This window comes from Oncorhynchus clarkii, chromosome 27 (assembly GCF_045791955.1).
Source record: "Oncorhynchus clarkii lewisi isolate Uvic-CL-2024 chromosome 27, UVic_Ocla_1.0, whole genome shotgun sequence".
In the NCBI taxonomy this organism is placed as follows: Eukaryota; Metazoa; Chordata; class Actinopteri; order Salmoniformes; family Salmonidae; genus Oncorhynchus; species Oncorhynchus clarkii.
The window spans coordinates 23687490-23831668 of record NC_092173.1 but is presented as its reverse complement, the minus strand read 5'-3'; the positions used below and the strand labels follow the sequence as shown (position 1 = coordinate 23831668).

The following is a 144179-nucleotide window of genomic DNA, read 5'->3' as shown; positions in this document are numbered from 1 at the left end:
ACCTCACAACAGAAACGAATTACAATACATTTTGACTTCCAAAAGAATGGGCTCCTGTTGCCCCTGGCAAAAACAATTAGAGAGTGATGGACACCTGTCTGTGTCAGACAGCTTTTTTCAATCCATCTCCAGGGCAAGCTAGTCTTCTGCTTCATCTCAGTCACTACCCTTCCTTTGTCCTTTAAAATCAAGGGAGTAAAAATCAATGGTGCTATATTGTTGCTTTGAATCCACACATACAGCGGTGGGATGGTGAGTGCTTTGTGGGGTTGGATGGAGGAAGGGGGAGGGACAGTGAATCTAAGGTATCTGTCTGGATAAGATCAATATGAGAGAGGGGGGGGGGGGAATAGTAAAGCTTGATGACTTCAGACACACAGGATGTAATCTTTTTGAAAAGCCCGTAGGTGGGGATTTCCTTTTGGTCCAACTCATTTCACTGTCCATACAAAAAATGTAGTGCACAGACAATAAAATGAGTAAATCATTATAGGAAAAGGATGATTGCTCCTATCTTAGTGTTGCCACCGCTCAACATCTCATTGACATTTCAGTGCACATTGAACAAATAGAGCAATGTGTTCTTTAATTATTCATCATAAACCTCATTGCAGTCTTTGTTGAAGGTAAACTGTACAGAGATTTATTCATTCAGATATATTCCTAAATTGACATTTCAGCTTGAAAGAGCAAAAGAAAAACGTTTTTAACCTCTGTAAGATAAACGTCCAGTTACTATTTTCCACTTACGGCTATTGAGGGGCACCACTGCAGAGGGATGGTGTCAGGGGGAAGTCAGGGTTGTGTGCTCTCTCGTTGCTTTTTGAGAAGATAACTTACCTAATCCTGAATCCCAATCAGACCTGGGTTCAAATACTATTTCAAATACCTCAATGACGTTCACATACCTTTAGAGAGTAAATGTTCAAATGTTTTTTTTTAAAGATAAGTAGTTCAATATTGGAATATATTTGGAAAATACACTTGAAAAGCATTGGCATGTATTTGGAAGTACTCAAACACACTCCCATGCATTTAACCAAGGTTTTTCAAATTATTATTAGAAATAAGTATTTGAAAATACTTTTAAATAGTAGGCTATTTAAAGGAAATTATTTGAAAATAATTTAAAATACTTTCAATAGAAGTAGATGTTGATACGGGCCACATTTTTTGCAAATGAAACAACAACATACTGTTAGCTATCATACTCCCAACATGAAACAGCAGCATACTGTTAGCTATCATATTGTGGCGAACTGCACTAGCATCGAATAGTCCCCGCAATATGCAACTTTTCAGAGAACTCAGAAACCAATACACGCAGTCAGTTAGGAAAGCAAAGGCTAGCTTTTTCAAACAGAAATTTGCATCCTGTATCTCTAACTCCAAAAAGTTTTGGGACACCGTAAAGTCCATGAAGAATAAGAGTACCTCCTCGCAGCTGCCCACTGCACTGAGGCTAGGACACACTGTCACCACCGATAAATCCACAATAATCGAGAATTTCAATAAGCATTTCTCTACCGCTGGCCATGTGTCCCACCTGGTTACCCCAGCCAACTGGTCCGCATCCCCTGCAGCTACTTGCCCTAAAGCTACTTGCCCAAGCCTCCCCAGCTTCTCCTTCACCTAAATCCATATAGCAGATGTTCTGAAAGAGCTGCAAAACCTGGACCCGTACAAATCAGCTGGGCTAGACAATCTGGACCCTCTCTTTCTGAAATTATCCGCCGCCATTGTTGCAACCCCTATAACCAGTCTGTTCAACTTCTCTTTCGTATCGTCCGGGATTCCTAAAGATTGGAAAGCTGCCGTGGTCATCCCCCTCTTCAAAGGGGGTGACACTCAAGACCCAAACTGTAAGAGACCTATATCCAACCTGCCCTGCCTTTCTAAAGTCTTCAAAAGCCATGTTAATAACAAACTGATCACTGACCATTTCGAATCCCACCGTACCTGTGCAGTCCGGTTTCCGAGCTGGTCACGGGTGCACCTCAGCAACGCTCAAGGTACTAAACGATATCATAGCCGCCATCAACAAAAGACAGTACTGTGCAGCCGTGTTCTTTGAACTGGCCAAGACTTTCGACTCTGTCAATCACTGTATTCTTATCAGCAGACTCAACAGCCTTCCAGAAATCCAGAATCCAATCCAGAAATAAATGTAGAATCGGCTTCCTATTTCGCAACAAAGCCTCCTTCACTCACGCTGCCAAGCATACCCTCGTAAAACTGACTATCCTATCGATCCTCGACTTCGGCGATGTCATTTACAAGATAGCCTCCAACACTCTACTCAGCAAACTGAATGCAGTCTATCACCATGCCATCCGTTTGTCACCAAAGCCCCATGTACCACCCACCACTGTGACCTGAATGCTGTCGTCGTCTGGCCCTTGCTACACATTCGCCGCAGACCCACTGGCTCCAGGTCATCTATAAGTCTTTGCTAGGTAAAGCTCCACCTTATCTCAGCTCACTGGTCACCATAATAACACCCACCCGTAGCACACACTCCAGCAGGTATATCTCAGTGGTCTTCCCCAAAGCTAACACCTGTTTTGGCTGCCTTTCCTTACAGTTCTCTGCTGCCAATGACTGGAACGAATTGCAAAAATTGCTGATGTTGGGGACTTTTATCTCCCTCACTAACTTTAAGCATCAGCTATCTGTGTAGCGTACCGATCGCTGCAGCTCTACACAGCCCATCTGTAAATAGCCCATCCAACTATCTACCTCATCCCCATATTGTTTTATTTACCTTTTTTGGTCTTTTGCACACCAGTATTTCCAATATTTCTAGTTGCACATCATCATCTGCACATCTATCACTCCAGTGTTAACTTGCTAAATTGTAATTACTTCGCTACTATGGCCTACTTATTGCCTTACCTCCTTATCCCATTTGCACACACTGTATATATACTTTTTTATTGTGTTATTGACTGACTGTTTGTTTATTCCATGTGTTACTCTGTTTTGCTGTTTGTGTCGCCCTGCTTTGCATTATCTTGGCCAGGTCACAGTTGTAAATGAGAACTTGTTCTCAACTGGCCTACCTGGTTAAATTAAGGTGAAATAAAAAAGTAAAAAATAAAATACTCCTAGCATGAAACAACAACATACTGTTAGCTATCATACTCCTAACATGATTCAACAACATGCTGTTAGCTATCATACTCCTAACGCAGTACTTGGATCCTGGCCTCAAATTATTGCTGTAATATAATCATAAACTTGGCAGAATTTGACTATGTTTCCACACAGTGATCATATTTCCATACAGTAAGTAGGATTACCTTGTTCCTTCATTTAATCAACGAATTCAAGCATGCTGTTGGATCATTCAGCAGTTTCTTCACATCACATCCATTAGGTCCTGCTGGAGTAAAACATCAATATGCCGTATGGACATCTTATTCCTACCCGTACATCAAAACATTATAGAGAAAGTACTTACCACAGCATTGCTTGACTCCAGAGGATCTGTCTTGTAGACTATCAAACAACCATAATAACCCATTAACTAGTCAAAGCCATTCAGACTCATGTCTTGTTCCCTCATGTCGGAAACCGATGAGTAGCGCTCCTCAGGACTTCTAATGTACAGACAATCTTGGCTAACAATGCTATTGCATATTTCCCTCTTTCTTTATTTGCCTGTTTTGTCTACTGAGATCAAATAAACAAATACATGTGTTTCCATATGCATCATGTTCTATATCCCTGTGTGCTCTCATTTCTGTTTTTAGCTTTTGTAACTTTCAAGTCTGGAGAAAGCTCTCTTCCCTTTGTTGCCAGTTCTGTTTCTTCCAGCAACAGTCTCAGAGCAATAATTATCTCTATGATAGAGGGAGTCTTAAGAAGTTCAACAAAGTTGGCAATGGGAGACTCTGTTATGCAGTAACATTGCAGATTCAATGATCATGTACAGTACATAATATACGTTACTATACAATCAATCCCATGCTACCAAAGACATTGTCTCCTTTTGAAATAAAAGTAAGAGTACTATAGTTGTTTATGTATATTCTCATGCAATGGAAAATAAGTCATCCTGGAGGAGAGGACATCACATCTCAATTCAGTTATGAGAATCCCATTACGTGGGGTTTTAGGCTGGGTTTCTGTATAAGCACTTTGTGACATCTGCTGATGTAAAAAGGGCTTTATAAATACATTTGATTTTTTTTTATCGCATTGTGCTAACACTTCTCCCCAAATCAGGCAAAAGTGTGTTTTGAAATATAACGTCCTTTGCTGCACACGCTAATGTTAACAAAATACAATAACTTGTTTAGTCTCTTAGACGATGGACACATGCATTCCTCTGTCCTCTTCAACAAAGTGTTGAGACCTGCAGAGCCCCAGACTCCAGCCTCGTGGCAGCTTCATGAGAAGCTTTATTTCTAGACGTCAAACAACAGGAAGGAAAAATTGGGCCAATTCTACCTGGCAAGATGTGCAGGAGTGAAGACACACGCTCAGTAGAGTGTAAACAGAGCAAGAGGAATGGCCAGAAAGAGTGTTATGAGAGAGAGGGAAATAGAGGGAGAATGAGGTCTCTCTGTGTTATAGTCCAAAACATTTCCTTAGCCCTGAGCCAGTGAGAGTGCCCTATATGCCTCCCGATGTCTAAGGCAAGGGGAGAGTAGAGAGAGGATTCAATGAGATTTACTATGTAGGTCAGCCCTTCTATCTTACAAGTAGAAAGTCTGGGAGAGCGGTTCTGTGGAGCTCTCTAGCATGGAAAATGTGCACCTCTGTGAATTGTTACAGTTTGCTGTTTACAGTTTAACTGGAAAGAAAACGAGGCATAACATCACGTTACGAACTAAATGAGTGTTGGATTCAGGTCATTTAATACATTTCATTGAGTGCAAAGAAGTCAAATTGCAATTCTGATTTTATTGTTTTGATTTGATTTATTTGACTATTTTGAAACACAACCACACGTGGATACAGTACGATGTCTTAGGATGACACAAAACAGTTTGAAAAATGTATTTCAACTAAATCTACACAAGGTTATAACATGAAAACAAAGTACATCATAAATTCATCTCATCTATAGGGAGGAAACCGTAAAAGGAATACAATAGATTACGTTAATTGAAAGCAATTATACTTTCTTTAAGCCTGTGCAGTTGTAAAGCATTGCCTATAAACCTTTCCTTAAAGTTTATCTTAAAACTCCCTAGTGGATTTTATATGATTGAACATGATTCCTAAGGTTAAAGACACATGAGGCTTGTCCTGCAACTCGTTCAGTTTTCATTTTCATGGTATTTGTAGTTAGTATAATCCGGCATTGGGAGATAATTGTTTTGTCTCCTAAAACCTCTGTGTCAAACCTTTTTCATCTCTCTAACCTCTCTGGTAGACTTCCAATATTATACCCACCCTGAGAAATACTACCATTAAAATGCAAGTATCATGGAGGCATCCAAACAGAGGCATATTTAGGGGGCGATATCTGTATATAGAGATTATTGAATCATTTATTTGGCAAATCCAATCTTGAGACTGCAGGGGACGCCTGCAAGCCGTGTGATGAGACCATGACTTAACAGGCTTAGGAAGCGATGCTGTGGAGAAGGCCTCTGCTGCTTCTCATTAGACCAGGGTATTGAGAAACGGATCTGGCTCTGAGTTCATTAGCGTTCACACACCACAATGATTGTTACACATGGACCCTATAATAACCTCACCTTCACACACGGAAGTATTTATCAAGCGAAGAAGGGAAATGAATGGTCTCATATACACCTTTGATTTCAGTCCTCTGATTATGAAGGCCATTAGAAGGAAATAGTATTTTGTGCAATTAAATAAATGGTTCAGAGATAATCACCTGGTCCCTTGAGCTATCTCCCATTGATGTGGGTGAAATATGCATATGGGGAAGGTGGAGGCTCTGGATGAGGTTACCCCCTCTAATTAAAGGAACATGTCCACAGTGAATCTGCTGTCATGGCAACCACATGATGGTGGAAATATAGTGAATTTAAAGGTCCAGTCAGAAACCTATAAAGGATTCTCATGGGTATGACATGAAATAATACAGTAGACCTTGACAGAAACAAAAACAACAAAAAAATAGAAAACATAGATTCTCCCACCCAGGTCACACCCTGACCTAACCAAACATAGAGAATAAATAAGGATCTCTAAGGTCAGGGCGTGACATTACCCCCCCTCCCCAAAGGTGCGGACTCCGGCTGCAAACCTGAACCTATAGGGGAGGGTCCGGGTGGGCATCTACTCTTGGTGGGTGCTCCGGTGCTTGACGCAGACCCCGCCCCGCTTTAGGCTCCCCCCACTTTGGTGGCGCCTCCGATGTAGGGATCGTCACCGGGACCTTCGGACCGTAGATCATCGCCGGAGGCTCTGGACTGCAGACCGCAGCTGGGGGTTCTGGACTGCAGACCACCGCTGGGGGCTCTGGACTGCAGACCGCCGCTGGGGGCTCTGGACTGCAGACCGCCGCTGGGGGCTCGGGACTGCGGATCGCCGCTGGAGGCTCCGGACTGGGGAACGTCGCTGGAGGCTCCGGACTGGGGACCGTCGCTGGAGGCTCCGGACTGTGGACCGTCGCTGCAGGCTCCGTGCCATGGATCATCACTGGGCGTGACACACTGTCCTTTGTGAATATTTTTCTTACATTTCTCCTGAAACAGCTTTGTTACTAGTCTAAAATTCCACAGTAAATAAGTTCCAAGCATCAGATCTAGACGTCCCACAACTCTCCCACACTGGTTTATTTTTCTTGTTGCAAAATTATATCAATAAATAATGCCAGCGATATCAGCGAGTGTGACAGAAATGGAAATGAGATTTGGGTTCCCGCTGCCTGCCACATATCGCTGTGGGTTGGGTCTTCCAGGAAGTTATTTTTGAAGCAAATTTGGGTCACGACTTGCAAGGTGTTATTTTTAAGTATCGTCCTGTTTAGCTAACGTCTGCGAGCTACAATAAATGTAACCGTGCTTTGCGTGATTTGCATGTATAAAGGAAAGCAGAGGAGGGAGAATCAATGTGCTCTGTTGCTCTTATCTTTCCTTCTCATGTTTCACTGAAATGCTCCTCATTTCTAGGACAGCGGCTGGAGCAAGCCAGACATCTCCAGTCTCGGCTAGTTTCTCTCTGTGATGGGATGAAGCATACAGTATTAAAAGCTATTCTGTACCTCTGTACTAACCCTCTCTCTCCCTGGCCTGCAGACTGAACTAGATTGGTTGACTGGATGTTTCTATTGCATTGTGCTTCACACCATCATGCTGCTATTGATTTCTAAGCTCCCTGGTGCACCTCCTGTTGTCTGCTTAATGTCGATACTCACTCTCATGCTAAAAACCATTGTCTGGCGCACCACACTTAAGGAGAAGGCAGCTGTATTCCATGTTATAAACTGGGTGGTTCGAGCTCTAAATGCTGATTGGTTGACAGCCGTGCTATATCAGACCATATATCACGGGTATGAAAAAACATTTATTTTTACTGCTCTAATTACATTGGTAAACAATTTCTAATAGCAATAAGGCATCTCGATGTGTCAATGCATCGTGCGTCGTGCCTAAGAACAGCCCTTAGCCGTGGTATGTTGGCCATATAGCACACCTCCTCGTACCTTATTGCTTAATAATAGCATTTCATTTGGACATATTGTCTAGCACTGGTGACACATTGGTGGAGAAAATACTCCCAACCAAGGCTTGGACGTCTCATGTTTGGATTTCGGTTTCATTATGGAGTTACAGAGTCCAATTACTGACTTTTATTGGATTATGAGACTGCATTCTCAATCCTTTTGGAGGAATTATCACAGATATTTGTGAGAGAACTAAACAACATTTTGTCTGTCATACATTATAGTGGGTAATAATGAGAAAAGCACAAAATGAAATGTAGTAATTGTTGGGCTTACATTATAATTTACTTCCCAAAATCTGAAAACACTGACATATTTAACAATTCAGCTCAACCTGTTCTGACACCCCTATCCAAGTCTGCCATTCGATTCTCACTGTTTATTGGCCTCATACACCACATCTTTCTATCCTAATATTTTATCCCAGTTTGTTTCTAGATGCTGTCAGACTTTACCATGGTAACACTGTTAGAGTGAAAAATGTCATCCAATCACAGTCCAAACTCAATTGCTAAATTGTAAATTCCATTTACACTGAGATCAAATATTTATAAACAGTATTGCTTTCCTATTGCCAAGAAAAATATCAAATTAGAAACCATATTGGCAAGGACTGCCAATATTTGTTTTTCATGCTATGGTAGATTTCATTTGTGGCATTTGAATGATATATTCATGAGCGTTAACAGCAGCCTTTGTTGGAGTCCCATTCCTGATGTGCATGGATGTCTCACCTTTCTTTTGCGTCATACGTTCAATAATTTGCTCACCGAATCACACATAGCCACTCTCAGTTCAATGAGCATCCCTTAGGTTCAGTGAGAAAAATGTGCTCCTTGGAGCACGACTTTCAAGTTCACACAATGTTCCAACATTTCCTTGTTTTATTTTTTTATTTTGCAAGCTGGAGGAACAACGATTTGTGAATTCACCAATCACAAACAGCATGTGACAGTGGATATTCCAGCACAGTGGCCAGATATGTAAAACATCTGGGAATGATTTGCTGGCTCCTCAATGCCAAGCAGAGTGATCTGCAAGTATAATGGTTCATTTCTATCCAAAGAAGGGAACAATTTAATGAATTTAAAGAACCCATTTAGTACTAAAGCGTTTGGATGGGAGCATCCATCATTCGGCGGACTATTCCTGATGGTCTTGTCTGTTTGACCATGATGCTGCTATAGTGTTGTCTGAAATGGATGCAATTAGAATAATCTCATTGGAAGGCGAAGCGTTTTGTTGGCCGTGCATGTGATTCTTTCCTAAGGCGTGAGCGTGCTCCTTATAGTCAAACAAGCTCAAGGTGAATCTCACTCCCAGTAGTGTTTCATGGTGCAGTTGAAAGTGATTCATGTTTGCTCTGGACAAGCAGTATTTCACTGTGCCCTCCTCCCACTCAATCCCTGTCTGTTGAAGCTCATTAAATATCACTGTTTTCCCCGTCGGCTCGGGAACCGTACAGACTGCATACGTCCTGCAGGAGCCGTGTGTGTTGTGTTCCAAAGGCATCACTGTAGCTGTGGAGGCACTTCCTCAGGGCACATTGGTCTGTTTGCTGTGGCCATGAGCTGTGTGTGTGTGTGTGTGTGTGTGTGTGTGTGTGTGTGTGTGTGTGTGTGTGTGTGTGTGTGTGTGTGTGTGTGTGTGTGTGTGTGTGTGTGTGTGTGTGTGTGTGTGTGTGTGTGTGTGTGTGTGTGTGTGTGTGTGTGTGTGTATTTACTATTATTATGGGAAACTGCCCAAAGGAACAGGAGAAAGGCAGGGAGGGCAGCTATTTTTACCAGCTCGTGCTCTGCCTTGATCCTCACTCCTCCCTTCCTCCTCTCCTTCTTCCCTCCCCTCATCCTTTTCTCCTTCCTCTCCTCCTTCCCCTCCTCCTCCCTCCCATCCTCCTCTCTCCGACACCTCCTTTTTAAAGCAAGGTGTGCCAGTGCCCTGTGGTGCCATGTGCTGGCCAGGCATGCCTGCAACATCTCTCTCTCTACCCCCTGTTGTCTCTGCATCCATGTCCACTCCAGGTTTGATGTAATGCTAAAGCACCAGGTGCCAGCGTCCCTGCCTTTCCTTTTTCATTTTCCTCATCAGCCAGGGGAATCACTGTTCTACGCGATACGAGCTATTTTAGGACAGCACTTTTAATCAGATCAAATCAAATGTTATTGGTCACATACACATGGTTAGCAGATGTTATTGCGAGTGTAGCGAAATGCTTGTGCTTCTAGTTCCGACAGTGCAGCAATACCTAACAAGTAATCTAACAATTCCACCTAATACACACAAATCTAAGTAAAGGAAGGAATATGCACATGTAAATATATGGATGAGCAATTACCGAGCGGCATAGGCAAGATGCAGCAGACCGTATAAAATACAGTTTATACATATGAGATGAGTAATGCAAGATATGTAAACATTATTAAAGTGGTATTATTAAAGTGACTAGTGATCCATTTACTAAAGTGGCCTCAGCAGCCTCTCTTTGTTAATGATGGCTGTTTGACAGTCTGATGGCCTTGAGATAGAATCCCTTTTTCAGTCTCTTGGTCCCAGCTTTGATGCACCTGTACTGACCTCACCTTCTGGATGGTAGTGGGGTGAACAGGCAGTGGCTCGGTGGTTGTTATCCTTGATGATCTTTTTAGCCTTCCTGTGACATCGGGTGGTGTAGGTGTCCTGGAGGGCAGGTAGTTTTCCCTCGGTGATGCGATGTGCAGACTGCACCACCCTCTGAAGAGCCCTGCGGTTGTTGGAATGCATGGCGATGCAGTTGCCGTATCCGGCCGTGATACAGCACGACAGGATGCTCTCAATTGTTTTAGGTGACAAGCCAAATTTCTTCAGCCGCCTGAGGTTGAAGTGGTACTGTTGCGCCTTCTTCACCACACTGTCTGTGTAGATGGACCATTTCAGTTTGTCCGTGATGTGTACGCAGAGGAACTTAAAACTTTACACCTTCTCCACTGCTGTCCTGTCGATGTGGATAGGGGGTTGCTCCCTCTGCTGTTTCCTGAAGTCCACGATCATCTTCTTTGTTTTGTTCATGTTGAGTTAGAGGTTGTTTTCCTGAACACCACACTCCGAGTGCCCTGAGCTCCTCCCTATAGGCTGTCTCGTCGTTGTTGGTAATCAAGCCTACTACTGTTGTGTTGTCTGCAAACTTGATGTTTGAGTTGGAGGCGTGCATGGCCATGCAGTCATGGGTGAACAGGGAGTACAAGAGGGGGCTGAGCACGCACCCTTGTGGGGCCCCAGTGTTGAAGATGAGTGAAGTGGAGATGTAGGGCAGCCCGTCAGGAAGTCCAGGACCCAATTGCACAGGGCGGGGTTGAGACCCAGGGCCTCAAGCTTAATTATGAGCAACTGCAGAAGGGACTGGTGCACTTCACAAAATAGATGGCATCATGAGGTAGGAAAATTATGTGGATATATTGAAGCAACATCTCAAGACATCAGTCAAGTTAAAGCTTGGTCGCAAATGGGTCTTCCAAATGGACAATGACCACAAGCATACTTCCAAAATTGTGGCAAAATGGCTTAAGGACAACAAAGTCAAGGTATTGGAGTGGCCATCGCAAAGCCCTGACGTCAATCCTATAGAACTGGGCAGAACTGAAAAAGCATGTGCAAGCAATGAGGCCTATAAACCTGACTCAGTTACACCAGCTCTGTCAGGAGGAGTGGGCCAAAAATCACCCAACTTATTGTGGGAAACTTGTGGAAGGCTACCTGAAACGTTTGACCCAAGTTAAAGGCAATGCTACCAAATACTAATTGAGTATATGTAAACTTCTGACCCACTGGGAATGTGATGAAAGAAATTTAAGCTGAAATAAATCATTCTCTCTACTATTATTCTGACATTTCAGTTTCTTAAAATAAAGTGGTGATCCTAACTAACATAAAACAGGGAATTGTTACTTGGATTAAATGTCAGGAATTGTGAAAAACTGAGTTTAAATGTATTTGGCTAAAGTGTATGTAAACTTCCGACTTCAGCAGTACATATGAGATGAGTAATGCAAGATATGTAAACATTATTAAAGTGACTATTGATTATTTTATTAAAGTTTACAATGATTTCAAGTCTGTATGTAGGCAGCAGCCAGCCTCTGTGTTAGTGGTTGCTGTTTAACAGTCTGATGGCCTTGAGATCGAAGCTATTTATCATGTCCTTTAATTCAGCTCAGGCTGTAACACTGAAACAGCACGCTGTTTCTTGGCTTTTAAATAGCTTCTTGCACAGAATATGCAAAAATCCATTCATACAGTCAGTGATATATAGTCCTCATTGACATTGCAGTGCTAATGCAGGGGAGAGACATTTCTCCCCTCCTCTGCAGGAGCCAAAAGGTAGTGTGGTTGACTGAGAACTTGAGCTTAGCTTTCTCTCTCTCTCGCTCTCTCTTCATCTCTCTATCTGTCTCTCTCTCGCTCTCTGTCTCGCTCTCGCTCTTTCATTCATTTGCTTTACTTGGGTTTATCTATCCTATGCCTGCTTTCTCCCTCTTGCTTTATGTCTTTATTTGCTCTCCTCTTTCTCGCTACCAACCATGTCGTTTCTTGCAGCCCAGAAAAGAGGCAAAAACCTTGTTCTAAAGCCCTGATCTAAAGCCCTGATCTCTCTTCTACCCCATTTCAGCCCTCTCTCTGAGACTTAAAGTTATTATCTTAGAAATTTGCAGATAACGTAATGTCATTATTACCTTGATCAAACTGTTTGGGGTGTGTTTCTGAAATAAACAATGACTTGGGAATGATATGACTGAGCTTGTTCTTCAACCAGTGTATTATTTTTAGTGTTGGATGTGACAGGTATAATTATGCCACCCATATGCTATTTTCTTATTTGTGCTTTGACGGGAGCAGAGAGGTCATTGCGCTAAATATGTTCAGTGGCTCAAGTTAACTGTGCTGTCAAGGCTACCACATGAAGACTGTGAACTTGGTGCATTACACATCATTTTCTATGTTTGTTGTTTTGCCTGCCACAGCCTGGGCCTTAATGTGGACCATTCCCTTCGACATGGTAAAGCATTGTTTATGGCTCTGAACTCACAATCACCCTACGAAAAGCAATATAGGAGCAAGCAGTTGTAACTTGACTAATCTTTTCAACTTAATATAATTTATTCGGTGGCTCCTCCATACTGCATTGCCAAGTGATCAAAATAAGTATTCTCCGATCTCCCATGGCAGCAACTTCTGCAGTGCCGTTTGCCAAACACTCTCCCAAGCCTGGTGGCATGAGGAGTGGCAGGCAGATATTATCTAGACGGTAACAGAGGATGTCTCCACAGAGGGGAGGATGGAAAGAGAGAGAGAGAGGGGAGGGGGTGGGGGGGAGACTGCAGAGCTGGCATCGTGCCAAGAAATCTGTCTTGTGGGCTCACAAATCAGTTTGTACCAGCGGTTCAGATTCCAGAACCTGCCTTGAAATAAAACAGCAGTAGTCATAAGGTTGGAACCCAAAGATTAGAGGGAAATTGAACACACCCAACTGAGGAAACGTAATCAACTGGTTGCAATTAGATAATGTAAAGTTTGTCTAATAAATCCTTAGCAGTGAGTATCAACAGCTTATCCATGACATAATACTGAGATACAGTTCAATCACACATAAATGACAATCATTACCAGGTCAAGAGTTCCAGTCAATACAAAATGAATGTACCAATATTTCTCATCCTGTGGATCTAGTGTGGTGTGGGATTCATTCAGTGGGTAGAGTACAGGACGTATTCAAGGTATGTCATAAAGTATGCTTGTTACCTGTCTCCCTGTGTGATGTTGAGCTGCTATGTTCACCAAGTGTGCAGCAACCGTGGCTCAAGGCACAATAATGAGCTGTGTGATATTTGGTGGGTGGCCCTCCTGACTAAAGCTTTGTGACAGGTTGCATGCTACGTTGTAATTTCCTTGTTAAGAAACTCGAGTTCAATGTCTAACCAAATTAGATGTTTGAATATATCATGTACCATAATTAATTGGGTAGTAAATGTAATGTGTTTTAGCGAATGCGTACAGCCCACCTTGTGCTGTATACAGTGTGCAGCATGAATCACCTCTGTGACAAATAGCAATGCTGTCTAGTTCACATGTCCTTTATCAATGGACAAGCCAGTTCAAGGCATTACAACATGATTACAACGTAATAGCTGTACTATGTATGTGCGCAGTGCATTCAATGGTTCTGCATAAAAATATGATTTGTAATTCCATATTATCACACCTTTACTTCTCAGTTGTAACAAAGATGAACGCGACTGGCATCACCCCTATAGATTCCGATTATTTGCCACTTTATCTACTTGTCCTTCAATCAGGGTCTCAAGATTCCTTTCCTCAATAAGATTAGTGATAACTAGTTCCGAAAGCACTTTCCTGCTCTTCCTGAATTAAACGTGATTGACTTATGGAAGGACCAAGCTGCCATTATCATATTTATTACTTGTGGAATTTGAATACATGCATACCAAGTTTACTTCTCCATCTCCAAGTCAGCAAGCAATTCCCCAGAGGCAAGAGGTTAGCCTCACTCCTTCTGCCTGGCTATTCTTCCCAAGAACAGACATCAAATCATTATGAATGGTAGAATAGAAGCTTTCATGGTACGTGCAGCCTACATGAAGAAGTTCCATCAGGAAAGATCAGGAACCTCATGAATAAACTGGGGTATGAAAAAGAAGATTGAAAGTCAGGATGGCACTAGACTGACACCTCAAATGCCTTGGACTGAAGTTATTTGATTTACTCCAGCATCCAGCAAGATACCACCAGGGCATTGCTGCTAAACGTCCTGATTTCTTCAGGGTGGAAAATCTATAGAGATTTCTATTTTTACTTTAGTTATAAATGAAACCTGTACACAGCCCAAAGGTCAGAGCTGGCTGAGATGGAGGGGGATTTGTGTCTCTGGCCATGGACTGTAAATCAAAACGATGATCATCTGAGATCAATTTTATAATCCATATGCAGTTAAAGTCGGCTGCTCCCTTTTGGAAATATGAAACAGGACACCATTTTACTCATAATCAACGACACACAGAATCAGATAATTAATATGACATTATTTATTACACAGCTAAAAAAACTATATGTATTTTTGTTTCGTATAAGTGGAGACCAAAATAAAACAAAACTGTGACCATCCTACTGTAATCCATTGCCTGTATGTATTTGAATAAGACACACCTTAAACAGTTTGTGTAATGTTAGTCCTGCTGGGCCTTGGGGATACAGCGGAGAGAGGGGGACAAAACCAGGAGGTTTGGTGACTTCATGAATGAAAGGATCAATTGATTGATTTGTTTAAATGCCTGGATGGTAGTTGCATGTTGATGTCTGCTGTGCCCCCAGCATGATTTACAGACACCCGTGGACAATGTTAAACAGTGCTAACACATACGCCTCACAGCTTTGACTGGGGGGAGGAAACTAGAGCCAAGCAACCTTTGGTATTTATCTAAAAGCCAATGCGTATAATTGTCCAATAGCTACATTCTAAGAGACAATGTCACAGCACAGAGAAATCCATGGCTCCTTTAACCTCTGATGAGAACAGAGTCTATTTTTAGAGCTCTGCTGATATTTTAGAGTAAACCAGGCTCACTGAGGCATGGAGGTGTAGCCTTTGTATTAGAGTGCATTAAGGAACATGTGAAGGAAGGCATATGATCATCCATATCAAAAAAGAATCCCTGCATGCAGGATTTTCTAGGTTACAGTGTTACATTGTCAGGATAAAGGGTATCATCTTTGTGCTACATTTTTCATGTCTTGTCATTCTTCTTTGGTAGGGGCTTGTCAAAGAAATGATCTTGCTTGGCCGGACACTGCGTCAATTACGCCTCAGTCCATAGTTGCTCTGGAAAATTTAGATTAGTTTGCGGCTAGAGGCAAGGAATTTTCTCTGACCAATAAATTCTCCCTCGTTGAAAATATTTTTTTTATTTTCTGATTTGGAAGGTTATTCGGCCCCAAAGCATTACCATCGTAATCCCATATCTTTTCTTCTTTTTGATTGTTCCAAAAATGTACGGTACATTTATCCTTCGGCTCTGTGTGTCCCCTTTTTTATACTGTGAGAGGCATTGACTCTGTATTGGAATGTGGAGGTTTTACTTAAGAGTACTAACCGTAAATGTCCTTCACATGGTAGATTATGTTCGCTTTTAATGATGAAAACACCTCTTCATCCCTTCCAATAAAAAATGCAGTGGTTTTGCCAATTTAGCAAGGGACAGATGATAACATAATTTGTTTCCACTCTTGCAATTATTGAGTTAACCTTGGGTGATGCCTTGTGTTATCTCCAAACTCTGCCTTAATCAAGTGACAGTGTATGAGCCTTAAGAAGGATTTCCCATGAACATAAAACTGCTCTCCTCTTCTCCATCTACTGTATACCCATACATTTAAACAAGAGCATGTGGAGCATATATACAGTACATTCGGAAAGTACTCAGACCCCTTGACTTTTTCCAAATTTTGTTACGTTACAGCATTAGTATAAAATGTATTATATTGTTTTTCCCCTCATCAATCTACAAACATTACCCCATAATGGCAAAGCAAAAACAGGTTTTAAAAAATGTAGCAAATGTATTAAATATAAAAAACTGAAATATTACATTAACATAAGTATTCAGACCCTTTACTCAGCACTTTGTTGAATCACCTTTGGCAGCGATTACAGCCTTGAGTCTTCTTGCGTATGACGCTACAAGCTTGGCACACCCGTATTTGGGGAGTTTCTCCTATTTCCTCTGCAGATCCTCTCAAGCTCTGTCAGGTTGTTTGGGGAGCGTCGCTGCACAGCTTAATTCAGGTCTCTCCAATCTGAGTTTGCCACAGTCTGAGGTCCTGAGAGCTCTGGAGCAGGTTTTCTCTGCACTTTGCGCCGTACATCTTTGCCTTGATCTTGACTAGTCTTCAAGTCCCTGCCGCTGAAAATCATGCCCACAGCATGATGCTGCCACCACCATGCTTCCCTGTGGGGATGGTGCCAGGTTTCTTCCAGATGTGATGATTGGCATTCAGGCCAAAGAGCTCAATCATGGTTCCATCAGACCAGAATCTTGTTGGTCTGAGAGTCCTTTAGGTGCCCTTTGGCAAACTCCAACTGGACTGGCGTGTCTTTTACTGAGGGGTGTCTTCATTGTGGCCATAAAGGCCTAATTGGTGGAGTGCTGCAGAGATGGTTGTCTTTCTGGAAGATTATCCCATCTCCACAGAGGTCACTCATCAGGTTCTTGGTCACTTCTCTGACCAAGGCCATTCTCCCCCAATTGCTCAGTTTGGCCGGGCGCCCAGCGCTAGGAAGAGTCTTGGTGGTTCCAAACTTTGTCCATTTAAGAATGATGGAGGCACTATGTTCTTGGGGACCTTCAATGCTGCAGCAATATTTTTATAACCTTCCCCAGATCTGTGCCTCGACACATTCCTGTCTTAGAACTCTACGGACAATTCCATCGACCTCATGGCTTGGTTTTTGTTCTGAAACGCATCGTCAACTGTGGGACCTTACATATACAGGTGTGTGCCTTTCCAAATCATGTCCAATCAATTGAATTTACCACAGGTGGACTCCAATCAACTTGCAGAAACATCTCAAGGATGATCAATGGAAACAGGATGCGTCTGAGCTCCATTTCGAGCCTCATAGCAAATGGTCTGAATACTTATGTAAATAAGGTATTTCCGTTTATTATTTTTTTTATCAGTATTTTTGTCATTACGGGGTATTATGTGTAGACTGATGAGGATTCTTTTTGTTTAATCCATTTTAGAAATACGCTGTAACGTAACAAAATGTGAAAAAAGGGAAGGGGTCTGCATACTTTCCGAATGCACTGTAGAAGTAATTCTGTAAAAAATGTAATCTCACCCACCATGACCCAATGGACACTGTTAGCCTATAGACTTGCAATATAGGGGTAGGGGATTCACATAACAGATATCAAAAGGACTTTCACCTTTACCAGGCTTAGTGCTGTGGTGAACAAACAGTTCTATTTATCATCGGCAGAGTTAGGTACCCTCATTTAGCAGCATGAGAACTGATGTGTTCCCCCCCACCTGACATATGATGCAATTAAATGTTTTAATTTTTAATTTCACCTTCATTTAACCAGGTAGGCCAGTTGAAAACAAGATCTAATTTACAACTGTGAGGTGTCCAAGATAAAGCAAAGCAGTGTTACAAAAAAACAACACAGTTACACATGGGATAAACAAAAGTACAGTCATTAACACAATTGAAAAATCTATATACAGTGTGTGCAAATGGAGTAAGGAGGTAAGGCAATAAATAGGCCATAGTAGCGAAGTAATTACAATTTAGCAGATTAACACTGGAGTGATAGATGTGCAGATGATGATGTGCAAGTAGACATACTGGTGTGCAAAAGAGCAAAAAAAGTAAATAAAAACAATATGGGGATGAGGTAGGTAGTTGGATGGGCTATTTACAGATGGGCTATTTACAGATGGGCAGTGTACAGCTGCAGCGATCGTTAAGCTGCTCAGATAGCTGATGCTTAAAGTTAGTGAGGGAGATAAAAGTCTCCAACTTCAGCAATTTTTCAAATCGTTCCAGTCATTGGCAGCAGAGAACTAGAAGGAAAGGCGGCCAAAGGAGGTTTTAGCTTTGGGGATGACCAGTGAGATATACCTGCTGGAGCGCGTGCTACGGGTGGGTGTTGTTATGGTGACCAGTGAGCTGAGATAAGGCGGAGCTTTATCTAGCAAAAACTTATAGATGACCTGGAGCCAGTTGGTCTGGCGACGAATATCTAGCTAGGGCCAGCCGAAGAGAGCATACAGGTCACAGTGGTGGGTGGTACATGGGGCTTTGGTGACAAAACGGATGGCACGGTGATAGACTGCATCCAGTTTGCTGGAGTAGAGTGTTGGAGGCTATCTTGTAAATGACATCACTGAAGTCGAGGAGCAATAGAATAGTCTGTTTTACGAAGATATGTTTGGCAGTGTGAGTGAAGGAGGCTTTGATGTGAAATAGGAAGCCGATTCTAGATTTAATTCTGGATTGGAGATGTTTAATATGAGTCTGGAAGGAGAGTTACAGTCTAGCCAGACACCTAGGTATTTGTAGTTGTCCACATATTCAGTCAGAACTGTCCAGAGTAGTGATGTTAGTCGGGCGGGCGGGTGCGGGCAGCGATCGGTTGAAGAGCATGCATTTAATTTCACTAGCGTTTTAGAGCAGTTGGAGGCCACTGAAGGAGTATTGTATGGCATTGAAGCTTGTTTGGAGGTTTGTTAACACAGTGTCCAAAGAAGGGCCAGATGTATACAGAATGGTGTCGTCTGCATAGAGGTGGATAAGAGAATCACCAACCACAAGAGAGACATCATTGATATGTACAGAGAAAAGAGAGCCTGAGAATTGAACCCTGTGGTACCCCTATAGAGACTGCCAGAGGTCCGGACAACAGGCCCTCCAATTTGACACACTGAACTCTATCTGAGAAGTAGTTGGTGAACCAGGCGAGGCAGTCATTTGAGAAACCAGTTGAGTCTGCCGATAAGAATATGGTGATGGACAGAGTCAAAAACCTTGGCCAGGTCGATGAAGACGGCTGCAAAATACTGTCTTTTATCGATGGTTGTTATGATATTGTTTAGTACCTTGAGCGTTGCTGAGCTGCACCTGTGACCAGCTCGGAAACCGAATTGCACAGAGGAGAAGGTATGGTGGGATTCAAAATGGTCAGTGATCTGTTTGTTAACTTGGCCTTTGAAGACTTTAGAAAGGCAGGGCAGGATTGATATAGGTCTGTAACAGTTTGGGTCTATAGTGTCACCCCATTTGAAGAGGGGATGACCGTTGCAGCTTTCCAATCTTTAGGAATCCCGGACAATACGAAAGAAAGGTTGAAGAGACTAGTAATAGGGGTTGCAATAATGGCGGCGGATAATTTCAGAAAGAGAGGGTCCAGATCGTCTAGCCCAGCTGATTTGTACGGGTCCAGGTTTTGCAGCTCTTTCAGAACATCTGCTATCTGGATTTGGGTAAAGGAGAAGCTGGGGAGGCTTGGGCAAGTATCACTGGGGGGTGCGTAGCTGTTGGCCGGGGTTGGGATAGCCAGGAGGAAAGCATGGCCAGCTGTAGAGAAATGCTTATTGAAATTCTCGATTATTGTGGATTTATCAGTGGGGACAGTGTTTCCTCATCTCAGTGCAGTGGGCAGCTGGGAGGAGGTGCTCTTATTCTCCATGGGCTTTACAGTGTCCCAGAACGTTTTGGAGTTAGAGCTACATGACGCAAATTTCTGTTTGAAAGAGCTAGCCTTTGCTTTCCTAGCTGACTGTGTGTATTGGTTCCTAACTTCCCTAAAAAGTTGCATATCACAGGGACTATTCGATGCTAGTGCAGTACGCCACATGATATTTTTGTGCTGGTCGAGGGCAGTCAGGTTTGAAGTGAACCCAGGGCTAAATCTGTTCATAGTTCTGTTCATAGTTCTACATTTTTTGAAAGGGGCATGCATATTTAAGATGGTCAGGAAATTACTTTTAAAAAACAACCGGCATCCTCCCTTCCACGATACCCAGGCCAGGTCGATTAGAAAGGCCTGCTCGCATAAGTGTTTTAGGGAGCGTTTGACAGTGATGAGGGGTGGTTGTTTGACCGGGGATCCATAAAGGATGCAGGCAATGAGGCAGTGATCACTGAGATCCTGACTGAAAACAGCAGAGGTGTATTTGGAGGGCAAGTTGGCCAGGATAATATCTATGAGAGTGCCCATGTTTACGGATTTAGGGTTGTACCTGGTCAGTTCCTTGATAATTTATGTGAGATTGAGGGCATCTATCTTAGATTGTAGGACGTCTGGGGTGTTAAGCATATCCAAGTTTAGGTCACCTAACAGAACGAACTCTGAAAATAGATGGGTGGCAATCAATTCACATATGGTGTCCAGGGCACAGCTGTGAGCTGAGGGGGGTCTATAACAGGCGGCAACAGTGAGAGGCTTTTTTCTGGAGATATTCATTTTTTAAATTAGAAGCTCAAACTGTTTGGGCATTGACCTGGAAAGTATGACAGAACTTTGCAGGCTATCTCTGCAGTAGATTGCAACTCCTCCCCCTTTGGCAGTTCTATCTTGACAGAAAATGTTGTAGTCGGGGATGGAAATCTCAGAATTTTTGGTGGCCTTCCTAAGCCAGGATTCAGACAAGGCAAGGACATCAGGGTTGGCGGAGTGTGCTAAAGCAATGAGTAAAACAAACTTAGGGAGGAGGCTTCTGATGTTAACATGCATGAAACCAACCCTTTTACAGTTACAGCAGTCAACAAATGAGAGCCTCTGGTGACACACAGGGTCTGGGGCAACCTCTACATCACCCGAGGAACAGAGGAGGAGTAGGATGAGGGTACGGCTAAAGGCTATCAAAACTGGTTGTCTAGTGCATTGGGGACAGAGAATTAAAGGAGCAGATTTCTGGGTGTGGTAGAATAGATTCAGGGCATAATGTGCAGACAGGGGTATGGTAGGGTGCGGGTACAGTGAAGGTAGACCTAGGCATTGAGTGATGATAAGAGAGGTATCTGAGGCATGTTGAGGGGTGCTAGGGGCTCCACAGTAAAATAAAACAATGATAACTACCCTAAACAACAGTGTACAAGGTGTATTGACATAAGAGAGAGACATAAAGCGAGGCATAAAGCAATCACAGGTGTTGATTGGGAGAGCTGGCTCAGACAATAACGGGTAGGACAACAACAGTTAATCAGCTCAGACAACAACAACAGATAAAATGGCAATGAATGGGCAGAGAAGATCAGTTAACTACACACAGGGCCTGAGTTCGAGGCTGGGGCCGACAGATAAACAAAATAAACAAAATGGAGTACCATGATTAATGAACAGTCCAGCAGGCATCAGCTATGTAACCAGGTGATCATAGGGTCCAGTGAACAGCAATAGATGAAACAGGGAAGCCGTTGGATAGTTGTTACACCACTAGCAAGCGGGAGACACAGCGTTCATAAAGTTAGCAGGCCGGGGCTAGCAGAAGCATCTTCACTGACGTCCGGCAAAGGCCGGTTGAGGGCACATCGGACAGAATTACGTCGGCAGACCAGTCGTGATGGATCGGTGGGGCTCCGTGTCAACAAAGGATCCAGGCCAATTGGCAAAAGAGGTGTTGTAGCTGGAGTCATTTTGTTTGCTAGCCGGGAGATGCGCCTGGCTCGAGGTTAACTGGAGCTAGTTTCGGGACAAGGGCGTTAACCACTATAGCCACTCGGTAGCAGCTAGCTAGCTGCAATGATCCGATGCAAAGGTCCAGAGCTTACGGCAAGAATCCGGTGATGTAGTGGCTTCTAGTTGTGTTAGTGAAGAGTCCGGGAGGCATCAGCTGTGTAGCCGAGTGATAATAGGGTCCACTGAGTAAGCCGGAAGATGGGCCTGGCTCAAGGCTAGCTTCTGGGCTGGGCCGGGGCTGGGCAACTCAGTAGCAGCTAGCTAGGTGCAATGATCTGGAGTAATGGTCCAGATCTTACGGCAGGAATCTGGTGATGTATTGGAGAAAAGCAGTCCGGTATGCTCAGGGTTGATATCGCGCTGTGCAGACTGGTATTATCCAGGCTAAAAGTGGCTGGTGTCTGAGCTAAAGGTAAAGGCTTCTAGCAGTGGCTAACAATGACTAAATAGCTAGTATCTAATTAGCTGGTTAGCATCTTGTGGCTAGCTTCTGATGGCGGTTCTAGCTATAAGTTCTTAAAACAACAGATCTGTATCACATTGGGTGAGGCGGGTTGCCGGACGGTATATTTAATTTAAAAATCGAAAAAGAGATTGAAATATATACAAAAAAACTCAATCCACACGGGACAACGACAAACATGTCTGCACTGCTACGCCATCTTGGATAAAGCGCCTGTTGATTTACAATGGCTCTCCTAGCTGTGGCATGCGCCTCGGAAAGCCTCACATCCCTCACTCCCCATTCCCTAGATAGGGAACACTTCATCAAGGGAGGGGTGGTGGGATTGGAGAAGGAGAGGGGAGGTGGCATGACATCAGCTACTCTTCCTGGGATCTACATCATCATCCATGACCAGCATTCACATGCATAGGCCTTAAAATGCAATGGAATCAATGCCCAGGAACACATTCAAAGTGGGTTTAAATCCCAGGCTAATCAGCTAATTCATGGGGTTAAAGAAAGTATCCCAATTAGTGTCTGAGGATCCTCAAATGTCTTAATAGATACATAAAGATTGTTTTCTCTTTTCCCATTAACCACTTTTGCAGGGGGAAGGGTATGGGACAGGGTTGCAATCTGGTACAGTTTCTCTTTGGGAGAAACTTCCTTCTGTCAAAAGAGGCTGCCCCTGTGGAATAGAGATGAAATTAAAAACAACAAAAAACAACAGTGGCTCTTTGGGGAGTGGAGAGGAGATACTGAGCCAGGTGAGAATTCATAAGCACCCATTTGCATCTCTTAGTGTTGTAAACGGGCTATGCTAACATAGTAACATAGTTACACAGTCGATATCTCTGAATTAAGGACAACTTCCTAATACTGAGTTGCAACCCCAGCTTTTGCCATCACAACAGCCTCAATTCATCATGGCATGGGACTCCACAAGGTGTTGAAAGCATTCCACAGGGATGCTGGCCTATGTTGACTCCAATGACTCCCACAGTTGTGTCAAGTTGGCTGGATGTCCTTTGGGTGGTATACAATTCTTGATACACACAGGAAACTGTTGAGCGTGAAAAACCCAGCAGCATTGCAGTTCTTGACACAAACCGGATGTGTCTGGCACATACTACCATACCCTGTTCAAAGGCACTTAAAACTTGCCCATTCACCCTCTAAATGGCACAGAAACACAATCCATGTCTCAATTCTCTCACGGCTTAAAAAATCCTTCTTTAACCTGTCTCCTCCCCTTAATCTACAGTGATTGAAGTGGATTTAACAAGTAACATCAATAAAGGATCTTAGCATTCACCTGGATTCATGGAAAGAGCCGGTGTCCTTAATGTTTCATACACTCAGTGTATATCCAAACAATCCGTTCCCCAGGTAGGCCGTCATTGTAAATAAGAATTTGTTCTTAACTGACTTGCCTAGTTAAATAAAGGTTAAATGTAAAATGTTTAAAAAATGCAGCATTAGTATAAGCAGTATCACACAACACCTTTGAGAGGTATTTTTTGCACACACAAACATCCACACAAAAGTAAAAACAAAAAAACAATCAAATTAGGCTAAATGTATTTATTTGAGTAATTATGAATATTTTTGATTAAGTTATGCTTTCTGGTTATAAGAGATTGCATTTTCCTGCGCCTAGTGGTGCTGAAAATACCAAGCAATGTTGGGGAAAACAAAACTTAATGTTGTGTGCAATGTAGTGGAAATTATTTTGAAAGAGATTGATCTGTTTACCTTGAATGCACCAGGCATTATACCACCCAGTGCAGAGGAGGCTGGTGGGAGGAGCTTTAGGAAGACAGGCTCATTGTAATGGCTGGAATGGAATTAATAGAATGGAGTCAAACTTGGTTTCCATTATATGTTTGATGTGCTTGATACGGTTCCATTTATTCCACTCCAGCCACTACAATGAGCCTGTCTTCCTAAAGCTCCTCCCACCAGCCTCCTCTGACACGGTGGTATATTTTACCTCTCAAAGATACAACCATGAGATTCATCATAAACAGTGATCAAATTCGGCCTTTTTGACGATAATCTTCTGACTGATCCCTTTCGATCCATTCAAGCAGCTTACGAATGCAAAACAAAACATTGGTTCCAAGTTTGGCTCTTGATTCTGATTCAGTCATTTCCCTTGTCTTTAATCAGTGCATGATAAACATATTCCGATTTTTTGCTCCCTCTCTGATTCTCTACCATGATGAAAGCTTCATGAATAAATTGAAAAGCAGACTCAGAGTAACATCTGCTTTTGAAGTCATTGGTTCTTTAACTGCAAGGAGTGCGCACTGTTCCCCAAATAAGATATGGGAATAACAAATGACAGAGAGAAAGAGAGAGAGAGAGAGAGTGAGTGAGTGAGTGAGTGAGTGAGTGAGTGAGTGAGTGAGTGAGTGAGTGAGTGAGTGAGTGAGTGAGTGAGTGAGTGAGTGAGTGAGTGAGTGAGTGAGTGAGAGAGAGAGAGAGACAAACATTCACTAACCCTACATAGCAGTAATTGTGGAGCAATGAACATGCATCTGAACAATCACTTTTCCTCTTGCCATGACTACATCATGTTGAGAGAGGCAGTAACAAAGGACCTTTTGGAAGAGAATACATTCATGTGATTGGATTAAAATATGCTGCCTGCATGTGGATGTGAGCATCACTAAAGGTCTGGCTGTGTTCTAGTACACAGGAGGGAATGCGCTTTACTGAGCTATAAACGAACATTCAACGTGGATCAATAGGCCGAGTGGCCAATGCTGACTCGGGATGCTGACCATAAATCTCCCAGGGCCACCCTCTCCCTCATTAAATTATAAAAGATCTATGAGCCGTGAAACACTGAGGGTGAAGGATCCCAGCGGTGCCTAAAAATAGAGACCAACAAAAGAGATTTTCAGTCCATATTGTTACTCAAGAATCCTTTTAAGTTTGTCTACAGAGCTCATGTACATCTGTGGTGCATCAGCTTGTCAAGAAAATGCTTACACCTCTGTGTGATGTCATGACCATGGAAATACGGTGTAAGAGCGACCAGGGAACACTCGACAGGTACGTTCCTGAGGTCCGAGCTGCAGCTCAATGCTTGTACACTGCAGTACATAAGTTAGGAGTGCTCGGAACTAAAACGGAAGCCATGTTGTGTCTGAAGCTTTTAAAAAAATCATGGACCTTGCACTTATGGAGATTACATTTTCATGTGGTAAAATAAAAAGAGTCTCAACACATCACCATCATAATTTTTAAAGGGGGTCTGTTCCCACAAATGGAATCCTAATGCCAAAAGTTATGCCTCATACAATACCGGCTCTGGGGGAATGAACGCAAGGACAGAATGTGGCACATTGTAATGCTAGCTCACCAATCAGTGTTGACAAGGACCTGTTTCCACACTAGTGAGTTTTCAGGGCCTGTATAAATATCAGCCATCTGCGAGACCATCTGCATTAGGGTGCTATATCATGCACTAAGGCTAAGCCACCAAACATAGACAAGTTTGCTTCCATGGCAAGGTCTGCTCCCCATTTGTGATGGATGACCTGCTGCATGACCATTAGTGTCTACCTCGCAATGTTTCATCTAACTGCATTACATTTTAATATTACAGGAGCAATTAGGGTTAACTGCCTTGCTTAAGGGCACATTGACAGATTTTTCACCTAGTTTGCTCAGGGATTCGAATTATGTCTAGATAGGACACATTTATGAATACAAAAACCTTATCCATTTGTTTAAAATATGACAAAACTGACAAAACTGCACATGCTATAGCACATGGACAGAGTGAGACAAAGAAAAGCACTTCTTCATACCTCTCATGGCACATTGGCTTGATGTAGATGAATGGGAAGGGGGGGGGGCATTGTTTCAAGCTATCTAGATATTGTGATGGAAATTAATGGGGGTCTTGTGCTAAGAGAGCCACTTCAGAGAGAATCAGCAGTGAGGGGAGTGGAGTGGAGGGCTGGCCTGGTGGCCACTGGAGACCCCAGACCTGTGTGTTATTTAAATAGATTGTTCAGAGACAGAAGAGGGGATTAATCTCAATGGGACACCTTGCTCCTTTGTTTATTTACCTCATGGGATGCACAGTCATACATTCTACATCCAGGGAAACCATGAATGGTTACATAAATATTATCTGGATGTGAACTATGCCTCAGGGATAATGGACACTACACGCCGATAGTTATGTAGACAGAAAAACGTTAGAATGTTGTGTTGAGTAGTGACATTTGTTGCAATTGTTTATAAATGCAAATATACAGTACATTGAATATACAGTACCAGTCAAAAGTTTGGACACGCCTACTCATTCAAGGGTTTTTCTTTGTTTTTACTATTTTCAACATTGTAGAATAATAGTGAAGACATCAAAAATATGAAATAACACATGGAATCATGAAGTAACCTATTTTTTTCTAAACAAATCCAAAAATATTTTAGATTCTTCAAAGTAGTCACCTTTTGCCTTGATGACAGCTTGGCACACTCTTGGCATTCTCTCAAACCAGCTTCACCTGGAACACTTTTCCAACAGTCTTGAAGGAGTTCCCACATATTCTGAGCCCTTGCTGGCTGCTTTTCCTTCACTCTGCAGTCCAACTCATCCCAAACTATCTCAATTGGGTTGAGGTCGGGTGATTGTGGAGGCCCTGTCATCTGATGCAGCACTCCATCACTCTCCTTCTTGGTCAAATAGCCTTAACACAGCCTGGAGGTGTGTTTTGGGTCTTTGTCCTGTTGAAAAACAAATGATAGTCCCACTAAGCACAAACCAGATGGGATGGCATATCGCTGGAGAATTCTGTGGTATCCATGCTGGTTAAGTGTGCCTTGAATTCTAAATAAATCACTGACAGTGTCACCAGCAAAGCACCCCCACACCATCACACCTCTTCCTCCATGCTTCACAGTGGGACTCACACATGTGGAGATCATCCATTCACCTTCTCTGCATCTCACAAAGACACGGCGGTTGGAACAAAAAATCTCAAATTTGGACTCATCAGACCAAAGGACAGATTTTCACTGGTCTAATGTCCATTGCTCGTGTTTCTTGGCCCAAGCAAGTCTCTTGTGGTTTATTTGCAGCAATTCGACCATGAAGGCCTGATTCACGCAGTCTCCTCTGAACAGTTGATGTTGAGATGTGTCTGTTACTTGAACTGTGTGAAGCATTTATTTGGGCTACAATCTGAGGTGCAGTTAACTGTAATGAATTTATCCTCTGCAGCAAAGGTAACTCTGGGTCTTCCTTTCCTGTGGCGATCCTCATGAGAACCAGTTTCATCATAACACATGATGGTTTTTGCGACTGCTCTTGAAGAAACTTTCAAAGTACTTGACATGTTATGGATTTACTACCTTCATGTCTTAAAGTAATCATGGACTGTCGTTTCTCTTTGCTTATTTGAGCTGTTCTTGCCATAATAGGGACGTGGTATTTTACCAAATATTGCTATCCTCTGTATACAACCCCTATCTTGTCACAACACAACTGATTGGCTCAAATGCAAAAAGAAGGAAGAAATTAACAATGCACACCTGTTAATTGAAATGCATTCCAGGTGACTACCTCATGAAGTTGGTTGAGAGAATGCCAAAAGTGTTCAAAGTTGTCATCAAGGCAAAGGGTGGCTACTTTGAACAGTATAAAATAAAACATGTATTTTGATTTGTTTAACACTTTTTTGGTTACTACATGATTCCATATGTGTTATTTATTAGTTTTGATGTCTTCACTATTATTCTACAATGTAGACAATAGTAAAAATGAGAAGAATGAGTGAATGAGAAGGTATGTCAAAACTTTTTACTGGTACTGTATATATTGAAAAAAATAAGGAATTCCAGTCATTTATTTTCCATTTCAATCTTTCCCAACATGTGTTACTTTTTCACTGCGCTGTCTCCCAATTTATTCCATACAGTATACACTATTGTAAAAATAATGCAAGAACATTAACATTTTCTTTAAAGCACTGAAAAATAGTAACCTATTACATAAACATTTTCATGCAGACATCTGTAGGGGGAAACATTGTTAACCTTTTTTTGCACTGCTAACGAAGTGGCCACCAAGTAGCCACCTCACAGTCAGACCAGCCCAAGATGCCTTTGTGGTCATACGAGGCGATGTGAGCACTTCAGACTCTAGAGATCTCCGTCCAGCATGCAGCAACATCCACCTATCCAGATTCTGCCCCTCACGTTCTAGTGCAGCGGACAACCGTATAGGAGAAGACCGCTCAGAGCCACGGAGACAGAGGGAACCTGAGGGATGCACGCTTCCCGAACGAGACAGAAAGAACGGGAACTTTGATTTGACGCGAGGCTGATAAAATTACGATAATATAGAGCTGCATTCCTTAGTGAAGGGATGCATTGACATTTCGAGTGTTCAAAAATGATGTCCTTGGTTCCCTGCTCATTGTAGATGATATTTAATGTATCTCTCCTATTTCTGATGTGCTACTTCATTGTGACTGTACACTTGGGTCACCCGCATGAATTTTAAGGCAGCCGGAGCGCATTGTTTCCAGCTTCGTTTCATGGGATTTCCAGTCGTGTCGGGTGCCGTGATGTCTGCAACATTTCGCTCTTTGTTTCTGGGTAAGTGAGTTCCCAATCGCAAATATGTAGTTATTTTATAGGAGAGTATCAATGTGACGATAAGTATTTAATCGGGTTTTTGTTATTAATTATTATGATTTATATAGAGACGTTATATAAATGTGTATTGTTCACAAAAAATGTACCATAGCTAACAGCGCTCTATTGTGCGTAATTTGATCCAGAATTATATCAAAATTTGCCTAAAAATTATGTAACAAACTATTCATAATTGTTTATCTCACGTTCTTTTTGAATAGCCTAGATCACTTTGACAAATTAGCCATTTTGTAATGTAAAATCAAAAGTAAATGAGATGGGACTTAATTGCGATAAATTGGCTAATTCAAGTGAAGAATTAGTGTTAAGAAAAAAAAGTTCACTTCGTTTAAAAAAAGAAACCCTTACAATGTGAATTGAAAGCTGTGTTAATGATCACCGTACAAAGGCAACACTTCAGGCATTCACTTGACTGGTGCTGGACAAAGACTGTATGTAGTCTGAGTGTATTCTAGGTATTCATTAGGCTATTCATTGTCTGTTAATGGCAGATTAAACACAACTGCTTCTTATCAGAAAGCACAAAGACAGGGCAAGCCACATATAATCCGAATCACAAACTAATGTGCTGTGACACCGATTGGCAAACAGATATTTCTAATAGACCACGGCCGCCGGTGGTGAGCGAGCGGCTCGGCTGGTGCCCTTAAGAGGAATGAGGAAGCTGGATATCGCATGCCCGCGTGTGCCGGGGTCAGAGCTCGTAAGAGTGGTGCAAAGCAAACGTTGAAGATTCTCGGGCTTGTCTCCTTTGGTTAAATTCCAACAATTCCGTCCATCGTTGTGATGGTGCATTCCAGAACAATTGTTATGTCTATTGACAGTTTGTTAGCTATAACCTTTTGTGTGTAGCCTAATGTGTCCAGCAAACTTAGACCTGTAATATACTGTGTATTTTATTTGCAATAGCACATTAAATGCATGACCTCGGGTAATATATTTGGATGTTAAATTGGGCCCTAAAGTCTTCTTTTGTCCAAATTCAATGCAACGTCCACAATTCTTGCAGTAACCTCACAATGTCTAAATTGCACTGTGAGGTTTCTAAAAATTCAGGAAATACCATAGCTAGAGCTTTACATGTTCAAAGTACAGTAGCTATGCCTGAATGAGGTCTCAGTAGCCTGCCCTGCAAGGATGGGCGTATGAGTGAGGCAGACAAATGATGTGGGTTGCCGTCCATTGACCGACTGGACTGAGGATGGGACACGAGGATGGGACACGCCATAGCACTTTAAGCCACTCTGTCACTGGTATAATGAGGATCATCATATAACCACTGTGTTCATTTTCTATAGCCTATAGGCTGGGGATCACTGGGTTGGCAGTCTAGACATGCAATAATAGCTTTAGTGATCTGTATTATCAGCTATTAATTTTGTTAGCTGGTGGTGATGATGGTGATGATAATGATGGTTATGGTGATGATGACGATGATAGTGGTGATGATGATGGTGGTGGTGGTGAGGATGATGATTATGATTATGGTGTGGTGGTTTTGGTGGTGGTGATGTTGAGTATGATGGAATTGGTACACTATGTATACAAAAGTATGTGGACACCCCTTCATATTAGTGGATTCGGCTATTTCAGCCACACCCGTTGCTGACAGGTGTATAAAATCGAGCACACAGCCATGCAATCTCAATAGACAGACATTGGCAGTAGAATGGCCTTACTAAAGAGCTCAGTGACTTTCAACATGGCACCGTCACAGGATGCCAGCTTTCCAACAAATCAGTTCGTAAAATTTCTGCCCTGCTAGAGCTTCCCCGGTCAACTGTGAGTGCTGTTATTGTGAAATGGAAACATCTAGGATCAACAACGGCCCAGCTGCAAAGAGGTAGGCCACACATGCTCACAGAATGGGACTGCTGAAGCACGTAGCACATAAAAATCATCTGTCCTCGTTTGCAACACTCACTACCGAGTTCCAAACTGCATCATGAAGCAACGTCAGCACAATAACTGTTCATCGGGAGCTTCATGAAATGGGTTTCCATGGAAGAGCAGCCTCACATAAGCCTAAGATCACCATGCTCAATGCCATGCATCGGCTGGAGGGGTGTAAAGCTCGCTGCCATTGGAACCGGAGCAGTGGAAAGCTATTTTTCATGGTTCGGGCCCCTTAGTTCCAGGGAAGGGAAAATCTTAACGCTACAGCATACAATAACTTTCTAGATGATCCTGTGCTCCCGACTTTGTGGCAACAGTTTGTGGAAGGCCATATTCCTGTTTCAGCATGACAATGCCCCTGCGCACAAAGCGAGGTGCATACAGAAATTGTTTGTAGAGATCAGTGTTGAAGAACTTAAATGGCCTGTACAGAGACCTAACCTCAACCCCATCAAACACCTTTGGGATGATTTGGAATTAGACTGCAGGCCAGGCCTAATCACCCAAAAACAGTACCCGACCTCACTAACACTCTTGCGGCTAAATGGAAGCAAGTCCCCGCAACAATGTTCCAAAATCTAGTGGAACGCCTTCTGTTATAGCAACAAAGAGAGACCAACTCCATTATTTTGGAATGAGATGTTCGACAAGCTGATGTCCACATACTTTTGTTCATGTAGTGTATTATTGTTTGTATTTGGCAGATTAGTGTAGTGCTGATGTTATCGTCAGATGGCATACATGTAATGGTTACATATCCCTCTGTGTGGTCTTTCATAATGTAAAACCAGGTTGAAGGACATTTCCCTTATAATTATGAACAGATCAACACAGAGGCTGAGCTAAGAGAGAAGAGCTTATTCTATTATGGAATGATCAATACTCATTAATAAAGCTCATTTCCTTTTAATTTGTCTTTGGCCTTGGAAGTCCTGAGACATTCTTAATTTAATATCTGTGGGAGATGTAATATCCAGTGTTCCCTTTATAGATAAGTACCACAATTAAACACCACAGAAAACCTCAACTGCCTTTATCAAGGCATACATCACAAAATGAACAGAATAGTAGAAGGTCAAATAATGTGGTAAAGCCCTTAAAACTGCTGGAAGTAGAACCAGAGTAACCAAACCAAAGTAGTGGAGCTTAATGATGGATTGCCTGCCTGTCCTTCCCTCAGCAAAATATGGTATTGAGTGGAAAATGTTAAATTACTGTCCATGAAGTAATAACAGATTGTAATTCACTTGACAGAAATGTAATGGGAAAAATGAGTAGCCTTTCCGTTCGAGTTATTCATTTCCAACCCCCAAACGCCCCCATTTCAAATGGAGCTTATGCGCTATGATATTTAACAGTCTTGCATCTATGCTGCACTATTTGAGTTACATCCTCACGTCTAATCACTGTTCATCTGATCCACTATGTATGGAGATAGATACTAGGTTTAAAATGGGTTTCTGTTCCCGTTCTATATTTAGAAAGTCTCCAGGGGTGGACAAAGGATCTCTCAAATGTGGAGATGACAGGAGCCTCCAGAGCCAGAGGTTATGAAGTGACATCTCGATGTGTTTGCTCCTAAATCACACTCCCACACATACTAACCCCCCCTATCTCACACTAATACAAACACACAGCCATTTAAAAAAAAATCAGATGACCATAGAAAGCATTAAGGCTGTAGTTCTAGTTATAGCATATTTAGTCAGTATTCATCGACTAGGGGCTGTATTCAATCAAATCAGATGTTATTAGTCACATGCGCCGAATACAACAGGTATTCCTGTTCACCTTACAGTGAAATGCTTACTTACGAGCCCCTAACCAACAATGCAGGTAAAAAAAAAGAAATAATAATAATATTAAGAAGAAGAAGAAGAAATAAAAGTAACAAGTAGTTAAAGAGCAGCAGTAAAATAGCAATAGCGAGACTATATATAGGGGGGGTACCGGTACAGAGTCAATGTGCGGGGGCACCGGTTAGTCAATATATCAAATTTATTTATAAAGCCCTTCTTACATCAGCTGATGTCACAAAATGCTATACAGAAACCCAGCCTAAAACCCCAAACAGCAAGCAATGCAGGTGTAGAAACACGGTGGCAATGAAAAACTCCCTAGAAAGGCCAGAGCCTAGGAAGAAACCTAGAGAAGAACCAGGCTATGAGGGGTGGCCAGTCCTCTTCTGGCTGTGCCGGGTGGAGATTATAACAGAACATGGCCAAAATGTTCAAATGTTCATAGATGACCAGCACGGTCAAATAATAATAATCACAGTAACAGCACCTCAGGAGTAAATGTCAGTTGGCTTTTCATAGCCGATCATTCAGAGGATCTCTACCACTCTTGCTGTCTCTAGAGAGTTGAAAACAGCAGGTCTGGGACACGATAGCACGTCCAGTGAACAGGTCAGGGTTCCATAGACCCAGGCAGGACAGTTGAAACTGGAGCAGCAGCATAACCAGGTGGACTGGGGACAGCAAGTAGTTGTCAGGCCAGGTAGTCCTGAGGCATGGTCCTAGGGCTCAGGTCCTCAGAGAGAAAAAAGAGAGAAAGAAAGAAAGAGAGAGAGAGAAAAAGCGAGAGAGAGAGAAAAGGAGGGGGAGAGAATTAGAAAGAGCATACTTACATTCACACAGGACACCGGATAAGACAGGATAAATACTCCAGTTATAACAGACTGACCCTAGCCCCCCGACACATAAACTACTGCAGCATAAATACTGGCTGAGGCTGAGACAGGAGGGGTCAGGAGACACTGTGGCCCCATCCGACGATACCCCCGGACAGGGCCAAACAGGTAGGATATAACCCCACCCACTTTACCAAAGCAAAGCCCCCACACCACTAGAGGGGTATCTTCAACCACCAACTTATTATCCTGAGACAAGGCCGAGTATAGCCCACGAAGATCTCCCCCACGGCACGAACCCAAGGGGGGGCGCCAACCCTGACAGGAAGATCACATCAGTGACTCAACCCACTCAAGTGACGCACCCCTCCTAGGCACAGCATGGAAGATTCTGGAGGACCGACGGAGTGTTTCGGACCCCATTGATTCGGTAACTTTGGTTACTGTTCCTCTCATTATGCCTTCCACACGGTAGGCTCCCTCTCTGTTGTTATCTTGGTTAGCTATTAGCTCCCTGAGTTCCTTAGCTCGAGCTATTGATGATTTCAGCAGCTCCTGCATCTTAGTCACGTTTGGAGCTCCCATCGGAGCTGGGGTGAGCACCATGTCAATTTCTTCTTCGTTTTCGATATCCATGTTCTGATGACAGTCCTCCCTATCCGTCTGATAGAAGTGGTTTGAATCCAATCTTGTTTGTAGGTGTCCTCTGGTTTCAGAGGTGAGAGAGTTCACAGAGGAGCATTGCGGCCTCCGTTCCTGGGGGAGGTCTCCTGCTCCTGGAATCCCAGTTTCGAACTGTTCACATACTATATGGCCAGCCGTTATCCCCAGGGTAATTTCCCCTTTTAACTCCCCTTGGTCTATTCTCAGAACTGGAGCCTGTATTGTGGGAGGTGCCCTGGGCAGGAATGGGTTGTGTGACGGCTCCGGTGATTTTGTCCCTTTGAGTATGGCGGGGGCTGAACTGCCTCCATTGTCAATTGTGGATATAGTGAGGGAGAAACGGCCACAGGGGGAGCCGTGGGCAAGTTCTCAGGCGGAGCTTTAACATCCCCCGACGCCACAATGGCCACGCCCATCATGTCTGGTGTGTTTTTGGGCAGCACCCTCCTACTCTCCTGTATGGCCCATGTACCTATCTTGAGCTCCCCCTCTGCTCTCTCTCTCTCTCTTGTACCTACTTTTTTGAACCTGTGTATGTTGTTTCTCTCCGCCTCACTCGCTTTTGCATGCTCTACTGCGTCCTCTAATTCTGTCTGCATATCTTGGAGTTTCCCCCCTGTAGGTGGTCCTCCGCTAAAATAACCTGCGTGTGTCCATCTTATCCGTAATCCTTTCCACACTTTCTCCACTTTCCCATACTGTTTTTTACCTCCCGCTCTATCAATCATACTCTGATCTAAATATTCATTGAATTTTAGTTTGGGCGTGGTAGCTGCAGACATTTTATCTAGTTCGTCTGATAATGTGTATACTGCGTTATTTAGGTATATTCAATCCTTACTATGTGGTGTTTATTTCTATCGTTGTATGCGTAGCCTGTCCCTGGTCGAGACAAAGGGGGTTATCAGTATGTGACGCCCGCCACGTGTGTATTTCACCGGTATTTTATTTGAATTTGTTCAGCGATTCGTTTAGGTATTTTCTATAAATGATTATGCGATTTCCTTTTGGAACAATATATCAGTGAATATATGCGGCACCAGTAAGCCAGTGACTCTGCTCCTGTAATAGGGTTTGAGGCAGAGAATCCCATTGGAGAGAGGGGAGTCGGCCAGGCAGAGACAGCAAGGGTGGTTCGTTGCTCCAGTGCCTTTCCGTTCACCTTCACACTCCTGGGCCAGACTACACTCAATCATAGGACCTACTGAAGAGATGAGTCTTCAATAAAGACTTAAAGGTCGAGGCCGAGTCTGCATCTCTCACATGGATAGGCAGACCATTCCATAAAAATTGAGCTCTATAGGAGAAGGCTCTGCCTCCAGCTGTTTGCTTAGAAATTCTAGGGACAGTAAGGAGGCCTGCGTCTTGTGACCCTAGCGTACGTGTAGGTATGTACGGCAGGACCAAATCGGAAAGATAAGTAGGAACAAGCCCATGTAATGCTTTGTAGGTTAACAGTAAGCCAGTGTAGAGAGGTTAGCATTGGAGAAATATGATCATATTTTTTGGTTCTAGACAAGATTCTAGCAGCCGTGTTTAGCACTAACTGAAGTTTATTTAGTGCTTTATCCAGGTAGCGGGAAACTAGAGCATTGCTGTAGTCTAACCTAGAAGTGACAAAAGCATGCATACATTTTTCTGTATCATTTTTGGACAGAAAGTTTCTGATTTTTGCAATGTTACGTAGATGGAAAAAAGCTATCCTTGAAATATTCTTGATATGTTCTTCAAAAGCGAGATCAGTTTCCAGAGTAATGCTGAGGTCCTTCACGGTTTTATTTGAGACAACCATCAAGATTAATTCAACAGAAGAGCTCTTTGTTTCTTGGCACCTTGAACTAGCGTCTCTGTTTTGAGATGTTCTGAAAGTAGGACATTTGCCGCCATCCACTTCCTTATGTCTGAAACACAGGCTTCCAGGGAGGGCAATTTTGGCGCTTCACCATGTTTCAACGAAATGTACAGCTGTGTATCGTCCGCATAGCAGTGAAAGTTAACATTATGTTTCCGAATGACATCACCAAGAGGTAAAATATATAGTGAAAACAATAGTGGTTCTAAAACGGAGCCTTGAGGAACACCGAAATTTACAGTTGATTTGTCATAGGACAAACCATCTACAGAGACAAACGGATATCTTTCCGACAGATAAGATCTAAACCAGGCCAGAGCTTGTCCGTGTAGACCAATTTGGGTTCCAATCTCTCCAAAAGAATGTGGTGATCGATAGTATCAAAAACAGCACTAAGGTCTAGGAGCACGAGGACAGATGCAGAGCCTCGGTCTGACGCCATTAAAAGGTAATTTAGCACCTTCACAAGTGCATTCGCAGTGCTATGATGGGTCTAAAACCATTGTTTCATATACATTGTTTGTCTTCAGGAAGGCAGTGAGTTGATGCGCAACAGCTTTTCAAAAATTTCTGAGAGGAATGGGAGATTCAATATAGGCCAATAATTTTTATATTTTCTGGGTCACGTATTGGCTTTTTCAAGAGAAGCTTTATTACAGCCACTTTTAGTGAGTTCGGTACACATCCGGTGGATAGAGAGCCCTTTATTATGTTCAACATAGGAGGGCCAAGCACAGGAAGTAGCTCTTTCAGTAGTTTAGTTGGAATAGGGTCCAGTATGCAGCTTGAAGGTTTAGAGGCCCTGATTATTTTCGTCAATGTGTCAAGAGATATAGTATTAAAAAACTTGAGTGTCTCCCTTGATCCTAGGTCCTGGCAGTGTTGTGCAGACTCAGGACAACTGTGCTTTGGAGGAATATTCAGATTTAAAGAGGAATCCGTAATTTGCTTTCTAATGATCATGATCTTTTCGTCAAAAGAAGTTAATGAATTTATCACTGCTGAAGTGAAAGCTATCCTCCCTTGGGGAATGCTGCTTTTTAGTTAGCTTTGCGACAGTATCAAAAATACATTTTGGATTGTTCTTATTTTCCTCAATTAAGTTGGAAAAATAGGATGATCGAGCAGCAGGCCTCTTCGACACTGCACGGTACTGTCTTTCCAGTTTGGTGTAGCACCATTTACGTTCCAATTTTCTGGAAGCTTGCTTCAGAGCTCGGGTACTTTCCCTATAGCAGGGAGCTTGTTTCTTATGAGAAATGTTTTTTGTTTTTAGGGTGCGACTGCATCTAGGGTATTATGCAAGGTTAAATTGAGTTCCTCAGTTAGGTGGTTAACTGATTTTTGTACTCTGACGTCCTTGGGGAGGTGGAGGGAGTCTGGAAGAGCATCTAGGAATCTTTAGGTTGTCCGAGAATTTATAGCACGACTTTTGATGATAATTGTTTGGGGTCTAAGCAGATTATTTGTTGCGATTGCAACATAACAAAATGGTGGTCCAATAGTCCAGGATTATGAGGGAAAACATTAAGATGCACAACATTTATTCCATGGGACAAAACTAGATCCAGAGTATGACTGTGGCAGTGAGTAGGTCCAGAGACATATTGGACAAAACCCACTGAGTCGATGATGACTCCGAAAGCCTTTTGGAGTGGGTCTGTGGACTTTTCCATGTGAATATTAAAGTCATCAATAATGTGAATATTATCTGCCATGATTACAAGGTCCGATAGGAATTCAGGGAACTCAGTGAGGAACGCTGTATATGGCCCAGGAGGCCTGTAAACAGTAGCTATAAAGTGATTGAGTAGGCTGAATAGATTTCATAACTTGAAGCTCAAAAGATGAAAACGCAGTCGTTTTTTTTGTCATTTGAAATTTGATATCGTAAATGATAGCAACACCTCTGTCTTTGCGGGATGCACAACGGATATGGTCACTAGTGTAACCAGGAGGTGAGGCCTCGTTTAACACAGTAAATTCATCAGGCTTGAGCAAGGTTTCAGTCAGGCCAATCACATCAATATTATGATCTGTGATTAGTTAATTGACTATAACTGCCTTGGAAGTGAGGGATCTAACATTAAGTAGCCCTATTTTGAGACGTGAGATATCACAATCTCTTTCAATAATGACAGGAATGGAGGAGGTTGTTATTCCAATGAGATTGCTAAGGCGACCATCGCCATCTTTAGTTTTGCCCAACCTAGATCGAGGCACAGACATGGTCTCAATGGGGATAGCTGAGCTGACTACACTGACTGTGCTAGTGGCAGACACCACTAAGCTGGCAGGCTGACTAACAGCCTGCTGCCAGGCCTGCACCCTATTTCATCGTGAAGCTAGGGGAGTTAGCGCCCTGTCTATGTTCGTAGATGAGATGAGAGCACCCCTCCAGCTACGATGAAGTCTGTCACTCCTCAGCAGGCCAGGCTTGGTCCTGTTTGTGGGTGAGTCCCAGAAAGAGGGCCAATTATCTACAAATTCTATATTTTGGGAGGGGCAGAGAACAGTTTTCATCCAGCGATTTAGTTGTGAGACTGATCACTAGAGCTCATCACTCCCCCTAACTGGGAGGGGGCCATAGACAATTACTTGATGCCAACATCTTTCTAGCTGATTTACACGCTGAAGCTATGTTGCGCTTGGTGACCTCTGACAGTTTCATCCTAACATCATTGGTGCTGACATGGATAACAATATCCCTATACTCTCTACACTCGCCAGTTTTAGCCTTAGCCAGCACAATCTTCAGATTAGCCTTAACGTCAGTAGACCTGCCCCCTGGTAAACAGTGTATGAACGCTGGATGATTCGTCAAAGTCTAATATTGCGGGTAATGGAGTCGCCAATTACTTGGGTTTTCAATTTGTCAGAGCTAATGGTGAGAGGCTTCGGCGTCTCAGACCCCTTAACTGGAGGAGGAGAGACCAGAGAAGGCTCGGCCTCTGACTCCGACCCGTTGCTTAATGGGGAGAACTGGTTGAAAGTTTCTGTTGGCCGAATGAGCGTCACCAGTTGAGCATTCCTTCAGTATTTCCTTCCAGAAGCCATGAGAAAATTGTCCGGCTGCGGGGACTGTGCGATGGGATTTATACTACTATCTGTACTTATTGGTGGCACAGATGCTGTTTCATCCTTTCCTACACACAAATTACCCTTGCCTAACGATTGCATCTGAAGCTGGGCTTGCAACACAGCTATCCTCGCCATAAGGCGATCATTCTCCTGTATATTATCAGTACAGCGACTGCAATTAGAAGGCATAATGTTAATGTTACTATTTAGCTTCGGCTGGTGGAGGTCCTGACGAACCATGTCCAGATAAAGCATCCGGAGTGAAAAAATTGAATGAAAAAAGTTGTAAAAAAGTGTAATATAAATGTTAATTAGAAAGTAAAAACCGTAGGTAGCAGGTAGCAAAGTAAGATTAGCAACAAACTGCACAACAGCACGTAAACAAGTCTACAAGTTGTGACTGGAAATAATGCCAAAAAACAAGTCAACTAATCCTCCGAGGTAACTGAGGTAATATGTACATGTAGGTAGATCATTAAAGTGTCTATGCATAGATGATAACAACAGAGAGTAGCAGCAGAGTAAAAGAGGGGGGGGGGGGGCAATGCAAATATTCTGGGTAGGCATTTGATTAGATGTTCAGGAGTCTTAGGCTTGGGGGTAAAAGCTGTTTAGAAGCCTCTTGGACCTAGACTTGGCGTTTCGGTATCACTTGACTTGCGGTAGCAGAGAGAACAGTCTATGACTAGTGTGGCTGGAGTCCTTGACAATTTTTAGGGTCTTCTTCAGACACTGCCTGATGTAGAGGTCCTGGATGGCTGGAAGCTTTGCCCCAGTGATGCACTGGGCTGTACGCACAACCCTCTGTAGTGCCTTGCGATTGGAGGCTGAGCAGTTGCCATATCAAGCAGTGAGTGATGCAACCAGTCAGGATGCTCTCAATGGTGCAGCTGTAGAACCTTTTGAGAATCTGAGGACCCATGCCAAATGTTTTCAGTCTCCTGAGGGGGAATAGGCTTTGTCATGCCTTCTTCACAACAGCCTTGATGTGCTTGGACCGTATTAGTTTGTTGGTGATGTGGACACCAAGGAACTTGAAGCTCTCAACCTGCTCCTCTACAGCCCTGTTGATGAGAATGGGGGCGTGCTCGGTCCTCTTTTTCCTGTAGTCCACAATCATCTCCTTTGTCTTGATCACGTTGAGGGAGAGGTTGTTGTCCTGGCACCACACGGCCAGGTCTCTGACCTCCTCCCTATAGGCTGTCTCGTCGTTGTTGGTGATCAGGCCTACCAATGTTGTGTCATTGGCAACCTTAATGATGGTGTTGGAGTCGTACTTGGCCGTGCAGGATGTGACTGAACACGCACCCCTTAGGGGCCCCTGTGTTGAGGATCAGTGTGGCGGATGTGTTGTTACCTACCCTTACCACCTGGGGGGCGGCCCATCAGGAAGTCCAGGATCCAGTTGCAGAGGGAGGTCTTTAGTCCCAGGGTCCTTAGCTTATTTATGAGCTTTGAGGGCACTATGGTGTTGAATGCTGAGCTGTAGTCAATGAATAGCATTCTCACATAGATGCTCATTTTGTCCAGGTGGGAAAGGGCAGTGTGGAGTGCAATAGAGATTGCATCATCTATGGATCTGTTAGGATGGTATGCAAATCAGAGTGGGTCTAGGGTTTCTGGGATAACGGTGTTGATGTGAGCTATGACTGCCTTTCAAAGCACTTCATGGCTACAGACATGAGTGCTGCGGGTTGGTAGTAATTTAGGCAGGTTACCTTAGTGTTCTTGGGCACAGGGACTATGGTGGTCTGCTTGAAACATGTTGGTATTACAGACTCAGACACGGAGAGGTTGAAAATGTCAGTGAAGACACTTGCCAGTTGGTCAGCGCATGATTGCAGTACACGTCTTGGTAATCCATCTGGCCCTGCGGCCTTGTGAATGTTGACCTGTTTTATGGTCTTACTCACATCGGCTATGGAGAGCGTGATCACACAGTCTTCCAGAACAGCTGGTGCTCTCATGCATGTTTCAGTGTTATTTTCCTTGACGCGAGCATAGAAGTAGTTTAGCTCGTCTGGTAGGCTCGTGTCACTGGGAAGCTCTCGGCTGTGCTTCCCTTTGTAGTCTGAAATGACGAGAGTCAGAGCCGGTGTAGTACAATTCGATCTTAGTCCTGTATTGACGCTTTGCCTGGTTCTTCGGATGGCATAGCGGGATTTCTTATAAGCTTCCGGGTTAGAGTCCCGCTCCTTGAAAGCGGCAGCTCTAGCCTTTAGCTCAATGCGGATGTTGCCTGTAATCCATGGCTTCTGGTTTGGGTATGTACGTACAGTGGTTCCTTCTTTAAAAGTTGCAGCGTACAGCGGCGCAGCTTGCATGGTGCGGTAGAATTCTATGGCACGTTATTTAAGTGTAAACCACTGGTACCATTAATGCTACTTAGTGCTAGTTTGACCACCAAAGAATATCTTTGAGAGGCATTTGATAGCCTTCAATAATGGCTGTACTAGAGAATGCTGGCAAGCTGGAGACTGGGGTTCAATTTCCCGACGGGGAGAAAGGAGTAGGCTGTCCTTGTAACTTATGAATTTGTTCTTAATTGATTCCATATGTGTTATTTCATAGTTGTGGTACAATGTAGAAAATAGTGAAAATAAAGAAAATCCCTGGAATGAGTAGGTGTGTCCAAACTTTTGACTGGTACTTGCTTAATTCATTTGATTAATATTATGGTGTTTTTATTCCAAGAATAACGAAAACCCTCTGGGTTTCTTTTAGGATGGAACGGAAAATATGGCGCTGTACAACGTGATGTCGGGAGTACAGTACTGAATCCCCATGAGCGCACGGGGAGGAAGGAATAGGCTGTCCTTGTAAATACGAATTTGTTCTTAACTGACTTGCCTAGTTAAATAAAGGTTACACTAAGAGCATAACATTTCTGCACTCTAATTCTAGTCTAACCAATACCCAAGCGGAGATTAAGTGAAAATAAAAATCTAAATAATTTATCAAGACCAGTCCCCATGCTTGTCTCAGAGCAGTGTGAAACGGTGCTAAAATAGTTGTAGGCTTTTGCTTCAAATCCTATTGCCTCTAACTTCAATATGCTCTTCAAATAAATAAGACCTGCGCCACTTTTAACAGCACATTACTCAACATTAGTGAGACTCATGTCGCCTACGGTAGGCCTACAGTATATCGAAAAATATGACGTGACTCTCCACCAATAATTACATATAAAGGATTGGAAGATTGGAGCATATTTCTGTAATTCAGTGATATTTATTCCCATAGTAATTTGTTATGAATCCATAACTAAATAAACATTATAAATCTGAAAGAGTATTTTTGTAATTCTTTTATAAATGAAAGCTTAAAGATGCCATTATTAGTTACATTGTTTGAACGTGCAGACTGGCACTAAGAACAGAACCCCCTCCTCCCTTCCCCATGGCTAGGTCAGTCTTCTGTGTGTGGCTCTGCGGCCCATCCCGTGCCCCCTGCCCTCGTGTCTTGCGTGCTTTCAGTGGATACAGCTGAAGAACTGCAAGGCAGTCCCATTGTGCGCCACTCCGGAGCCATGACCAATATATATTTTCCTGTTAATAACAGGGTTAATAATATATTTATGAGAATTTCCAATGAGCTTTTATATAATTCTAAATTAATAATAATAATAATAATCACTTTGTTTAAAAAATATCAATATTTTGGAGATTATTTTGTTTTCCAAAAATGTAAAATGAGCGAGAAAAAGACCATTCTTGATCATGGGGTGAGATAAATAAATAAAGCCTGTTTGTTATTTATAATGATTTATTTCTGTTTTTAGAGCCAGAGAAACCAAAAACCTAGTTATATCATGGGTCTCCCAGTCAAGTGTATTGAACCAGCATCTGCAGCAACACAGCTTGTCTTAGACCATTGCGCCACACAGGCGCTGTACAATGTCACTGGTCGGGAGTGGGCTACAGTACTACAGTAAGAGAAAAATAAGACAGTGTAACAACAGTTTTAGTAAGTAATACTGAAGTTGTGCACAATTATCAGTCTCTATTTAGGTTTATGTCGCCCATTCATTGTCAGTTAGAGACACAGTAGGACCCAAAAGCATAATCAGAGCTCTAACTGCTCCTTGCGCTGGTCTGGAGCAATGAACTGGTGACGCGGGGTACTGTACTAAACCACAAATTACCTCTAACTCCTGCGGTATAAACTCACAATTTTTAAAGGAGGAACCACTGTACGGTCACTGTGGGGACGTCATCATCGATGCACTTATTGATGAAGCCAATGACTGATGTGATGTACTCCTCAATGCAATTAAATGGATTCTGCAAGTTCGTGATGAGTAATCGCAGTTCTGATGTCCAGAAGTTATTTTCTGTCATAAGAGACAGTAGCAGCAACATTATGTACAAAATAAGTTATAAACAACGCAAAAAAAAAAAAACCCAAATGGATAGGAACACGTAAAACGTCAGCCTTCTTCTCCGCCGCCATCTAATCCGTATCGCAGAAGTTCAGCGTTACAGCGTGATTGAAATTTAAAGATAATGTTTCCGCATTAGCAGAGACTGCATTCAATTAAACGCTGCATATGTCTGCTCAATCGGAAATGACCTTTACATTTCTTTACATTGCACTATCTGTAATGCTTCAGCCCTAGATACTGATTTTCATTTTCCATAAAGCCTACATTTTCTACTTGGAGGTTGTTTTGGTTTTAAGGGTTGGGTTTCACTTGGCCGTTTTGAATTTGTGGGACAAAAATCACATGGTATTTAACACTCTTGGCCTGGACTCTGCTTTGGACATTCTTGTGGTGTTTGAGGGAGGAAATGTTCTTGATTGTTTGACTTATTTATCCTGTTGGAAGTCGCCGTAATACAAACAGAAAGTACACTATGAATGACTTGCACCTTTGGCATCAAGAGCAAAGAGAGAACAGATATGATTTACCTCCAAGGCTGTGTTTTGCTTTGGCAAAACATTAAATAATAGTGAATCCAAATATTTCAAGCTCTTGGCTGCAGAGATACACAAAGGATGGAAGAACTTTTTAGAAGACATGTGAGCACACATCTGATGATCAGCCTATTGAGAAGATGTTCGAGCACAAAGTTCTGTCACTATTAGAACCATACACCCATATCGCTAACAAACACGGATTAGCTTTTCTTGCAGTTTTTCTAGATGAGTTATGTGTTACTAGATTCCTATGGCCTTTTTTCTGGCTAATACGCTTTTCCATTTTTTTCTGCTGAAAGAACATTGTTTAATGAATTGAGGTGCTTTTAGTAAGGTTTTTCCATCCAGAGCAAGCCTAGGGCCCGATTCAATCAGATCCGCTTTAGCCGACATCCGCATAGTGTTTGTTTTGGCAGTGTCAGAGGTGGAACTTTGTTAGAGCTGTCAAATCCACAAGCAGCTCTGTGGGTTAAGGCCAGTTAAGGCTATTGCGGATCACTGCCATTGGATGCAATGAAACCACACCTGACTTGAAGTTCATGCATCCGCTTTACAAGTTCAAACACTCTAATTAACTTATAGGCATAAATCCCCACATCCAAATTAACATAAAAACATGCATTAGTCTAACATCAATGGTTTGACATTTTTATCAGTCATTATTTCTACCATTGATAGAGCCTACACTTTCTAACACCATTTTGAACTTCTATTGCAGTAGGGATAATAAGGAAGGGAGTGGTTTGTGGCACACAAGAGCAGCCACTCCACGATTTGTCAGCTCATACCCCAGTTACACCTCCAACACCATCAACACATCAGCTATGTAGATCCTCCCAACTCTGGTTAACGTTGGTTAGTGCTTGATCTGATTGAATCCAGGTCCTACTTCTGTGTTTTGAATAAGAGCGACTTTAGGTGAAATAGTGCCTATTTTATACCTGTTCTTGCTCTCTCTGTGGAACATATCCACTGTGTGTATTTTTTTACACTCAAAGACATCCCCGGTACAAGTAAAGGTCATTCTGGTGGGATGAAATTGTATATTTCAGCACGACAGATTTCCTCTCTTTTTCTAAATCCTGCCTATTTTAACTCCCAGTGTCTCTCACCATCTAATTTGCATCAATACACTACATTGATGTTGGACATCAATTTCACCATTGATCAATGTTTTTTCAAAATGTATGACTCAAATACAATATGTCTTCGTTTGAAATACGATGTAGCATTGACATGGGCCACAAACGTCTGGACAGGTAGCTTTGTGGTTAGAGCATTGGGCCAGTGAACAAATGTTTACTAGATCAAATTCCTGAGCTGACAAGGTAAAAATCTGTTGTTCTGCCCCTGAACAAGGCAATTAACCCACTGTTCCTAGAATTTGTTCTTGACTGACTTGCCTAGTTAAATAAAGGTTAAATAAAAAACAGTACTGGATTTGTGTTGTTTTCTGACCTATGAATCTCAGCCGCTTTTGAACCTTCACTGACAAAATGACTTCCAGATTATTTTGGAACACATGAACTGCCTAGTTCACTTTATGGCTAACTTTTGACAGATGTTCTGGAGAGGGTCAGATTCAAGTTAACTCAAGCCACCTGTATAGTACAGTAGGCTACGTTCATTCTTGAATACCAAGCTCTTCTTTCTATGTTATCTATCAAGCATTGCAGACCTTTCATTTTGGGTTCATAAATGGGGTTCAAACATAAGAGTGCCCTGCGGCTTTCTCTAATCTCTGCCGCCATGGTCATTTACGAGCAAAGGTTTGAATTTCTGCACTATTTGCTGCAGTAAATAACCATGAAAGTCAATGGAGCAAGGACAATTATTGCTTCTTTTCAGAAAAGCTTTGCCGCTAGTGAACATAAACAGTTTGATGAGGGTCTCTTTGATTGGACTCAGAGATCTGAGGGTGAACAAGACAAATACTGATGTTTTCTACCCTGATCTACAAAGGGCATGGTGCTGCCTTGCGGTGATTCACCTCGCTAAAGCCATGGTATGATATTTTTTAAATTGCAGATAGATTGTGTGTTCTATCAATTTAATTATTTGCATAATTTCTAATCCCTGTTATTTTCTCTATATTTTTTTCCATCTACCCTACCATCCCTACCCTGATTGGAATAAACTAATGGATAACAATACTTCTACTGATACTTGTAGTTATTTTCTCTTACATGTACGGTACATGTACTTAAATCATTTTAGATATATTTCTAATTTATTGTTTCTGTAAATTCACCCACAGTGGCCAATCCACCATTAATTCTGATCTTAACTCCAACCCTCTGATGTCCAGAGATGATGACATTTTGCTATTTCCTTTTGCAATACATCCCTCCATTTTACTATTATGTCTTACGGGGATCCTGAACTTCCCTATTTGTAAAATGTTTACCAATATTGTAAAAAAATATATGTACTTTACCCAAGAGTATAATGATATTTCCCATTGACTGATTGTGGTTTTTCAGATCCCCTGGTAAGTTATTGTTGCACATCAGTGCTTGACACTGTTGAACTTTAACCCCATCTTTCAATTGATACCTAGTGTATGGGTCAATTGACACCTAGTGTATGGGTCAATTGACACCTAGTGTATGGGTCAATTGACACCTAGTGTATGGGTCAATTGATATCTAGTGTATGGGTCAATTGATACCTAGTGTATGGGTCAATTGATACCTAGTGTATGGGTCAATTGATACCTAGTGTATGGGTCAATTGATACCTAGTGTATGGGTCAATTGACACCTAGTGTATGGGTCAATTGACACCTAGTGTATGGGTCAATTGATATCTAGTGTATGGGTCAATTGATACCTAGTGTATGGGTCAATTGACACCTAGTGTATGGGTCAATTGATATCTAGTGTATGGGTCAATTGATACCTAGTGTATGGGTCAATTGACACCTAGTGTATGGGTCAATTGATATCTAGTGTATGAGTCAATTGATATCTAGTGTATGGGTCAATTGATACCTAGTGTATGGGTCAATTGACACCTAGTGTATGGGTCAATTGATATCTAGTGTATGGGTCAATTGATATCTAGTGTATGGGTCAATTGATATCTAGTGTATGGGTCAATTGATATCTAGTGTATGGGTCAATTGATACCTAGTGTATGGGTCAATTGATACCTAGTGTATGGGTCAATTGATATCTAGTGTATGGGTCAATTGATATGTAGTGTATGGGTCAATTGATACCTAGTGTATGGGTCAATTGATACCTAGTGTATGGGTCAATTGATACCTAGTGTATGGGTCAATTGATACCTAGTGTATGGGTCAATTGATACCTAGTGTATGGGTCAAGTGAATAGAGATTGATCAAAATCAACACTTCTTTTGAATACCATTTAAAATGATTCAATTATCATCATTCATTGTTGGATGCTATCATTCCAAGCTCACTGCTCTGTTTTGCTTCTCTCAAGCATGCTCTGCCTAAGTGAAAACTGTCAGCCCAGAATAAGGCTGGCACGCTTGTCTACTCTGAGCAGAACATGCTTTTGATCTGTGTTCTCTCTTTGGAAACTAGGTATATCTGTTTTCAGAGAGGCTGAGTGATCCGACGCAAGTACAGGAAAATAAATAGCTTCAACCCTCCCCAAAAATCCCTGTACCAAAGGTGTCATTCAATTTCAAGCAGCTTAGCATACTGCTTACATCAATGACACAAAAAGAATAACAAGTGCTTACCAATGTATTTTAGATGTGGTTTGCCTCCATTGAAAATAATGGAATTGTCATTCTGTACGTTCGTTCCTTGGCTGAAATTGGCCAAACCTTCTTTTTCTCAGAGGCTGTAGTGAGTGTTTCCTCTGTGTCAAATGCTCAAGCCTCCTGTCAACTGAACGACCATTAGCTTGAGCTGAGGTGATCACGATGAGTTGTGATTTGACTGTTTTATGTTATTCGTCAAATGTGCAAGACCTTGCAAAATATGCAGGGAATTGTTGATTTTGCCCCAAAAAATCTGTAGGGACTCATTTATTATTATGTCCAAATAGAGGCTTTGATGTTCAAAATGCTTGATATGACTGAAGATCTGAATCATTTGGGAATATTGCTCTCAGAAGAATAGGTTCTCACTATAAAGCACTCTATGATAGGGATTATCAGCTAGGACAAGTTTTTCTTCTCTATTTAAGTGCTAATATTGTCACCCATCAGACTATTCTTGATTTAATCTTGTCTTTGCATATACTAAATAATATATGTGTGAAATTTGTTTTGATTTAGAGTGGACCATTACCAAGCACCTGTATCGAAACAGGGGCAGGGGAACGACATGTATGCACTTAAATAGCGAATGGAGGACGCTATTCCAGTGGTTCATTTTCATTCCAGTCTGTTGCAATGAGAAGCAATGTGCTTAATATTAGGAACGTTTAGAAATAAATATAGTAGGCTTAGCCTATAGAACGCTAATGGGATCATTAGCCATCGCTCACGCAATTGCGCAGGCTCATGTTGCGCAACATGAGCTCATGGGCTCTCATGAAGGGTTTGATTCGATTTTGGAATACATTTGCATTGATGTCAGAGTGATTAGAGGGACAATAGAGTGCTGAATACCAGACAGTTAGCAAGTTTGGTAGGTTACTAACGACCATCAGCAGCATCAGAGCTTGGAGATAGATGCCTAATTACCCTGACTAATGGGTCAAGTGGAATTTGACTGCCGTTATGACCCATGAACGGCGGTGTGGCGGTAATACGATCACCGTAACAGCCCTAACTAAGGATGGACTTCTTCTCCCACATATGACGTTAAGAAATTGATTACAGATTTTTTTTTAAATATCAACCCATGATGCAAAAGCATATTTCACAAGGCAATGGCAACCCTGTTGTTTTTTCTCTCTCTCTCTTTGTGGAATGGGAGCCAACTGAGTGAACGGGGGAAATGTTCCACGTCTGACTATTTAGACGCCTGCTGTTCCTTTCAATTTGAAACAGTCCATTAGCTCTGCTAGCAGGCCACTCCATTAGGTGTCCTGAACCCACGTGCTCCATTGTCTCACTCCATTTCCCTCTTGCTGCTCTCCCCCAAGAGTTAGTGCCAGTAATCAGCCTCCTGTTCTTCTTGCATTCATCTTCACCCCCATTGGTCGTCACCACTCCATCCGGAAAAGATCCAAAGATGGAGGGTTTTTGCAGGGGGTATTTGGTGACCAGTTATTAGTGCATTTAAAAGTAAGGAAGAAGGAATGGGTAACCTACATGTAGCATCAACAACTTGAGCACCATTTGTCTTCTTACCTGAGTCCAAGTCCCTATTTGATTTGGAGGGGTTTTAAAATCTGAAGTTTGTTCATGGTTCAATACTCTTGTTTTGTGTCTGTAATTAATTGATCAATAACATAACGTCCTGTAATTCGGATAGGTTAAATTATTTTATTTGAATCATGAAACTGGCTTTATATGATAAACACATATACTGATGCTGATTCATTTATAACTAAGGATAAATGCATTGGTCATCACGACTGCAGATCTTGTATTGCTATTCAGTACAACTAACTGTAGAATGCAATATTTAGGTCCCACGGTAGTGGCTTGCTTTTATCTTGTACTAGAGGCGTCATGATGGATGGTATAATTATCAAGCAACAATGCCAGGCACTTGGCTGTTCATACCACAGCAAAAACATTGTAAACTGGATATCGCTGATCAATCGCTAGGCTGCCTGCAATTAAGTGTGTAATGCTGCTGATTACACTAGCCTGCAGTGTGTCACACTAACAGTGACTCAGCCTTTAGACACTGAGAGGTGAGATGCACTCAATGGAAGAAGTTTATGTTTGCATAGGAGATTAAGTCACTTATTCAAGTGCTTAGGCCAGGGGTGTCAAACTCATTTTGTCCCAGGGGCCTCATTCGGTCTTTAACGAGGTCCGGTAAGGGGGCGCTTAAAATTGGTTAGATTTCCTCGCTGCCAGAATTAGTAAAAATGTTTCCTCTATCCATCGTTTTTGGAATTTTCGATGCTCCCTGACTGTCTAGGTTTCATTTCGGTGAATATTAACGAGCTGGACAGAGTAAAGAAACTACACACTTTCAATTTGGATTTTGGATTTTTGTTTGTTTGTATTTTTTTTATTTTTTTTATTTTTTACAAATAATGGAATGTATGTTTGGCACCCATGGCTTAGAGTTAGACCATGGTGAGTGTACAGTAGATTGCCCTCCCTGCTGAAAAAGCCCTTTTTTTCTCCCTTCCTGTGAAACTGTTCCAGAACAGATGGCATCACCACCTTTACTTTTACGAGTCGTTAGACTTGACTTGTTGATGAAATGGAGCCTTTCTGCTTTACTGCCCATGCAGATGTGTAGCTCTATGGTTTGATGTTATCCACCCTGTAGCATAGTGCTGTGCAGCAATAGCGATGTAATACACTGCCCAAACACCTACGAGCATTACATTTACAAGCTTCAGATATTGCCTTTCCAAAGAGGGCACATTATGTTTTCCCATGACTGAGATGGCAGCAGCACCAAGACCTGTGCTCTGATAGAAGTGTAATGTGGGGTTGTTATCCTGTATGCCTGAAATACACACACACACACACATTCACACTCCTTCTCTCAGACACACACACACACACACACACACACACACACACACACACACACACACACACACACACACACACACACACACACACACTCCTGCCCTGGGATCGTGGGGCTTATGGTACGGTTGTGCTCCTGCGTCTGAGGAGGCTTCCAATACATTGGGGAGTGGCAAATTAATGCCATCTACTTCCCTGTTCCCGGATGGACCAAGCTGCTACTTACATTTCCTGCAGATGCTACCATTTTCACTCCATTGTTTAGTCATCTTCTGCCCCTCCTGTGTCTCTTCTTGATTCTTTACCATGGTCCTCCTCCAGCCTAACTGTAGCTCACTACGCCACCAGAGAAGACACGGCTTAGGACTGTGTTTAAAATGCTTGTCATGGTTTTGTGTTTTTGTCAAAACTGTCACATTTAATGTATCCCATGCTGGTGCTGGACAGTTTGCTTCTGAATGAGATGTTCCTTTTCAAATATTTGTTCATTTCGGAGCAAAGGTTCAGTTGGGAGCAAATAGAACATGACGGGCACAGTTTGTCTTTTTTAGATTAAATGTGAGGTTTTTAGCAGCACACATCATTTTATTGTCTGTGTCATTTCTGAAAGGGAAATCTGGGGTGTTAGCATTTGGCATGATTTGCCGTCTGGGTTCCAGAGTTGCTGTGGAAGAGGAATAGCAACATTTGCAAATTCATGCTCTTAAAATAATTAAAGTTGGCAATGATGACTGTGTATTCTAGACTAGTCCAAGCTGAAATAGTACATAGATTGGAAGTACTGTACCATCAAATGTATGCTATGTTATACATTTCTTTTAAATGGAATTGGGTTAGAATATAGAATACGAAGGTGTGATTAAATGTATTGCAAATAGAGAATAAGGACATGCCTCATCTCCTTGGTTACTGGACCCAATTTCAAATTTAAATAAAAAAAAAATCCCTATCTGCACTCTTGGGAAAAAAAGGTGCTATCTAGAACCTAAAAGGGTTCTTCAGCTGTCCCCATTGAAGAACGATTTTTGGTTCCAGGTAGAACTCTTTTGGGTTCCATGTAAAACCCTTTCCACTGAAGGTTCTACATAAAGCTGTGGCGGTCACAAAATTTTGCCGGTGATTGTCAAGCAAATAACTCTCGGTCTCACGGTAAGTGACCGTTAATTAACATTAACACATTTTGCATCTCCTGGCTTCCACACATAGCCTACAAGCCATTTTAAAAAGTCTAATAAGTCCATGTAATATAGCCTACACCTTCACAATAAGTCCATTATTTATTTTAGACAGGTCTAAAGAAGCATGATATGAAGAAAATGTAGTCTATTTTAGAAGAAAACAATGGCATACTCTGAGTTGTCCTTATGTTAGGTCCAGATGTGGCTATGCCAAATGGCTGTGGGCTACACTAGCTAATTTAGCAGACAAGATTTGTTTATTATTATGCTGCATTATTTTATTGTATGAAGAATAGTATTGAACAAATCTGGAAAATAATATAAATATTTTCTCCAAATGATTTGAGGAATTGCGGTTAACAAAGAAATAGGTACTCCTATATCCTTAATTTAGAGTTATGAATGTAACTTTAGTTGTTCTACAAACGTTGAGCTATATGTTTAGATTTATTTTATTTTTAACACATTGTAAGGCTACATGATGAGACTCTAACGATGATTTGAAAAAAGTTGCATGAATTCTGTTTGTTTTTTTTGCGCAGGCTGTACACACTTCAATAGGCTCTCATTCACAATTTGACAAGCACCTGATAATGCCTCGAATTTCACGGCGGCATCCCCTTAGTGGCCGTAATGCACCCTAAAAAATTCCATGCCTTTTGCGGCCCAGAGTGCTTTTGCGGCCCCTTCTCTCTGAGTGTGCTGCGCAATCCGAAGCGCCTCTCACTCACATGGCTCTCCGTCACATGATCAGGTCTTTCTCACAGGCTACAAGTGAAGATGAACACATCAGGGATGCAACTGCGGACGTCCTTATACAATTCCAAGGTGCATGTTGAAGATATTGGAAGAACTGTCCATATTTACTTTTCGTCTGCCAAGCAAAATCCCTAGCCTATGTCAATCTACTCTCCCCCATAGTACAAAAGTTGACCTATTCTATTCTGTGCAATAAATAAATATTCCAAACATAGTCTGGGACAGTTGTGGGATGCGATAGATCCCAAATTAATTCAACCACTAGCATCAAATAACCTTTTTTATGTAATGTGGCTGACGCAACAGATCAGAACGTTTAGCTTAAAATGTTGATAAACTATTATGCTATTTCTTCACATTAGAAGCGCAGCAATGTGTACATGTTAGTAGGCTATAAGCGTGAATGTTACATTAGCAGAAAAAAACATTATCAAAAGTGACCGCAAATGCAATTATGCATGTAATGCTTTTTTATGAAGGTGCATTTTTATTGTGAAAATTATCTTCCCCAAACTCATGCGCTGCTTATATATTAGTTAGGCTCTACTCTGTTGTAAATTAAATTAATTTTAAGAAGCTATTTGGCCACTTTAGTCATGATACAAACGTTATTAAAACATATAGGCCTATGGGCTAGGCTACATGAGGTGTGATACTAACCTTATTAAAACATATAGGCCTATGGGCTAGGCTACATGAGGTGTGATACTAACCTTATTAAAACATATAGGCCTATGGGCTAGTCTACATGAGGTGTGATACTAACCTTATTAAAACATATAGGCCTATGGGCTAGGCTACATGAGGTGTGATACTAACCTTATTAAAACATATAGGCCTATGGGCTAGGCTACATGAGGTGTGATACTAACCTTATTAAAACATATAGGCCTATGGGCTAGGCTACATGAGGTGTGATACTAACCTTATTAAAACATATAGGCCTATGGGCTAGGCTACATGAGGTGTGATACTAACCTTATTAAAACATATAGGCCTATGGGCTAGGCTACATGAGGTGTGATACTAACCTTATTAAAACATATAGGCCTATGGGCTAGGCTACATGAGGTGTGATACTAACCTTATTAAAACATATAGGCCTATGGGCTAGGCTACATGAGGTGTGATACTAACCTTATTAAAACATATAGGCCTATGGGCTAGGCTACATGAGGTGTGATACTAACCTTATTAAAACATATAGGCCTATGGGCTAGGCTACATGAGGTGTGATACTAACCTTATTAAAACATATAGGCCTATGGGCTAGGCTACATGAGGTGTGATACTAACCTTATTAAAACATATAGGCCTATGGGCTAGGCTACATGAGGTGTGATACTAACCTTATTAAAACATATAGGCCTATGGGCTAGGCTACATGAGGTGTGATACTAACCTTATTAAAACATATAGGCCTATGGGCTAGGCTACATGAGGTGTGATACTAACCTTATTAAAACATATAGGCCTATGGGCTAGGCTACATGAGGTGTGCGACTAGGATTCTAAAAAGTTTTTTTTTAAAGGCATTGTTTCTTATGCTCGGCATCATTCACAAGTGATAATATATAATCCACAAGTGATAGGCTAATATTGTCACCCATCAGATTATTCTTGATTTAATCTTGTCTTTACAAATACTAAATTATATATGTGTGACATTTGTTTTGATTTAGAATGGACCATTATCATGCACCTGTATCGAAACAGGGGCAGCAGGAAAAAATACATGTATGTCATCTATGCACTTAAATAGCGAATGGAGGACGCTTTTCCTGTGGTTCATTTTCATGCCAACCTAGTAGGCTATACTCCTGTTGTAAAGGTAAGCAAAGTGCTTAATATTAGGACGTTGAGAAATAAATATAGTAGGCCTAGCCTATAGAAAGCTGATGGGATCCTCCTATTTTTATTAGCGGCTGTCACTCTGTTTTCTGCTGCAATTGCATAGCCTATAGAAATGTTGCTCAACATGAGCTCATGGGCTCTCATGAAGTGTTTGATTAGATGTTTGAATGCTTTTGCATTGATGTCGGAGTGATTAGAGGGACAATAGAGTGCTGAGTACCAGGCAGTTAGCAAGTTTGGTAGGCTACTAATTACCAGCAGCAACATCAGAGCTTGTAATTATGCCTAATTACCGTGACTAATCGGTCACGTGGAATTTGACTGCCTCCATAACTCGTGGCGGTAATACGGTCACCGCAACTGCCCTATTCTACATGGAACCCAAAAGGGTTCCCCTATGGGGATAGCTGAATAACCCTTTTGGAACCCTTTTTTTCCAAAAAAATGTAGAGGAGAAGACACTATGTACCCTATTAGCCTTTCCTCTTGGATGCACTCTTGGCATTGAACAATGTGGAAGAGCCGACTCGTCACTAGCCCTTTTGCTAATCAGGCAATTAAGTCTAACCTGTCGTAGTGCGGCACTGGGCTGAGTGTAGGGCCGAGAACTCATCTGCAGTCTCAGCAAACACCAAGCGTCTCATGCCCCCTGGCTGAAAACAGAAGGCACATGCAGGCCTGTTCGGTGGGATTCACTCCCCATCCATCCCCCTTCCACTCCTCCCTTCTTCTGTGGCCATCCCTCTCCAATGTGACCCTCACTCATCGCTTCAGATCACAAGCAGAGTCAGGCCACATTGAAGCCTTTGGTGTCATGCTAGTAGCTTCATAGAATCACGTTATCCATGATTGATGCTTGTGCGCTTCCTGTTTGGCGATGTGATATGAAACCGTACATGGTCTTATAGTGTTGCTTCAGAGTGTTGACTGCTACTGCTGACCTGACCTGATTATAACATGGTGCAGCAGCAGCGTTTTCCTGTCCTGGCGCCTCAGCCGTTTGTGGAGTATTTACCATGTTTCCTTTAGTCCATGAGTTATTCATTCCACCAAAAGCTCCTCCTCAGGGAGGGGACCTTGTGCTGCAGCAGTGTGGATGGAGGGATCCTACTGCAGCTGGAGGTAGCGTGGTGCGAGGGTGCTTGTTTCTACTTTACCTCCCTCTCACATGACGCTCATAAATAAAACAAGGCCCACCTCTCCTTCACCTGCTCACTCATTACTAGATAATCCTGTGTGTTAGTGTGTGTATGTGTACAGTATGTGTGTGTGTGTGTGTGTGCATGCGCATCATGTGTTTCTTTAGATTGCATCTTCCTAGTGTGTTATGGGGATGTCTATTAAAACATGTAAATTCATTCACCTCAAGGATGTTTTGCTTATTCCCAGGCTAACGTTGATTGTTTAAAATTGATACTCCGCATTCCTCCTCTTGCCCAATTAAATTATAGTGACATCAGTTAGCATGCTTTTTCCTCCTCTATAGCTTATTGCTGCTGTGTCATGTACAGAATTAGAGCCTAAGTTAATGTGTTTAAAGGCAGTGATAATGGCAAGGCTTACGGCTGTTCAGAAAGGGATTACTGGACATCGTTTTCTGTCTTCAAATAGCTGGCTTAACCGTCAGATTACTTTCTTCTTCTCTGGTAATGAATCACTGGTGTTGCCTGACAGACGGCATGAAAGAAAACGTCTCACTCTGCGGAGAAGGAAGACTGCTGCTCATTAGCGCTGGAAAGGTATACTGCACTGCACAGTGCAGAGAGAGAGAGAGGAGACGTCCTGGCGGATTTGCTTGAAGTCTCTGAAGTCTCCTCTTTCACGGCCAGTTGGCTAATGATTGATCAGAAACATTTGAGAAGCGATCCATATGTGATTTGTAATGATAGTGTTTGTGTGGACGTACAGTGCCTTGCGAAAGTATTCGGCCCCCTTGAACTTTGCGACCTTTTGCCACATTTCAGGCTTCAAACATAAAGATATAAACTGTATTTTTTTGTGAAGAATCAACAACAAGTGGGACACAATCATGAAGTGGAACGACATTTATTGGATATTTCAAACTTTTTTAACAAATCAAAAACGGAAAAATTGGGCGTGCAAAATTATTCAGCCCCCTTAAGTTAATACTTTGTAGCGCCACCTTTTGCTGCGATTACAGCTGTAAGTCGCTTGGGGTATGTCTCTATCAGTTTTGCACATCGAGAGACTGACATTTTTTCCCATTCCTCCTTGCAAAACAGCTCGAGCCCAGTGAGGTTGGATGGAGAGCATTTGTGAACAGCAGTTTTCAGTTCTTTCCACAGATTCTCGATTGGATTCAGGTCTGGACTTTGACTTGGCCATTCTAACACCTGGATATGTTTATTTTTGAACCATTCCATTGTAGATTTTGCTTTATGTTTTGGATCATTGTCTTGTTGGAAGACAAATCTCCGTCCCAGTCTCAGGTCTTTTGCAGACTCCATCCGGTTTTCTTACAGAATGGTCCTGTATTTGGCTCCATCCATCTTCCCATCAATTTTAACCATCTTCCCTGTCCCTGCTGAAGAAAAGCAGGCCCAAACCATGATGCTGCCACCACCATGTTTGACAGTGGGGATGGTGTGTCAAGTGTCCCACTTGTTGTTGATTCTTCACAAAAAAATACAGTTTTATATCTTTATGTTTGAAGCCTGAAATGTGGCAAAAGGTCGCAAAGTTCAAGGGGGCCGAATACTTTTGCAAGGCACTGTACAGGAATGTCCTCATGCATATACGAAAGCAATTGTACATGAGAGGGTGTGCTAAATGACTTTTTTTAGCATGGCCGTGCTGCAGATATAGGTACGAGGCAGAGCGGAGTACAGTAGCTCCGCACAGCCGTGCTAAAAAAGTAGGTTAGCACAACCTCGAGTGTAAAATTGCTTTTCTCCAATGGGTTACCAATTAAATAAAACACATTATTTTGATCAATGTATTCATAGGCTACTATTTTATCTCTCAATGAAAATATTGGCCTAGTCCCGACACATTCTATAGGTTAGGTTGCCAGAGACGTGACACAGTCGTTAAGTCTTTTTGTTCTATATCTATGGACGCAACCCAGTCATTCTAAATGTTCCATTGCCTTGCTGTCTGGCAACACACTTATCCCTTGCTTGCCAGCTATCCAACTACGGCTAACACAGTCATGTCAAACCGTGCAGCTAGAATAATAGCAAAGTAGCTGCATTTCATTTGACTTGTTTTTCAATAGATTTTTCATTGTATATACAGTATCCATAAAAATGCTCATTATCCTGATTCATGGTTTCGACTCGTCCTGACACGTTAATTCTCAATATGACAGTGGATTTCTAATTTCAATATTGAAGCAATGTTGCAAATGTCGAGAGACAGACAACAACATTTGTACAAACTCCTGTTGTTGCAAACCAAATGTTAGGCTAGAAGCAAGGGGAAATAATGTCTAGATGTTTTTTTACAGTGGAGATCAAGTTAATTCATTGGCTGACTGAGCTGATGGACACTGGATGCACATGAAATTCTCAGATGGAACAGAAAACAAGATGCCCATTTTCGCATCATAGCCTTATCCGTGCTAAATGTTTTTTTTTTAGTATGGCTTACGATGCATCTCAACTAATCACAATGCTTGTTTTGACCAACCCGTTGTAGAAAGTAGATTGATATACATGTATAAAACAACATGTTCAGTTGATTCCATTTGTAGAGAAAAGTCTATCAAGTGTATCAAATGGCAGTCCCTTTGTTTAGGGTTTCCACATCCTCTCCAGTTTTGAGAACAAACCCACTAAAGGGTGACATATTGTGTGTCAAGATCCATCTGCAGATCACGTGAGCGGATCAATAGCCAGAAACCACTCCTGCGAGCGATTGGCGCCTGTGAGGCAGCTGGATTGGGGGGTATCAGTTACAGGTCACCTGGAGGGTAAACTGACAAGACCTTACGAAAGTGCCCTGTGAGCAATGGCCGAACGTGTCTGCTCTGTCATTGGCCGAGCGGAGTGACACCAGATCCAGAAGGAGACGTGCTTGACAGCACAGCAGCATGCTGAAGGATAAATAATTCCCTCCCTTGCAGACGTAATCCTTTCCTCCAAATGCACTGCTTACAGGACCTTTATAAAGACATTAGACTGGAGAAATGACTCCGTATTCAATATTCAACCCACATAGCATGGCAGGATGAGACAGTGGTTTCTTACTTCCCTTGTTAGAGGAAATGTATTGAGTGTGCACCCTGAGGACTCACATCCCAATGTAATGCTGTCTGATGTTGCAGGCAGTGGCACTCTGCTTATGGCTGGAGCTGCACTATGTTGTGTGTTTCAGGAGGCTAGCTAACGAGTGCTCACCAATAGCCCACAGTAACTGCACTGGTTATTGGATTGTCTTGGGCACGCTTTATCTGAAGGCATGTCAATAGCTCCGGTATACCCCAGCCTATTCATCAACTGACTGGTTAGCGCCATTTTGTAATGAGGTTTTTGTCTGGTCTCCATTACCTCTGAGGGGAAGCCATACAGTTTGAGGGTGCATCAGTGCTTAATGAAGAGGGTTTATTCTAGCACTGTACTATCAGTATGACCCAGTTGCCTCACTAGTATGTCGCTCTCCTTCTATCTCCCATCCTCTCCTTCAGACCATCCTCCCACCAAGCTAAACACCTCCTGCAATCGATTTCACAGAACATTTGTGCAGGAGGGAGGGGGAAGGTAGTTAACTTTTGTGCAGGAGGTGGTGGGGCAGTTAACACATCCTGTCTTGGGGGCGGACATTTTGATGTATCACGCCATGCATCATCATTGGAATGCATTAGCATGCCTGGCCAATGGCGAGGCTACATGGGTTTTGAAAACCACCATTATTTCAACTTAGATCTTTCAGCAGCACGGTATTGAGATCTGTTAAAGTAATACAGTATATCTTCCCTACATTATTTTCACTGACTTATTCTAATTGGATTAGGGAGAAATAAGCAATGATGCCTTTTTATACATCCCAAATGTCTTTTGTGTTAGTCTCCCTGTGTGCCGTTTGAATGGAACTGAAGGATGAATGATGTTTCACTCAGCTGACCCTACCAGACCATTCATCTTAATGTTTAGAGTGTAGCCACCACATACTCTCAGCCTTGGTTTGACCACCAGTCATCATAGCCAGTATCTCTGTGTGTTGTGCAGCAACAGAACCACTACACACGCAGAGCCATAGTCCATCAATCTATGGGACACGGCCATTTCTTTCCACCTGTATTGTTTTTGTTTCACGCCTCACCCCTCCCTCATCTTTTAAAGACCTGTTTTTACTGTCCTTTACCACTCTCTGAGTAATGGAACTGGCTATGTACGGCTAGAGCATCATGGACATGTAGCCACTGCAGGGTGTGATGGTTAAGCGTACGGGATATGTACGGCTAGAGCATCATGGACATGTAGCCACTGCAGGGTGTGATGGTTAAGCGTACGGGCTATGTACGGCTAGAGCATCATGGACATGTAGCCACTGCAGGGTGTGATGGATGACCACTCAACCACGTGCATCCTGCTCACCAGAGGCAGCTTATAAATTATGCTCTGAAGTAGGGTTGGGTCTGGGGTAGACGAGGGGTTGGGTTGGGTTGAGCTGGCTGCAGGAGCATATTGGAGGCTCTTGCTTGGTAAAGGAATGCTCTGTAGAGAGACACTGGAGGACAGAGTCGGAGTGCTATAGGAAGAGAGAGAGAACCATTGAGAGAAATATAGAGAGACAGAAACAGAAGGAAGGAGTCTGGGATAGTAAGCGAGATGGAGAGGGAGAAACAGCACTTGAGAGAGAAAAAAAGAGAGCAAGAGAGGGGGAAGGAAGGGAGAGAACGAGAGAGAGAGGCAGGGAGGATCCGTCATTGATCTTGTGGCATTAGCCAGGGCTGTCATAATGAGGCCTGTGCTGTGCTCTCTGCTGTGTGTGTGTGTGCGTGTGCGTGTGCGTGTGCGTGTGTGTGTGTGTGTGCTGTCTATGCATGCGTGTGGGTGTGTGCACGCTGGGCCACAGTGGAGGGAGGCAGCACGACTCATCCATCATGTTTCCCCTTGGCCTATGGTGCCCTCAGAGGAGTGCGGCGCTGTCACGGTAACATTGGGCTCATTTTCGACCAGAAAAATGTAGAGTACACAACAAACGCCGCAGCCCACACACCCCAGCTCCAGCACCACCTGAACCGCCTCAGACACCACATTAATAATCCCTGTCTTAGTGGGTCTGGTTCTCAGTCTCTTCTTCCGCCGGGACAGATTGCTAATCAGAGATGTGTGAGGGTCTCCTTTGTCCTCCATTTAGACACCGCTTCAGGTGGGCTGTCCACCATTTAGACACCGCTTCAGGTGGGCTGTCCACCGTTTAGACACCGCTTCAGGTGGGCTACTCCCTCAGATAACCTTGGGCCTGACTGAGAAAGGCTGAGGAGGGAGGACAGGATTAGGGTTGTTTATGAACACGGCACATTCCCCCCTTGTCTCCCCCTCACCCCCTTGCTTGCAAATGTAACGGGTGAGTCAGCATGAGCTATCCAATCAATCTGTTTATGCTCGCCTCTGAGGGGACAATGTGAGCGCCGTGCTGCCTGCCGACTGACTGCTGCTTCGTGACTCAGTAGCTTGCCAGTCCCTCCCCAACCTCAGTATGTGTGTGTATATGTGTGTGTGTTTACGTGTGTGTGCGTGTGCTTGCGTGCATACATGTGCACGTGTTTGAATGTTTGCATTCTGGGTGTATCTCTGTGTGTGTGTGTGGGAGAGAACATAACTTCCATCAGAAGCTGCTGTACCGGGAGAGAGAGATAGATAGTTGTCAAGGTCAGGTGACATGTTGGGTAATGAATATAAAATTCACTCGTCCCCGGGAGAGAGGGAACGGAGAGACGAGGAAGATGGAGAGATGTGTGTATAGGAGGAAGGAAGTGAACACTGCCTGGTCTCAGGCTTTATGGAGAGTGGTGTTGGGTCTGTTAGCCTCTCTGTGACTGTTACTCTTCCACGTCACTGGGCCTGTCATATACAGTATCTCCGGTCCTTGTACCACTCCATGGACAACCTTTGAAGTGGGCCCTGCTAGGATAAACAACCCCCCTCCCCAGCTCCCCCTCTGCCATTATGGAATGCCAGTCACCACATTTTAAGGTCATTCCTACAGAAACAGCACATCACACTCCTATCATCCATCTCCTGCATTTCTGGATGGGACGTATATGGGGGTAAGGTGTTGGTCGGTGGACAAGGGAAGGGAAGCGGGGATAAATTCACAGCACGTTTGCCCTGCCACTGCCCCGTGGCTGTAGTTATTTACAGTCCCTCATCGTCCCTACCCCCATCCCGCCTCACACACACCCACATACTGACGGACACACATACATTGACACACAGTAACCAGTCCCCAATCAGCCTATTTTACAGTAACGTATACGCTATCCCCATCCAACTGACATGAAATAACAGCACACCAATCCCAGTCCCTACTGAAGTGACACACGTGTCAACAGAGAGAAACAATGTCCTTCACTGTCCCAAGTCAGCATGTTCCTCTCTGTTCTGTTCTTTTGTTTTGAAAGGGACAGATCTATTTCCAACAGCATGGTTCATTTAGAAGATGCTTGTGCATGGTGATTGATTGTTCCCTTGTCACCAGAAATCCATGGTCATCCATCGTCTTTATCACTGATCTCATTCCTCCATTTGCATTGAGCTCCCGGTCCAGTGACCTCAGGTTTCATTGAAGTGAGGATAAATGTGTACGCATGTTATTAATTGTGTGACCCCTCTCAGTTGAATGTACTATTGAACAGAACCCATGGCAGTATTGTATTTCATACGGCCCCAGGAATAACTTCAACTGACTTCCTTCCTTCGTATGAATCAATAGTATGGGCCCTAAGAAATATTATGCGATTCAGTTTACAAAGGATGTGAGTTCTTGAATACACCAACCGTAGCCATAATGGACATCCCACTGCAGATAAAAATGTTGCTGTTCCCGCTTTTGTAGCTGTTGTGGATGACGCATACTTTTGTTTTCAGTGAAAGTGGATTCCTTTAAATTCAGTGTTCGCTGCACCAGAGGCTTTTGATGTGTACAAGTATCTTGCTCTTTTTCCTGACATATCTGAGAGGGTTTGTACTGTACTGTATTGCATCTTATCCTACTGTAGCCCATCACCGTGAAGCTATTTTGAATAGTACATTTCAATAATTCTGTCACTGGAAAACTCGAGTCTTTCTCTGCTGCATGGCATATGTCCTCGACTTCCCCTAATCCCTATTATGGTTGAGAAGCGAAGGTCATTGTCAAAGCGGATGAGTGATTAAGTTAATCCACTTGTTTAGTGAATCCGATTTACCTCCTTTTCCAATCTAAGAAACAATGTTCCAGTACAAAGACATAAAAATGATAGTAGTGCATAAAGGAGGCCCAGGCTAAAAAGAATTATGTTATCTGTCTGCATTATCTGCATCCCTTCTCCTGTGTTTCCTAGTTATAGCAACCCAGTGGATTTTAAATTAATATATTCAAAGCTATCTGTGTCATGCATGCGAGAGAGACAGACAGGACAGACAGACAGACAGACAGACAGACAGAGAGAGACAGAGAGACAGACAGACAGACAGACAGACAGACAGACAGACAGACAGACAGACAGAGAGACAGAGAGAGAGACTTTTGGGGCGGCAGGTAGCCTAGTGGTTAGAGCGTTGGGCCAGTAACCAGAAGGTTGCTAAATCGAATCCCTGAGCTGACAAGGTAAAAATCTGTTGTTCTGCCCCTGAACAAGGCAGTTAACCCACTGTTCCTAGGCTGTTATTGTAAATAAGAATTTGTTCTTAACTGACTTGCCTAGTTAAATTTTAAAAAGTAAGACAAGCTCATAATCATCAGGGGGGCAACACCTAATGTCTGGTTCTGTGTAAATTGCCTGACAACCTGATGTTTCTGGATTCTACTGACCTGCTGAGGGTGCCTTAAACAGTAGACATCTAAAAACCATGTCAGTCAGTCTTCTCTCGCTGACATGGTTGTTTTGCTACGTTATGGTTCTTCTCTTGCCACATGTTGTTCTCTTGATTATAGTGTTGCAGGTCTTTTGGATTCCATCGGTGGTGCCGTATGAGTGTGTTTGGTTCGGACGTGAGGAACGAGAGGAAGGCTAGTTGCTGGCTGTATCAGAGAGAGTTCACCAGTGGAGGCTGCTGAGGGGAGGACGGCTCATAATAATGGCTGGAATGGAGTCAATGAAATGGTATCAACCACATCAACCACGTCTTTGATGTGTTTGATGCCATGTCATTGACTCCATTCCAGCCATTATTTTGAGCCGTCCTCCCCTCAGCAGCCTCCACTAGAGTTCACCATTAAAAGCCCTTTCTCTTTCTTTCTTCTCTGTTGTTTTCAATCTCACATATCCTCGACTGACAGCCGAGATACTTTGTTTTCTGCCCTGCCTCTGGAGATTGTGTAAAGCACAGTCATCTCACTGGGGGTATCACGTAGACTGCAGAAGTTCATTCCCTTTCTCTATGTATTTTTTTCTCTCTTCTTCTCCACCACCCAGGGTTTCCTCCTGTCAGTTTCAAACGCAGAATGGAACTCACGAAACAAGCTCAATCCTCTGAACTCTAGTTGACTCCAGCTCATTTGAGGGGGAAAAAGAAATAAAGAAAGTGAAGTCCTTGGTCTTCCAGAAATCCTGGTTGGTGGATTTCTGATTTCTTGCTTATTCCCTCCTGATTCTGGGAATCCTGGTTGGTGGATTTCTGATTTCTTGCCTATTCCCTCCTGATTCCGGGAATCCTGGTTGGTGGATTTCTGATTTCTTGCCTATTCCCTCCTGATTCCGGGAATCCTGGTTGGTGGATTTCTGATTTCTTGCATATTCCCTCCTGATTCCGGGAATCCTGGTTGGTGGATTTCTGATTTCTTGCATATTCCCTCCTGATTCCGGGAATCCTGGTTGGTGGATTTCTGATTTCTTGCCTATTCCCTCCTGATTCTGGGAATCCTGGTTGGTGGATTGATGATTTCTTGCTTATTCCCTCCTGATTCTGGGAATCCTGGTTGGTGGATTGATGATTTCTTGCTTATTCCCTCCTGATTCTGGGAATCCTCGAACTGGGATTTTGTGAAAACCAGGGAATTGATTGATTGTTCCCGGAATTTTGCAACCCTCAGCATACCCAATCTAAATACTTCATGATCCACATCCTTTAGATGACTCTTTAGCGGGGAAGTTATTTTCCCCCACTCATTAACACTCTTTCTCTCTCGCTGGGGTTTAACAAATCCCACGGTCGCATCCGTCATAATTAAGTCCTAAATGAGTTATTGCCTAGCATTTCATTAGGAAAAGGTGGACGCCAGCAACAACTTATTTACATGCCATTCCCCCACTTTATTATTTTCTGAAGGACCATTTGTAATGATGAAGAGATAGAGAGGGAACTGTCTAGTGGGGGAGAGAGAGATGATGCTTATCACTTTAGTTCTCATGGCACCAGCCAAATGTTGCCTTTTGGGGAGACGTAGTTCAGAGCACCCTCTCGTAGACTCCGGGTGATCGCTGTGTGCTATACTGGGATGTACGTGCTAATGAAATGCTACAGATGTAGGATCTTAATTTGAGACATTTTGCTACAGCAGGAAAAAAATCCTGCAGCAACAGGATATCTGAATTATTATGTGGATTATAATTAATAGATTGTTTTTTAATTTAGGCAAGTCAGTTAAGAACAAATTCTTATTTATGATGACAGCCTACCAGGGAAAAGTGGGTTAACTGCCTTGTTCAGGGGTAGAACAACATATTTTTACCTAGTCAGCCCCAGGATTCCATCCTGAAACCTTTCGCTTACTGGCCCAACACTCTAACCACTAGGCTACCTGCCACCCCAGGGGTTGATACATTTTTCGTAAGGAAAAATAAAGTCTGAAATGACAAACTTTAGAAGTCTTTTTAAAACTCGAATACACTTCAAGTTTTCATTTCCTGCTTTCCAGGAAAATTCTCATTAACAAAAGAGTGATCAAAATGAAGATCCTAGATCTGTACTTAACAGCCCTTAATGGATTAACTGTTAAAATGCATTGTCTGCCTGCCCATTTCTTTGTGTTAGTTCGCTGTTAACAGCCTGGGTGACCTCATTCAGTCTGTCTTATTCAAATTCCCTTTGATCCTCACTCGTACTAACCATCTCAGGTACATCAGGGATGGCTGGGAGTTTGAGTTCCTAAAGTAGTGAGATAGTGAGAAATTCCAACCCCTGGGGGATTATTTAAAAGTAGCTTTTTTTCTAATGATGTGTTCCAGAGCTGTTAAACTATAGGTCTGGTCACACCATTTTTATATTCCTTTTTCTTTACCTTCAAATAACTCACCAAGCAGCCAGACTGTCTCAGTCCTCCTCTAGACTGCATGATCAGTGTCTGCTTGGAGACCTACCTGCCCATTCAAATGATCTCCTTGGAGCTTGGGCGCAATGACCCATTTGAGCAGGAGACACTCCCCTATTACTCTGAAATTGAACTTGGCACACCTCAGCTAGTCCTGATGGCCACAGGCAGGGCAGGCCTCCTCTCATTGATACAGTAAATTGCTTTTAAGAGTGTTCATCTGCACTAAATGAGTCTATCTGGGCACTTGAGCTGTTTCACCTGCTTTCCAATCATTTACAGCCCCTATTTGCTTTAGTCTCTATTTACAAAAGAGATTGTCACAAAGTTCTGTAAGGTTTGCCAGGGAAAATTCAAGGAGGCAAACTAATAAATAAAGTAGCATTTCTCCTGATTCAGGCTAATAAGAAAAATACTCTGCATCAGAATTTCAGGGACTGAGAGAACCATTGATACTACACATTTATTTAACCTTTTTTTTAACTAGGCAAGTCAGTAAAGAACAAATTCTTATTTTACAATGACGGCCTACCTTGGCCAAACCCTCCCCTAACCCGGACAACGCTGGGCCAATTGTGCGCCACCCTATGTGACTGCCAATCACAGCCGGTTGTGATACAGCCAGGGATCAAACCAGGGTCTGTAGTGACGCATCCAGCACAGAGATGCATTGTCTTAGACTGCTACGCCACTCGGGAGCCCAATAACTAATAGAGAAAGGCTCCCACACTGTTTTATGATGTTTCTTCCTATCCTGTTCTCTGGAGGAAAGGGAGGGAGAGGGATTGAAGCTGGCTCAGCCTGAGGTGTGTGCTAAGTGCTCTGTCACTGTTTCATGAGGACAGGAGGAGATCAGCTGAGGCTCCAAACAGAGTTAGAATCTTCACTCTCATCAGAGAGGACCATACACCTCCTCCATCTCTCTCGTCCCCTCTTTCCCTCTCTTTTTATCTCTCCGTCTCTGTCTTTCTAGCTCTCTCTCTCTCTCTCTCAATTAATAATTTTCTCTCTAGCTCTTTCTCTAATACGAAGTATTATTATAGTGTACCAAGAAATACTGTTATTATTCCTGTAAGTGTAATTCCTGTTATTATGAAACCAATGTCATAAATAATATAATGGAGATATGCGTTTGCACATGTACATGACCTCAGCAAAAAAAGAAACATCCTCTCACTGTCAACTGCGTTTATTTTCAGCAAACTTAACATGTGTAAATATTTGTATGAACATAACAAGATTCCACAACATACATAAACTGAACAAGTTCCATGTGACTAACAGAAATGTAATAATGTGTCATTGAACAAAGGAGGGGGTTCAAAATCAAAAGTAACAGTCAGTATCTGGTGTGGCCACCAGCTGCTTTAAATACTGCAGTGCATCTCCTCCTCATGGACTGCACCAGATTTGCCAGTTCTTGCTGTGAGATGTTACCCAACTCTTCCACCAAGGCACCTGCAAGTTCCCGGTCATTTCTGGGGGGAATGGCCTTAGCCCTCACCCTCCGATCCAACAGGCTCTTCGCTGGCCATGGCAGAACACTGACATTCCTGTCTCGCAAGAAATCACGCACAGAACGAGCAGTATGGCAGTCATGTCAGGATGAGCCTGCAGGAAGGGTACCACATGAGGGAGGAGGATGTCTTCCCTGTAACGCACAGCGTTGAGATTGCCTGAAATGACAACAAGCTCAGTCCGATGATGCTGTGACACACCGCCCCAGACCATGACAGACCCTCCACCTCCAAATCGATCCTGCTCCATAGTACAGGACTGGCAAAAAGTGCTCTTCACTGTCGTGGTTTTGTCTCACCAAGGGTGCAGGTGTTGTTACACATGGTCTGCCACTGTGAGGACGATCAGCTGTCCGCCCTGTCTCCCTATAGCACTGTCTTAGGCGTCTCACAGTACGGACATTGACATGTATTTCCCTGGCCACATCTGCAGTCCTCATGCCTCCTTGCAGCATGCCTAAGGCACATTCATGCAGAAGGACCCTGGGCATCTTTCTTTTGGTGTTTTTCAGAGTCAGTAGAAAGGCCTCTTTAGTGTCCTAAGTTTTCCTAATTGTGACCTTAAGCTGTTAGTGTCTTAACGACCATTCCACAGGTGCATGCATGTTCATTAATTGTTTATGGTTCATTGAACAAGCATGGGAAACAGTGTTTAAACCCTTTACAATGGATTTTTACAAATTATCTTTGAAAGACAGGGTCCTGAAAAAGGAACGTTTCTTTTTTTGCTAGTTGATATGTTTGTGAATCAACTCAAATTAGCTTCTCTCTGTCACATTCTGATGAGTTGCTCTCTGTTTCTGGTCATTGTAACGATGGCGTGGTACATGAGAAAGCCCCATTAGAGGGAGGGAGGGAGGGAGGGAGGGAGGGAGGGAGGGAGGGAGGGAGGGAGGGAGGGAGGGAGGGAGGGAGGGAGGGAGGGAGGGAGGGAGAAAAACTGTCAATTGTCAATTTATGTGTGACTAGACCAAAATGATCTCTCTCTCTCTCAGGCTAAGTATTAGAAAAACCATGTCTGACAGTCTTCAGTCTCTTAAAGGCTGACATGATTGTTTTTCTATGCTATGGTGTAGAGTGGCAAGTATCCTAGTGGTTAGAGTGCTGGTTTTGAAAGGTCACTAGTTTGAAGACCATACACCTCCTCTATCTCTCTTTCTCTTTCCCTCTCTCTCTATCGCCTCCCAGGTGGGAAACAGTGTTTAAACCCTCTACAATGGATTTTTACAAATTATCTTTGAAAGACAGGGTCCTGAAAAAGGGACGTTTCTTTTTTTGCTGAGTTGATATGTTTGTGAATCAACTCAAATTAGCTTCTCTCTGTCACATTCTGATGAGTTGCTCTCTGTTTCTGGTCATTGTGGCTAAGGGCGCTGTACTGCAGCGCCAGCTGCGCCACCAGAGACTCTGGGTTCCTGCCCAGGCTCTGTCATAACCGGCCGCGACCGGGAGATCCGTGGAGCGACACACAATTGGCCTAGCTTCGTCCGGGTTAGGGAGGGTTTGGCTGATAGGGAAATCCTTGTCTCATCGCGCACCAGCGACTCCTGTGGCGGGCCGGGCGCATTGCGCGCTAACCAAGGTTGCCAGGTGCACGGTGTTTCCTCCGACACATTGGTGTGGCTGGCTTCCGGGTTGGATGTGCGCTGTGTAAAGAAGCAGTGCGGCTTGGTTGTTGGGTTGTGTATCGGAGGACGCATGACTTTCAACTTTCGTCTCTCCCGAGCCCGTACAGGAGTTGTAGCGATGAGACAAGATAGTAGCTACTAAACAATTGGATACCAAATTGGGGAGAAAAAGTACAAATAAAAATAAAAAAAGTTTACAAAAATTGTATTTGTCACATACACATGGTTAGCAGATGTTAATGTGAGTGTAGCGAAATGCTTTTATAGCTGCTATAGCTGCTATTTGCTAATCACAACAAAGCTGTTGGAAACACTGAACATGAAGTAAATGAGTGTCTCAAGACAATCTACAGTGTCTCTCCCAATGTGAATCCTCTGGCTGGTAATCTACAGTTCACACTGCTGGATGTTCCCAGTGCTTTAACAGGTCTGTCTGTCTGTCTTACTCAGCTCAAACTATTTTTGTCTATCCTCTGTGACAGCTGAAATTCAATGTGAATCCCTATGAGCTCCAAATACTGGAGTTACTTTGACACAATTGTGACAATTACAACTAAACTGAACAAGAATATACATTTTACATTCAACAATTACAAAGACGGTTCAGGGTGGGCCTGGGAAGCCAGGCCTAGTCAATCAAAATGATTTTTTTCCCACAAAAGGGCTTCATTACAGACATAAATACTTCTCAGCACCGCCTCAGATGATCCCGCAGGTGAAGAAGCTGGATGTGGAAGACCTGGGCTGGCGTGGTTACACATGTTCTGCGGTTGTGAGCACAGTTGGATGTACTGCGAAATTCTCTAAAACAACAAAAAAAATAAAAAAATGATTTCACCTTTATTTAACCAGGTACCCTAGTTAAGAACAAGTTCTTATTTACAACTGTGACCTGGCCAAGATAAAGCAAAGCAGTGCGACAAAAACAACAACACAGAGTTAATTACACATGGGATAAGCAAACGTACATTCAATAACACAATAGAAAAATATATGTATCGTGTGTGCAAATGTAGTAAGATTAAGGAGGTAAGGCAATAAATAGGCCATAGTGGCAAAATAATTACAATTTAGCATTAACACTGGAGTGATAGATGTGCAGATGATGATGTGCAAGTAGAGATACTGGGTTACAAAAGAGCAACAAATAAATAACAATATGGGGATGAGGTAGTTGTGCTATTTACAGATGGGCTGTGTACAGGTACAGTGATCGGTAAGCTGCTTTGACAGCTGTTGCTTAAAGTTAGTGAGGGAGATATGTCTCCAGCTCCAGTGATTTTTGCAATTTGTTCCAGTCATTGGCAGCAGAGAACTGTAAGGAAAGGCAGCCAAAGCAGGTGTTGGCTTTGGGGATGACCAGTGAAATATACCTGCTGGAGCGTGTGCTACGGTGAGTGTTGCTATGGTGACCTGTGAGCTGAGATAAGGCAGGGCTTTACCTAGCAAAGAGTTATAGATGACCTGGAGCCAGTGGGTTTGGCGACGAATATGTAGCGAGGGCCAGCCAAAGAGAGCATGCAGATCGCAGTGGTGGGTAGTATATGGGGCTTTGGTGACAAAACAGATGGCACTGTGATAGACTACATCCAATTTGCTGAGTAGAGTGTTGGAGGCTATATTGAAATGACATTGCCGAAGTCAAGGATTGGTAGGATCGTCAGTTTTACGAGGGTATGTTTGGCAGCATGAGTGAAGGAGGCTTTGTTGCGAAATAGGAAGCCGAGTCTAAATTACATTTTGGATTGGAGATGCTTAATGTGAGTCTGGAAGGAGAGTTGACAGTCTAACCAGACACCTAGGTATTTGTAGTTGTCCACATATTCTAAGTTAGAACCGTCCAGAGTAGTGATGCTCGGCGGCAGAAATTAATATTAGGATATCTGGAAACGCTCCCTCAAAACTTGAGACATCTGTGGCATTGTGTTGTGTGACAAAACTGCACATTTTAAAGTGGCCTTTTATTGTCCCTAGCACAAGGTGCACCTATGTTACAATCATGCTGATTAATCAGCTTCTTGATATGTCACAACTGTCAGGTGGATGGAGTATCTTGGCAACTGAGAAATACTCACTAACAGGGATGTAAACAGATTTGTGCACAAAATTAGAGAGAAATACGCCTTTTGTGTTTACGAAATTTTTCTGGGATTTTTTTTCCCAGCTCATTAAACATGGGACCAACACTATACATGTTGTGTTTATATTTTGATCAGCGTAATACGCTACTTGCAGTCATAAATGGATGGATCTTTATTTATTATTCACATGAACCTCATAAAAGACTCATTCAGTATAACTGTAATGCTCCGGGTGTCGTGGGTGTGGAGTCAAATGCAGGAGACAGAGAGTTCAATGCTGCGCGTCTTTTAATCGCACCAATGCACCACAGGGTGCTCGCAAAAACGTTACGTTCCCAAAACACAGGGAATCAAAATGTACAATGGGAAACAATCCCGACCGGACACTAACACGTGCCTATACCACAGAGCCGAAGGTTACATAGAAATAATCCCGCACAACAACCAGGCGGGCCGGCTGTCTAATAAAGACAAACTAATTAAACATTCACAGGTGCTACCACTCAACATACAAGGAGGGGAAGGAAAAACAATCAGTGGCAGCTAATAGGCCCGTGACGACGACCGCCGAGCGCCACCTTCCCGGGAAAGGGAAACACCCTCGGTCGGACTCGTGACAGTACCCCCCCCCCCCCTGACGCGTGGCTCCCGCAGCGCGCCGACACCGGCCTCGAGGTCGCCCCGGAGGACGAGGCGCAGGGCGATCCGGATGGAGGCGATGGAAATCCCTCAACATGGAGGGATCCAAGATGTCCCCCACCGGTACCCAGCACCTCTCCTTCGGACCGTACCCCTCCCAGGCCACGAGGTACTGCAGGCCCCTCACCCGGCGTCTTGAGTCCAGAATGGCCCGGATCGTGTACGCCGGGGACCCCTCGATGTCCAGCGGGGGGGGAGGGACCTCCGGTACCTCACTGTCCTGCAGGGGACCAGCTACCACCGGCCTGAGGAGAGACACATGAAACGAGGGGTTAATACGATAATAGGAAGGGAGTTGTAATCGATAACACACCTCGTTTATCCTCCTCAGGACTTTAAAGGGCCCTACACACTGCGGACCCAGCTTCCGGCAGGGCAAGCGGAGAGGTAGGTTTCGGGTCGAGAGCCAGACCCTGTCCCCCGGTACAAACACGGGGGCCTCACTGCGGTGGTGGTCAGCACTCCTTTTCTGCCGTCCACTCGCTTGTCGTAGAGATTCCTGGACGGCCCTCCAGGTCTCCTTGGAGCGCTGTACCCATTCCTCCACCGCAGGAGCCTCGGTCTGGCTCGGATGCCATGGTGCCAGGACCGGCTGGTACCCCAACACACACTGAAAAGGGGACACGTTAGTAGAGGAGTGGCGTAGTGAGTTCTGAGCCATTTCAGCCCAGGGAATGTATCGTGCCCACTCCCCTGGCCGATCCTGGCAATACGACCGCAGAAACCTACCCACCTCCTGGTTCACTCTCTCCACCTGCCCATTACTCTCGGGGTGATAACCGGAGGTCAGGCTGACAGAGACCCCCAAACGTTCCATGAACGCTCTCCATACCCGGGACGTGAATTGGGGGCCCCGATCAGAAACGATGTCCTCCGGCACCCCGTAGTGCCGGAAGACATGGGTGAATAACGCCTCCGCAGTCTGTAGGGCTGTAGGGATACCGGGCAACGGGAGGAGACGGCAGGACTTAGAGAACCGATCCACAATCACCAGAACCGTGGTGTTCCCCTGAGACGGCGGGAGATCGGTTAGGAAATCTATGGACAGATGTGACCATGGCCGCTGTGGAACAGGGAGGGGTTGTAGCTTCCCTCTAGGAAAGTGCCTAGGAGCCTTACTCTGAGCGCACACTGAACAGGAGGAGACATAACCCTTAGCGTCCTTAGCCAACGTAGGCCACCAATACCTCCCCTGAAGGCTCCCCACTGTCCTCGTCACCCCAGGGTGACCCGAGGAGGGTAGGACGTGAGCCCACCGAATCAGTTTGTCCCGAACACCAAGCGGCACGTACCTTCGCCCCGCTGGACACTGAGGAGGCGCGGGTTCAGCCCGTAACGCCCGCTCGATGTTCGAGTAAACCTCCCATACCACTGGGGCTACCAGCTTCGAGGCGGGAAGGATGGGAGTAGGTTTGGTGGACCCATCCTCCGTGTCATAAAGGCGGGACAGTGCGTCAGCCTTCACGTTCTGGGAGCCCGGTCTATAAGACAAAGTAAATCGGAACCGGGTGAAGAACATGGCCCACCTTGCCTGACGTGGGTTAAGTCTCCTAGCTGCCCGAATATACTCCAGATTCTGGTGGTCGGTCCAGATGAGAAAGGGGTGTTTAGCCCCCTCAAGCCAGTGTCTCCACACCTTCAGAGCTCTAACCACCGCTAGCAACTCCCGGTCCCCCACATCATAGTTACGCTCCGCTGGGCTGAGCTTCCTTGAGAAGAAAGCGCAGGGTCGGAGTTTTGGTGGCATACCCGAGCGCTGTGATAGCACGGCACCCACCCCAGCCTCGGACGCGTCCACCTCCACTATGAATGCTAGAGAGGGGTCCGGATGCGCCAACACGGGCGCATCAGTAAACAGCGCCTTCAACTTGTTGAATGCTCCGTCCGCCTCTGCTGACCACTGCAAACACACCGGGCCCCCCTTCAGCAGTGAGGTGATGGGAGCCGCTACCTGGCCAAAACCCCGGATAAACCTCCGGTAGTAGTTGGCAAAACCCAGAAACCGCTGCACCTCCTTTACCGTGGTCGGAGTCGGCCAATTACGCACGGCCCTAATGCGGTCACCCTCCATCACTACCCCCGAGGTGGAAATGCGATATCCCAGAAAAGAGACGGCTCGTTTAGAGAACACGCATTTCTCAGCCTTGACGTATAGGTCATGCTCCAGCAGTCTACCAAGCACCTTGCGCACCAGAGACACATGCGCGGTGTGAGTGGCCGAGTAGATCAGAATGTCATCGATATAAGCCACCACTCCCTGCCCGCACAGGTCCCTGAGAATCTCGTCTACAAAGGATTGGAAAACGGCTGGAGCATTCTTTAACCCATACGGCATGACGAGGTACTCATAGTGGCCTGATGTAGTACTAAATGCGGTTTTCCACTCGTCTCCCTTCCGAATACGCACCAAACTATACGCGCTCCTGAGATCCAGTTTTGTGAAGAACTGCGCTCCGTGGAACGATTCCACCGCCGTAGCGATGAGAGGTAGAGGGTAACTATACCCCACTGTGATGGCGTTTAGACCTCTATAATCGATACACGGACGCAAGCCTCCCTCCTTTTTCCTCACAAAAATGAAACTTGAGGAGACGGGTGAAATGGAGGACCGAATGTACCCCTGTCCCAGCGCCTCCGTGACATATGTCTCCATTGCCAACGTCTCCTCCTGGGACAGCGGGTACACGTGACTCTTGGGAAGCGCAGCGTCTACCTGGAGATCTATCGTACAATCCCTTCCCGGTCGATAAGGTGGTAATTTAGTCGCTTTCACTTTACTGAAAGCGATTGCCAAATCGGCATACTCGGGGGGAATGCACACCGTGGAACACTGGTCTGGACTCTCCACCGACGTGGCACCGATGGAAACTCCCAAACACCTTCCAGAACACTCCTCTGACCACCCCTGGAGAACCCCCTGTCTCCACGAAATTTTAGGATTGTGCCGGGCCAGCCAGGGAGTCCCCAGCACCACTGGAAACGCAGGCGAGTCAATAATAAAGAAACTGATATTCTCCCTATGATTCCCCTGCGTCACCATGTCCAGTGGGACCGTGGTCTCCCTGACCATCCCTGACCCTAATGGCCGGCTATCTAGGGAGAGTACGGGGAAAGGAGAATCTATCGGCACCAGCGGAACCCCTAACTTAAGGGCGAGTCCACGATCCATAAAGTTCCCAGCTGCGCCTGAATCGACTAGCGCCCTATGCTGGGAAGAGGGAAAAAAGCGAAGGAAAAAAGTTAAGACAAACATGTGGCCAACAGGGGGTTCTGGGTGAGTTTGATGCTGACTCACCTGGGGTGACCGAGAAGCGTTCCGCCTGCCATCTCTACTCCCAGACGGACCCCCCCAGCACCGATCAGACGTGTGTCCTCTCCGACCACAGTTGGTGCAGGGAAGGCCTCCTCCTCCGGTACCCCTCGGCGCAGCCCCTCCCAACTCCATCGGAATGGGAGCGGAGGGGCTGGGTGGTGGAACGCACAGGACCCTCTCTGAACGCCCGCGGGCAGCCAGCAGATTATCCAGTCGAATGGACATGTCAATCAGCTGATCCAGTGACAGAGTGGTGTCCCGACACGCTAACTCCCGGCGGACATCCTCTCGGAGACTACACCTGTAGTGGTCCATGAGGGCCCTGTCGTTCCACCCAGATCCGGCTGCCAAGGTCCGGAACTCCAGCGCGTAATCCTGGGCGCTCCTCCTCTCCTGCCTGAGGTGAAATAGTCGTTCTCCCGCCGCTCGGCCGTCTAGAGGGTGATCAAACACGGCGCGGAAGCGACGGGAAAACTCTGGGTAGTGGACCATTCCAGACCGCGTTCGCCCATTCCAGGGCACGACCCGTGAGGCAGGAGATGAGGACACTCACCCTCTCTTCTCCTGAGGGAGTGGGTCTGATGGTGGCCAGGTATAGCTCCAGCTGGAGCAGAAACCCCTGGCAACCCGCCGCCGCTCCATCATAAGCCCTCGGTAGCGTCAGACGGAGGGTGCTGGAGTCGGGAGATGGGGAGTCCGGAACCGTGGGTGCCGAAGGTGGAGAGAGGAGCCCACTCCTCTCCCATCTGTCCATTCTCTCCATCACTTGATCCATCGCGGATCCGATCCGATGAAGGACGGTGGTGTGGTGGAGAACCCGTTCCTCCATCGATGGGAGAGGGTTGGCTGCTGCTCCTGCTGACTCCATTCAATTTGATAGGTGCGGGATTCTGTAATGCTCCGGGTGTCGTGGGTGTGGAGTCAAATGCAGGAGACAGAGAGTTCAATGCTGCGCGTCTTTTAATCGCACCAATGCACCACAGGGTGCTCACAAAAACGTTACGTTCCCAAAACACAGGGAATCAAAATGTACAATGGGAAACAATCCCGACCGGACACTAACACGTGCCTATACCACAGAGCCGAAGGTTACATAGAAATAATCCTGCACAACAACCAGGCGGGCCGGCTGTCTAATAAAGACAAACTAATTAAACATTCACAGGTGCTACCACTCAACATACAAGGAGGGGAAGGAAAAACAATCAGTGGCAGCTAATAGGCCGGTGACGACGACCGCCGAGCGCCACCTGCCCGGGAAAGGGAAACACCCTCCGTCGGACTCGTGACAATAACATTTGGCTCCAGTGAACATTTCTATTTTCTACCATGATATTTTTTTTCACATTCTTTGGTCTGTTCCATGGACATGGTCAGCAATAAAGCCTTCACAGAGCCACCCTGTTCTGGTGTTATAGGGTGGGGAGTTAGTTTGTGAGTCTGCATCCACCAATCCCTGTGACTGTCTGGTTACAGTAAACGGGAGGCCTGGGTTCTTGGGATCTGGTTTCATAGTGCGGTTTGGACGACAGATGTCCACGGATGGACAAGGCATAGGCGGGTCCCTGCTCCCAGATGTGAGAAAGCTTGGCACGACACAGACTGTTTTCTCCTTGGTATGATACAGTGTGGACGCCTCACCATCCTCAGCCTCAGTCCTACAGTACTCCCAGCCCCAGCAGTGCAGTCAGCAGCAAGATGCCAGAGCGACCAAACACTGATTACATTACTGAACTCTTTCACTCCTCCTCTCTTTCTCACCACAGCCTGCTCTTTACAATAGTCGTCTGAAAAGAAAGCAACACCAGTCAGTCTAAATGGTGCTTTTTTTCTACATGTTTAGTACAGTAAACAAGCTTTGCTGAATGTAATGACAGAAAATATGTTAGCTAGCTAATTACGCCAATTAGCAATCATTGTTTTGATTACCTCTCTTCCTGATCATTTATTATTATGACATTCAGTTGCTCTGTGATTATAATTATCACCCCAAGTGTGTTTTCCAGTGGTCCTGATTGCCTTGGTCCCATTTCATTTGGAGAGCAGACCATGGATGAGCTGAGGCCTCACAGATCATCATGTGATTGAGAGTCCCTGATCAATGAGGGAATAGGGCCAATGTCTACTGTCTCCATCCATCACATCCCCATATCCCAAGATTACTGAGTCTCTCGGCCTCAGATAGCTCATCCTATGTTTATGGGCTTGGCTAAGGAAATATCATCCTGATAACCCTCTGAAGGGGTCAACCGGATGGTCTCTCCACCTGACCCTATGGACCCATGTGACCAAGCCCCCTGCTGAAATAATGAAGGAGGGCCTGTTAGCGTGACAGGAAGCACCCATGTGTCCCTCAGGCTGATTAAAACATGATGCTCTGTATTTACTGCCACAAGCCAAGGAGGCGCAACACAGGAGGCTCTAAACTCCCCCACCCCATCGCATTACTGCCTTGTGGGGGGTTGAGCTAAGGACCAAGATGGCTGCTGCTGCTCTCCACCTCTAAAGGTGTATTTGTATTTATTAAGGATCCCCATTAGTTTCTGACAAGGCAGCAGCTACTATTCCTGGGGTCCAGCAACATTAAGGCAGTTATATACCATTTAAAATACTACATGACACTTTTCACAACACATTGTGTTCCCTCAGGCCACCACTCTATTACCACATACAGTATCTGCCATACAAAATTCATATGTACATGTGTGTAGACTGCATGTCTTATCATGTGTATCTGTGTCTGTGGCTGTGTGTGTGTGTCTCTTCACAGTCCACAGTGTATTTTTATGTTTTCTTTAAAATCTGATTCTACTGCTTGCATCAGTTACCTGATGTGGAATAGAGTCCATGTACTGTAGCCATGGCTCTATGTAGTACTGTGTGCCTCCCATAATCTGTTATTGACTTGGGGATTGTGAAGAGACCTCTGGTGACATGTCTTGTGGGGTATGCATGGGGGTCCGAGCTGTGTGCTAGTAGTTTAAACAGAGATCTCGGTGCATTCAGCATGTCAACACTTCTTACAAAAACAAGTAATGATGAAGTCAATCTCTCCTCCACTTTGTGCCATGCAAGATCTACATGCATATTATTAATGTTAGCTCTCCGTGTACACCCAAGGGCCAGCCATGCTGCCCTGTTCTGGGCCAATTGTAATTTTCCAAGGTCCCTCTTTGTGGCACCTGAACACATGACTGAAAAGTAGTCAAGGTGCGACAAAACTAGGGTGACAAAACCTGCCTTGTTGATGGTGTTGTTAAAAAGGCAGACTTCTCCCCATCTTAGCTACTGTTGTATCAACATGTTTTGACCATGACAGTTTACAATCCAGGGTTACTCCAAGCAGTTTAGTTTCCTCAACTTGCTCAATTTCCACATTATTTACGTATTACAAGATTTAGTTAAGGTTTAGGGTTTAGTGAATGATTTGTCCCAAATACAATGCTTTTAGTTTAAAAAATATTTAGGACTAATGTATTCCTTGCCACCCATTCTGAAACTAATTCAAACTCTTTGTTAAGTGTTGCAGGGATTTCACTTGCTGTAGTAGCTGACGTGTATAGTGTTGAGTCATCCACATATATTGACACACTGGCTTTACTCAAAGCATGTCTTTGGTAAAGACTGAGAAAAGTAAGTGGCCTAGACAGCTGTCCTAAAATGTCAAAAGGCGCACTGAAATCTAACAAAACAGATCCCACAATCTTTTTATCATCAATTTCTCTCAGCCAATCGTCAGTCATTTGTGTAAGTGCTGTGCTTGTTGAATGTCCTTCCCTATAAGCGTGCTGAAAGTGTGTTTACAGTAAAATAGCACTGTATCTGGTCAAACACAATTTTCCCCAAAGGTTTACTGAGGGTTGGTAACAGGCTGATTTGTCAGCTATTTGAGCCAGTAAAGGGGGCTTTACCATTCTTGGGTAGCGGAATTACTTTTGCTTTCCTCCAGGCCTGATGGCACACACTTTCTCGTAGGATTAGATTGAAGATATGGCAAATAGGATATGGCAATATCATTCGCTATTATCCTCAGTAATTTTCCATCCAAGTTGTCAGACCCCAGAGGCTTGTCATTGTTGATAGACAACAATACTTTTTTCACTTCTTCCACACTCACTTTATGGAATTCTAAATTACAATGATTGTCTTTCATAATTTGATCAGTTATACGTGGATGTGTAGTGTCAGCGTTTATTGCTGGCATGTCATGGTTAAATTAGCTAATCTTGCCAATGAAAAATCATTAAAGTAAAGTGCCTTGCGAAAGTATTCGGCCCCCTTGAACTTTGCGACTTTTTGCCACATTTCAGGCTTCAAACATAAAGATATAAAACTGTATTTTTTTGTGAAGAATCAACAACAAGTGGGACACAATCATGAAGTGGAACGACATTTATTGGATATTTCAAACTTTTTTAACAAATAAAAAACTGAAAAATTGGCCGTGCAAAATTATTCAGCCCCTTTACTTTCAGTGCAGCAAACTCTCTCCAGAAGTTCAGTGAGGATCTCTGAATGATCCAATGTTGACCTAAATGACTAATGATGATAAATACAATCCACCTGTGTGTAATCAAGTCTCCGTATAAATGCACCTGCACTGTGATAGTCTCAGAGGTCCGTTAAAAGTGCAGAGAGCATCATGAAGAACAAGGAACACACCAGGCAGGTCCGAGATACTGTTGTGAAGAAGTTTAAAGCCGGATTTGGATACAAAAAGATTTCCCAAGCTTTAAACATCCCAAGGAGCACTGTGCAAGCAATAATATTGAAATGGAAGGAGTATCAGACCACTGCAAATCTACCAAGACCTGGCCGTCCCTCTAAACTTTCAGCTCATACAAGGAGAAGACTGATCAGAGATGCAGCCAAGAGGCCCATGATCACTCTGGATGAACTGCAGAGATCTCCAGCTGAGGTGGGAGACTCTGTCCATAGGATAACAATCAGTCGTATATTGCACAAATCTGGCCTTTATGGAAGAGTGGCAAGAAGAAAGCCATTTCTTAAAGATATCCATAAAAAGTGTTGTTTAAAGTTTGCCACAAGCCACCTGGGAGACACACCAAACATGTGGAAGAAGGTGCTCTGGTCAGATGAAACCAAAATTGAACTTTTTGGCAACAATGCAAAACGTTATGTTTGGCGTAAAAGCAACACAGCTGAACACACCATCCCCACTGTCAAACATGGTGGTGGCAGCATCATGGTTTGGGCCTGCTTTTCTTCAGCAGGGACAGGGAAGATGGTTAAAATTGATGGGAAGATGGATGGAGCCAAATACAGGACCATTCTGGAAGAAAACCTGATGGAGTCTGCAAAAGACCTGAGACTGGGACGGAGATTTGTCTTCCAACAAAACAATGATCCAAAACATAAAGCAAAATCTACAATGGAATGTTTAAAAAATAAACATATCCAGGTGTTAGAATGGCCAAGTCAAAGTCCAGACCTGAATCCAATCGAGAATCTGTGGAAAGAACTGAAAACTGCTGTTCACAAATGCTCTACATCCAACCTCACTGAGCTCGAGCTGTTTTGCAAGGAGGAATGGGAAAAAATGTCAGTCTCTCGATGTGAAAAACTGATAGAGACATACCCCAAGCGACTTACAGCTGTAATCGCAGCAAAAGGTGGCGCTACAAAGTATTAACTTAAGGGGGCTGAATAATTTTGCACGCCCAATTTTTCAGTTTTTGATTTGTTAAAAAAAGTTTGAAATATCCAATAAATGTCGTTCCACTTCATGATTGTGTCCCACTTGTTGTTGATTCTTCACAAAAAAATACAGTTTTATATCTTTATGTTTGAAGCCTGAAATGTGGCAAAAGGTCGCAAAGTTCAAGGGGGCCGAATACTTTCGCAAGGCACTGTAATTGGCAATATCAGTGGGTTTTGTGATGAATGAGCCATCTGGTTTTAGGAATGTTTAAATTCCTCATCAATCCAAGGGGATTTAAATTCCTCATCAATCCAAGGGGATTTAACAGTTTTACAGTTATTTTCTTAATGGTTGTATGCGTATAAGTAAATGAAATAAGCAATTTCATAAATGTGTCAAGTGCGACGTTTGGTTGCTCCTCATTACACACCACAGACCAACAAATATTCTTTACATCAACAACATAGGAATCACTACAAAACTTATTGTATGACCACTTATACACTATATTAGGCCCAGCCTTTGGAACTTTGGTTTTCCTAGATATGGCTACTATATTGTGATCACTGAATGATCAATACATGTTGATGACTTCAATCCTGTGCTGTTTGTACTGTAACTACCCTGGTAGGTTGACTGATAACCTCAACCAGGTTGCAGGCACTGGTTACAGTTGAAAGAGTGGGCAGCTTGATGAAAGCCAGTCAATATTTAAATCACCCAGAAAATACACCTCTCTGTTGATACGTCATCCAGATACTGACTGTTAGGACGTGGTGTCACCCCTGGCAGAGTGGTGTCTAGGATTGGCGATGGTGAGTGTTTTTGTATCGTGAGAATTTGATGTATGTCTTGTGTGTCTGTCTGTGTGTGTGTGTGTGTGTGTGTGTGTGTGTGTGTGTGTGTGTGTGTGTGTGTGTGTGTGTGTGTGTGTGTGTGTGTGTGTGCGTGCCTGCCTCCCTGCCTGTGTGTGTGTGCTTGTGTGTGTATACTCACTGTGTCACTGCAGCTGAAGGCTTGTCACTGATAGTGGCCCTGCTGTGAAGTGAAGGTCACTGTACTCTGTGGCTTTCATCTGGCCCTCTCCGAGGGACACCTCTGTGCATGTCAGCTAATGAGACAGGGGAGAGAGAGGTAGGAGGGGGAGAGAGAGAGAGGTAGGAGGGGGAGAGAGAGAGAGGTAAGAGGGGGAGAGAGGGAGAGGTAGGAGAGGGAGAGTTAGAAGGGAGAGAGAAAGAGAAGTAGGAGGGGGAGAGAGAGAGAGGTAGGAGGGGGAGAGAGAGTGAGAGGTAGGAGGGGGAGAGAGGGAGAGGAAGGGAAGAAGCAGTCAGGGGTGCGGTAGAGATTACTGCAACAAACAAGAAGATGGAGAGAAGAGTGGGTGCAGAAATTTGGGAGTCATATGGAGTGTGGTTGCCTATCCAAGGCACAGTGGGAGAGGCCTCCTGCAGTCTCACCTACCATGGCTCACAGCACTGCTCCTATCCCACTGAGCCTGCTGCTCTCTCACTGCACACTCCTACAGCAGGGAGAGAGAGAGAGCTCCCAGACATCGTCAGGAATGATGGATTGGGGTGGGATGGAGGGGGGGGGGGGGGGGGGGGGGGGGTGCACTGCAGTGGATATGACAGATGGAACATGCATTATTTTCCCGGTGGGTTTGGCTTGGGTTAAAATGTATACCGCGAGCACAGTATGGAAAAGCCTCCAGTCTGTAGGATGAGGGCTCTTTTAGTGGTTGTTTTTTACCACTGAATCACAACCAGTAATTCATACGGTATGAATTACGTCATGTCAGGGGCAGCAAGAAAGAGGTTGGCAGACAGACAACAGTCTACACAGCCATAGACGGTTGTTAGGTAGGCAGGAGGTTTGGATAAAGGAACTGTTTTAGAAATCTGGTCGAGTGTGCTAACTCAGTTAGCACACACAGACCAGGCAGAGTTTGGCTTCAACATGTGCATAAAATTGACATTGTTTACAGGACTATATCCCAGATTATGGCTTCAACATGTACATAAGGTCAGTCTCCATGGCAGAAACACAGTTTGGCTGCCCTAATGTTGATACATGACTCATCAGCCCTGTGACATCATTACACAATGCTGTCATTCATTTACATACAGTATGCATATGGAACTCCAGCCACAATCCACCATTTCCATTTAATTTTCCTCATGTTATGTGTGGTTTGTTTAACAGCTTAATTGACATAGTCATTAATGGACAAAACCCTCAAGCTGGTCACACGTCAATTCCCAATGCTTTCATAACATTTTACTTTGTGCATAAATCAATAGGCTTGACCATAATTCCCATGACTAGTTAAAAATAGTTGTAAACGCCCTCCATTAAAGGATGTCAGTTGTGATGTGCATGTGCACTGTATGTAGCAGTAGATATAGCTCTCTTCATTCATTTAAAATGAGCCTGTTATGACTCACTGGAACCACAGTGGAGACTGGAGTCTTATTGTACGCAGAACTGGAACCTCCTGTTGGACAATGTATGCAGAGCATATACTCTGGATAAGGCCTAATCATAGCAAGGAATAGTGTTCTACTATACTTGATGTACACTACTGTTCAAAAGTTTGGGGTCACTTCGAAATTTCCTTTTTTTTGAAAGAAAAACACATTTTTCTGTCCATTAAAATAACATCAAATTTATCAGAAATACAGTGTAAACATTGTTAATGTTGTTAATGTTGTAAATGACTATTGTAACTGGAAACGGCAGATTTTTTATGGAATATAGGTGCACAGAGGCCCATTATCAGCAACCATCACTCCTGTGTTCCAATGGCACGTTGTGTTAGCTAATCCAAGTTTATCATTTTAAAAGGCTAATTGATCATTAGAAAACCCGGTTGGAACCGGAATTTCATTCTGAACAGAACCATTATTTTTTTGTTCCGTTCCACTATTCCGACCAGCAAAATAAAATTCTGAACCAGTTCTAACAAAAAACAAGTGATGGATTATATCGTTCCTTTCCGTTCCTTTTTAAACCTCTGAAATTTACATTTTGTTTACAATTAGCTTAACATAAAATTATTTCAGATAGAACACCTTGTTATGGAGCGGCTAGCTATTTACATGCATTGGACAGACGAGTGTAGGACGCGAGATGCGACTGAAATGTTGTGGGTGGGGAGAGAGCGAGAGAGGGTGGAGGACAATGCTTGGCTTGAAGTGCTGGGCAACTTGTTGTTTGCATTATCTGAATTAGGCCCACGGAATTATACCTACGGAAGAGCGGTTTCTATGAAGGAACTTTGAATGTCTTTGAACTTCAGAATGTGCGTTGGACCAGCTAGCTAGCTAACAAGCTGGTGTGGGCATACCGGCACCAGAATTAAAATATAAATTTTAATAAATCCAATGTGAAATGTGATAACTATAGTGTCCTTAACTAGCATCAAAAAGGTTGATAGGTGATAGTGCAGTGCGCCAAATTCAAACAACTGAAATCTCATAAATAACATTCCTCAAACATACAAGTATTTTACACCATTTTAAAGATAAACTTGTTGTTAATCCCACCACAGTGTCCGATTTCAAAAAGGCTTTACGACGAAAGCACACCATCTGATTATGTTAGGTCAGTACCTAGTCACAGAACAACACAGCCATTTTTCCAGGCAAAGAGAGGAGTCACAAAAAGCAGAAATATAGATACAATTAATCACTAACCTTTGATGATCTTCATCAGATGACACTCATAGGACTTCATGTTACACAATACATGTATGTTTTGTTCGATAAAGTTCATATTTATATCCAAAAATCTCAGTTTACATTGGCGCGTTACGTTCAGTAATGTTTTGCTTCCAAAACATCTGGTGATTTTGCAGAGAGCCACATCAATTTACGGAAATACTCATAATAAACATTGATAAAAGATACAATTGTTACGCATGGAACTTTAGATAAACTTCTCCTTAATGCAACCGCTGTGTCCGATTTTTTTTAAACCATGCTATAATCTGAGTACTGCGTTCAGAGACCAAAACAAGCCATACGGATATCCGCCATGTTGTGGAATCAACAGAAGTCAGAAATAGCATTATAAATATTCACTTACCTTTGATGATCTTCATCAAAATTCCATTAGAGTTCGTAGAAACATGTCAAACGATGTATAGAATCAATCTTTAGGATGTTTTTAACATAAATCTTCAATAATGTTTCAACCGGAGAATTCCTTTGCCTTTAGAAATGCAATGGAACGCAGCTACCTCTCACTGGAGCACGCGTGATCAGCTCATGGCCTTCTGGCAGACCTTTTACTCAATCAGCTCTTATTCTCTCCTCCTTCACAGTAGAAGCCTGAAACAAGGTTCTAAAGACTGTTGACATCTAGTGGAAGCCTTAGAAAGTGCAATTGGACCAGATTTACACTGTATCTTGGATAGGCAAAGAGTTGAAAAACTACAAACCTCAGATTTCCCACTTCCTGGTTGGATTTTTTCTCAGGTTTTTGCTGCCATATGAGTTCTGTTATACTCAAAGACATCATTCAAACAATTTTAGAAACTTCAGAGTGTTTTCTATCCAAATCTACAAATAATATGCATATCTTAGCTTTTGGGTCTGAGTAGCAGGCAGTTTACTCTGGACACCTTATTCATCCAAGCTACTCAATACTGCCCCCAAGCCATAAGAAGTTCTTCCATTCTTCGCTAAAGAAAAATCTCACTTCCTAATTTCTGAATCACGCTTATAACGTCATTAGGCTACTAGAAGGAGCTTCGGAAGGAGCTGCCTACACACGCACAGGCAAAGAATTTCCATGGCAGACAGGCAGACACTGGAATACGTTTCTGAGTGACAGAATGAGGGCTTTGCATAGGCACTTTGTAGAATTTTGGGGGGGGACTGGAAAAAAATGCCCGGAACGTAATGAACTTTTTAAACCGGTTCCCATGCGTTTAAAATAACGGTTCTGATCCGGAACAGTATAGATCACTTTCGTTTGCGGTTCTGATTCAGTTCCTTGAAAAAGGCTGTTATTTTCAGTTTTTTGGCTCTCTTCCCTGAACCGGTTCTAATCCCTGATAATGATATCATTGGGGTCAATTCCATTTCAAGCCAATCATTTCAAATCATTGAAATGCATTGAGGAAAATTGGAGTTTCAGTTTACTTTTTGAAACCCAACTCTGATATGTACTTTGGAGTAGAATATTCAGATGTATTTTTGTTTATTCATCCACACAGTATAACCTAATGTTGCTTTGGAAGCAGTGAAACAATGCACCAGAGAATCAGCCCAATTGCATAATGGCCCGTGGTCAAAACCTGTCAGGTTTTGGCTCTGATTCCCCCATCATCGAACAAGTCTCTGAAACCACCGTCACCTCATTTGTTCCTTTCCATCCGTCGCTCCCAGTCACAAACAACACTGCCATTTTACTGGGCCAATTAAAAGGCAGTGACATTCAAGCGTGGGAGACGGAGTGACATTAAGATTAATTTCTGGTAAAAACCCAGTGACATTACTCTGCTGATCAGCCGGCGAGCACATAGGCACGCTTGTACCTACTGGCCAGGAGCACTACTACAGCATACAAATCCGCTGCTGGGGACCCGTTCTCAATATGAAGCCCTTCGAATGTCATTAGACATTTTTATTCCATGCTTTTGGCAATTAAGCTGCTTTTCATAAAGTGAAAGGGAGGGATGGTCTCTTGTGCTTACCTCAGCAGCGATTATTATTCAGTATGGTTTGATATACCGAGCAGGCGAGTCTCTCTCTCTCTCTCATCCACATTCATGTAGATATCCGTCCCCCTTTGTGTTTGAGTGACAGGGGACCTAGCTTGTCATGAAGGACATCTGGGGGAGGAAGGACATTGTGGCTAGAAGGTTGCGCTATGGAGTCTGTAGCACTTCGCTAAGGGCAGCCTTACAGCTCCAGTTGCCTCCGTACTCGTGTGTGTGTATGTTTGTGCATGCGTGCATGTGAGCGTGTGTGTGTGTGCGCCCTCCTAAAACCCTACTCCATGCAAATATCCACTGCTCATTAAATCATACAGGGCATTTCTCCCTCTCATCTACACCAGACCCATAATCAGCATGCACTCCCACCCTGAACCTCCCCAACTACTGTATGTCTGCATTAAGAACCAGGCACACATCTCAGACAGAATGAAGTCCTGCACCTGCCTGACCTCCCCTCCACCCCCTATTAGAGGAGTCTCTCGCGCAGAGCAACTTGTGTCGCAGCACATCACTGGAATGCAGGTGGGGCTAATAGAAATATTAGAGTGAGAAAGATGGTGAAGGTTTTTTTCTGAGTTGACCAGATTAGACTGGACTAATCCGCCCGACGATTGGGAATATAAATTGCGCGCAGAGCCTGTGTGAATGACCATGGTGGGATAAATAAGCCTGGAGCAGAGCAGGCCGGTCTGAAACAGATCCTGCTAACTCCAGCGCCGCCTGGCTCGCCTCTACTCAAATATGCTGGCTAGCTGCTCCAGCTGAAGACATGGACCGGGCCACTGCATGGCATCTGGGCCGGAACCGAAGCTGATTGAATCAGTTCTTGTTTATTGGATGCCTGGGAGAATATTGTTATTGCCCTGGCATTGGCCCATCCATGCATGGCAAGTGCATTATTCCCCTCCAACGAACAGTCGCCTTGCAGTTTGTGTTGTAGTGTGTGTTCTGTGTGTGCACTGTGGGCTTGTCCACATCAAGGCAAAAGGGGTGGGTGGAGAAGGTTTGGAGGAAGAAACTGTTGAAGGATGTGGGTTGAGATGAATTGAAGAAAGAACGAACGTCTCACTGCAGGCTCCTGAAAACATTCCCTCACACTCTTCCCCCCAGAACCCTCCACCTGAGAGTGAAGTGTACCACCACTAGTGATACAGTGCCTCTTAGACTGGGATGGGTGGATGGCAGTCAGACAGACAGCATGACAAAGTCTCTTTATTCAGTCTCACTTTGTCTGCCTCCAGAACTCACTCTAGTTCTGAATAGGAGGATGCTGCAGTTCACTGTTTGACACAATCGTCTTTGAAAGGTACGTTGGACAATGATAGGATGCCAAATCATTTTGTTATAGGCTTTAGTACATATTCTCTGTGATGTTTTATATGACCAGATGATGATGGGATCAGGCTCTCACCGGTTCACTGTGTTGTGAAGTCATGACACCACGATGCACTCATCACACCCAGAAAGCAAAGCCCACAGTCTGCTGCTGTGGGATAGGGCTTATCTGGCACGGACATGGTCAAATGCAGAATTATATCAAATGGATGCCATGTTGTTATTATGTTTTACGAATATGGAGTACTTGAGTCTAGATATGTGTGTGATGCTGCATGACGCAGGGCGGCATATAAATGGCATATAAATCAACTCCTGCCCCTTGAACTCAAGTCAGCTCACAGAAACATAAAGGACATACAGTCCCAGATCAGTAGTCATTTGTCCCTTTTAGAACAGATGATATTCTATTCTAACGTGGTTGCTGCCCTTCAAAAACATGTTAACGGTATTATTTGGGGTAATGGTTTTCATTTTCCTGCTTGAAATCCGATTTGTCAGCAGGGGACAGAGAAAAAGTAGTCATTTTCAGATAAATTTGAGATCCACTTTTTATTTATTTGTTAGGAGGGTAAAAATGGGAGAGGAGGAGAGAAAGAATTGCTTCACTGAGTGAGCAGAACGTTCTGTATAGTGTGGCGCATAGTGAGGCTGTTCTTAACCTCTGTGTAGGATCCAAACGCCAAAGAGCCAAACGTCTTTCATTAATCTTGAGACAAAGTCCCTGCATCAGCAGAACCGCAGACTCCACGGCAGAGTGAGGATCATACCGAAAACTTTGAGAAGAAATACAACAAGAACCCCACCCGCCTCAACAGCAGCTATCCCTCCTCTGCTCCTTGCTCCCTTTTTAATTAAGAAGAAGAAATGACCCTAAGGGTTGATGCATAAGAGACAAAACACTTAGCATGTCTGGCCTTATATAAGATTCTACATTCTGTTGCCTAAAATAAATCAATTTATTCAGGCTCCAGGGTACACTTTTTCATGGCTAAAAGGGTCCTGTGTTGATTCTAGTTTAGCTGCCACACCAGTTAAGCACTCATCTAGGGCTGTGTGGCTGTATTTAAACGAAGGAATGGGAGGTATGAATTTATATAACGTACCAAGAGAGGGAGGAAAGGGGTAAGACCAGGCTTGACAAAAGAGAAGAGGGAGAAAGCTCTAATTTCAGTCTCTGAAAAGCAAAAATGTAAGCTTTTGCTAAATGCTAAATTAATATCTAGAGTCCTCTGACACATCCTCAGATACTGTACCTTCTTGCACATTAATCATAATTGATACCCATTTGAAATTAGAGAGAGATGGAGGAGAAGGAGAGAGAGGGAGAAGGAGAGAGAGAGAGTGGGTAGGGAGGCTGTGTTCCTTTGTGTTGCTCACTCTGTCTCCCGTGGTGATGTCATAGGGGATCAAGTCATGGAGGCTCGGGCCAGGCTGATGATTCACACAGATAGATGAGGAAGCCAATAGGGACAGGGGAAGACCCAGGAGAGACAGGAGACAGGAGAGGAGTGGATAGCAGCAGCAGCTCCCTCCCTGCCACATGAAGGGAGCCAGTTGATTAGGAGGAGGAGAATAATAAGCTTAGCCTGCATGTGTATTGTGTCAAGGCTGGCTGAGTTTAATAGGGGACTCACAGCAGGTAAACCACAACTAACTAAACTCACACTGCATCACTAGGAGCACATGTTCAACCACAGAACTAGCCTGTCCTGTGCCAGGTTTACCCCATTGTTCTGCTTTTGTTATTGTTTGTGTTTGCAGTGCTGGGTATTTTGTCATCTAAGTGGTTTGCTCTCTACTGGCTGAACTGTATGTTCAGTAGGTCCAGTGTCTTCTTAATGGCTCTCTTAATCAACTAACTGCAAAATGTTAGTCTCGTCAGAGAGGATGCCCAAGCATGCCATTTAGCCCAGGGTAATGAGATCAACCTCGTTGCCCAAGCAAACACAGATTAAGCATTTCGTATTAATTAAATAGGACTTTCTTAGTGCAGGGCAGCAGCCAGCGAAGCTGCCACAATTCTTTCAGCAGTAACATAGCTGAAATGTCATGGGGATATGGAGTGTGTTTGGCGTAGGGTTGTGAGTGTGGCCAACCAGCTACATGTCAGAGGGAACAGGGATGGATCCTGGAGTAGTGTCTGGAAAATAGTATGCTACATTACTGGGTGAGACAGAGAAACAGGGACACGTGGCACGTTTAGCAGAGTCCTCCCGCTGGCCAACAGAAAATCACCTCCAAGCTGGAAAAACAAGCCTTGTGCAGTTTGTTTGTTTTTTCTCTTTCTTCCTCAGTCCCCTAAACCACAGTCAAACACCCTCCAAGTTGCTAAAATTCTCTGTGCTGGAACATGGACTTTATACCACATTGCTGTAAAACATTCAAATTTCAGGGAAAGGCTTGAGTTATCATATATTGATTGCATTTCATTGGACTTACAAGTCTTACATCCATGTTACACAGACAGTAGTTGCAGACAGGGGTATTAATGTGTCCTTTTAATAACTCAACTATGCAATTATAATAAACTCTAAGGTATAATTAGTAACTCCAGCAATTGTGGATCTGTGTCAGTTATTTTCACTCTTTTCACATGATCCATATAAACTCCTGGATTAGACAGGGATGTTTCTAGTCCTCGCTTTCTCCCATAATGTTGCAGTATGCGCTCATTTTCTTTGACAGCGTCGGTTGTCACTTTCCACCCCATGGCTTACTTTACTGTATCGCGCGACTTTATTTCACACAAAAACACAACGTAAGGTGACAAACCCCTTTTAGGCAGAATCTAATTTCATTACATTCATCAGCACTCCCATTTAACTGAAAAGTCTGAATCAGGGTCGATCAATTATTTTGTCTGAAGGAAATTCGGAGTGCATTCTTGATGTGTCTGGAAAGAACTCCTGAGACTACGGCGACAAATCAGAGAGACTGTAGGTCTGCCCTTTACCCTGTTGTCGCATTGAGCCCACGCCCTGCTCTGAGCACTAAGCTCTCAGCCTTGGCCCAACGAGCTCCGCATCTCGTTTAATCAGGCTTTGGGGAGTGAAATATGGGCCTGGCGAGCCTGCTGCACCAAAGTCCCATTCATCTGGTTTCAATCTCCTCTCCTCCCTCGGATGTGGCCGCGTGGGAATTTCTTATCTGGCTGACGGGCCGGGAGGGGCCACCCCGCACTGAGACTGAATGGGCTTAGCAGCCCAAAGGCCAGCCTTATTTATTGAGGGAGTGTGTGAGAGCTGTGAAGCTTTTGCCACATATGGATGCATGGGGACCTCTGCTCTGCTTTGCTGCTGACCCCTAGTGATGGGAGAAGGTTTTTGGCCTTTCCTGGAGCTCTATCTTTAAAGGGCTTTTTAGGCATGTTGTTAACTGGTGCTGTAAGATGCCTAGTTGCATCACATGCATTATTTGAGTGGATATCTAGTATATGGCACATTACAAGTGGACAAAGCACAGTAATGATTCTAAATAGTTTACTATTGATAGGCTGCTCTATTAGGCCTACTGAAATGCTGCATTGTTTTCTTATGCCAGCATTTAGTAAGTAAAGAGATGCCTGCACTTTATATGTGAGTGATTGTGTATTCTGTGTACTCATGAGACAGAGTGTGTGTATGTGTGTCTAGCAGGCACTCACTGTCAGTCGGCTCCATTGGACCTGAGTAGCCAGCAGCACAGATGGTAACCTGGGCCATTAGTGATCCTCTGAGCATAAATGGGACCTTTCCTGGAAGCTCTGGCTCCTGTTTGCCCTCCACAGCAACAGGAGCACTTTGTCTTTGTCAGATACCTCACAAATCAACACATTTCACAAGCCGTGAAAGTTGCCATGGCACCTCTTCACCTCAGGGGATATCAAATCAAATCAAGCTTTATTTCTACAGCACATTTCAGACATGGAATGTGCTTCACAGGAAAAAACAATGAAAATAAAAACGTGTATATTTACTACACAACCAACATAAGATTAAAAAAAACTAAAGAATAACAATAAAAACTGAAAGATTAAAAAGCACCCTAAGGAAAAGCAAAGCTAAAAAGGTGTGTTTTAAGATCTCTTTTAAATATGTCCACAGTTTCGGCCCCACCTCAGGTTCTCTGACAGGCTATTCCAGAGGCTGTGGGCATAGTAACTAAAATCTGCCTCCCCATGCCTCTTGGTTCTAGGCTTTGGGATAGTTAAAAGGCAAGTTCCAGAGGACTTGAGGGACCTACTGGGTACATAACTTAAAAGCATGTCTGACATGTATTGGGGTGCACAATTGTGGATTAATTTAAAAAACAATAGAAGAATCTTAAAGTTAATTATAAAACTCACAGGCAGCCAGTGCAGAGACCTTAAAACTAGTGTAATGTGTGCTCTCTGTCTTGGTCAGTACCCGGGATACAGTGGAGGCTGGTAGGAGGAGCTATAGGAGGACGGGCTCATTGTAATGGCTGGAATTATATAAATGGAACGGTATCATACACATCAAAGATATGGAAACCACGTTTGACTCCGTTCCATTTATACCATTCTAGCCATTACAATGAGCCCGTCCTCCTATAGCTCCTCCCACCAGCCTCCACTGCCGTGCTGCAGCATTCTGTATGTTTTGCAGTTGACCAATGGCTCTCTTGGGTAGACCAGACAGGAGAACATTACAGTAGTCTAGCGTGACTCAAGCCTGCTTGTAATAAAAGCCTGAATGAGTCTCTCTGTATCAGCCTGAGAGAGAAATGGCCGCACCTTGGCAATGTTCCTCACGGCGGTAAAAAGCTATTTTGGTTACATGTGCGATTCAAAATTGAGTTCAAAATCTAAAATAGCACCTAGGTTTTTTACCTGGTGTTTTATCTTTATTGGCCTTGAATTAAAATATGCGGGCAGATTATTTCTCTGTGCTTTGGCTAAAACAATAAGTACCTCGATCTTGTCTTGATTTAGCTGGAGAAAGTTGTGAGCCATCCAAGTATTTAAATCACTAATACAGTCTAATAATATATCAAGTTGTGTAGCAAACTCATCACGTGGAGGAAAGCTCGTATAGGTTTGCCATGGTAGGATTTATCAGGCCATCAATGGTCGAGAAGAGCACTCTCAAATTATTCTGATTATTAGTCATCAAGTTAGAAAAATGGAGATGGGTCCCTCGATGTGCCCTTCCCAGTCATCAGACAGGATGGATAGGGTGACTCCACTCCCATGCAGCAACAGCGGCATCCTGTATACACTCCTGGTTTCATGTTTCGTGTATTTGTTATGTTCTGCTTAGTCGATCAAGTAAAAGGATGAATCAGATGCATACCATAATTCTGGAGACTATGGAGAATATGGAGAATATGTTACTCTTGCTGGCGAGCTAGCAGACTCGGATGAAGGGGAGGGAGTTAGTGTCCCGTCTGTTTTCAATTAGCTTGTTAAATGTACAACATGGAACTCACTCTGCTCTGTTGTTGTTCAGATCCTATTCTTCCATGGACAACAGCCCAGCTCTTCAGTGCCTTTGCTCAGATACGCTCCGTCTAACCCTGGGTGAACTCAAGGGCTTCGACAGTGACAAACAGTGGCAGTGGACAAACTAATGGAATTAAATGTGTGTTGAGAGGAGAGGGACCAGGAAAGTATCCTGAGGCCCAGCAGCATACTCAGGCCACAAAATGTAGTATGTCCAAACCCAGGCCGTTTTACACCATATAAAGTCATGTTTTAGCGTTAGCATGTCCAAACCCAGGCCATTGTACACCATCTAAAGCCATGCTTTAGCATTAGCATGTCCAAACCCAGGTCATTGTACACCATCTAAAGCCATGCTTTAGCGTTAGCATGTCCAAACCCAGGCCGTTTTACACCATCTAAAGCCATGCTTTAGCGTTAGCATGTCAAAACCCAGGCCGTTTTACACCATCTAAAGCCATGTTTTAGCGTTAGCATGTCCAAACCCAGGCCGTTTTACACCATCTAAAGCCATGCTTTAGCGTTAGCATGTTCAAACCCAGGCCGTTTTACACCATCTAAAGCCATAATTTAGTACAGCTCTAAATATAGTCCAGGCTTTGATGTTGTTTTGAAACAGCCCTGTTTTCACATACCACCACTAACCTTTGTATATACTCGTGTGTTTTATTGTCTTACTTGTAAAAGGAGTTAGAGAGACTCCTTTAAAACATCATCATCGAAATATTGAATTGCATTTAATAAAAGTTAATGGTACAATACTTAAGGCAGACAGCATTTGATGTTTTTTATTGGTCGTACTGTATGCTGATATAGAGCATCCATCACCACAGAGACTGGGCAACCACCATGCATTCCACTTCTTGGTCATCCACCTAGTCAACTCTATTTTCCACCTAATTGACATAAAAAATTGCAGATTGCAGCTAAATGGACTTGGCAGCACCGTAGCATATTATTGATCTTCGGAGGTCAATGCACAAGTCCAGGCAGCACCGACAATGTGAGCGGAGTTCACCAGCAGCCAGCCACAAATGGAGATTAGATTCATAAATAACAGGGAAATAAACATTGTCCATTTTGTGTCCTGGATAATGGAGAGACATGCACACAGGTGCCTGTTGTGCCAGGTGAAGTAGTATACAAAAAGGTTATTGATATGGGTACTGTGGCAATTCTGTTTAGTCTCAGTGCTTCTCTATCTGTCTGTCCATAGCATAATTTAGTATCTATCACACCAATACCCAACATGACAGCTCCTGTTTATCAGCAGCAGGTGAGGCAGTATTAAACAGTGCTTTAATTCATAAGGCCAGCTTCCAAGTTGACTGCACCATCTGTTTTGATGGCAGGGTCAAGCCGAGCCTGAACCCCATGGAGGCAAATGTATGACTGTTTTTATTTTTCTAGGTATTGTTTCTTGTTTCTTCTCCAGCTAACTGTTACAGTATAAGTCCTCTGTTATTAATATTTCCTTTCTGTTTACACAATCCTGGAAAATAACCTTTCTGTTTGCCAAGAAAAATAACTTAATGCCACTCAAAGCGAAACATAGGTCGGGCTCAGAAAACAATAGTTTTGCTGAATTCTTGGAGAAACTTTCCAAGTGCTTGATAAAAATAAATGTTTTCCTAATAGAGGTAAATTCATATAGTTTCTATGAAAATACATGTAATTTCTTAACAGGATGTAGAATTGTTTTCTTTGAATATCACGAATTGCTGAGTCTTTCAATTATTGCCATTGTTTTTCATCCTCATATCCATATTGTTTACACAACCACCTCACTGGGCAAATGATTTTCAGCAAAGTTTTCTAATGTTTTTATGGAACCGGCAAAAAGCGGTCTATTCTAGCCTGTTTGGAAATGTCTAACCTTGTCGAGGGATTTCAGTCCCCTGTCCATGAAATATGGATACTCTGCACTGAACTCGGTGGGGGTGGGGCATTGGAGGCTAGTAAAGTTTGTGCAGGGGCGTGTGTGTGTGCATGTCTCTCTGTCTTAGTGTGAACGCACACCACAACCACATGTGAAGCAAACACAGAGAGAGAGAGAGAGAGATGACCAGCACATTAGTCAAATCTTTTTGAGGAGTAAGTCTACACCTCTCTCTCTTTCTATCATTATCTGTCCTGGGAAGAGAGAACTAAGCACATATTGTATGTAGACACTCTGGTCATGTGTAGCAAAGCGAATGAACACACATGCTGGTTTATTTTGGAGCGGCCAGATGTGGGGAGGATATATTGCCACAGCAAAGCAGAAGGTCTTTCTCCAAGCCCCACAATGCAGCTGACGCATGTTATCTTGCGCAAGCCAGACCATTTGATATTTGGGAGGCTTGTTTATTTAGAACACATCATGGAAATGGGAGGTCCTTTACATGGTGTTATTTCAACCTAAAAATAACCCCTTAAAAGGTTTAACACCATACAGACTCCGGCGATTATCCTGTGAGGGAGCCTGGAGTCTCTTAAAATGCATTGGCATAATTAAAATGTAAATGGAGAACATCCATTCCAAATGATGAATTGGGTTTGAATTAAAACTCAACCAATGACTTTCAGTGGTGTCTGTGTTTGGGCCCTTTTAAGTCCTGTGCCTCTCTTTCCACTCTATCATATGTTGGAGCTGTGGTTTTACTGAGCCACATAAAGATAAAGGGAGGAAGGAGGAAGTGGGGCAGCGGTGGCTGCTTACTGGAACGTCTCGAGTACCACATGTGGTACACTCTGGAGCCCTGGTCGTTTAAGCTAACGGCTAAGCGGCTGATGGAACATCCATAGGATCGTGGATAACACCCGTGCATACAGTATGATTCCAACAGATGTAGGGTTTGGAAGATGTAAGCAGGTTTTAGTGACTTGGCGTTCCTTTGGGAAAAGTTGTAATTAGCTTTTTTTTGCTGAGAGAGTTTATCGAAAACTTTTGGGGAATTAAAAGCCCTCGACATGAAACCAATTTAGCATCTATTTTGGGATTCTGTCAGTGGGATGGCGTCCGTTTTTCGCTTGATGTGACAAGCCCCTGAAATAGATGCTAATGAAGGCAACAAGCGAGCTTGAGGTGAAAACGTACCACAGTGTCCTACATTCTTGAGACCTTAGTGGAGTTTCATCTCCCATTCCGTATTTCCCATTTCCCCTCCCTTTACCTGTTCCTCTCTTCCAGGTCCAACAGATTATCCTGGAAGTGATTCCATTCCTTCTCTGCACTCGCCTGCTCTAGCCAGGCTCTTAGGAATCCATCATTGCAGACGAGTGCGGACACGACAGGGCCCTCATTTTAAACGTTTTTCCTTTCAAGCCCCGGCTCTCTCTCTCCATGCTTGAAGTGGCCCTGATCTTTAATAGTGCTGCAAGTGGCATGGAGAAAAGTTCCATGTCAGCAGAAGGGGTGTTGGTCACCGAGCGCAATGCAGGGAAGGATTATGGGTACTTTATCCCTCCAAAAAGCAGCCTCCAGTCAGAGAAAACACAGCCCTCTTTGATTCCACAGGAGGAAAATATTCATGACTTGGACCAAGAATTAGGGAGTGCCCGCGACATGTGCGATTTAATGTTTGGGCGTGATCTCTGGGAGCGTTTAAAAAGATTTACCCCCTTCAGAAGAACTAATTAAAAAGAGCCTGTATAAGAGGCAGTATAAATAAAGGAGTCTCTTTGAGAGCTCTGACGAGGGTTGTTTTCGTAGCCTGTCAGTTTGTACTACCGTCTCAGAGCATGGCTCTTGTCTGGGGAGCCATCAGAGATGTGAGAGGATTTCAGTGTTTCATGCCTTCCGTCTCTCTGGAAAGCCTCAGAGATGGCAGTAAAAGAGAGAGCATATGCTTTACCTCCCTCTGTGCCCATCTCTGTGATAACTCTGTTTCCCTGTGAAGAAAGCACCAATATACTGTATTTACCATTTGTATAGCCACAGCAACAGGAGGTCAACAAACCCACTGTGATGCAGTGTTCATTTCATTGATCTTTCTAAAACACCAAGCTGCACCTTTGGCTGTGACCTCTGAATATTTCAATGTTTTCCATCATCTGAATGTTTCTCCAGCTCAACTAAACCAGCTGTATGTCAGCTGTCACTTCTGATGCACTTCATACATATTGGTCAGAACAAAGAGAAAAGCCAAATACAGTGCACCTGGTAACCTAGGAGGCTTTTCTCTATGTCCCAGCCCAGTGTTCTCTGAGTAGTTCTCCCCATCCGCTCCCTCTGTTCTCTCCTCCTGCCAGAGGAGCCTGTCAGTGGCGCAAGCTAAAACGTTTAGTATAGAGTGGCAGTGCTGAGAGATGAATGCTGCAGACCTCTCTCCCTGTCTGGACCCATACCTTGTGTGGAGCAGTTGGTAACTCCTATGCAATTTGAAACTCCATATGCCCCACAACTGCTATACTCTAATTCACATGTCTGCACAGAGGCATTGATTTTACCGTCAACATGAGATAGCCTTGTTTTTCCATTATGCAGATAGAGGAGTATGGAAGGGCATTTCTGAGACAGCATATGTTCACATAAAGCATGCAGCAGACATATACTGTTAACTCTCACACAAAGATGCACTCTTATTACAAAGACCAATACTGTACATATTCTCTAAAGGACTCTAAAGGAGTTAGTTCTGCATCCTCCACTTTTCCCCACTGCTTGTTCCTATAGCTAAGGTAAGATTAAAGCTCATTGTGGCCTTTTCCTCTCTTCTTTTTCCTCCACTGATCTCTTCAGTCTTAAGAGCCAGAGGTCAGGAGCTTTAGCGGTGCTGAGGCCCCAACCAAGCCAATGTGCTGATGGGATGTGGAGCTTGACTTTGGTAAATGTGAAAGATCTGGGGCCGCTGCCTGCCTGCATCCCACTGGCTGCTCTATAATAAGATTGTACCGTTCTGTGGGGAGGTGGATTTACTGGAGCACAACTCCCCCTAGGGCATTTTTATAGAAATTGGATCCTCCACTACAGTTGCCCCAGCTCTCCCTCATTCGCTCTGTCTCTCACTCTCTCTGTTTCGCTCTGTTTCTCTGTCTCTCTCTGTTCCTTTCTCTGTCTCTCTGTCTCTCTGTTTCGTTCTGTCTCTGTTTCCCTGTCTCTTTGTCTCTTTGTCTCTCTGTCTCGCTGTCTCTGTTTCTCTCTGTCACTCTCTGTTTCCCTGTCTCTGTCTCTTTGTTTCTCGGTCTCTGTCTCTCTCTGTCTCTATCTGTTTCTCTGCCTCTCTCTGTTTCTGTCTCTCTGTCTCTCTCTGTCTCCCTGTCTCTCTCTCAGTTTCTCTGTCTCTCTCTCAGTTTCTCTGTCTCTCTCTGTTTCGGTCTCTGTCTCTCTCTCTGTCTTTCTTTAGCTCTTTTCTTTGCGAGCTCCATCAAAAATGACAATGTGCAGCCGCGTTGATCACAGTCCAGAGAGTAGAGGAAATGAGGGAGGGTGTCTAGTCAGAGCCAGAAGTTATTAACATAGTTATCTTATCGCAAAATACCTCTTTGACTTACAGCTCTCAGTTTAGATGGCCTCCTTAACATGGCATTTCCCAGGGCCCTATGGAATGTCAAGAAGACGTGAATTAATAGATGCTTCGTGATCAGACATGGGTTCAAGTACATGTGTATTAGAGTATCTGGTATTTAAAATACTTTTTTGTGTATTTGACTATTTTCAAATACACAGCCCAAAACAAGTAATTGTATTTGAGTACTTGAATGGTTATTTGTAAAAAACAAATAGTATTGTATTTCAAATACATTGACTCAAATATACTCCCATGCAATTAACCCAGAAATTTGAAAATAGTATTTGAAATAAGTATTTGAAAATACTGTAACATAATTTCCAAGTGGATTTTCAAATATATTAAAATATTCAACCACCCCACTGGGCAAAGACATCAATTCAACATCTATTCCACATTGGTTCAACGTAATTTCATTGAAATTATGTGGAAATAACCTTGATTCAACCAGTGTGTGCCCAGTGTGACTTTTCTTTATAAATATATTTGAATACTTACTTTGAATGTATGTGAAAGTATTTGAGATATTTGAAATAGTATTTGAACCAAGGTCTGCTCATGATGGAACATATTTCGAGTTTTGTCATGCCTGACTGTAGGTAATGTCTTAGACTATTTACTATGTCACAAGTATGCATAGTAATTCAACCATTTTTTTGCTTCTGTTGCCAGAAAGCTGTTTAGCAAGCTGCCCACCAGTTCTAGTTTGTATGGAAACGACCAAGTCAAACAGTATTATGCCAAGTTTTTATTTTGCAAAGGTAGCAGCCGCCAAAAGAGCAATTATGCTAGCAGAGCTTAAATGCGCCAAAGCCACAGGCCTGGATAATATTCCAGCAAGGTTTCTTAGAGATTCTGCTGAGCAAATTGCCCCTTGCATTACGCATATCGTTAATCTCTCTCTTGAACAAGGCATCTTTACCAAGGACATGAAACCAGCTAAAGTTATACCTCTGTATAAGAAGGGGATAAAGTCTGACCCTGGGAATTGTTGGCCTGTATCTATCCTCATTATTACATCAAAGATCCCGGGGAGAGTTGTACATGAACAAATGTATGAATATGCCAAACTAAGTCTAATGTATGATTTTCAGTCGGGATTTAGAAAAACATACTCCACTGATACTTTACCTGACTGACTTCATCAGGAAAGAGTTTGATGAGAGAAATCTTTGTGGAATGGTACTCCTTCCTCCTGGGGGGGAGCATGGCCAATAAAGTGCTAGGGAAGGTTCATTCCGGGACCAAGTTTCTGGCTAGAAAGTCCAAGCAGCTTGATAAGGACTCCGTGAGAGTGCTAGCCACTGACCTAATTCAATTCCATTTTGACTACGCAAATAATTCCTGGTTTGGGGTCTTGTCTAATCTTCTGAAGGGGAAGCTCCAGATTGCCCAGAATGAGCTGATCAGGACAGTATTGAAGGTGAGTCCACGTACTCACATAGGCAGGAGCTGCTTTCAGGAACTCAACTGGCTGCCTATTGAGGCTAGGGTGTCCCAGATTAGACTGAGTCTGGTTTCCAGGTGTATTTATGGTTCTGCACCCAGATATCTGACTGATTACTTTCCCCATGTCAGGGATGTACAAAACCACAGCACCAGATCAGGTGTTGCTAATTTGTGCTTAAACAAATTCAGGAGTAATGCTGGGAAAGGTACTGTCTTGTATACTGGAGCCTCAGGGTAGAATGCCTTAAAAATAAAGTAAAAAACTGTTTGATGTCTCCTGTGCCCACGATGTGCCCACGATGTGCCCACGATGTGCCCACGGTGTAACTGCAATGATGAGATAGATGTTGTTCTTCTTTGTTTTTATGCTTTATTACCTCACTGCCATACTCTGTCTCTTGTCTCAAGAGGACCACAGTGGATATAAGTTCCTGACTTTATTGTGTGTCATCCTCGATGGTTTTACTGATGTGCGTGTATGACTTCAAGTTTTATGTGTGCTTGTTTTTTTAAATGGTTGAATTAATTAACTAAATTAAAGTATGCTGAAATATCCCACTATATTAAAACCATTGTATGCCGCATACTGGGCATCTCACAAATGCTGGTTCCCATCGGTCCAAACTGCCACAGCTGTGCACACTGTGAATGAGGCCAATCCAAATTTGAGTGCAAATAGATTTCAAGGCAGGCTTATTTTGGACCACTTTGTTATCCATTCCACAGCACAAAATCCCCTCTCCAAGACCATAAACTGTGGATGTAAAAGCTGACTGTAATGTCACTATAAAGACATTGACATCTTTGTCATGTTGTTGGCTGAAAGTTAGATCATTTCATATGTGGTAAATCTATTGACAGGTGATGAAGTGAAGCCTACTTCCAAACCCAAACTGTCTTTATTGGCTTATCGTGCTTGTTGGAAGGTTGTTGAGAGTTGGCTAAAGGAGTGAACCATATACAGCACAGTTAATTGCACATACAACACACAAACTTCCATATACCCCCTTTGATAACTAGCCCTACTTGTATTTCTCAAATGCAGTACCCTGCCTGTGAGTCCTCTGTCAAAGAGAGGGAGCAGGGAGGCGTGGGCGGGCTGGCGGTGGAGAGGTGAGCCTACTAGCTGTTATCAGGCCAAGCACACAGAGCAGGGAGTTCAGCCCTGGGGTGACGAGTGTGGGGCACTGATTAGACAGCACGGCTTAAACAGGCCTTGTCTAGCAGCGGGCACTGGGCTCCCAACGGAATATCACCGGGCCCCAACACTCACACTCTCTCGGACACACACACTCCAGCCAACCTCCTCTTACCTCCTCCTCCTTAAAGTGATTAGGAGCTATGCTGAGAGGATACCCAGTGTCCTCTGTGCTGGCTGGATCCTTCTCTCCTAGGCTTCTCTCCATAACTTCCATCCAAAGTAATATCTGCGGGGAGCCCACAAGATGAATGGCTCTGCAAATGCTGCATTAAAAAGTCATGAACGGGGACACCTTCAGGGGTGCTGGGAGCTCCGTGGCTGGGAAGAGGTGGTCCTTTTTTCTGCTGAGTAGTGATTTGAGCAGAGCAGGGGAGCGCAAGAGCAGTAGGAGGACCTCAGTAATGTGTCCTGTCAACAGGGTCGTATTCAGCGGACTGAGGGCCCTGATGTACTGTAATATGGCTTCCTCTCCTGTGTTGCTGGGTGCCAGTCAGTGAGTGCATCTGGGGTTGTGTCTAAGTGGTGACTCAGATGGATGTGAGTGATTGGCGTGGAGCCCAGGGTTATTGCAGCAGGGAAATGTGAAGTGAAGGAAACTTAAAGAGCTGCACACAAAGTTCACAGTAATGATGTCATCACTGTGAGTCAGTCAACCAATTCTGAATAAGCGGTTTACCCGGATACCTTCCTCCCCGTACCAAATAAAATCAAATTTGATTTGTCACATGTGCTGAATACAACTGGTGTAGACTTTATCATGAACTGCTAGCTTACGACTCGTAAGTTGTCACCCATCTCCAACGGCACCATCTTTAACACAAACTTACACCAAGTCACATGTTTTATAGGGCAGACCAGCGACCATTCTCATTGGCGCTGACAGCTCATACATGTGCTGTTCCTGAGGGGGTGGTAACTGAATAAGAAGAAAGGTGCCTATGACTGATGCATTGACCACATTAGGTGATCCATGGAACATTGACAACGTCATCGAGGGTGATAGGGCACAAAAGCATTCTTTCAACGAGTCGCTGTCTGTTGAATCACTCAAGCCCAGACATAACACACTCAGGGTTAGGCAACAGGCCATACAGTGTTTGTATAAGTATGTATACCACACTGTATATTTAGTGATTTTTTGAAACACTCAGCACCTAATCAGCAACATACCACTGAATAATGAAAATGAGATAATATAATGTTTACATGACCAGGACATACGGCATCCGAACAAGCATTTGGATAACTTTATTTAAAGCTATTTGAAGCCAGGCTCTTAGCCCGCTCTCTGCAGTGACTAAATTAAATGTGATAGTTAGGTTAATGCTGAGGCACCAAAAATATCTCTCGCATTTGAGCGAGTAAGCCCAGTGGGGTTGTGGAGCCTGTGTTTTCCCTATGCCGGGTCTACCAGGTGGAGGGAGTCGAATGTCCCCTTGGCCCCCCTACGGCCCCCCTAAACTTCATCCCTCTGCAAATCCCCCCGACGCCTCTCCCTAATTCCCCTCAAGCCAGTGGGGCTGTCCAGCATCCTCCAATAAATTAGCCCAGCGGCCCCTGCTGCGTAATAGGCCCTAACAGTCTGGCTTCTGGCCAGGGGCCGAGTCACAAGCCCCATGTATGCTACTGACTGAACCTAGTGTAACCCATACCCTGTCCTACAGCAAAGAACCTGACAGCTAGGTCGGCTTGGGAGATAATGACTAGTTATAGTCTTTGTCTCATTGTGGTTTGGATGTTTTTTATTGTTTGATACTGTTTCTTGTACATATTATGTCCTAGTAATTCTGATTCTGTTTCCTATCTCACTAGGTTTTTTACTCCAGCTATATTCTGCCTGTGGCTGCTGTTTGGCGGTGTATCTGGTTCTAGTTGTGTGACAGTGTCTCTGTTCTCTCTCTCTCCAGCGCTGCTGAGCCTGCTGACGGCTGGCGCCCAGACAGAAATGAAGAGAGTTGTCGGAGACAACGCCACCCTGCCGTGCCACCATCAGTTCTGGCAGTCCAACGCGCAGTTGCTCGACATCGAGTGGCTACTGCAGAAGCCCAACTCCAAGCAGAGAGTGGTGAGGAAGCAGCTCTCTCTCTCTCTCTCTCGCTCTCTCTCTCTCTGTCATTGTCTCTCTTTCCTTCCTTCTCTCTCTCTCTCTCTCTCTCTCTCTCTCTCCTGTCTTTCTTTGTCATTGTCTCTCTTTCCTTCCTTCTCTCTATCTTTCTTCTCACTCCTTTTCTCTATACCCCCCCAATCTCTTTGTTGCAACCAATATGGTATCATTTGAATAGATTTTTCAAAGGCACACTTACACAACACAATGTTCCTCCAATTTGTTTCTTTCCCATCTCAACCGTTTTCTACTTCCTGCAGTTTACTCTTACTCTCTCCCAATTCCTCTTTCCTCTATTTATTTAATCTGCTCAGGGTTTCTTTCATAGGCTTTTTCAGATTCCCTGAAGTGTTACAATGTCGACAGAGATACAGTAGTAAACAAATTACTGTGGCTGAAAGTCCACCAGAGACACAGTTAATAAATAAAGCCTATACATCCTACCAGCTGTGAAAATAGAATACCTAGACCTTCCAGTCCCTGACAATTGAATTAGACCACATCAATACTGCCAGCTCTTAATAGGATAAAAATGGTTCCATCCTATCACCTACCTTGAATAATTTACCTGAGTCTAAAAACAGCCCTAATCTAATTACTTGTGTTGTAGCTCTCAGAAGATGTTAGAGTATCAGTTTCTGTTTTGATTTGTTCCTGTTTTTTCTTAATGAAATGCAGTATCTGATAACAGTAAGACCATGGCATCTCAACAGTACTCGTCAGAACAAAGAGATGTCTTCTCTCTTTGGAAGTCATTCGTTAACACACTGATCTGTTGATTAGCAGTGAGAGATTTGGTTCCACAAGAAAATGGAGACAGGACAAAGGGGAGGAGGGAGAGAAGAGAGGCGGGAGAGAAGGGAGGAGCGAGAAAAGGGAGGAGGGAGAGAAGGGAGGAGGGAGAGAAGGGAGGCGGGAGAGAAGGGAGGAGCGAGAGAAGGTAGGAGGGAGAGAAGGGAGGTGGGAGAGAAGGGAGGCAGGTGAGAAGGGAGGAGGGAGAGAAGGGAGGCGGGAGAGAAGGGGGGCGGGAGAGAAGGGGGGCGGGTGAGAAGGGAGGAGGGAGAGAAGGGAGGCGGGAGAGAAGGGGGGCGGGTGAGAAGGGAGGAGGGAGAGAAGGGAGGGGGGAGAGAAAGAAAGCGGGTGAGAAGGGAGGTGGGAGAGAAGGGAGGAGGGAGAGAAGGGAGGAGGGAGAGAAGGGAGGAGCGAGAGAAGGGAGGCGGGTGAGAAGGGAAGCGGGTGAGAAGGGAAGAAGGGAAGAAGGGAGGAGGGAGAGAAGGGAGGAGGGAGAGAAGGGAGGAGTGAGAGAAGGGATGAGGGAGAGAAGGGAGAAGGGAAGAAGGGAGTAGGGAGGGAAGGGAGGTGGGAGAGAAGGGAGGAGGGAGAGAAGGGGAAAAGAGAGTAGGGAAAGAAGGGAGAAGGGATGAAGGGAGTAGGGAGAGAAGGGAGGTGGGAGAGAAGGGAGGAGGGAGAGAAGGGGAGAAGAGAGTAGGGAAAGAAGGGAGAAGGGAAGAAGGGAGTAGGGAGAGAAGGGAGGAGGGAGAGAAGCGAAAGAAGGGAGAAGGGAAGAAGGGAGTAGGGAGAGAAGGGCGGAGGGAGAGAAGGGGAGAAGAGAGTAGGGAGAGAAGGGAGGTAGAGAGAAGGGAGGAGGGGGAGAAGGGGAGAAGAGAGTAGGGAAAGAAGGGATGAAGGGAGTAGGGAGAGAAGGGAGGAGGGAGAGAAGGGAGGAGAGAGAGAAGGGAGTAGGGAGAGAAGGGAGGAGGGAGAGAAGGGAGGAGGGAGAGAAGGGAGGAGGGAGAGAAGGGAGAAGGGAGGAGGGAGAGAAAGGAAGAAAATGGAAAACAAATGTAACACTTTTATTCCTCTGAAGGGGCTGGCACATTGCATTGACTATTTAACGGGGAGATAACATTGAAGGCACCATTAATTAAAATCAAATATCTGATAATTTGGTTAGGAATGAGACTGTGCCTGTGGCGGAATGAATAACTAATTATTTTATTTCCGCTGAAAGGCCGTGTTGAAATGGAAAAGAGCAGCTTGTCAACATTTAGCCTCTGTTGCCGAGCGTACAGGCTACATGTGTCAGGAGCACAGAGGGGAGAGAAAGCCTGAGCAAGGGCAGAGTTCACTTGTGCTAACCTGGGGATGCGTATGCTAATGATGGTAACCACCCATAGGCCCATATACTGAGGCCTTCCACAGACACGGAAACAAACAAAAATTTGACCAACTGGGGACTTTTTGTTAGTCCCCACCAGGGTTGGGGAGTAACGGATTACAAAAAAACTAGTAGCTGTAATCCGTTACATTACAGCAAAAATACCAGCAATAATAAAGTAATCAGATTACAGATACTTTTGAAAAACTAGATGATTACTTCGAGGATTACTTTTAAATTCAGAAAATCGGTTTTCTCAATGACATTCAAATCAGTTTGTTCACCTGAGTGAGTCTGACCACAAGTCAGAGACCACTATGATGACACACCAAATGTGTTTGATGGATTGTGGGAAAAGAGCAGGGATAGGCTTTTGTAGGCTACAGCCAAGCTATGTCTTCCAATGGTGCAACTGCTGTCGGCATCCAAAGATTATCCAACTTGAATAAACACTTGGAGGTAAGGATGGCAGCAGTGGTGTAGTCTACGGCGATACGGATATCACTTATTATTGATATCTACATAGCGCATTGATGTATATCACACTGCTACTCTCTGATTTAGCTATTTGAGCTTTACAGATTGTGGTTGTTATGGATGGCTGTTCACAGTTCAAAGTGAAAGAAAAGCAGCCAACGGGTGCTCAGCATATGTGGGAACTCCTTGGAAAATAATTTCAGGTGAAGCTCGTTGAAGGAATGTCAAGAGTGTGCAAAGCTGTCATCAAGGCAAGAATCTCAAATCTCAAATATATTTTGATTTGTTTAACACTTTTTTGGTTACCACATGATTCCATATGTGTTATGTCATAGTTTTGATGTCTTCACTATTATTCTACAGTGTAGAAAATAGTACAAATAAGGAAAAACCTTTAAATGAGTAGGTGTGTCCAAACTTTTGACTGGTACTGTCTATTAATGTAAAGAAAGGGATGGGTTAGAAGAAACCAACATAACCAACCCATAAAGTAAAATGTAACATCTTATATGGCCAGCTATGTAAACTTTAACATTGATTTATCCTGCAATAGATGTCGTTCAATTGGTAACATATATTTTTGTATTTTTCTAATGCCTCTTAAGGGGAAAGTAATCTAAAAGTAACAGAATGTAATCAGATAATGTTACTGAGTTTGGGTAATCAAAAAGTTACATTACTGATTACAATTTTGGACAGCTATCTAGTAACTGTAGCGAATTACATTTAGAAAGTAACCTACCCAACCTTGATCCCCAAAAGGTCAAATGCTATTTCTAGGGGGTTTAGGGTTAAGGTTAGAATTAGTGTTAGAATTAGATTCAGGGTTAGATTTAGGGTTAGGGTTAAGGTTAGGTTTTGTGGTTAGGGTAAGGGTTAGAGTTAGGGTTAGGGGAAATTATTTTGAATAGGACAGAATTTTGTCCCCACACGGTTAATTGTACAAGACTGTGTGTGTGTGTGTGTGTGTGTGTGTGTGTGTGTGTGTGTGTGTGTGTGTGTTTGTGTGTGTGTTTGTTGTTGTGTTTGTGTGTGTGTATACTGTAAATGGCCAGTTGTCACCTGCAAGCACAGCAGGTAAACCCAGCTCCTGTGGCACTGATGTGCTGTGGCACCAGCATTTAGCAGTCACCATCTGCAGGCTCTCAGTTGCCCTGAGTAATAGGCTGCTGTGACAGCTGTGTTTGATAGTGTTGTTGTAGTGTGTGTGTGTTTACAAGGGAGAGAGAAAAAAGACAAAGACAGGGTACATGTCTGTACTGTATGTGTATGTGTCTTTATGAGCAAGCAGTGTCTAATGCATGTGTAAATCCAGATACAGATCTGATGTCTTTACATATGTCTCTGCATTACAGCTCTCTCAGTGTGTCTCATTGTCTCTCTCCCCAACCCAGATCATTACGTTTTTCGGTGGCCAGGTGTACACCAATGAGGTGACCAGCGAGGCCAGTCGTCTGTCTTTCGCAGGGGACTACCTGAAAGGAGACGCCTCCCTGCTCCTCAGTGATCTACAGCTGACGGACTCTGGGGAGTACTACTGCAAGGTCAAAACGGGGGGAAAGTACCACTGGAGCCAGGTTAACCTCATAGTGCTGGGTGAGTCTGCTCTCCAGCTCTGTCTCTCACACACGCTAATCAATAGGGAATTAGCAGGCACATTTCCTCTCTCATGCTAACTGATCTAATGACTCAATTTGATTTAGACGGAGTGATTCGATTTATATTTTTTTGTTTGGCCTTGTTTCTCTGTTGCGAGGGTCTCTGAGATGTGTGGTTGTTGAGGCATATACAGTAGAAGTAACATATCATATATAATATACTAAACTCAGAAAAAAAAGAAACGTCCCTTTTTCAGGACCTTGTCTTTCAAAGATAATTCATAAAAATCAGACTACGTATAACAACACCTGCACAGGATCGGTACATCCGAACATCACACCTGCGGGACAGGTACAGGATGGCAACAACAACTGCCCGAGTTACACCAGGAATGCACCATCCCTCCATCAGTGCTCAGGCTGTCCACAATAGGCTGAGAGAGGCTGGACTGAGGGCTTGTAGGCCTGTTGTAAGGCAGGTCCCCACCAGACATCACCGGCAACAACGTCGCCTATGGGCACAAACCCACCATCGCTGGACCAAACAGGACTGGCAAGAAGTGCTCTTCACAGACGAGTTGCGGTTTTGTCTCACCAGGGGTGATGGTTTGCGTTTATCGTCGAAGGAAGGAGCGTTACACCGAAGCCTGTACTCTGGAGCGGGATCGATTTGGAGGTGGAGGGTCTGTCATGGTCTGGGGCTGTGTCACAGCATCATCGGACGGAGCTTGTTGTCATTTCAGACAATCTCAGCGCTGTGCGTTACAGGGAATACATCCTCCTCCCTCATGTGGTATCCTTCCTGCAGGCTCATCCTGACCCTCCAGCATGATAATGCCACCAGCCGTACTGCTCGTTCTGAGGGCTATGGCCATTCCCCACAGAAATGACCGGGAACTTGCAGGTGCCTTGGTGGAATAGTGGGGTAACATCTCACAGCAAGAACTGGCAAATCTGGTGAGGTTCATGAGGAGGAGATGCACTGCAGTACTTAATGCAGCTGGTGGCCACACCAGATACTGACTGTTACTTTTGATTTTGAACCCCCCCCCCCCCCCCCCTTTGTTCAATGACACATTATTACATTTCTGTTAGTCACATGGAACTTGTTCAGTTTATGTATGTTGTGGAATCTTGTTATGTTCATACAAATATTTACACATGTTAAGTTTGCTGAAAATAAACGCAGTTGACAGTGAGAGGCCGTTTCTTTTTTTGCTGAGTTTATGTCTAGAAATGACATTGGGGATTGACCTCGTCAGCTTGAAACAGATGATGCAGAATTTAGTTGTTAAAGCGGAAGTTCACCCATTTTTACAGGTGGCCTTATTTTCACTTTTTCTGTGCTTGTAGTTGATACCCCAAACCATTTTTCATATTTTGTTTCGTTACAGAGAAAATTGATTGTCACATTTTGCTGTCATTACTTGCTTTAGACTACAATGCATTATGAAAATGTGTTTAAGCATGTTATAAAATGCTCCAAATCCCCTTATATTACATCAGAATCTCATTCTGGATAACACCTCTGTACTCAATTTTAGAAAACGTTTTCCACTGTCCCATGAATCCATATTTGCATATTTTTGTTGTTGTTAACAGCATCATTCAAACATGGATTTATTGCATGGTGGAAAGACAATCCCAAATTGAGTGCAGAAACATTATCCAGAATGAGATTCTGATGTAATATGAAGTGGTTTGGAGTGTTTTCGAGCATTTTCTAACATGTTTTAAATACATTTTCATAGTGCATTGTAGTCTATGGCAAGTGACGACTGTGACAAACAATTTTCTCTGTAACAAAACACATTTTTAAAAACTGTTTGGGGGGGGGGGGGGGGTCAGCTACAAGCACAGAAAGAGTGAAATGTGTGAACTTCCCCTTTAAACATTAGGAAAAAATGTTGCTACCATGATAAGAAAATACTTTTTCTGTCATTATGCGGCAGACAAGCTCTTTATGATGATTTAATATGTGTTATATTTGTTTTTAATTATTAAACACCAGACAGAGTTCTGAGCCGTAATTCAGCTCTCATAAGTATGATGGCAAAGCCAGTTGGGCTACTTTAGCAGAGGCAAAGACGCCATTGTTGTTTTATTCTCTGTTCGGTTTAGTTTCTTCATTGCCCCAATACACAGAGGCTTGGCGGATCTGTTTTAAATGGTTTAGTTTTAACTGTCTCTGTGGTAAATGTGTCTCTGTATATCATCGAATAGACAAACAGCTTTGAAGGACAGACAGGCAAATGGAGAGCAGCAATACCACAAAGCCGTCTAGTAGTCCAATGGGGGAAGTGAGATCATTCTCAATGTCAGAAACTATGCAATTTATTAAAACATCATGGGAGATTAGTTCAACCGGCGGCTATTGGTTCTTTAATGGAACAGTCTCTTAATCCTTTCTCTCTTTTCTCTCTCTCCTCCATAAAGACATTTCATTGAGTTAACGCTTAGATTTTTACTAATTGCCATCAGCTTTGCAGTGACACTTTGGATTTTGAGAGACGAACATTTGCATTTTTCTTTCGCAGTCCCAATGTTAATATAATGGGTTGGCAGAGGAGCTGGCTGCCTCCTGGGTCTGGGCCTGGGCCTCTGTGTCAGTGTGTGTCCTCGCTCTGGCTGCTCCTGTTGCAGAGAGAGCAGCCTAACTGGCCCTGACAGAGCTGTGAGATGAACTGCAGAATCCCCGGCACTCTCCTCAGCCCCCTTATTATATCCCTTACTGAGTGTGTGAGCAGCATGTTCACCAGGCCGGTTAGACTAGAAGGGAAGGGATGGAGGGAAAGGATGGAAGGAGGAAGAGATTGAGGAATGGGTTGAGGGATAGAGGGATGGGTTGAGGGATGGAGGGAGAGATATAGGGAGGACTGGAGCAGCTGCTGTGAAGCAGCCATAGAGCTTAGAGCAGGGCTGGCCATCTAGTGACCTCCAGGCCACAGGAACTCAGGAGCACAGTGCTCTCTCCTGACCTGTCTCTGTTTGCAGGCTTTCAAAACCAACTCACAGTCACTTATTGATCTTGGCCTGGGCCTTTAATACTACTCTTAATCCCAGCATTGACTTCCATGAGAAACAAACAAGCTATTGTTACACTCAAGAATATTTTTTGTATTAATTCACATTTACACATGCTGCTACAGTATGTCATACTGGGCTAAACAGCATATTATATGAATGAATCATTATCCGTATTAGGTACCATCCTGTTTTCTTTTTTGTATAATAGTGTTATTTGTCATGTTATGTAACTACTGTTCTGTTGTTTCTACAGTGAAGCCCTCTAAGCCACGATGCTGGATGGACGGCAGGCTGTTAGAGGGCAGTGACGTTAAACTGAGCTGCAAATCCAGTGACGGCTCAGACCCTATCAAATACAATTGGGGGAGGGTGCTGGATAAGGGAAAGAGTGTTGGGAAACTCCCCCTACTGGCACTGAGAGGTAAGTAGATTGTCCACAAGTACACATGTGTATGTGTAACACGGGTCCCCTAAAGAGGATATTACATAGTATATGTTACTTTGATGCTAGTATTTCCCAGAAGAAATTTGATCCCCAAACACCTAAATTCCAGTCTGCCTCCGAAACACCAAAATATAATGGAGATTCAATACAGCACGACAAAACTTCCTCCATTCTTCATCCACTTCCAGACCAGGGTTCCCCAACTGGTGGCCAAATTTGGCCAGCAAGCGATTTTATTTGGCACCCCAAGTTAAAAATATATATATATATAAACATATAAATAAATGGGGACATAAATGACTGTAAAAACACCAGCAAATCAGCTCCAAGTGATATTTATTTAGAACATTTGTCCAAAAGTATTCCCACGCATAATAGAGGGATATATGTGATCGTATACAAATGTAAGCAAGGTTTTATATCTGTTTGGGCTTCTTGCGGTCAATTTGCATTCTAAAAATGATTAGTAATTATGTTCCCGAACCCGAACAACAAGCCTTCATTACATTTAATTTTTACCACCTATTTTCCCCACTCAACTCGCATTAGCCATGGCACGTGCCAATGCCAAAAGCCTAGAAGTTAATGACCTCCATAAAACAACACCTGTACAGTCTAATTAGTTTTCAGTGGGCGATAAAACAAATTGGCATGGGCCATTATTTATTGGTAGTGGTGAATGGTAATATTACGTGGCTGTTGTGACGGGGATGACTAAACGACTCTTAACCCAGTAAAGCTCAATCGTTCTCTCAGACAAACTCTTTCAACTCCCCCTAAATTCCTCCAGTGTCTATGGGCCCGCTCTTTAATCACCAGAGCCACTCTTGAGTCTGAGTATACTCAATCTCTCAGAGGCCAAGATCAACATTTGCGAGTTCATCTCCTGCTCTGTCCCACAAAGTGTGATACATCAGAGCTGACACACTATTACAGACGGGAATGGTTAGCCCAAAACAGACCTGAGTCAGATCCAACTAGGCTCAACACTCATCAATACAATTTCACCTCAATACTAGATTATCATAGAATGGAGTGGATCAGAACTAAGTAGACTTTGATATGAAGTACAGTACATAACTTCAAGGATTTACTACATGCTGTTAATCAAATTACTCTTCAAGGTCATGCTAACTGTAATTGTAATGTTGTAATGTAAATACATGTACAAACTGCACCACAGACAAATCAAATCAAATTGTATTTGTCACATACACATGGTTAGCAGATGTTAATGCAAGTGTAGCGAAATGCTTGTGCTTCTAGTTCCGACCGTGCAGTAATATCTAGAATGTGTACATATAAATTATATGGATGAGTGATGGCCGTGCGGCATAGGCAAGATGCAGTAGATGGTATAGAGTACAGTATATACATATGGGATGAGTAATGTAGGGTATGTAAACATTATATAAAGAGGCATTGTTTAAAGTGACTAGAACATTTATTACATCCAATTTTTTATTATTAAAGTGACTAGAGATTGAGTCAGTATGTTGGCAGCAGCAACTCAATGTTAGTGATGGCTTTTTAACAGTCTGATGGCCTTGAGATACAGTGCCTTGCGAAAGTATTCGGCCCCCTTGAACTTTGCGACCTTTTGCCACATTTCAGGCTTCAAACAAAGATATAAAACTGTATTTATTTGTGAAGAATCAACAACAAGTGGGACACAATCATGAAGTGGAACGACGTTTATTGGATATTTCAAACTTTTTTAACAAATCAAAAACTGAAAAATTGGGCGTGCATAATTATTCAGCCCCTTTACTTTCAGTGCAGCAAACTCTCTCCAGAAGTTCAGTGAGGATCTCTGAATGATCCAATGTTGACCTAAATGACTAATGATGATAAATACAATCCACCTGTGTGTAATCAAGTCTCCGTATAAATGCACCTGCAGTGTGATAGTCTCAGAGGTCCGTTAAAAGCGCAGAGAGCATCACGAAGAACAAGGAACACACCAGGCAGGTCCGAGATACTGTTGTGAAGAAGTTTAAAGCCGGATTTGGGTACAAAAAGATTTCCCAAGCTTTAAACATCCCAAGGAGCACTGTGCAAGCGATAATATTGAAATGGAAGGAGTATCAGACCACTGCAAATCTACCAAGACCTCGCCGTCCCTCTAAACTTTCAGCTCATACAAGGAGAAGACTGATCAGAGATGCAGCCAAGAGGCCCATGATCACTCTGGATGAACTGCAGAGATCTCCAGCTGAGGTGGGAGACTCTGTCCATAGGACAACAATCAGTCGTATATTGCACAAATCTGGCCTTTATGGAAGAGTGGCAAGAAGAAAGCCATTTCTTAAAGATATCCATAAAAAGTGTTGTTTAAAGTTTGCCACAAGCCACCTGGGAGACACACCAAACATGTGGAAGAAGGTGCTCTGGTCAGATGAAACCAAAATTGAACTTTTTGGCAACAATGCAAAACGTTATGTTTGGCGTAAAAGCAACACAGCTGAACACACCATCCCCACTGTCAAACATGGTGGTGGCAGCATCATGGTTTGGGCCTGCTTTTCTTCAGCAGGGACAGGGAAGATGGTTAAAATTGATGGGAAGATGGATGGAGCCGAATACAGGACCATTCTGGAAGAAAACCTGATGGAGTCTGCAAAAGACCTGAGACTGGGACGGAGATTTGTCTTCCAACAAGACAATGATCCAAAACATAAAGCAAAATCTACAATGGAATGGTTCAAAAATAAACATATCCAGGTGTTAGAATGGCCAAGTCAAAGTCCAGACCTGAATCCAATCGAGAATCTGTGGAAAGAACTGAAAACTGCTGTTCACAAATGCTCTCCATCCAACCTCACTGAGCTCGAGCTGTTTTGCAAGGAGGAATGGGAAAAAATGTCAGTCTCTCGATGTGCAAAACTGATAGAGACATACCCCAAGCGACTTACAGCTGTAATCGCAGCAAAAGGTGGCGCTACAAAGTATTAACTTAAGGGGGCTGAATAATTTATTTATACGGAGACTTGATTACACACAGGTGGATTGTATTTATCATCATTAGTCATTTAGGTCAACATTGGATCATTCAGAGATCCTCACTGAACTTCTGGAGAGAGTTTGCTGCACTGAAAGTAAAGGGGCTGAATAATTTTGCACGCCCAATTTTTCAGTTTTTGATTTATTAAAAAAGTTTGAAATATCCAATAAATGTCGTTCCACTTCATGATTGTGTCCCACTTGTTGTTGATTCTTCACAAAAAATACAGTTTTATATCTTTATGTTTGAAGCCTGAAATGTGGCAAAAGGTCGCAAAGTTCAAGGGGGCCGAATACTTTCGCAAGGCACTGTAAAAGCTGTTTTTCAGTCTCTCTGTCCCAGCTTTGATGCACCTGTACTGACCTCACCTTCTGGATGATAGAGTTGTGAACAGGCAGTGGCTCGGTTGGTTGTTGTCCTTGATGATCTTTTTGGCCTTCCTGTGACATCGGACGGTGTAGGTGTCCTGGAGGGCAGGTAGTTTGCCTCCGGTGATGCGTTGTGCAGACCTCACTACCCTCTGCAGAGCTTTGCGGTTGTGGGCGGAGCAGTTGCCGTACCAGGCGGTGATACAGCCCGACAGGATGCTCTCGATTGTGCATCTGTAAAAGTTTGACAGTATTTTTGGTGACAAGCCAAATTTCTTCAGCCTCCTGAGGTTGAAGAGGCGCTGTGTGGATAGGGGGGTGCTCCCTCTGCTTTTTCCTGAAGTCCACAATCATCTCCTTTGTTTTGTTGATGTTGAGTGTGAGGTTATTTTCCTGACACCACACTCCAAGGGCCATCACCTCCTCCCTGTAGACTGTCTCGTTGTTGGTAATCAAGCCAAACTTGATGATTGATTTGGAGGCGTGCATGGCTACGCAGTCATGGGTGAGCAGGGTGTACAGGAGAGGGCTGAGAACGCACCCTTGTGGGGTGGGGTGGAGATGTTGTTTCCTACCCTCACCACCTGCGGGCGGCCCGTCAGAAAGTCCAGGACCCAGTTGCACAGGGCGGGGTCGAGACCCAGGGTCTCAAGCTTAATGGCGGGTTTGGAGGGTACTATGGTTTTTAAATGCTGAGCTTTCATCGATGAACAGCATTCTTACATAGGTATTCCTCTTGTCCATAGGTGTTAGGGCAGTGTGCAGTTTGATTGCGATTGCGTTGTCTGTGGCCCTATTGGGCGGTAAGCAAATTGGAGTGGGTCTAGTGTGTCAAGTAGGGTGGAGGTGATATGATCCTTGACTAGTCTCTCAAAGCACTTCATGATGACGGAAGTGAGTGCTACAGGGCGATAGTCATTTAGGTCAGTTACCTTAGCTTTCTTGGGAACTGGAACAATGGTGGCCCTCTTGAAGCATGTGGGAACAGCAGACTGGGATAGGGATTGATTGAATATGTCAGTAAACACACCAGCCAGCTGGTCTGCGCATGCTCTGAGGACGGGGCTAAGGTTGCCGAGGGTTAACACGTTTAAATGTTTTACTCATGTTGGCCCCGGTGAAGGAGTCCTCAAAGCGAGCAAAGAAGTTGTTTAATTTGTCTGGGAGAAAGTCGTCATGTCCGCGACGGGGCTGGTTTTCTTTTTGTAATCCGTGATTGACTGTAGACCCTGCCACATACGTCTCATGTCTGAACCGTTGAATTGTGACTCTACTTTGTCTCTATACTGACACTTAGCTTGTTTGATTGCCTTGTGGAGGGAATAGCTACACTGTTTTGTATTCGGTCATGTTTCTGGTCGCCTTGCCATGATTGAAAGCAGTGGTTCGCGCTTTCAGTTTTGCGCGAATGCTGCCATCAATCCACGGTTTCTGATTGGGGAAGGTTTTAATTGTCACCGTGGGTACAACATCACCGATGCACTTGCTAATAAACTCGCTCACCAAATCAGCATATACATCAATGTTGTTGTCTGAGGCTATCCGGTCCTCTCGGATTTCCCTGGTTGAGCAGGTTCTTAAATCACAGCCTATCTATCTCTCCTACAGATCTGAAGAATCCAGAGATCGTCACCCTGCGGAACCTGACGAAGGACAGTACAGGTTTCTACAAGTGCACCGCCAGCAATGATGTGGGCGAGGAGAACTGCATCATCGAGGTCACCATGCAGTGTGAGTAGCGAAAGCTGCTCTCCGGCTCCGCACCACACCGTGCTACAATGGTGATGAATGACTGTAGTTTCCAACAGCACCTGAAAATTGGTTTCCCCTCCCTCCGCTCCCCTCTGCCTCAGTAAACCAACACTGGGGACGGTACCGTTTAAACATTGGCCATTGGTCATCAGCTTCACCCAAACAGCCATGTTTCAATGTCACAGTAATAGAATTCCAGAAAGGCACAGGAATTGTAGGGTCACAACAGGGTAAACTGTTGGGGACATGATTTATAAGTTAACACAGCAACAGAAATGGTTTGATACCATTTTGTTAGATTCATAGCTTTGTAGGGGACTGAACACATAATACTACACACAACACCAGCAAAATCTATGATCTACAAATTTACAGGATTTACCTATTGGGACTAAACCATTATTTTCAAATGGATTGTTTATGTGAGAAGCATCAATATTTGCATGTGTGCACAGTACGGTATGCATACTGTATGTGCAGGTGCATTTGTGGTGGTTTTTCTCTGCCCTTCTGATGTCACAGATGTGTGGTGTTCCACAGATGTTCGAGGGATGGGCGTGCTGGCAGGTGCCGTGGTGGGCGTCTCCTTTGGTGTTCTCCTCATCATCCTAATCATCTGGCTCGTCTTCCGCAAGAAGGAGAAGAAGAAGTATGAGGAGGAGGAGACTCCCAACGAGATCAGGTCAGTTATTTTTCTTCTTGTTCCTCTCTCTTCTTCTTCTTCTTCTGTTCTTATTTTGCTCTTTTTCTGTCTAACTAAAGTACTAAAGCAAATCACCCACTTCTGTGCATGTGTATGTACACATGCGTGTGTGTCTGTAATAAATCCCTTATTGTCAAGCGTAGTATTGATTGGTTTCTGAGAGCCTTCTTTTCACACCTCTCTGCTCCCGTGCTCAGAGCTTCTCTCCTTTCCAGAGCAGGCCTTAGAAGGCGGCAGGGCCTAGGTGTGGATTGAGGCCGTGTTGATCTACAGTAAACTGGGGCCTCCAGGCTGCTAATGGCACGGCTAGTTACAGCAGCAAAAAACAAATGTCACAGCTTGGCGGGTGTGTAGCTGCTTATTTGCTGGTGTTCAGATGAATAATGCAGCTTGGTTGGGGATGACTGTGTAGTAAATAATGCAGACTACGGGGAGGTGTTTCCTGTTTACATGCCATGTTTAGCCACTGAGCGGGCAGGAATGGATGGAGCTCGCAAGTTAGGTGATGTAGTTTTCTGAAGTGGGCTCGGTGACGGTGGTGTCAATGTAATGTGGTGGATTTAGACCCAGACGAATTAGACTATATTTAGTTAGACACTGTGTCAGACCCAGATGATAATGCAGCAAGTGCAGTGGAGCATCACCAAACCCTTTTCCCTGATTGTACAAGACAGTTTTCTCCACTGGCTCTCCTCAGAAAGGCTGTAGAGTTTGTCTAAGTTTATGTTTGTCTCTGCGTGCATGCTTGAAGTCACGACTGGTCGAATCTAAGTAGCTCTTGTTTGTTTTTGCTGTGTGTCTCCCTACAGGGAGGATGCAGAGGCTCCCAAGGCCAAGCTGGTGAAGCCCAACTCCCTGTCCTCATCCCGCTCTGGCAGCTCCCGCTCCGGGGCCTCCTCAACACAGTCCATGGTGCACAACACCGCACCCCGCGGGCACCGCCCTCGCCTCCCAGCCATTGCTGCCCTTAAGGAGAACGGACAGCCCCCTGACTTCCCACAGTCCCCCCCAGCCTACACCACAGTTGTACAACCCAACAAGACCCCTGAGCCCCCCGGCACCCCCAAATACAACATCAACTCCAGGAACCAGATCTCTGGGCCCACTCCCCCAACTCTCATGGTCCCTGCCCAGAACAAGGCCTTTCAAACTGTGTAGGAAGTAGAAGAGAGTCCATCCTGGCTGTGTTGAAGCATAAGACCCACCCCTCCCCCACCCCTTCAAAGACACAAACTCTTCTGTTAAACAACGAAATGCAACTAGTAAAAGGATGTAATTAAAATAATAAATAATAGAAATCCCAAAACTTTTAATGAATGCATACTTAAAAAAGGGAAAATAAGAAATGCTTGCCCCCTACTGAATAAAAAACAACTAAACTAAACTAAAAACCCGAGACAGAACATTTCTGTTTATGTCTCTCGGCTAAAGAACTTATTTTTACACTTTTCTTTCAACTTTGAAGGCATGGGAAGCAGTGAGCGAGCACAGCGCTGTGTGCGGTGAGGTGGAAGGAAAACCAGAGTGGAGCTTTTATTTATTTATCAAATCAAAAGGACGGAAGGAGTGCAGAGAAAAAGGAAGAAAGAAGGGATGGGATGAGAAAAGAGAGATCCAAAGTCAGAGCCAGGTGCCGACGGAGGGATGAGGGCATGAAATACTGAGAGAGAACAAGCCTCTTTATTTTGGCCTTGTGGTGTCTCTGACTCATCCAACCACACCAATCCAAGCAGGCAGACACATTGGAGCTTCCCGCTACAAACCACACACCCAAAAACACCCCTAGCCCTCTGACAGATAGCCGACTGTTTTCCCTGTGAGGAGAGAAACCGTTAGATCACCCCTCCAAACCACAGGCGGCCGGTGGCACCTTATTTGAGGAGGACGGGGTCATAGAAATAGCTGGCATGGAATAAATGAAATGGTATCGAACACATCAAACACATGGGGAATTTCTCAATATGCATACTACCGTACTCTACACTCTCATGCTCCGAGTGATGTTCTCTCAAGTACGTTCTTGTGAGGACGAGAGTGTGGAGAACACATAAAACATTATATTTGAGAAGCACTCCCACTCCCCCTACTGTATTACCTCACACTGCATCTCCCCAATCACTGAACCTTTTCCAGCCAGGACAATGGCAACAATAGACGCAACAAGATATACATAAAACAAACGTTTTACCTAATAATTATCAACTAGATATATGTGAATCGTAGTACTCTAGTTAGCCACATAGTTTAACAGGCAACAATGACCTAAAACTAATGTTATGCAAGGTAGATGTTCATTTTTCGTGGGTAGCTAGCTTCCAATTATTCGTGGCTAGCTAGCTAACCCTATTAAATTACTATGGATTTACCCATTCACTGAACCTTCTTCCAGCCAAGACAATGGCAATAGAGATTAAACAAGATATACACAAAGCAGATGTTTTACTTCATAACTATCAGCTAGCTATATGTGAATCGTAATAATGTAGCTAACCACATATTTTAACAGGCAAAAATTACCTAAAGCTAATGTTATGCAAGGTAGATGTCAATTCTTTGTGGGTCGCTAGCTAACAATCTTCGTGGCTATCTGGCGAGCTAACAGTAGTAGCTAACCACAATACGATACCACAATACAATACGTAGGCAGGTAAACATGCCAAAAATAACACAGCATGTATTTATTAACCTATCAAGATAAAATATTGTAGTCATGCAACATATGAGATGAGAATAGGCAACATTTCATTCCGAAGTCGGAGTGTATTTTCTCTCGATTCAGCTCAAATAATGGATTTCAAGAAATGTTGTGTCATTTTTTACGTGGTTGCGTCATATTTCTTTGCATAATTTCTGTTGAAGCTTGCATCGATGCACGCTTCCAACTATGTACAAACTAATTCGAGAAGTGCCCTCTGTGCTCCATTTCACATACTTTGATTTGGACTCATACTCCGACCTTCCCCTTCTCCAATTTGCATGCTCGGAGCATGGTAGTATGTATTTTGAGAAACACCAATGCTTTCCATATGTTTGATACTATTCAATTCACTCCATTCCAGACATTATTAGGAGTCGTTCTCCCCTCAGCAGCCTCCTGTGCTGCAGACGCTCTGTGATGCTTTACGGACTCCACGACAACATCTAAGACACACCATGTTCCATGGTCCTGACCCCATTCAGGGAACCGCTCATCTGCTTTTCTCAACAGGAGAAACTTTAGCCACATTCATAGGATGTATCACTGACATGGTAGCTTGAGTTCTGCTGAAACTTTTATTTTTCTCCCCACATCCTCTTTCTCAGCTCTGTGGATATTCTACATCAGGGATCGGCAATTCTGGCTTCCCGGGTCTGTAGTGGTGTCACACTTTTCCCCCATCCCTAGCATACACAGCTGATTCAACTAATTGCGTGTAAACTGAAGATCATGATTAGTTGATTATTGGAGTCAGGTGTGTTGACTGGGGCTGGGGCAAAAGTGTGAGGACTGGAGTTATCATCCCATATAGTATGTAAACTCCTCCCCAAATTAACATATGGGTGAATTAGGTGTTAAAGTACAGTACATAGAGATACATGACTGAATATACTGGACAAGAATAGCTTTAAGACAAGGGGGCATAGTATCTCTTCTATTTCTATTTTACTCCCCCCACCCAGGCATGTCTGGACAGGTTGTGAAGGGTGACACAGTTTCAAATAAATAAATCAAATTGATTTATAAAGCCCTGCTTACATCAGCTGATGTCACACAGTGCTGTACAGAAACCCAGCCTAAAACCCCAAACAGCAAGCAATGCAGGTGTAGAAGCACGGTGGCTAGGAAAATCTCCCTAGAAAGGCCAGAGGAACCTAGAGAGGAACCAGGCTATGAGGGGTGGCCAGTCCTCTTCTGGCTGTGCCGGGTGGAGATTATAACAGAACATGGCCAAGATGTTCAAATGTTCATAGTGGTTGTCGAGAGTGCAACAGGTCAGCACCTCAGGAGTAAATGTCAGTTGGCTTTTCATAGCCGTTCATTCAGAGCATCTCTACCGTTCCTGCTGTCTCTAGAGAGTTGAAAACGGCAGGTCTGGGACAGGTAGCACGTCTGGTGAACAGGTCAAAGTTCCATAGCCGCAGGCAGAACAGTTGAAACTGGAGCAGCAGCACAACCAGGTGGACTGGGGGCCAGCAAAGAGTCATCGGGCCAGGTAGTCCTGGGGCATGGTCATAGGGCCCAGGTCCTCCGAGAGAGAGGGAGAGAAAGAAAGAAAGAAAGAAAGAAAGAAAGAAAGAAAGAAAGAAAGAGAGAAAGAAAGAAAGAAAGAAAAAGAGAGAAAGAAAGAAAGAAAGAAAGAAAGAAAGAAAGAAAGAAAAAGAGAGAAAGAAAGAAAGAAAGAAAGAAAGAAAGAAAGAAAGAAAGAAAAAGAGAGAAAGAATTAGAGAGAAAGAATTAGAGAGAGCATACTTAAATTCACACAGGACACCGGATAAGACAGGAGAAATACTCCAGGCTGGAGGCTGAGACAGGAGGGGTCGGGAGACACTGTGGCCCCGTCCGACGATACCCCCGGACAGGGCCAAACAGGCAGGATATAACCCCACCCACTTTGCCAAAGCATAGCCCCCACACCACTAGAGGGATATCTTCAACCACCAACTTACCATCTTGAGACAAGGCCAAGTATAGCCCATAAAGATCTCCCCCACGGCACCCCCCAAGGGGGGGCGCCAACCCGGACAGGAAGATCACATCAGGGACTCAACCCACTCAAGTGACGGTTGTGTCTCAGCCTGAAGAAGTGCCACCAATCTCCAGGATGGGTCATTATTGCTTTTTTTTACTATTTTATTTACCTCCACTGTTTAGCAATGTTACTGAAACCAAAGCCTGTCAAAAACACCATGAATGTGTGTTGAACAAAGATGGTCACTACGAGTATTTGCTTTGCTTTATAAGGTACTGAATGGAAGGAAGTCAAAGATCGGTACAGAGGCACATATTACCTTGAAGTTAATCCCCCAAATACTGTGGATGAGGGAATGGAGGAAGGAGTATGACTTTAGTGACTTATATTGTACAGTGTGCATGGTTCCACCCATGGAAGGTACTCTCCTTGGATCCACAACAACAGAGTGGCACTCAATTACTGTCTCATTGTGTTTATGGCTGCTCAGTACGTTGGCCAGGCTTTGGCATCAGCCATCCCATTTGTTGTACAGTGTAGTTTGAATGAAAGTTTAGAAAAAAAGGACAAGTAGGCAATTTAGTGTGCCTTTGCAATCCCTATCCCCTTTGACTGTTTCTTTCTCTGTCCTTATCGTGAATGCACAAGTGGTTTGAGTTCTGTGTTGATCCAGCTTTGGGAATCTACAGCCAAACTAGAGGGGCGTAAGCCAAACATGTGTGATTATATGTAACCCAATCACAATGCAGAGTGTACATCTCCTTAACGAGACAACGATCTATGCCAATGGAGTAATGTACATTATGTAGTCATAGTGTTGTTTTATATTGTACATACAGATATATATACGCACATGATGTCATTTAATTTAATAGACAAGGTGGTGGTGGTGTTGCTGGTGGTGTTAAGATGTCCAATGAGGAAAGAAATGCCTTTTCAAAGAGAACAAGATGGTTTGTATTGGGCCAGGGAAGCTGATGTGTTTTAGTTCGATACAGGCCTTCAGGGCCTCACCCACACATTCTCATGTTAGCCGCTCATTCAAAGGAGTAGGATAGGGGGACTAGCCAGGCATATCCTATCTGAATGGATAAGGCATCAGTGCAGACACAGTGTTTATTTTAGTTTCTGTGACAGTATAGTATATGCCTATTATTGAATTCAATTCAGTTTCACAGGCAGTAATCTTGTTTTCGCTAGTGCTAGTGGTGTCTCGAGACAATGCCTGTCCATAATTCATACTCATCTAGTCCTCTGGAAGCCGCTCGCATGCTATCTGCCTGGTAATGCTGTCTTTTAATATAGCCATGCACTGGTCTATTTGTGTATTGACAGCTTCCCATCACACACACACACCACACAGTACACAGTGAACCGAAAGCCGAAATAGTCAGACTTGTTATTTCTGTTCCTTTAGAATAAATTAGATGGGAGGGAATGTCGGGGGGCATTATAACTGACTGATGGTCCTGCCGATCAAAGGGAGCACAAAAATAACCATTGCATAGCCCAGGAGACAATACACACACACACACACACACAAACAGTGCTATGTGTCTTATCATTCTCAAAAACAGATGCTCTTACACAGTTTTCAAGGGAACCTGAGAGAGTAGTGGGAGAGGAGGGGACGTATAACAAGATTGAAATCGAGCCAGAGCTCTAGGCTCCTCCATTTAAATTCCCTCCACTGCCTACAGGAGCAGCCCGGTGGAGGATAGAATACTTTGTCTTAAATTCCTCCGGCTTTTTGATTTGCCTTCCAGCAACTGGAGGTCTCAGGTGGCAAATTCCCCAGTTTACGAGCCCTCGCGTTGCTTCTCCTCATCTGTGCCAGCTTTGTGGACTGTCAAACCTACTTCTCCAAATGAATCCTGATAGGCTTTTGTCTGAGCAGTCGGGAATTTAAACTAGGCCTTTTCTCCACATCAGATTTGCAACACACTCAAAAATGGTTGTTAAAGTGGCACCACTCTAATGTTATCAGCATTCAAACGTAAGTGAAATGATTCATGATTCTGATTATCCTGCATTATATTATATGAATATGAATCTCATGTAGCCACCATGTTTGTGTTCTTTAGCAGTTTTTGGGACAAGCAGTCCAGCATGACAGATTGAAGCTCAGACTGTGTTTGAACATGATGCATTGTGACATTCTGAAAGTGGAGGGGTGGAAGTCCATCTCAGAAAGGAGCAACGCTAAGGGAGCTGCATGTCAAAGGTCATCGAGCAGATGAGGGGAATGCTTTGCTTTGTTGTAAACTTATACCTGTATTTGGCTAAAATCATGTTATTGTAAATATATATCACAGAACGTTTTATGAAGCTTTATTTTGTTTTCTGTTTTGGTTCTTCTGAATCCATGTACTTTTCACTTTTGTGTGCTGTGCTCATCGTGGGTGAGGGTTGGGGGATGGGGGGTTTGGCTTTGTCTGTAACGACCTTGTCTGGATGTCAGACAGACAGCTCAGCACGGCATGATAAAAGGAAATATAAACCTCTCTTTACTTTTCACTCATCTGTCATCTTCTTCACAGTCGCTTCTCTTTGGTTTTTTAAAGCGGTACAGTTTGTTTGACAAAAACAATCCATGTAAATATCACAAGTAAAAAATGTATATTTTTACGACTTCTGAGTTATTACTATTTCCTTTGCAAATAAAATATACAATGACAAGTTATATGGCTTTTTTTGCTTCAATCAAGGCAAACGCTAGCAGTGAAACTGACATTCGATAGCAGCTGCCTCTCATGTGTGTGACATTGTGATGGTATTATACTGGTGACTCAAGGTGAGAGAGCTATAGGGACCACATTTCTCTGTGTTGCTAATAGGGCTCATGATCTCCAGTTTCCCAGTGACAGAATGGTAATTGACGGCAGTAGCAGAGGCTTCACCCTAAGTGCTACTCTCCAGGCCCATGGATGTGACAGTTATGCCTATTGCAGGAAGATCCAAGATATCTATTGACCTGTCAGCCTTTTATTGACTGACATTTATCATTTTCCCTCAGAAAATGTCTTCCTATGTTGACAATTTATTGAACTGCCAAAATGAAGTATACATGTCTAACGGATCCATAGATAATGGGTGAATTTTATATATTTTTCAAGGAACACAGGTATCGTACAAAAATATGTCTGTTAACAAATCACGGCAAACAGTGATTATGGAATATATTCCTCAAGTAAATGGTAAGATACATAAAAGTGAATGTACTGTAGATATGAGAGCAATCAAATGGGTATTGGTTTGGCTACATACCACATATTAGACTGTGTTATCTGACATCTGCTTGTTGCTGATCCCATTTGTTTAAACAATAGCATAATTCCAGAGCCCCTCATGCATATCCAACAAGATTGATTCAGATCATCACATTTCTCTACTCTGCTCCATGCCTCTGTGCTCTCTGATTCCACAGGATTAACAGTGTGTGATGACACTCACACACCCCATCAAAAACATATGTACACATTATGTAAACACATGTACACATACATACACATACACACTTCAGCATCAAAATCAAATGATCTGGCGTGAAAATCAATAACACAAGCACTGGCCATTGTATGTCTCTCATTTTAGAAAAATGTAATTGAAAATGAAAAAGGCGATTCTAGTCCTAGTGTGGAATACTATAATGGATTACCACGGGAATAGAAAACACAATGTTCCTCTAATGGGTTCTAACATAACTATGATAAAGATGAGTCCTTGTGTCCTTATCTCGATTTTGCCATGGGAAAATGTTATCAAACCTTATTTGGCTGTTGAATAAGATTTGATTACATTTTCTTATGGCCAAAAAATCTGATTAAGATATTCGTCATCGAGATAAGGACACAATGACTCATATTTATCATATTTATGTTAGAACCGATTAAAGTAACATTGTGTTTTCTATTCCTGTGGTAATCTTGAAAGTTAATGTATGTAGATTGCCATAGTACATAATTGGAGCACCGAAAATATGTTTCTGTTAATCAGTTATAGAATTGTGCCCCCTGGTGTTGATTGAAGATCTCAGTGAAAACTGCTCCATCTGTGATGATGCTGCTGGACCCTAATGAGATAACAGCCATGCGCATTTTAAACCAAGAAATCAGCCAATAACATAAATGAGCCACTTGATCAGTTTATCACAAATCCTCAAGGTGATTAGTGACCACATATTACTATGTAGACTACAGTATGGTGGTGGTGGGAATTGGGACGGAAACAGTGACGGCATGAATAGCTTTGGTTGTGGCTCCCTCTGGTGGTCCATAATATGGCCACCTCCAGAGGTATCATGGTTGTCACAAACCACGTTTCCATCCAACCATTTCATGTAGATGAATTACCTGCCGCATGAAAAAAGTCACGACCGGGCTTATCGAAACATGAAATGCCTGTACAATTTTATAATAGAATGGCATTGATAAGAGCATGATGATATAGGCCTAGTATGTACCCACTGGGCACACACATATACTTTGACAACCCACATGCAACTATCATGGTCATGTATCTATCTGGACCAGAATATCTTCTTCCTAAAGGACAATTGGTAGCCATCTGCCATCTGCCCATTGATTCCCATCAAAAATGGTAACTGCTGCTGTATAGAAAACAAAGCCTCGCTCACCAGGGTTATAGCTCTGTGTAAAAGCCAAAAAGGTGGTGAAAGAAGACTATTGAGCAATTTATACATTTGTCTGAAGGTTGTGTCAAACTTAACACACACATCGTAGACTTTTAACGATGTCTGTCTGCCTCTCAGTTCTCTCAGTGATTCTCAGTGGATAATGGGTATTGCACTGTGACCCGCATCTCAAGCACATTTCACTGTCTGACGACTACACTAATTACAGCGCTGCCATAAAGTCAAATGGAGAGGTTAATAGGATGCTATTTTTAACATCCACTTGGCATTATAATTCCCTTTTTAAATCAAGAGTCCCCAACTCCCCCTTCATCCAGATGAACTGTGCAGACAACATTCCAGTCTGAAGACACTCAATTGCTCACAATTTACTTCTTGATACTATTCTTCTTGATTCTGCCCTGCTCATAGTGCTAAAAGGAAGATAATTACTTGACTTATTCCTTTTAGCTCTTAGTGGAGCAATGTGCATCAATGGTGCATCTCCAGCTAACTTTGTTATGGGTAGTTTTCATGACCTTATTCCAGGTGGTTCCTGCCTTATCTCTTCCTCATTCGTCCTTCTCCTTGGCTTCTTTGGGTGGCCAACATTCCTTTTGACCTGTGTGTGAACTGCACAATATCGGGGAATCTTTCCCAATATGTTATTTTGGGCAAAAGGATTGCCCATGGGACTTTTAGGAGCCATTGGTCAAACATAAATGTGCTTTAATTAAGCCATTGGCGTTAGGCTTCATCTGTGAGATTCTAATTAATTCACAAAACCTTATTGATGCTAAACAAAAAAGTAGAGCACTTGTTACATTAAGATCTATAAAGTAAAAAAAACATTGTTTGTGTGGCCTAATTATACATTAAAGCAGTGAATAAAATATCCTAATGTGGCAGAGTGCAGAAAAGTAAGAGTAGGCCTAGGCCAAATTGGCATGCCATGCGGATTCATAATCAAATTATTCTGGGCCCTTAAGACGTGTATTTGGCAGATGCTGAGCTGACTCCATGCAGTTCAATGGAGGAGAGCTAATTGAATACAAGTGATGACCAGGCTATCCGCCCACAGTAAAGTAATTGATCTGAGACTCCTCAGGAAAACTACAAAAATCAGCAGAGCTGTGAGGATTTCACTATTAGTGGCAGACTGCAGAATTCTGTATGAGAAATGTTCTATTTTCTAACCATAGGCTAGTCTATGACAGATAACATACAGTATGTCATGTGGGGTACCACATGGGTTGATTCTGGGTGTATGTACAGATGTAGGATCTTCATTTGATCACGCTGTTGCAGGAGAGCTTTCCTGCAAACTTGTAGTATATTTGAAGTTTAAAAAGGCTTCTGAAGTTTGTAATTTCCACTTTGAAATTTCAGTCCATTTATTATAATCCACATTTCCTGTTGTTGCAGGATTATTTTCCTGCTGTTGCAAACTGACTCAAATTAAAATCCTACATCTGTTGGTCCACCCATGCTCACAAACTGGACAAAGCTAACCCTTGGAGAGTGAGGGTCATGCTGACTAGCCAATCAGGGCCTAAAGAGACAGCATGGCTAGCTCATATACAGGGGTGAGGTGAATGGGGACTGTTAGATTGGCTAAGGCTAGGAGCTGATAGCAATTTCTTACTTGAGGGGGAGAAGAGGTGAGGATGGGTGAGAGCTAGACAAACAATCAACGCACACACTGGAAAAATGTCCTAAAGCAGCCAATTGGATTCCATGAAATTTCAACACCTACAGTAGGATTGGGGTGAGTAACAGAAGTGTTGTGAAATCCAATATGTTGCTTTCGAATTAGCTAGCCTAGCATGAGGACGAAAACGCAAGTGTAATTAAGAACTAGCAGTGTTTCAATCTTCTCGATTTTGCATTTCAGATAATGGGATAATTAGGAGTACAGGGACATCTTCCATCCCTGGATTGAGGTACGTTTTCTAGCTAAATCCCGCGTTCATTAACATGGTGCAAACACAATGGGTGAAAAGCATTTAGACCTGAAGGGATTCAGATGTATTTAAAGTCATTGGCTGAATCTCAGGTCGAAACATAAAGGAAAGTCTGTGGTAGCCTACCTTATGTCAAGTTTGGGGTGACAGACAGCTTCAGGTCAAGCAAATAAGAATTGTTTAAATAAACATTAATTTACATTTTCAAAGTTCTAACGAAATCAACATATTTGAAACAGGGACTCATCAGATCCATTAACAAACAAAGAATTCTCACTCTACAGTGGCGCGCGGTCCTCTATAATGATTCTGTCTCGTCATTTGGAATAAGTGGTTGCACGACTCCAGTGAAGCGTTTTCTGTGACGCGTGGCACCAACTGCGCCTCAGCGTCCCAATTATACTTTTCGGCGGGGAGTAGAGCGTATAGGATGCTGTGTGTGACAAGGAGCTTGTATGGAGGGAGACCACAATATAAAAGCGACAGTACCAACACTCATTTATATTCGTCCTTTAAAGTGCGATAGGCTTGTCTCTCGAAGTGCGCCCTCGTCATCAGTAGGCTGTTCGTAAATACAGTGTGCATGTGTTGCGATAAACATCATGGCCTTAGGACATCTCATCCCGCAACTGAGGCTGGAGGAGTCGGCTGAGGAGGGTTTGTTCAAGAGCGTCTCCTTCCCTCTTTCAGCAGGGACAAAACCAACGTGGGAAAACAACCTCCTCTTCTAGTGACAGAAAACAACACAGGTAGCCTAGTTTTGATTCTGTAGAACACTGAAAACCTGAGGTTTCCAAACATGCATGGTATTGTGAGTGAAGAGCCGAACATGTGATAAACTCCAACTAAATATTAGATTGAGGTTGCTTTGTGTTTTAAGGTATTGGAAAGAGTTGCATAATTGTGCTGCATTTGGCCTACATTGCACTATGTGATAAACTGTGGATATAGGGTAGAGTGGGGTAAGTTTAGCCAAAGTAAAGGTTGAGCCACCCCTTGTTTGTAGGAAACCATACACACTACTTCACAGGAGCACCATTTCAAAGTAAAACTTTTTTTAAATCAAAATGTGTTTTTTGGCAGAAATGCCTTCTGGAACATGTTAACTTTCATATGCCTTGATAAACTTCTATTCCATACATAAATATGAGTAAAATTGTACAATTACGAGCCTAGTTGGTTTAGCCACAGAAAAAGTAAGGAACCTTCCTGCTAGCCATGATTTGCTAAGATTATCGATGGGCTGGACTTGCCGGGAGATGAGTTTGGATTGGTCTGCCATGTAGCATGTTTCTGTCTATAACGTGAGCTGTTCAGTATGTGTTGACAGTGCTTACTACCGCACCATGTTTGAAAGATATGACGTTAACGTTAGCCATTGAGAACTACAAAAGATTTGCTACTTTTCTCAACAATATTGATGCCCTGAATTTAGCAGGCGCTATCAACAGATCAGTTGGAAAAAGCGATGGGCTACTTTCTGCACACGCCACGGTCAGTGTGAACCAGTGTGACTTGAGACAACGCTGGCCAATCAAGAGGTAGCTACAAACAAAACAGTCAAATGGTTCCAGTCTACCGTTAAGGGTTCATCCATGTATATGGGTAAGAGTCTGTTATTTAGTTAGCAAACGTTAGCTTGCTGTTTCGCTAGCTAACGTTACGTGCATGATCTGTGTAGTAATATTATTAGCTAGCTAACATTGAACAAATGTGTTTGCTTTAGCTACCTGCAGAGTCATTCTACAGCTATGAAAATGTTTGTATTGGTAGTAGTATGAGTTGGGATTATGCCGGTTCATTGTTTAGCTAGCTAGCTAGCTAGCTAGCTACCTACCTACATGTCTAAACAAAAGACTCCACTTCGGACAGATTATTACGTGACCCATCAAATTAGCCAGATGTGTCTGGGTGTGATTACGGCCATGACACAAGTGTGTCAGGTAAGAATCATCTAATAATGATCAAATATTCATCAAATATTTTTATGTGGACACTGTTTTTGATATTGCTACTATGCAAGTAACCATTTCACTGTACCATTTACACCTTCTGTATGATGTGCATGTGACAAATAAACAGATGTTATTTGATATAGCTTGTGTTTACCACATTGTGGTAACCACAATCCTTAAAAATATGAGTGGGGCTAACACGGAACCCAAACCGTCTGCACGCGTGCACCATCGTGCGCTATCGTGCATACATTTATTTTGTCCCCCTACGCGATCACGACACGCAGGTTAAAATATCAATACAAACTCAGAACCAATGACATTTAATTTGGGGACAGGTCGAAAAGCATTAAACATGTATGGCAATTTAGCCAGTTAGCTTACACTTGCTAACTAATTTGTCCTATTTAGCTAGCTTGCTGTTGCTAGCTAATTTGTCCTGGGATATATACATTGAGTTGTTATTTTACCTGAAATGCACAAGGTCCTCTACTCCGACAATTAATCCACACATAAAACGGCCAACCAAATCATTTCTAGTCATCTCTCCTCCTTCCAGGCTTTTTCATCTTTGAACTTATATGGTGATCGGCATTTAAACTTTCATAGTATTACCACTACGACTTTCAGCGCGATCTGCGTCAGAAATAGAAAGAAGTTCTATTTTAGCCCTTGGCATCAGACGCACATTGGTACGCGTGAGCAGTGTGGGTGCAATAATTGAATAACATGGATTTCTGGTCAGCATGTAAGGCTTAAGATGGTGTGAACAATGCTGAACATCCACAGGCTATTTGATTAATTGTTTAGCAGTCTTATGGCTTGGGGGTAGAAGCTGTTAAGGAGCCTTTTGGTCCTAGACTTGGTGCTCCGGTACCACTTGCCGTGCGGTCGCAGAGAGAACAGTCTATGCCTTGGGTTGACTGGAGTCTTTGACAATTTTTTGGGCCTTCCTCTGACACCGCCTATTATATAGATCCTGGATGTCAGGAAGCTTACCCCCAGTGATTTACTGGGCTCTACGCACAACCCTCTGTACGGCCTTACGGTCAGATGCCGAGCAGTTGCATACCAGGCGGTGATGCAACTGGTCAGGATGCTTCACGACTGTCTGGGTGTGTTTGGACCATGAAGACTGAAATATAACAAAGCAGTTTGACATAGAAACACCAGATTTTTTAGCAGTTTTTAACAATATTATTGATTATGAAATAATGAAAAATAGTAATAGCATTCCACCCATGAGGCCACTAGGTCATTTGACTACAGTAAAGGGTTTTAATTATATTGGGTCAATTTAAATGTATGAGTATGTAGGCCTACAGAATGCATTATTACAAGAATAATAATGGACAGCACATGAGGTCGGTGGCACTTTAATTGGGGAGGACTGGCTCGTAATGACTGGAACAGAATAACTGCAATGGTATCAAATACATCAAACACATGGTTTGATGCCATTCCATTCGCTCCGTTTCAGCCATTATTAGGAGCTGTCCTCCCCTCAGCAGCCTCCACTGATGGACAGGTAAAGGTTAGTTTAACCTTGACACTAAGGATATGATAACCATATCAAGTGGGCTTCTTGTGTGCTGCATCATGGCACTTTTATCTCTTGCAACTAGGCCTATATTGTATTTCAACTCTTTGGCAAATTTTAAGGATGAACTTGAATCCCTGACATCAGACCTCTCAGGATCTTGACAGAAGTTGTTATCTTGACAGAAGTTGACTATAAGGCCCTCGCTTCCTGTCTCTGAAATTCTTGGAATAAACAGAAATCTAAAAAATTCTAAAATGTCCTGCTCTATGCTCTTCTTTCCTAGAATAAATGACCATATAGGTACTGTAGCAGAGGTTATTCCAATGGCACCTTACCAGTCAGCTTGGCTACCTGTGCATCTATAAAGCTTTACAGGCCACTTACTTCTAGGTTTGCAAAGGGAGGGTATATTACTAGAAAAATGTCAAGTATACCAGTAAACTACCAGAATGTTTGTATCTTTCAAGTATTTTATGTAATCAATCACAAGACATCTAGTGACCCCTTTGGGTACTTCAGATTATCACAGGTTTGTGTAATTATCTCTGGCCCTCTCTCTGGCCTTATCAAATGTAAAATATATGAAATGATTAAATAAGCTGATGGAAAAAAAGTGTATTGACAAAGCTGTAAAACATTATCCTAAATATAAATCATCAACTTAGTGAATACCATCTGTGTTTAATATGAGGGTTTCAGAATGAAATAGCCTTTATATATTTTTTACAGACTTATTTATTTTGCTATGTCAACATGTATTTTCCGTCAGGGTTTTGCTGTCAAACTGGTGGCAATAGTTGGACAAGTTGCAAAGATAATTGAAAATAATGCCATTGTTGATTAGATTTTCATTTTTTTTCTTCATTTATTTAGGCTATTTTCTTGAATCGTATGGTCTATCTATTAGAAACTCATGGACAATATGGACACAGATTATAACAAATGAATACTGTATATGAATAAAAAAGGTAAGTTATTCAAGTATAAATTTACCAAAGTTATGATAGATTGCCATAGCTCTTCTGTTAATTACTGAAGATTCTGGTAACTTTGGTAAATTACCAGTAGCTTTGCAACCCTAGTTACTTCATACAGATTGTGATTACTTTCTCACTGTCTGTAATGTAGGATGTTATCGTAGTAAACTTTATGTGGGGAGAGAGGTTTTAAGTCTGGATTAATTTGTAAATGTTTTCATATGGATAAAACACCACAGAACCTATGATGTAGCTGCTGCTTTAGATACACGTTTGATAACACTGCAAAGTAAATGCCGGCCACAGACAGGCGTTGCAAAGACGATGGAGATGTTTTAAAACATGAATCATGCTAATGCCAAGGTGCAGTTGAGTCATTGATAGGCCAGAGATGGATGGGATTTCCATACTCGCTCAGGTCCCTCTCTTTATCCAGGGGACCTTCTTGAGCTATAGTTCTGTTGTCACTATAACCCATTTACTAGATGGATGTTTAATTGTCCCCGTAACACCAGGTTGAACCTGCCCTTGCCAGGACGAGATGGTGGCATTGTTTTGCTACAGAAGACTGTGCATGTCATGGCACAGTGACGGACATCACAACTGCTCGAGCTACAGTAGGAAAGTGCTTGTCAGTTATCAGGCTTCTGTACCCCTCTCTGTATTAACAGGAAACATTTGAGTTTCATGTCAATTTAAACTGTAGCCACAGACAAAAAATGGCAAACCTTTCTGCAGTTATTCTGGCTATAAAATTGCATTAAAAGGGTGTCGTCCTCCTGACCTCCTTTTGGCTTACAGTTCTAGTGGATTTCTGCCTGCTTTTTTGGCATTCCAAGCTTTGACCTTTTTTTTCTTCTATTTGATTGGTTTAACAGACCTGTTGACCATAAGACAGACTGTCAAATACATGTAAATAACTGGATGAGATTAGTTAAATGCGATAAGGCAGATTGGGGTAGAAGGAGTACATGATAACAACAGAGAGAATAGATCATCCTTTCCCATACAATGACTATGTTTATATGCACACTAATAATTTGATATTAAACTGATTATGGCAGTAGGCCGAGTATGGCATTAGTCATATAAACACCTTACTCTGCTTATCTTAATCGGCAAAAGGTCATAATCGAAGTAAGCATTTGCCGATAAAAACACCTGGTTTTCTGAGCAATCCTTCAAATGATTAGGACGTGAACACCTTAATCGGCGTTTCAACGGAGTATTTGATTTGCACGGAGTATTTGATTTGATGTGCTTGCACCAGCCGAGAGCCTCTCTCTTTAGCGTGAAGTTAGTTCAGAACAACTGAAAGTATGCATCTTAGAAATAATTTTCACATACAAACATATGTCTGAACTCAGAATCAAATAGGCTTCCCAAAAATAACATGGTCGCTGTGGTAGAAAGTTTATTTTGATTTGCAATTTTCTGCATTTATCAAAGTCCCATCAGGTAGCCTGATTTCAGATGTGTTAGGGAAATCGTTCTTCTTGCAAAGCTTGTAATAGTTTTAATCAAATTAATATATGAATCTATTATGTAACCGTGTGATTGAATCACTCATTGAAACACCATTACTGTGGCCATCCAGTGGGTGTGTCCATCATTTCTCCACTGCTCTGCTTGGTCGTCAGTTTCATTTTCACTGGCCTTTTCCAGCTCGCTGATTTATATGCTATAGGGAAGCAGTAATAAAGAACTCATCTGGCTCTGCCATCTAACACTACTCTACTCCTGGCTCCCATCCAGATGGATGAATATGTATGCATCTTTATTCCAGCGGCTCATTTAGAATGGGTGGAATCAAGAGTTACTGCAGCCAAGGGTGATGTAATGACTGGTGTGGATGCTGAAGATGTGCAGTATAATTAAAAGCTTTTTGGAGCTGTGATCCATTAAGTTTTAGGCCTTCATAAGTTTTATAGTCTGCTAATATTATTCTCCTCTTTTCCTCTACAATTAGTTACTGCTTTGTCTTATTGTAGGTAGTCATGGAAGATATAATAGTATACTGTGTGCATTATTTACATTTTCCAGCATGCTTGCTGATATGTGGACTGATGTGTAAGGTATGACTATATTTAGACTAGAGCAATTTATATTCATGGCAGTTTGATATGTTTCCAGCCAGCTCAGTTCCCTCTGAAACAGCAAGAGGCTGATTGGAAAGATGAAATCTTGTTCCCAAAGCGCACACAATAATGGAAATGATAGAAATGATAATCTCTCACAAATACCCACCATCTCCCCTTTGACCATCCATCCTCACTCTCCATCCCTCATTCAAGCCCCCTGTTCATTATGCTGGATGCCATCAATCATTTCTAGCATATACTGTATGGTCCTCACTCAGCTCTGTCCCAGTTTATAGAGTAGTCTGTAGTTTTTTTAGCCTGATGTTCACGGGGAGGGGGGCAGAGTTAGGTTGGAGGAAGAAGCGCAGTACTGGTCAGGCACCGTATTATGCGGTCAAACGCACGGTGTCACCAGTACGCGCTCATAGCCCGGTGGGCTATAGGCCAGCCCCCCACAAGTACCATGCGAGAGTAGGCATTTTTCCACGACAGCATCCAGCCAGGGCGTGTTGTGCCAGCCCAGCGTGTTTGGTCTCCAATACGTCGTTTCGGTCCAGGATATCCTGCGCCGGCGCTGCGTGCTGTGTCTCCAAGGCGCTGGGAGGGTACAGTGCGTTCTATGCCTGTGCTCCGCCTGTGCCGGGCGAATGTGGGTATTGAGCCAAAGGGAGAGGTGCGAGTGGTATGCTCCAGTGCTTACCCACAGCCCGGTTCAACCTGTGCCTGCACTCGGGAGGGTCGGGCATCCAGCCTGGAGGAGTGGTGCCAAGGCTGCGCACCAGAGCTCCAATGCTCCCCCACAGCCTGGTCCATCCGGTGCCTCCAGGCCTCCTGTAGGTCTCCCCAGCCTGGTAGGCCCTGTGGCAGCCCCACGCACCAGGCTCTCTCTCTGTCTCCTCCCTACAGGTGCTCCCGCCTGTCCGGAGCCTCCCGCCTGTCCGGCGCTGCCGGAGTCGTCCTTCACTCCGGCGCTGCCGGAGTCTCCCGTCCATTCGGGACCCGTGGCTTGGGTCCCCAGTCCGAGGTCGGCAGCGAGGGTCGCCGTTTTTAAGACGCCACGGAGGCGGATAAAGAGGCGGAGAAAAACTATGGTGAAGAGGGGTCCACGTCCCGCGCCAGAGATCCATTACAGAAGGTGATTCTGAGTGCCTTGAATAAGGAAGAAGGAGTAGCGATTGCAGTGCCATCCGGCTCACAGAAGGCACAGGGTGGCGTGTACTTGTCAGGTGAGCCGGCAGCGATGACCCCCATTGTATTTTAGCTGTATGGTGCTTTTGATTTAAACACCACAGGCTTATCAAACAACCGTAATGTGGTACGTCAATGAAAAGGTCAGCAAAGTGGAAGTTTTCCCAACGTCTTCTTTAGTTGGCTAAGGACTAGGCTGATGGCCTTTCTCCCAAGGAACAGTTCCCACCTCTAGTTTCTCTCTGTTGACATGCCTCCTAATGAGGACAATCAAAACTGTGGTAGTAGATGAGGCAAATTGGAGCCTTGGTAAAATGATAATTAAAAAAAAAAAATCCCTGTGAGATCTAGTGCACCAGTTATCTCTGATTATCTCAAGCCACTGCCTAGATCAATGCAGCCTGGCACATTTTACATCTATTTTCAAAAGCAAGGGGACACATACTCCCTCATGCCAAGTGAGCACGGGGATTTTTACTTACTGGGAAAAAATGACCTAGTCTATATTTTCATGGACATTTTCATTATGTGAGAGTGAAGTGAGATGAGACGGAGTGGGCTTTTTGGATGCTTTTTCATTTTATTTTTTGTACCAAATGGAAAAGGTTGAGTCTTATAATTAGATATAGAGTATTGCTCATGTGCTGTGCTCACTGTAATTTCAGTCAAAGATCTGGCACATCTTGCTGTCCCCAGATTACAAATCACCAAGTTCCCAACCCCGTACTTGGGTGTCCTGTGTGCATCCTTGTCTTCACAACTGGGTTAAACATCACGTTGAGTTTCCCATGTCTGGGCCATGAGCAGTGTTCCAGGCAGGTGCTTGGAACACATCACTACACCCTGCCTGTGAAACCTTAACCACAGCACCTGCCTGGAACACTGCGGTTAAGGCAGGCAGGGTGTAGTGAATTGCTTCTTATCAGACATTGTTCAGGGCTAGGGCTGCCACACTCCTGCTGTTTTTTCCCTAGGCCCTCAGTCCCAGAATCCTCCCAAAGGGCCAATACACAGTAACAGGATAGTCTCTCTGGAACCCAGACTGTTTCCATTATTCCATACAGGTCCACAGACCAACAGACACACACACAGCTCTCGTCTTGCTTTTTGGGGATGTAACTCCCACTTGTACAGCACCAGTGAAGTGCCTTCAGCTGTAATGTGTTTAGATATGGTGCTTTCTTACTGGCCTGAGGCTTACTGTGATAGCCCTAACGCTCTTCCAAATCAGTAGATTCAATTTTTTACAGCGTTGTCACCTAAGCCATTTTCAGTCTACCCACAATGGATACACTTATTCAGTTGTAGCTAAGCCTATACTGTATAACTAGTTGATTTGATGTAATCACCAGAAAATCTAAATCTATATTGATGATAATGGATCTGCTTAGCTAGTCTGATGTTTTACCCCTCCATTGAGTCTTAAAGCTGCAATATGTAACATTTTGGCCAACCTGACCAAATTCACATAGAAATGTGAGTTATAGATCTGTCATTCTCATTGAAAGCAAGTCTAAGAATCGGTAGATATGTTCTATGTGCGCTATTTATATTCTTCGCGTGCTTAAGTTTAGTTTTTGCATCTTTTACTTTTGGTTTTGTACACCAGCTTCAAACAGTTGAAAATACAATATTTTTGGTTATGGAAAATATATTTTACAGCGTTTTAGATGGTACAAAGATTCTCTACTTTACACATGCTTGTTTTGTCACATGAACTGAAATTCTGCGAACTATTAGAATTTTAGCAAACAGGAAATTGCAGAGCAATTTCTGCATAGTGCATCTTTAAACAGTGTGATATTTCTATCCTATGTGTTCAGCAGCGGCAGCAGAACAATCAGGCCCATACGCTGCTGTTAAGCTGTCCTGTCTAGGTAATTAGATCCAAATCGTCCTTATCACAAAATCCCTAATCCCTCTGATATATTCGCTGAGCTCAGCCCAGTTGACAAACTGCAGCATGGAAGGAAGGCAATATTCACTGTGTTGCTAATTGGATCGCATGGCTGGAGTTTAGCAACATTACTGTCCCGAGGCCGCCATATGTCATGATTGGTCTGGAGATGTGCCTTGCAGTCACAGTGTGTATGTGTGTGCATGTCCGGTGTGTGTGTCCGATCATGGCTCCACCCCCCCCCCCCCCCAACCACTCAGTGCAGACCAGATGGTTAGATTAAATCACATGAAGGTGTTTCTTGCTAATGCCCTGTTCAGTCAAGTGTTATCCCTGGGAAAATATCAGTTTTGCTTGGCATTAGTTTTAATGCATCTTGTGAAACCTCCAACCAACTATATATTTTTGCATTGAAATGTTCATCATTGATTGCACTGCACATTTGATTAAACACCTCCAATACTGAACCCTTACAGAACCCTACGCTCCTCTTCCAGGGCCTGTAAATGAGCAGCCATCCTCTGAGCACACTGCCACTGACTGAGCTCTCTCTCTCTGTCCCTCTCTCTCCATGGAGCACATCTCACCCCAGGGCTCCAGCTAATGAGACAGCACAGGAAAATTGATTTAGCTCTCTGCTCCCTCCCTATCTCCATCTCAGAGAGGCCAGAGATAAAACAGAGGAGTCCCTGGGATCAGGTCTCAGTAATTTCCTCTCCTCTGACCGACTGCACTGAAGAGATTAATTGTAGACAAATCAGGGAAATAACTAAGTGAACATCTAACAATGGTATTGTATTACAGGGAAGTAGGTGTTCTGGTTTAAGGTGCTTAAAATTGTTAACAGGTTTTCTTTCAAAGAAAGAACAATGCATTTTCAACAAGGATGCAAAGAAGGACTCAGTTGTGCGCTTGCTTGTTTGCAAATGCAAACAAATGAATGTTTAGGCAAACATTGGAGTTCTGTCTGAACTAATCAGAATTGGAATGGCCCACTGGTACGTTACAGTATTCACTGTCTCTGTGTACTGTAGATTTCTTCCACATGGTGGCAGGATTGCACTATTTCAGGATGAAGTGGATTACCTGAAACAGATCCCAATATGAATAGGATCACATTCTTGTATTTGGCTTTGTGGAAAGCCAGGAAAAGTTCAGATAAAGCAAGATCAAACACACACACACAGGATAAGTGATGCCATTTAAAGTGAAACCCTTTCAAGGACTACTCCAAAAGGTTCACAGCTCCCAGAGTCAACAGTGAGAGAAATGTGCATCACAGGCATCACAGGGGACATGCTCTGACAGGAGACATCAACTATGTCATTCATGCCATTGTTTTTGTAAATGAATGCACTGCAAGGACAAACATGAAGGATAGACACAGTACCATATAATTAGGAATTTGAATACTAGAATTGACAACCCTTCTTATGACAGTGTGGAAAGTGTTCATGAGTTTTATTTTCAAAAAACATTTTTTATTAATTTATTTGCAAATTATGGTGGAAAATAACAAAAGTTTATCTCAATACTTTGTTATATACCCTTTGTTGGCAATTAGAGGTCAAACGTTTTCTGTAAGTCTTCACAAGGTTTTCACACTGTTGCTGGTATTTTGGCCAATTCCTCCATGCAGATCTCCTCTAGAGCAGTGATGTTTTGGGGCTGTTGCTGGGCAACACGGACTTTCAACTCCCTCCAAAGATTTTCGATGGGGTTGAGATCTGGAGACTGGCTAGGCCACTCCAAGACCTTGAAATGCTTCTTACGAAGCCACTCCTTCGTTGCACGGGCGATGTGTTTGGGTTTTTGAGTTGCGTTTTTACCAAAAAGTAATATTTTGGTTTCATCTGACCATATGACATTCTCCAAATCTTCTTCTTCAGACGGGCCTGAACATGTACTGGCTTAAGCAGGGGGACACGTCTGGCACTGAAGGATTTGAGTCCCTGGCGGTGTAGTGTGTTACTGATGGTAGGCTTTGTTTCTTTGGTCCCAGCTCTCTGCAGTTCATTCACTAGGTCACACTCCAAACTCCACTATGGAAAATACCAAAGAAATGTCAAAGGACACCAGAAACTAAATTGTAGACCTGCACCAGGCTGGGAAGACTGAATCTGCAATAGGTAAGCAGCTTGATCATTTTGACCCCACGGGGTGAGATCTTGCGTGGAGCCCCAGATCGAGGGAGATTATCAGTGGTCTTGTATGTCTTCAATTTCCTAATAATTGCTCCCACAGTTGATTTCTTCAAACCAAGCTGCTTACCTATTGCCTATGGTCTTGGCCATAGTGGAGTTTGGAGTGTGACTGTTTGAGGTTGTGGACAGGTGTCTTTTATACTGAACAAGTTCAAACAGGTGCCATTAATACAGGTAACGAGTGGAGGACAGAGGAGCCTCTTAAAGAAGAAGTTACAGGTCTGTGAGAGCCAGAAATCTTGCTTGTTTGTAGGTGACCAAATACTTATTTTCCACCATAATTTGCAAATAAATTCATTAAAAATCCTACAATGTGATTTTCTGGAGAAAAACAATATATAATTTTGTCTGTCATAGTTGAAGTGTACCTATGATGAACATTACAGGCCTCATCTTTTTAAGTGGGAGAACTTGCAAAATTGGTGGCTGACTAAATAATTTTTTGCCCCACTGTATATGATCCCCAATCAGAGACAACGATAGACAGCTGCCTCTGATTGGGAAACACACATGGCCAAAAACAAAGAAATAGAAAACAGACTTTCCCACCCGAATCACACCCTGACCTAACCAAACATAGAAAATAATAAGGAACTCTAAGGTCAGGGCGTGACAGTTATGTATAATTGTATGGGCAGCTCTGCTCAATCCAAGAGTACAACCAATTGATTACAGGTTTGCCCCAAAAATGGAGGAGGCGGGTTGCAGCGGGTGGAGGTAGGGAACTGGTCTGTCTGCCCAATATAAAGGATCACAACTGGCGGAGGAATAAAAATAGCATAAATAGCAAAGTATACCAGTTTCATTTGAGGACCAGCATGTTGACAACTGTGCCATACAGATTGCAAAATAGTTGGGAAGAGATTTTTGATGTACCGATTCCATGGTACAGGGTGTATGAGTTGATATATTAAACAATGCAAGATTCAAGACTTTGTGATTTTCATATAATAATACAATTATTATATAGAATTCTTGCCACCAAAACAATGTTGAATATTCCCGGATACGCACCAGGTTATACGCACTCCTGAGATCCAGTTTCGTGAATAAGCGCGTCCCATGCATTGACTCACCGTGATTTGATTGAGACCTCTATAGTCAGGAAATAGTGGAGTTATGATGAGCCAACCAGCCTAGTTCCATGGGAAACGCAGGACAATCAACTCAAGGAAACAGACAGGTACAAACAGGTGGTCAACAGAGGACTCTGGATGAGTGTGATGCAGACTCACCTGGGGTGATGCCAGAGTGCCCTGCCTGTTGTCTCGACTCACAGAGGAACCGACACCGCACCGACCGGCAGTGTGCCCTCTGCGGCCACAGATGGTGCACGTGATGGTTCCTCCTCCAGTCTCCCTATGCGCAGCCCTTCCCAACTCCATGGGCACCGGAGCGGGGGTGCTGGAAGATGGCACCGACAGAGCCCCCTCTGGATGTCCGCGGGTGACCAGCAGGTTATCCAACCGGATAGACAAATCCACCAGTTGGTCAAAGGAGATGGTGGTATCCCTGCAGGCCAGCTCACGTTGGACGTCCTCGCGCAGGATCGTGGTCGATGAGGGCCCTGTCGTTCCAGCCTGCTCCGGCGGCCAAGGTCCGGAATTCCTGGGCGCTCCTTGTCCTCAAATGGGAGAGCCGTTCTCCCGCCTCTCTCCCTTTGGGCGGATGGTCGAAGACGGCCCGGAAGCGACAGGTGAACTCCTCGAAGTGGTCCAACGCCACGTCATATTCTACCCACACAGAGCCCACTCCAGAGCTCTCCCTGAGAGGCATGAGACAAGGGCAGAGGCATGAGACGAGGGCACTCTCTCCCTTCCTGAGGGAGCTGGGTGCACAGTGGCCAGGTAAAGGTCCAGTTGTAATGGGAATCCCTGGCACTGTGGCCGTCCCATCTTACTCCCTTGGAAGGGAGAGACATATCCCACTGGGACTGGCTCCGGATGGGATGGGTAGAGGCAACCCCGGTTGCACTGGTCGAGGCACTGGAGAGACTTCCTGTCTCGCCCAGCGGTCCATAGTCTGGACAATGAGATCCAAGATGATGTAACATAGCCGAATGTTCCTGGACGCGCTCCTCGACTCCTAACCGGGGTACCTGCTCCTGCTGACTTCATTGTAGGGTGTGTAATTCTGTTACGTGTGTGTACGGGAGGCGAAGTCAGGTGTAGGAGAGCAGAGTAGAGTTAACCAGCACACTTTTATTCCGGTCAATAAATAATCACAAAATGACATCAAAGTGCCCAAAACACGGAACATGTACAAAAGTCTAGTGCGTGAACATACCCACATAAAAATAAACAATTACACACAAAGACATGGAGGGGGAACAGAGGACTAAATAAATGCAGTGTGATTAGATAATGAAACCAGGTGTGTATGGAAACGAGACCAAACAGACATTTGAAAAATGGATCAGTGATGGTGAGAAAGCTGGTGACATCGAACACCGCCCGAACGAGGTGTTGTGTCTTTACTATCATTACATTTCAGACTTAGTTTTTATCAGATTCTCTGTAATTAGTATTACGCGATCAAACTGTTTAATCAGATATCCGTAATTAACTAGGAAGTTGGGGCACCAAGGAAAATATTCAGATTACAAAGTTATAATTTCCCAATATAACCTCTCAGATATTTTCATATCTGATCAATAGTCTTCTGATTTAATTATTTACTTTAACTCATATTAGTCTCATTCCAAACGTCGTAAATTGTTGGTTATCTGCACGAACCCAGTTTTCACTATGAGTCATCCATATATCAATTGTCTTAAATCATTTATTTATTACTAAGTAATTCCCAGAAATGCATAAACAAAACAACAAATTAAATATGGTTACAAGAAATGATAGGAGAATGTGCCCTAGTGGGCTAAACCGGCATGACAGCTTGTTAGACAAAAGGGAAGTGTGGGTCGACCAAGAAGTCACTACAGAGTTAATAATTATAACAATTGAAATGCTAATCCTTTACATATGAATGCTCACTCATTCGGGAACAATTGCAATCAATATATACACTGCTCAAAAAGATAAAGGGAACACTTACATTGTGTTTAACTCCAAGTCAATCACACTTCTGTGAAATCAAACTGTCCACTTAGGAAGCAACACTGATTGACAATACATTTCACATGCTGTTGTGCAAATGGGATAGACAACAGGTGGAAATTATAGGCAATTAGCCCAACACCCACAATAAAGGAGTGGTTCTGCATGTGGGGAGCACAGACCACTTCTCAGTTCCTATGCTTCCTGGCTGATGTGTTGGTCACTTTTGAATGCTGGCGGTGCTTTCAGTCTAGTGGTAGCATGAGACGGAGTCTACAACCCACACAAGTGGCTCATGTAGTGCAGCTCATCCAGGATGGCACATCAATGCGAGCTGTGGCAAGAAGGTTTGCTGTGTCTGTCAGCGTAGTGTCAAGAGCATGGAGGCGCTACCAGGAGACAGGCCAGTACATCAGGAGATGTGGAGGAGGCCGTAGGAGGGCAACAACCCAGCAGCAGGACCGCTACCTCCGCCTTTGTGCAAGGAGGAGCACTGCCAGAGCCCTGCAAAATGACCTCCAGCAGGCCACAAATGTGCATATGTCTGCTCAAGCGGTCAGAAACAGACTCCATGAGGGTGGTATGAGGGCCCGACGTCCACAGGTGGGGGTTGTGCTTACAGCCCAACACCGTGCAGGACGTTTTTCATTTGCCAGAGAACACCAAGATTGGCAAATTCGCCGCTGGCGCCCTGTGCTCTTCACAGATGAAAGCAGGTTCACACTGAGTACATGTGACAGACGTGACAGTCTGGAGACGCCGTCGAGAACGTTCTGCTGCCTGCAACATCCTCCAGCATGACCGGTTTGGCGGTGGGTCAGTCATGGTGTGGGGTGGCATTTCTTTGGGGGGGCCGCACAGCCCTCCATGTGCTCGCCAGAGGTAGCCTGACTGCCATTAGGTACCGAGATGAGATTCTCAGACCCCTTGTGAGACCATATGCTGGTGCGGTTGGC

General features: G+C 43.5%; 1 protein-coding gene across 1 annotated transcript; it reads left to right on the top strand.

The window, feature by feature from the left end:
- Positions 1-28421: 28421 nt before the first annotated feature.
- LOC139386130 (CXADR-like membrane protein) lies at positions 28422-121468 on the top strand. Its single transcript, XM_071131564.1, has 7 exons — positions 28422-28960; positions 103330-103487; positions 107556-107757; positions 111040-111207; positions 116212-116334; positions 116896-117037; positions 117868-121468. The coding sequence occupies exons 1-7, from the start codon at positions 28855-28857 to the stop codon at positions 118214-118216; spliced, it is 1248 nt and encodes a 415-aa protein (XP_070987665.1). The 5' UTR covers positions 28422-28854; the 3' UTR covers positions 118217-121468.
- The last annotated feature ends 22711 nt before the right edge of the window (positions 121469-144179 follow it).

Coding starts and splice junctions, on each gene's coding strand:
- LOC139386130 (XM_071131564.1), top strand. CDS start 28,855: ATGAATTTTAAGGCAGCCGGAGCGCATTGTTTCCAGCTTCGTTTCATG. Junction 103,488..107,555: donor CCAACTCCAAGCAGAGAGTG/GTGAGGAAGCAG, acceptor TCCCCAACCCAG/ATCATTACGTTTTTCGGTGG. Junction 111,208..116,211: donor CCCCCTACTGGCACTGAGAG/GTAAGTAGATTG, acceptor TCTCTCCTACAG/ATCTGAAGAATCCAGAGATC.